Source organism: Cajanus cajan, chromosome 7, assembly GCF_000230855.2.
Source record: "Cajanus cajan strain Asha chromosome 7, NIPB_CcT2T_4, whole genome shotgun sequence".
Classification (NCBI taxonomy): domain Eukaryota; kingdom Viridiplantae; phylum Streptophyta; class Magnoliopsida; order Fabales; family Fabaceae; genus Cajanus; species Cajanus cajan.
Window position 1 is genome coordinate 46,120,612 of NC_138523.1, and position 120,856 is coordinate 46,241,467.

Sequence of the window (120,856 nt, forward strand, 5' to 3'; positions counted from 1 at the left end):
CTCCCTATTAATGACAGCTTCCCAGACGAAAAGCTTTTAGCAGTTGTTGTGAAAAACAGTCCCTGGTATGCAGATTATGCGAATTACTTAGCATGTGGAGTCCTTCCTGAAGACTTTAATTATCAACAAAAGAAGAAATTCTTTAGTGACCTTAACAGCTTTATTTGGGATGAACCTTACCTATATAAGAGGTGTAGAGATGGTATCTACAGAAGGTGTATCTCAGAAGAAGCAGCTCCTCACATCATTCACTCATGTCATTCTTCCGCATATGGAGGGCATGCTAGTACGTCAAAAACTGCAGCTAAAATTCTACAATCTGGTTTTTACTGGCCAAACTTATTTAAGGATACTTGGAAGATGGTGAATTCTTGTGACCAATGCCAAAGATCAGGGAATATATCCAGGAAACATGAAATGCCATTAAATGGGATTTTAGAAGTAGAAATTTTTGATGTATGGGGAGTAGATTACATGGGACCATTCCCAAGTTCTAAAGGTTACAAGTTCATATTAGTTGCAGTTGATTATGTGTCCAAGTGGGTAGAAGCGATTCCCGCTCAAACGAGTGATTCAAATACTGTCATTAAACTCTTCAAAAGAATTATATTTCCAAGATTTGGGGTCCCAAGAGCTGTGATCAGTGATGGAGGCTCACATTTTATTGAAAGAAAGTTTGAATCTCTCTTAAAAAAGTATGGAGTCACTCACAAGGTTGGTACACCTTATCACCCTCAAACAAGTGGACAGGTAGAAATATCCAATAGAGAAATCAAAAAGATTCTTGAGAAGACTGTATCTACAACAAGAAAGGACTGGTCTTTAAGATTAGATGAAGCTCTTTGGGCCTACAGGACTGCTTACAAAACACCTATTGGCATGTCTCCATTTAGGCTGATTTATGGCAAATCTTGCCATCTTCCTGTAGAGCTAGAACACAAGGCTTTGTGGGCAATAAAATACTTCAACTATGACCTAAAGGATGCTGGAGAAAAAAGGAAATTGGAACTCAATGAGCTTGATGAAATCAGATTAGACTCATATGAAAATGCTAAGATTTACAAAGAAAGAACAAAGAGGTGGCATGACAAGCATATACATAGAAGAGAATTCAAGCAAGGGGACTCGGTGCTATTATTTAATTCCAGACTCAGATTGTTTCCTGGAAAATTGAAGTCAAGATGGTCAGGGCCTTTTACAGTTCAAAAAGTATATCCCTATGGAGCTGTAGAAATCAGAAACGATAAAGGCGACATATTCAAGGTCAATGCACAGAGATTGAAGTTATATTTCCATGGGGAACACTTAGAAAAATTATACTCTATGGTTCTTCAGGAACCTACTCAAGCATCATGAAAAAAAAAAAAAAAAAAAAAATTTCAGAGTTCCAGAGAGAATCACGACCGTGATTCTAAATCACGGGCGTGATCTTCTCTGGAAATTTTTTTGGAAAACTCCAGAGAGAATCACGACCGTGACTCTAAATCACGGGCGTGATCTTCTCTGGAAAATTTTTTGGAAAACTCCAGAGAGAATCACGACCGTGACTCTAAATCACGGGCGTGATCTTCTCTGGAAAATTTTTTGGAAAACTCCAGAGAGAATCACGGCCGTGATTTCCAATCACGCCCGTGATTCCCTACTGAGGCTCAACAGATACAACCCGTGATTTTTGAAATTCCCCTTTCCCTTATATATTTTTCCCCCTCCTTTTACATTCTCACTTCTCTCAAACTTACGAACTCTGCCCATTCTCTCTTTTCTTCTCTCCCAAACCCTAGCTTCTCACTTCTTCTTCCTCTTCTTCCCTCTTCCTCCCACATTCACTCCTTCCGTTCATCCATGGCTCCCAAGCGCACCCGTACCGTTGGTTCGTCCTCCACCGCTTCCGATACCCACAGTTACGAGGAAGAAGCAAGCAAAATTCCGCACCTTCCTCCGAGGTTCTATCGGAACGATGAACAGCGTGAGCGGAACGAGGTATTACGCTTCCGCACTATCCATCCTACCAGGTATCTCGACTTCCCATTTATTCGTAAGTTGGGTTTACGTGCTGATATCAATTTCATGTTAACTAACATTGGGTGGACAACCTTTGCTACCATGCATAATGATGTTGTTTATCCTCGACTAGTTCTTGAGTTCTTGAGCTCTCTCCACACGGAAATATTATCTGGGCCAAATTGTTCTGAAGGTTTGATTTCTTTCCGTATGTTTAACCAAGAACACGAATTAACCCTGGCTCAGTTCAATAATATTTTTGGATTTCCCACTGGAGGGAGCACGAGAACCCCAAGTTCTTTCAACCCTGGTTCTTTTTGGTATAGTTTGACAGGTACAAGTAATTGGGTCGCTGGAAAATGTAATTCCTCTGCTTTCCGCCATCCCGCCATCCGTATTATGCACCGCTTTATTGCCTCTACTGTTTTGGCCCGAGGTGATTCTGAAGGAAAGGTTCGTTTGAGCGACCTTTTACTTTTATGGGCTATGATGGAAAACAGAGAGGAGCCTATTGATTCTGGCAGTCATTTGGCACGACAGTTCCAGAGTATTTCCAATACCAGCCACGGTGCGATTGTGAATGGCGGCCTCATTACCACTATAGCCAAACACCTTGGCTATCACGCTTGGCTGGACCAGTTAGAACCACTCCCTGGAAGCCGTACTATTAATTTTGCTACCTGCTCTTCTATGAACTGCATTGCGAAAGATGAAGATGATAAATACTACTTTGTAGTAACCCAGTCGGGAGTGCACCACCAGTTACCAAATCCAACATACACCGTGAAGAACCGGGCTACACGGCAGTTTCCACTGGAGCCATTAGAGGACCTACCTCCAGCAGCTGAGGAAGCGGCTCCTGCAGATGAGGAAGCAGCTCCTGAACAACCCCCTCTACATCCTGGACCTGAGGTGGACAATGCTGCTATCCTGGCAGCTATTCAATCAATGGATAACCGGCTGAAACAAATGGATGAACGCTAGCAGCATTATAATTACATGGTTGATCAAATGTATCAATGGCACATTCAACGGTATCCAGATGATTTTCCACCACAGTGAGATCTTTCTTATTCCTTATTTTACTCTGATGCTTAGGGACAAGCATTCCTTTCTGTTGTGGGTTGGTTGCATATTCATGCATTTTATAATTTTGTCAAAATAATCTATCATGCATTCATTAGCTCTTTGCTTCGGGACAAGCAAATCTTTAAGTTTGGGGTTAGGAGGATGTACGCATTTCATTCATTCATGCAAAGTAAAAAATAAAAAAAATAAAAATAAAAAATAAAAAAATCATGCATATATACATATTCAGTTAATCCCAGCTTGAATTTGTGTTTGAAAAGTAAATATTTTTAATGAAATTGTTCGTCTTTGAAAACACTGAATGTGATGAATTGAATCTTGAAGTCTCAGAACAAAAGGTTGAAAAATTAGCTGGTTTTGTGGCTAGCACTTGGTTCTTAGTATTGAGACTTGAAATGATCGAGAATTATAAAAATAGTCTCTTGAAGATAAATTCTTTTTAATTCGTGCTTAAAAGCTTTTGGGGGGTAATAATAAAAAAAAAAAATCACCTAGCACCCCTTTGAGGTCATAGGTTAGAGGGAGAATATTCTTAACCTTAGAAAACTAAGGGAACTAATTAGCTACTGGGGAATTGTTTAGTAAAATAGCTAGACCCCCTTTGAGGCTATGTGTTCTTGAAATTATCATCCTCTCTACACTGATTGGCTACTGGGGAAATGTTTTAGGTGAGACAAAAACAAAAATAAAAATATTACCCCTATTTGTGTCACAAGCATTGAAAAATTATTTCTGTTAAATTATCTTCGTTTGACTAATGAGCTTTACAAGATTTGACATCATGAAACTCTTAGAAACTAAGAGTTGGCGCTAGTAATGAAAGATTAAGATTCTAATTGGACCTTGTGAGACTAAGAGTGAAGATTTTAAATGCTCAGTTAATTCTTGATGATTCTTTTTTTTTCAAAGTGCTAATTATTGTTTGAGGACAAACAAAAGTTCAAGTTTGGGGTTATTTGATGTTGTGTATTTTACTCGTATTTTAGCACTTTAATTCACAAGAATTCATAGCATAATCATGCATATCTTTCATGTTTTTAATAAATTTTTATATCATTTTCCTATTTTATGCTTTTCTTGGTATGTGTTGTGTTTTCTCTGAGCAGGATCAAGATTTAAGAATTAAAGAGGAAATGCTGAGCTACAGGGAAAATCACGGCCGTGATTCTAAATCACGCCCGTGATTCACCAGAGAAAATCACGGCCGTGACTCCCAATCACACCCGTGAACGCCACTGACCCTTCATAGATGTGCTCCAGAGAAGATCACGGTCGTGATTCTCAGTCACGGCCGTGATTCACTTCGCGTCGATTTGGTGAATGAATGTGCTCCAGAGAAGATCACGGTCGTGATTCTCAGTCACGGCCGTGATTCACTTCGCGTCCCAGCTTTTTAAGTTTTATGTTTTATTTTTATTTTTGTAATTTTTATCTTGGTAGTTTTACCTTTTTACCCTTTTAGGTTATAAATTAGATGAGGTTAGCCTAGAACAGAACTTTTGTTTCGGAGACAGTTTTTTTTAGTTTTTGACACTTGGAGAAGGTTGGGCGCCTGTGCCATCGACTCTAAGGTTTGCTTTTTTTTTATTCTTCTTTTCTTGGAGAACTACTATGAACTCCTGTGAGTAGTTTCCCTTTTTCTGGGATCAGGGCTTAGCCTCTGAGAACCTCTTTATTAATGCATTATTCAGTTTCTTAATTTTATTCCAATTCTTGATTTGTTCTTTTATAATTTATATATGAACTTTAACATTATTGTTTTCATAATAACATTAATTAAGGATGAACTGAGAGGAGAACTTGATTATAATTATGATAAACAATTAATCTTAATTTTCATAATCATAGATAATTAGGGATGAACTGAGAGGAGAACCTAATTATCGGAACCTAAAGGAACAGACTTGAGTGTTAAATCACGAGAGTTGATTTAAGCTTTCGAGGAGCAATAGATTAACAAAGATCTTAATGGGTTTAATTGAACGTAATTACCACGAGAGTAGGGATTAATTTTAATTAAACACGTCCTCGTAGCCTGAGAAGGTGCAAGGATTAAATTAGGTTAAGACTACCTTCAAGATGGAATAGAATTAATTAATGAAAATAATAATTCAATATTGTTGGAACTCTTTGTGCGAACCCTAGATTCCCGGAAATCTCCTTATCTTATCTTAAAGTTTTATCTTATTCATTAATTGCATTACTATCTCTTTTACCAGCGAATCTGATCTTATCATCTCAAAACAAACATTCTATCTGTTTTAAAATTCAAATTAAAATACTAGTAATTCTAGGTCAAACACGTAGTCCCTGTGATTCGATATTTATTACTTGACGACAACCGTACACTTGCGGTTTTCCATACACCACTCGCCCGGCGCACACAACCTTGTGCCCGACGGGCTTGACCAATATAGCCCTCTGATGGTCACGCGCCCGGCGCCCTACCAAGCAGCAACTCTCCAAGTTCAAAAATTTTAATCAAAACCTGCACAAACAACCAATCCAAGCACATGCAAACCACCCAAAGAACCACATTTTCTGCAAACAACACGAAAACCAACTCATTTTCAACATGCATCCATAAATACATCAAAAACCCCAAATTTCACCCTTTAACCCCAAAACCCCGAAAACACAATTTCTTCAAATATAGCCATCAATCTTCAAGAAATCAACCAACAAGTGAGTTTCTAACTCACTCCCAACAACCAACACGAAATTCTAGCTTCCCTTACCTCGGAGGAGAAGTTCTGAGCTTCTACGAAGGAGAAAGGAGAAGAAGAACATGAGAAATCCGACTCTCAGCTAGCTCCGCACGACTTGAGTTTAAAGGAAGGACCACCTTGCTCACTGTTTCAGCCTAAGAAGAAAGGAAATTCAGGAACAAGATTTAGGGCTTTGGGAGAAAGGAAAAGAGAGGTTAAGAGAATGAGATATGAGAGGGAGAGGCCGTGGGTCTTACATAATTGATTTTTTTTTTGTAAAAATTAAATAAAAACTAAATTAAATATAATTATTTTTCTTTAAAAAAAACTAATCATACACCAATAATAGAATAACTAATTAAAAATTGTTGTATAAATATAATAAAAGATTATGAAATAAAATATAAAATGTTATTATATAAAGTTACGTGCACTAATGTTATACCATTTTTCTTCTCTAAAAAGTTCGTAGGTAGACAATTTAGTATAGACTTTTTCATTTACAATTTAATAGAATATTTTAGAATATATAATTTTATTAATTTTAAATTTCTTATATTATATCAAACTGTTACCATTGAATTAGTTTTACATATAAAAAAAAACTCTATCAATGATGGACAATTAAGTCATTTTACATTAAGTAAGAGTAATTAATTACTTTGATGAAATTATAAATTAAGATGTTATTACTATCAGTTTTATCTCCAATTTCTTTACCTAATATATATCAATTTCTTTACCTAATATTAGGACGATAGTATGCAATAGGTGTTTTTAATTAACAGTGGTTTAATACTTCACTTAATGTCATTTATTTATTAATATTACAGTTAAAACTTTAGAGTCTATTAATAACTCTTGTAGTTTTTATTTATTTATTTATTATTTATTCAAATTAGAATGATATTCAATGTTACTCTCTCATTTTTATGTATATTAAAAATATATTTATTTATAAATTATTTTTTATATTGAGATAATATAATTAATTATTTAAAAAATTTCAAAAATATAGAAAGAATAAAAGTGTTCAAGTTGAATATAGTCATATATATTTCTTATTTTCCTTAAAGTATTTACAAAAAAATAAGATTTTTTTAAGCAAGAAAAATTTATTGTAAATTTTAAAATAAATTAATTTTATCTTAAATTTAAATATTTTATAATTTTAAAATGTGAAATGATAATTATATTTAATCATTTTAAATTATATTATAAATAAAAATTTATTAATTATAATATTTATAATTTTACAAACAATATTTTCCTATGGATTAATAAGAAAGTTATTAGAAGTGGAAGTGAGAAATTATTTTGTGTCCTATCTTATCAAAGCGTCACATCCTCATCCTATCCTATTCCGCTCCATGCTGTCTCACTTAGCCCTTGTTTGTTTCAGGAGATTTACTGTTCACGATGAACGAAAGGTGAAAAAATTTGACGTTTGTTTTCGCTGATTTGCACCGAAAGAAAAGCGGGAGAACCCGCATGGCCGTTCCTCGCGAAGTTGTGAAGAAAAGAGATGAAAGTCATGTAAGAAATGAGAAAACCCGATAATACTCATGCCCAAAAGCTGAAAAGAGATGAAGCTCTGCCATGCTCATGCATGCAGAGATTGTGCCATGGAACAGAGGAATCTCTGCCATGGTTCACAGGCCTTTGTCCTTCGTTTGAATGGCACAGTGACGCATTTGAAATGAGGCTGAATGAGTCCACTAGTCACGCATTTATAAGAGACTTGGAAGCTCTGTGTGTGTTGTGTGCTCGTGCGAAGGTGGTTGTTGCTGCAGTGATTCTCGACGGGGCAACCATTGTAGGTAAGCTTCATTTCTTTATGCATGAGAGAGGGTAGTCGAGGTATGAGAATAAAGAATAGAGGGCAAACCGCAGTGAAAAACTGAACCCCCAGCCAACATAATCGATTATGTATACCACATAATCGATTATGGATTTTAACTGAAGAGTGTTTTTATTGTACATTTTTTTTATATTGAGAAAATTCTATTATTTAAATATTGACATCAAAAAGTAGAAATATAAAAAAAAATAAAGTAATACATGTTTATAAAATTAAAATAATAAAATTTTCATAAACATTAATAAAATAATGTTAGAAAATATAATTATCATAATATATTTTGTTATTATTATTTATTATTATAAATATTATTATTATTATCATTATTATTAATGTTATTATTATTTATTATAATTAGTATCATTATTATTTATTATGATTCTTATTATTTTTCTAATATTTATTATTATTATTATTATTATCATTATTTATTATTTTTTTAATAAATTATACCTATTAATATAATTTTATTATAATTATTATTATTTACAATAAATAATATTCTACTCATTTTTAATCCAAGGGTAAAAGTGTAAATTACATATTCATCTATTAAAATTTTAATTTTTATCTATCACATCAATCAATTTCTACACAAATTCTCACAAAATTTTCACTATCTTTTCCTTAATCCAAACAACCTCACTTTTCACTCTCTTTCTCTTCAAATCTTTCTTTTTTCACTCCCCCAAATCCTTCCTTCAATCCAAACACAACCTTAATACTCAACCTTAAGTTTGAAAATTCAATCCATCTCATTTATAAAATATTTACAAAAAATGTAAGATTTTTACAGCATAAAAATTTTATTTTAAATTAAAAAAAATTAATTTATCTTAACTTTTAAATATTTCTTATAGATTAATAAAAAGTTATTAAAAATTAGAGTAAAAAAATATCTAATATCTTATCACGTCGGGTCCTACCCCAACTCATTCTTCCCGCATAGCAAAGTCATTTAAAAAATCTAACCTGTCTTATTTAATAATTTAATATATATATATATATAATATTTATTAAAAATTAAGTAAATAAACTTAACTTTTTAGATACAATTAATTTTTTTGGTACAAATTAATAATTAATTTAGACACAATAAATAAAATATAAAAATTTATAAAAGTAACAAACAGGACTATTTACACCTAACTAATTAATGTGCATATATAAAATAATATATATATATATATATATATATATATATATATATATCAGTTATATCTTACTAATAAAATAATTTATTTAATATTTTATATTTAATTAATTTTTTAAAAAATTATGATATTTATTTATAAATTAGTATTAATATAAATTCAGTATATATAATTTTATTACAATTAATTTAAAATAATTTTTTAAATAAATTATTGAATAACAACTGGTAAGAGATTGAAAAACTGAAGAGATTTATATGTATTTTTTTTCAAATTGCAAGGAACCCAGGTCGTTAGTGGTGGGGCATTGAATTTGAAGAACCAATGTTCAATGGTTTAAATTATACGCAAGTTTACAAAATTAACACCCAAAAAGAAGAAGAAAAAAATGAAAGGATTTAATTAAGCAGGTTATAATTAATTTCACCCGCGTTAGGTTATTAGGGTGGTGAGGTGATGAAAAGATTATATAAGCGAGGCCATTGGTGGTGATATATAGAAACAAAGCAAAAGAGTTTAATAAGTTGCAGTTGCAGTTGCAGTAATGGAATCAACGAGAAACCAAGAAAAAATTGATGTGTTTGAAGGTCAACTTCTTTTGTATATGCAGGCAAGTGCACACCTAAGACCAATATGTCTAAAGTGGGCTATTCAACTAGGTATTCCCGACATAATATCCAACCACGACAAACCCATTACTCTTTCCGAGTTGGTCTCAGCTTTGCAAATTCCACCAGCCAAAGGTTGTTTTGTGCATAGGTTCATGCGCTTTTTGGCACACAATGGAATCTTTGATATCCATGAGGGCCAAGAAGATGATCATGAACTAATAACATATGCTCTAACACCTGCATCAAAGCTACTATTAAGTGGCACAGACCATTGTTTAGCTCCAATGGTTCTGTTCATCACTTCTGATCCAGATATGAGTAAATACCATCACATGACAGAGTGGATTCGTGGGGAGGACGCCACACTGCAAGAGACAGCATTTGGAACAAGCGTTTGGGAATATTTGTAGAAAAATCCTGCTCATTTGAGTATCTTCCATGAGGCTATGGCAAGTGATTCCCATGCTAGGGCTGGCACTCAAAAATTGCACTTCAGTTTTTGAGGGGCTAGATTCCATTGTGGATGTGGGTGGTGGAACTGGGACCGTAGCCAGATTTATCAGTGAGGCATTTCCTAAGTTGGAATGTATTGTGTTTGACCTTCCTGAGGTTGTGGAAAACCTGACTGGAGCCAATAATTTGAGTTTTGTTGGTGGTGACATGTTCAAATCTATCCCTCAAGCTGATGCAGTTATATATACTCAAGGTACAAATATTTTGCTGATTTCATTTGGAAAATAATATTAGGTATGTTACCCATGTATTATCTAACACTTTATTTTTAACATTTTATTATTCACTAAAATTTATTGTAAATAAAAAATTTGGTGAATTTTGTATTTCATTTAATAAGTTTCTTCTGATTTAATGATAAAGTCTATTAAAATTTATGATTTTTAACTTATAATTAAGCAAATATTAATAAAGGAATGTTAGAAAGAGTGTTAGTAACATTTTTACAAAATATTGCATCAAGACATAATTTATAATTTTTTTAAAACTTCCTTTGCAGTGTGTTTTACATGATTGGAATGACGAAAATTGCATAAAGATCCTGAAAAAGTGTAAAGACAGTATTTCAAGCAAAGGCGATAGAGGGAAAGTGATTATTATAGATATAGTAATAAATGAAAAGGTAGATGACCCTGATGTAACTCAAATAAAGCTCAACAATGATTTATCTATGATGATCATTGGTGGAAAAGAGCGAACCGAAGAAGAATGGAAATTGGAAACAACTCTTCATTGAAGGAGGATTCAAACGCTACAAAATATTTCCTTTTTTGGGTTTTAGATCTTTTATTGAGGTCTACCCTTAGGAAAAACTATGAATTAGGCCGTTTGGGATCACAACTAATTTCTATTTTTGCAAATTGTTAAGTATCATTACTTTTTTATAAATTAAGAAATTTAAATAAGTGCATAATAGATACAGTGATTTTGGACTGCCTGGTAATTTTTCATACTTAATGACTGTTTTAAGGTGTACATGAAATAACATCACAAGATATTGTGATCATGTAATGTTGTGTGGTGATATTTAGAACTACCGACTTTGTGGGTCTTTGTTTCTTATTGCAATGTGGTTAGATGTATTATGCATGTGGGAAATTCTCCTTCTTAATTATTTAGCAAAATAATAAAATTGAATAAACTTGATGCTTAATCATATATTTGTAAGCTGTGTAACAATGAATTTTTGTAAGTTGTAAGCTGTAAGCCTACACCTTCACTTCACTTGTATGTTTCTCTTATTTATCCATATCCATTTTTTTAACCGTGTTCTATATATATTGTAACTCTTTTGCTTTATTTATGCAATTTCACTTCCTTTATTTCTCATCTTATCTATGCCAGATAGTTGTTCTACACAATCATTAAAATGACTTCAAATCCAATTCCAAACTCCTCTATTATGGTGGCTCCCAAAAGTGCTCCTGAAATGATATAGCTTAGAAGCATTGTATTTTAATTGGTGGGGATACTAGGAAATTTCAATGCAAATAATGTCAGAAGGTAATAACATGGGAAGTTTACTAGTTGAAGCATCACTCGGATGATACTCAAAAGGATGTTGGAACTTGCAAGGTTGTTACTAATGAAGTGAAGAAGGAAATGTCGGAAATTGTTGTTGGTTTGCAACAAAATTTGATCAAGAAATCAAGCCTTAATAAAGAAGAGGAGGAAAGTGCAAAAGCTTGTGATAAAAGAAAAAGCAATGAAGCAATGGACATTGAAAGTCCTAGAAATATTTTTAAGAAGAGAGTACTTGACACACAAGCTACTATCGATAACATGTTTAAAAACAGTGCAAAAGAGGAAACATGTCAAGTAATGGCTAGATTTTTCTACAACAACGTGATACCTTTCAATGTGGCAAAGAGTGAGGAATTTAATGCCATGTTTGATTTAGTTTTAAGGCATGGCCTTGGATTTCAACATCCATCATATCATGAGATTAGAGTCAAATATTTGAAGAAGGAAGTGAAAAATACACCACTTTCTTTACAAGCACATATGGATGAATGGGAGAAAATTAGATGCACAATTATGATTAATGGTTGGATTGATAAGAAAAGTAGGACAATAAGAAACTTCCTAGTGAATAACCCAAAGGGAACTATGTTTTTTAAGTTCATAAATGCATCTGTAATATCCAAAATAATTAAAAAAGTTTTTGAGATGGTGGATAACATTGTTGAAGAGGTGGGGAAAGACAATGTTGTTCAAGTTGTAACAAATAATGTAGCAAACTAAAAAGTTGCTAGTCAAATTTAGGGTGTAGGGCTTAGAGTTTAGGGTATGATATAACACATTAGTTGAGATGTATGCATATAATGTGTGTGCTATTGCTTGGTGTGTTCATATGCATTGGATGAATATTTTATTGTATGATATGTCTTGGTATATAGTTTCCAAACATGTTGGTATTGTGTTATTTGGTGAATGTTGTCAACCATGAGGTATGTTTTTGACTAGTTTACATGTTAGGTAGTAGTATAGATGTTCTTTTCTATACTAGTATGTTTTTGAAATTTAGTTTACCCTTTTTTGTTTTTCACGTGATTTGAACTGTGATGATCATGATTTTCATGAGAACAGGGTAAGCTGGAGTAGGCTTTTGGGAGATGTTGCAAGACCATTTTGATGGTGTAGTCTTGGACTACTTTTGATGATTTATATAATAGTGTTTGACTGACACTTATGATTTTATACTGTGTTTAGCTATACTAGATGGTAGTACACATATTGTATGTACTTATAAAGTTGTTCTTAGTTGTGCATATCCATGCATTATGAGTATAGTTCCACTATGTTGGTGACTCTTCGAGGTGTATTTGTCATGGTGGGTCGTTACAAATTTCCTTTTTTTGTATGTTTTTTTTTTCATAGACTAGAAAAGTACCTTTAATTGGAGTAATCTTGTTATGGCTGGATTGATTATTTGATGGATTGTTTTATATTTGTTTATGGTAGAGATCTATTTTTCAAGGAAAATATTATATTGTTGTTGTTCACTTACATTTCCGCATTAGTGTAATATTGTCACTTTAAACTTAAATTCTAATAAATTTATTTTTCATCATCACTAAAAAAAACTTCATAAAAAAGAGATTTTATGTATTTATAAGTCTAAGTTAATTTTCTCACTCTAAAAATATAAAATTTTGTTTATATCCCAACAATATTAGAAGAAGAGATAAAGCCCCAAGCTCCTTTTTGTATGAAGTTGATATATATAGGCTCTTGCCTCGTATTTCTTTATGCTGCAACTTCATGCCCTCAACCAGTGTCTTTGGAATTCGGACACATCTAATTGTTCATGCTTTTTTTTTGAAACAGCAAAATAATCTAATTGTTCATGTGTCAATGATGAAACTCTGCGTGAAATAGCACTGAGTTGTGCTAGCTATATATCCTTAATTTTCTTGATCAATACAACATATTGGCCAAGCATATCTTTGGTGGTGTCCGTTGCTGTAGTGAGCCTTTCAAGTCCTTCAATATATCAAATATTTCACATAAATTGCTGACTCCAATAAAAACTATTTATTAAATTAAGAGTTAATCACTTATACATTGTTATTGTAAATTTTTTTTTACACTAGTAACCAATTACATCCCTTAATTGTGTCATATCACTGTAAATACATTTACTTTTAACAGTGACATGACATAATTAAGAAATATAATTAGTTGTCAGTGTAAAATTTTTTTTACACTGACAGTGTATAAGTGATTAACACTTAAACAAATTCTAAATACTTTAGCATCCATGAATAAGTTACACGGTAATCACACATTCTCACTAAAAAATATTTATTCAAATCTTTAACATTGATTTAATCGTTCTGAACAATTTTTGGGATTACTATTAGTATATTTTTCTAACATTGTAATTTCTAATTAGTGTGCAGCCTAATCAAAGGCATGAAACAATCACACATGATTTTTTTTTAAGAAGTAAATTTTCAAATTCATTAACTTATGATATATTTTTTTTCAAGAAGTACATGCATTTTCAAATTCTTAACTTTACAAATAATTTATATTGTAAGACAAGATTATATTATAGTACAAATCTTCAGTTTTCAGTTAGATTTATCATACATTTGTTTATACAATTGATGTTTTGATTAGTTCTCAAGTTTGTTTTTATTTTTAAATTTATAATAAATAATTTATATTATAATAATTTTATTTATTGATAATTTATTTTAAAAACATAACAAATTTAATTTATAAATAATTACAATAAATAAAAATTAAATTAAATAAAAAATTTAAAAAAATCTTAAAAAAATTCATCAAAAAATTTAAAAAATTTTAAAAAAAAATTCATGTTTAATTCATCGATTTGATTAGCAATTTTTTTTTTTTTTTATATTTTGTTTCTTAGAGAATCCACATATAAGAGAGTCATTCGTAACCGATGTTTTAACTTATTAGTTTGTACAATTATTTTTAATGTAGGCCACAATAATAAAACTCAAGGAAAACAAAACAACTATAGTCTATAGATAAAAGAAATATTTCTTCTTATAATTATTTTTTGTCTTCATAATTATAAATAATTATATTCTTAATTTTCTTTTTTTAAGAAATATTTTTAAGAACTATTATTAATTAACTTTAATTAACTTTAAATAACCACTCACACTTCACACTATTATATATTTTTATTTTTAAAATATTTAAAGACACGTGTTTTTCTCCAAATGTATAATAAAAGAAAAATGTTACATCCTCGTAATGCATCATGATACTTTGATTAATTAAAAATTATATTTTATAATTAAAAAATTATAAATGTCAATCATAATTAATTCGAATGTTATCGGTCAAAACTTGGGAGAAGGACGTACCATTGCTATAATAAAATCCAAGCGCACGCAGTGATGCTTTTACCAAAGAGATTGAAAAATGGACTGAGATTTTTATTAGTGGTGGGGTATATGGACATTTTTTTTTTTGTTGATGATATATACACTTTTTTTAATAAGTACACCAACTTTTATTAAAAAATAATTAAAATTTTAAAATATTTTTAATTTTATATTTATAATATTTAATTTAGTAATTTTTTCACACATCTTTCTTTTTTTCTTTTTTCTTTTTTAAATTTTTAATGCACTGTTTTACCTTTCCTTCACTTCATGGTTTTAATTATTTTAATTTTGTATTATTCTTTTCCTCTTTTTTTTTTCAATTTTCTACTATTATCTCCTCTCTTCCCACTTTTATTTTTTACATATGCAAAATGTAGAATTAGTTTTTAAGAATATTATAGGGACGTATGTGACTTTCTCCACAATGTTCATTGTGTTTTTCTACATATTATTCCAAAAAGTATTTTTTGAAAGTATGTATAAAAATACAATAAGAAGATCTTACTAAAACACTAATTTTATTATCTCGCATAGTGTTCTGGAATAGTAAAAATATTTTTTTTCATAATACTAAACTTAATATTAAGGTTTTTGGAAGGATGAAAGAAGAAGAAGTGTTCGAAGAAAACAATATGTGTCTAGTTCGGTAAAAATTGTCAAAAAAGTCGCACATACTTACAATATTGTCACGTACTAGTTCTATGATCTAAGTACATATAAAGAAGTGAAAGAGGTACATATAAAAAAGTATAAAAGGTGAGAGAAGAATATAGTAATGTAAAAATAAAGAGAGTTAAAATTACCTACTAAAATAGGTGAGAAATTAAAAGAAGATGAGATGATGCATGTGAAAGCTGAAAGAGAAAAAAAAAGTATATGAAAAAGAAGAAAAAAATAACAAATTAAAAGTTACAAGTATAAAATTAAAAAAATAAAAAAAAACTACAACATTTTATAATTTTTTTTTAAAAAAATAAAGGTCTACTTATATATAAAAAAAAAAAAGATGTATATCATGAGCTTTTTTTTTGTTTTTTTTTTTCAGATTTCAACGGATCCATGTCGTCAGTGGTGGGGTATATGGACATTTTTTATTTTTATTTTCAGATTTCAACGGCGTCAGTGGTGGGGTATGTGGACATTTTTTTTGTTTTCTTTTTCAGATTTCAACGGATCCATGTCGTCAGTGGTGGGGCATATGGACAGAAGAAATGATTATTAATCAGGTGCTATAGTACCAAATGATTTAAACAGCAAGTAGTCGAGCGGTAGGTATTGATTACGTATCGGAGATTAATTACATTTATCAGTAATGGTGGATACTCTTATGAAAAAAAAAAAAAAAAATTGACTCGCATTAGGTCAGGGTGCTACTGCTGATTAAAACATTATATAAGCGAAGCCATTGGTGGTGAAGGAGACAAAGCAATAATGGGTTCAATGAGCAGGAACCAAAAAGAAATTGATGAGATGTTTGAGGGCCAAAATCTTTTGTATATGCAGTCATGTGCGCACCTAAGACCCATGTGTCTTAAGTGGGCTATTCAACTAGGTATTCCCGACATAATATCCAACCACGGCAAACCCATTACTCTTCCCGAGTTGGTCTCAGCTCTTCAAATTCCACCAGCCAAAGGTTGTTTTGTGCATCGGTTCATGCGTTTTTTGGCACACAATGGAATCTTTGATATCCATGAGGGCCAAAAATATAATCATGAACTAACATATGCTCTAACACCTGCATCAAAGCTTCTAGTGAGTGGTAGTGACCATTGTTTAACTCCATTGGTTCTGGGCATCACTGATCCACATATGATGAGTAAATACCATCACTTCGGGGAGTGGATTCGTGGGGAGGACCCCACACTGCATGAGACAGCCTTTGGCACAAGCCTTTGGGAATATCTTGAGAAAAAACCTGCCTATTTGAGTCTCTTCCATGAGTCTATGGCAAGTGATTCCCAAATGCTAGGGTTGGCACTCAAAAATTGCATTTCAGTTTTTGAGGGGCTAGATTCCATTGTGGATGTGGGGGGTGGAACTGGAACTGCAGCCAGAATTATCTGTGAGAAATTTCCTAAGTTAGAATGTATTGTGTTTGACCGTCCTGAGGTTGTGGTAAACTTGACTGGAGCCAATAATTTGAGGTTCGTTGGTGGTGACATGTTCAAACTTATCCCTCAAGCTGATGCAGTTCTACTCAAGGTCCAAATATTTTACTGATTTGACTAATTAAGAAAAGAATATCAGGCTAGCAACACTCTAATATTTTTTTTTTCTATTATTAGTTATATATTAGAAATGATAAACTTTATGAATCTTGGATATCATTTATTAAATAGTTGTTTGGTTTCTCGTCTAAAGCTCTTAGACCCTAAAAGATGTGAAAACACTAAATTACTAAGAGTAGTTTTTGCCTTCAACGTGAAAGTTGGACATGAGTCTATTTAGACATGACAAAGTTTCAAACACAAATTTTTTTCTCATGATTTAGTAAGATTCACACAAATTTATGATTTGCAACTAATATATAGTAGTAACTATAACAAAGAAAGTATTATAGAGAATTTCGATCACAATTTTTCAAAAAGAATTAATACTGCATTAGGGCATATTTCTCAACTGTTTATCTTTTTCTACTTTCTTTGCAGTTGGTTTTACATGATTGGAATGACGAAAAGTGCATTAAGATACTGGAAAAGTGTAAAGATTCTATTTCAGGCAAAGGCAATGGAGGGAAAGTGATTATCATAGATATAGTGATAAATGAAAAGTTAGATCACCAAGATATGACTCAAACAAAGCTCTGTCAGGATATATCTATGATGACCATTAATGGAAAAGAGCGAACTGAAGAAGAATGGAAGCATCTCTTCATTGAAGCAGGATTCAAACACTACAAAATATTTCCCATTTTGGGTTTTAGATCTCTTATTGAGGTTTTTCCTTAGGAAAAACATATTATTTAGGCAGTTTGGGATCCATATCATGATCACCACTAATTTTATTCTATATGACACAGTTAAGTATTATTAGTGTTTCGTATAAATAAAAAAGTTTAAATAAGTGTTGAATAACAGATATTGGTGGTTTTAAACTGCCTAGTAATTTTTCCTATCCTTAACGAATGTTTTATGTGGTAAATGAAATAATGTTACAAGATATTGTAATGATGTATTTAGCAATTAGCATTTACATGTTGTTTTGTGAGATAGGACCGTCAACTTTGTGAGTCCTTGTTTCTCACACTGTCACGTGGTTAAATGTTTATGTATGAATTTCTCCTTCCTATTTAGCAAAAATAATTTGAATAAACTTCATGCTCAATCATATACTTGTAAGCCGTAACAATGAATTATTTGTCGCTAGTATCTTTGGCTCATTCTTAATCATGTCCCAAGTTTATGAGACTTTATTGGAGCCAATTAATAAATCATGTCAAATTTGTGATATATATTGAGGGACTTGAAAGACCCAGTACAGCAATGGACAACCTAAGCAGATGCATCACGATTAATTTTGAGAAGTCATATGATCAACTCTGAAAAATTGGACGCCAAAAGAAACTTGAACATAAGAATATACGTTATAGGGAGTTACCTTAATCTACTATGAAGGGAAGATTTGCGTCAACTGAGATATTATCCGGTCTAAAAATTACCTGTGCAAAAAGATTTATTTAGCATCTCTATGTATTTTATTTAAAATATAATATAAATAAAATAATCAAATTAAGTAATAATTAGTTAATAATATTAGTATTTGTCCTTAAAAAAATGTTAGGATTTGAGTAGTTACATATAGGTAAGTTATGAGTTGTTGGAATAGAAGTAACCTCTTATTAGAAGAGAAGGAAAATGACATTGAAAATTGTGTAAAAGAAATGCATATAATTGTTATATTTACTACTGTAAGAAGTACTCCATGTCTTTGTATACTATGTCTTTGTATACTATGTTTAAAAACACTGAGTAGTTAATTATATAGAGATTCAAATAATTTTGGGCACAATATATTATCAATAATACATATAAAAACGACGGTTTATTTAGTGTATATACTTTTTAGCTAATTTTATTTTTAAAAATAAAAATTAATATTAAAAATTAATTATTTATATAAATATAAAATTTTAATTGAGTCTTTAAAATTTAAAGATCAGATATAATATTAATTAATTTAATAAATATTAATAAATTTTTAAATATTTTTATTAAATAAAATATAAAGATATAAAAATGTCTCGACTCTATTAATTATAATAAAATAAAGATAATAAAAAGATATTTAACGGTGTTATCTTTATTAATATAGATATAAACGAATCTATTCTTGTTGTATATATTAGTAGAAAGAAATAAGCATTCCCAGTCTCTACATGTTTTTAAATGAAAATACGAAGATAAAAATAATGGCTTGAGCGTGATTACATGAAGAAAGTGAGGTTGAAATGTAAGTTTATGGAGAATAAATAAAAAAAATAGTGAGATAGGTGCAGTTTAAAGTTAAAAGATAAACATGTACACTAAATATATATATATCGGTATAAAAGTTAGATTTTAATATTATTCAGTCAAATATCTGTTTTTTTTTTGTTGCATTATTTTAACTATTTGTTGTTATTAAAAAACATATATTTGTTGTTAGTATCTTTAGGCCCGGCTGCAAAATAATTATTTGTTCCAGACTTCCAGTATTTTATTAGATAAGTTCTTTTGGTAGGTGGGATCTGGACCACGTAAACCTATATTTATATTTATTAAAGAGGCAGGTTTGACAGAGAGTCTATGTATAGATAGATTTGGGAAAGAAATTAGTGTTATAGTCAAAAGATAAAATACGAGGGTTTCTAGTTGATTGGTTTAGTAGTGACAAATATGGTAAGAAGTAAACCTAATTTCATATTACGTGTATCACTCAATCTTGGAAATTCTCCACTTCCATCCTCTAAAATACAATCAGGTCCCCATCGTTACATTTTCTTCCTTTAGTCTATGTTATTATGAAGCACTTAATTGATACCATTGGTGAAGTGCTTGTAACTTGTAAGTGGTCATTGAACCATCATGAAACTCCACCGTCACATGAAGCATCTTACTTTTAATATATTAATTGAGATAATATTATATTTTAAGTGATATTTCAAAATATTAATAATTATTGTTTATTGTTTTATTTTTAACATTTCTTTATAAATAAGTTAGTAAGGCTAGGGTTGTTTTATTTCACAAATTAATTTGTGCGTCTTGTGATGTAAAGAGGGGAGAAAATTAGAGGTAGTTGGAGAAGAGTTCAGAGATCCGAACTAAGATTTTAGCTAGTGTCTATCAAGATAAGGGAGGAGTGAGAATCTCACTCCAAGGTGTGGATTATTTGTTGGATAATGGGAATGTCCCTTAATCCTGTAGATTGTGTATGTATGTACGTGTGAGGGATTAAACCCAAATCTTGCTTTTGATTGTAATGTGTATATGATGTCTCTTTGAATTTCTAAACATGTTATTATATTATAAATGTGCTTTATATCTATGAATTTGTCTCTACTTATGAATCTATGTGTGTCTTTGGATTCTCAAGAAAATTCTAAGGATGTGTGTAATCAATTATTGGAGAAAGTATTGCATGTAGTAATTACTTATATTAAGAACAAATTAATTAGAACATAAAACCCTCCTTTTTAACATGAATTCATGTAAGTGGTGAGATTTGCTTTGTGAGTGAATCACAAATTTTGTAGAACAAAAATTACTGATATCACATTAGGTGCCATCATGGGCTCATTGAGCATAGAAACTTGAAATGCTTGTGACATCATTGACGTCGGACGTGAGCTTAGTCGCATAGAAACTTGAAATGCTTGTGACATCATTGACGTCGGACGTGAGCTTGGTCACGTAGAGCATGGGAGTTCTAAGGGCTCTCTTTCGTGATTTTGTCGAGCATGGAAACAGTCACATCAAACATAATTTTTCTAAAGCCTCGTGGCCTCGATCACACTAGGTGTAGGGCACCCTATGCTAGACGTTTTCCTCTACCTACGACTGATATTTGTAGAACTGTGAATTTAATTAAATTAGCATCGATTAATGAATTACATGAATTAGTTGAATGAGTTAGTGAGTTATCTGTGTAATGTGAAATAAGTGGAAATTAAGTAACTGATGTGAATACTTGATCTGTGGAATATGAGAAGTAATTATGTGATAAGTATAAGTGTAACTTAACAAGGATGTGACTTGTGAAATATGAAATAATGTGAATGTGAAATTGTGACCGTGCATGAGAGTGTATATGTCATACATCATTTGCATAAAGTATTTTTATATGATGGGCACAATGTGAAATATGCTATTAGAAAAGGTTTCCCTTGTGTAAAAGCTTGGAGATTCCATGACCTTGGGGATAGTTAGGTTTGTGAGCCCCGATCCCACCACTTTGTGTGCATGGGGTGAAACGTGGTCAACATAACTATCCTAACGTGTCATTAGTGTATTTTTTCCTAGTGTAAAGTGTTGTGATAACTTGATCTGGCATGAAGTCTTTGGCTGGTCAGCCTTCAAATAAGGATAAATGTGTTTTACTATAGCGTCACATGCATATAATTAGGAGAGTCTTGTCCTTGCATAAACATAGTATAGCCTTGTATATTAAACTGCGTTGTTTATATATGATGGCATGTGGTATGATAGAAAGTGAGTGAATGATTGTTGTTTTACTACTACATTATTATGGATATATTATTGTTGTTGATTATATGTATGGTCATGTTATATATTTTGTTCATGTATAGTTATCGGTCATTTTCTACACCGATAGTGGAAGTGAGATATCTTTTCACTCCCCTTTTCCTATATATATTTTTTTATTTGTTATGCATGTGACTTTAAACTTGGAGGAATTTGAATTGTTGATGAAATTGCTCTAATAGAATGTGACACCAGAGTTTTGGTCAAAGATTGTTTTTCTATTATATTGCATTAATAATTTTAGTTTCTTTTCTTATAAAATGTTTTTGCTTTATTTGTTATTATTTGTAATTCCTTATTTAGTTTTTAGTTTTGTTAGTTTTATAGTTTCGAATGTGGTACCTTTGGCCTGTAGTTTTGGTTAATTAATGAAGTATTTTTCAGACACATTATTTTATATTATTGAATGTGTGCATGAGAGATAAAGGATGTCACATCACTTAATATTGAAGTAACTAAAGTATTCATCCAATTGAAGCCTATGAATGAAAAAATTAAACTAAGTTGAATTGAATTAAATTAATGGTGAATTGTTCCAAAATATAAACTATAAAAATTGAATAGTTCTCCTGAAAAACTAAAATGAACCATTCTTATAAAGTTGAATTAAATTGAACTATTTAAAAATTGAATTGGATTATAAAAACTAAACTATTTTTATAACAAAATGAAAGTTAAAGGTGTAAAAAATGACTCAACTTGATGGACTAACCAATCTGGTTGGGCCCAATGAGCTAATTGAACTAGATTGGGTCACTAATTTCTCGACTCAAAGTATATTAGATCTATTTGGTCTAGTATTTTTTTATTATTTTCCTTTGTTAAATTTAAATAAAACTAAAAAATAAAACAAATTGAGTCGATTTGTCTTGTCTAGGCGAACCAATGAGCAAAAATAGTTCAAATCAAAGTATTTAAACAATTTAGTTTAAAACATTAAAATAATTTAGTTCAATTCAAACTTTTGATACGTAGTGCAATTCACATGAACTAATTGCCAATTCAAGTGAACCATTTTTTTTAATTCAGTACAGTTTCTAGAAGTGGTCAGGTGAGTTCAATTATTTAATCTACACCTATGGCAAATCCCTCTATATTAGAGAAAAACAATTAATATACAAGGATTATTTATTTATTTATTTGATCTTGTGAAAGTAGTTGAGACATTCAACCTTGATAAATATTTGTTAAACTTGTAGGAGATATATTTAAATTTATAAGTATATCTTATAAGTTTTGTAAATTCTTTTGACTTAATTTAATATGTTTTTAAAATTTAAATCACTTTAAACTTATTCTAATTAGTGAAGCCGATGTACTTGGTACCTTTATATGTATAAACAGAAAATTACTTAATTTACATGTTGTTGTGGTGTGATGCTTTGGAAGAAATTCATCCATAGTAGTTGGTAGATTGAGAAAAAAATATAAGAAAAAAAAGTTATTTTAGAGGAATGGGTAGTTACTAATTGAAGTGGGTAGTTATTTTAGAGGAGTTAAAGGGTAAAAGGATATGTAGAGTAAGGAAATATAAACTAATTTTATTGAAGATTAATAATATGTTTTAAGGAAAAAATAGGAAAGTAAATGTGAAGACCAAATAGGTTAGTATTTCCTTTATTTATTAATATAGATAATTTAATTTAAATGTTTTTAATTTCTTAAATTTAAGATTAATTTATTTTTAGTCTCTCAAATTTAAAATAATTATTTTTCATCTTTGTAATTTTTAAATGTATTATTTTAATTCATCATATCACTAATAATATATTTGAAAGTAACAGTTATGTGATAATATTTGATATATTTTTTTAACAAAATTTAAGTATAAAGATTAAAATATTTTTTTTAAATTGTAAAAAGATAAATTATAAATTTAAAGAATTAAAAATAATTTTATCTTAAATTTTAACGAGAAAAAATATAATAATTTTGAATTCAAATTTATGCATAAATTCTCCCTTATTGAGTCAGCCCATTAATGGTATAAGTATAACTTGGGCCAGTTTACTGAAGCAGACTCAAATTTCCCATTAAAAAAACACCCAAACTAGAGAGTGAAGACCAAAGACTAGACAGACAAAGCAAAGTGATGGAAGTGACAAGTGTTGTTCACTCAGTTGGATTTCTGCATTCACCAACACACATTCAAAGGCTTAACGGTAAACCTTTCTTCCTCTCCACAAGACCAAGGAAAGTGAATCTTCCTCTTCCATGTCACCAATATCCAAACTACTTGAGCAATGCCAAAAGTGGTTGTAGTGATAGAACAAGTGTCATATTCAACTCCACTTCTGCTACTTCCACAGCAACCTCTGCTGCTGAGGGATCCCTCTCTGAGGCGGAAAAGATAAAGCAAAGGTGCCTCAAATGGCAGTGGAAGGGTCAGTATTCCATCAACTACTTTGTTTCTTCTGATTCTCCTCAGAAGTTGCTTGACAATCAACCTCCTCTGTTACTTGTTCATGGCTTCGGTGCCTCCATTCCTCACTGGCGCAGGTAATTTAGCATCATAACTAGTCATATGTCCATGTTTTATCACTTCTGATTTTGCTGTTTTCTCATCCACCCATTTTTTCCTTTTTAGATACTATTTGTCCTTGCTTATTTATCACTTTTATATGGTAAGCTGGTAGCCACATAAAAAAGGGTTGATAATAAAAAGTAATTTGTGCATAGTAAGTAGGTAGGCAATGGATTGTTTCACCAAGAAGATGATAATATCACCCTTTCCACCCTTGAATTATATCCATAACTTCAATTTCTGACCCAAATTAAAATTTGTTCAATTTTACAATGAAGTTTATTAGGAAATGCATACAGTGCCTTAATTTTAAGTTTTTTTTTATTGGAATTGTGAATCACCCTTTTTCCATCAAAGATGCAGAATCCCCTCCTTGTGTTCACGTTCCTCCCTTTTCCCATTTTTCAATTCCATTGGAATTCACCAACTTCAAGTATCTGCAGGCAGATAGGGTTGACAAAGAAAAGAAGAAACATTAGTGTGACCACGTTAATTATAAGCTCTCATTAAGCTTGCATTGGATGTAAATTGCTTTCAGAAATTCTTAACAGGATATAAGTAAGGATATTTAGATTCCAAACCTTAAATCCTATCAATATTCATTAGAATTCAGATGGAATCTGAGTATCTCCCCTATCTCAGTTAAATTAGATTCATGGTAAAAATGCTGATGAAATGCTTGTACTTGGTAGTGATCTATCTGACCATATATTGAACTTTGGTGTTGACTTGTTGACCCTCAAGCAAATTCAATTCCAACTAAATGAATTTTCTTACTCGGTTAATGTGAGATTCTAATCAAGCATTTTGGTTACATTTGTAGTTTTTTTTCTAATTATAATAATAATAATAATAATAATAATAATAATTATTATTATTATTATTATTATTATTTTTACTTACTCTCCAACAATGTAGTCATCGTTAGTTTTTTTTTTATTCTTCAGGAATATCAAGACACTGGCCCAGAATTATACTGTTTATGCTATTGATCTTCTTGGTTTTGGTGCTTCAGATAAGCCTCCAGGCTTTCAATATACCATGGAAACATGGGCTCAGGTATTTATTTGTTGGGTTTTAATTGAGATCAACTCTCCAGCATCACAAATTTACCTTGTACCCGGTATTCACTGTAAACAGTTGATCTTGGATTTCTTGAATGAAGTTATTCAAAAGCCAACTGTACTAATAGGAAACTCAGTTGGAAGTCTAGCTTGTCTGATTGCTGCCTCAGGTATGTTTGATTCGTCCCCTAGTGGCAGGAGATGTAACCTGAATTTCTGTTTAACAGTTAAACATATAGAGTTTGCTTTAGAAACTTCTTTTTTACCTTATCTTTGAATTATAGTCTCCAACCAGATTCAAGTCAAACTCTTGTTAGAGGCATTGTGCTGTTAAATTGTGCTGGTGGCATGAACAACAAAGCAATTGTAGATGACTGGAGGATCAAGTTACTACTACCCTTGCTTTGGCTGATTGATTTTTTACTGAAGCAAAAGGGAATTGCCTCAGCAATTTTTGAGAGGGTTAAACAAAGGTATTCTCTTCAGGTTAGGCCATAATTTCCCTCAAATGTTTAAAGAGTCAACCTAATATTGAATTGCTTGCATGCAGAGAGAATTTGAGAGACGTTTTGAGTTCAGTGTATGGAAACAAGGAGTCTGTGGATGAAGAATTGGTGGAGGTAACACTTTGTTGTTTACTTGTTTTGTTTTTAGAGCCTATTTAGATACAATCTCAAAAGAAATTTTAAGAGCTTCTCTGCTGAAAAAAAAGAGTTTATTTTTTTATTTTTATTTTTCATTTTTTAGTAGAGAAACTTTTTTGAGCTTGTATTTAAACACACTCTTAATCACCATTTCTTAGACAACATTTACATGGAATTCACATTTGATTCTGAAAATGTAGATCATAAGGGAACCAGCTAATAGTCCAGGGGCCTTAGATGCATTTGTGTCCATTGTAACGGGGCCACCGGGGCCGAATCCGGTGTTGTTGATGCCTAAAATTTCCATGCCTGTTTTGCTTTTATGGGGAGATGAAGATCCTTTCACTCCAATTGATGGACCTGTTGGCAAGTACTTTTCTTCATTGCCTTCTCAACAAGAAAATGTTAAACTCTTCTTGCTTGAAGGGGTTGGACATTGTCCCCATGATGATAGACCTGACTTGGTACATGAAAAATTGCTTCCCTGGTTGGCCAGTCTTTTTTAAGTTCACAATAAAGTGTGAACTGTAAAGTACTCACAAGCTGCATGCAACAATTGTTGAAACCTTCATTGTTTAATCGGTGACTCCATCATCTATAACTGCCACATACAAATACAATACATCTGTGTAGATTATGTTCATAATTTTATTTGTATATCAGATATTTTGGATTTATAAATAATAAGAACGGGATTAATTTGAGGATATAAATACTTGCCACAAACACGACCTGCCTTGAAACGATTAAACTATAATAATAATATAATTAATAATAAAATTAAGCATCTTTCCATCAGTATGATATTTTAGATCTTAATTTTTTTACTTTTAATGCTCTTGACACTATAACTATTATGTATTCTCAATACTTAAAGAAGTTTACAATAGTTACTCGCTCAATCGTTCTATTTAATCATTGAGCTAGACCTTTTACGATTTAATTAATCTAAAATGTGCTTGGCGTATTTTTTATTTAAAGAAAAGGAGAATACGAGGTTAAAAATAAAATGGCAGGGTGAAAGGAAGATTAGATACCAATTTTTCATCTTTAGTGAAACCTGCCATGCTGTGTTCCCATTGTCCCATCTTTAAAATTAAATAAATAAATAAGACAAACACCGAATACAAAAAGAGAAGACATGTGTGAAAGTGCCCAAAAATTTCTAAAATAGCTATAGTCCGATGAATGTATTACTGTACCATTATGTTAACAAAACAACACATGAAGCCTCTGGAACATGTTGGAAAACTCTTGCACCTCCTTCACGTATTCCAAATTAAGGTAGAACTTTCTTCATTTCTCTACACTGACACTCTCTCTTTTCGCTCTGCATGCTGTATATATGTACTTATGTCACAGCGTGCTCGAAGGCATAACATTTCAGTACCATACTCCAACCAAGTTGCCACCATTATCCATCATTGTCTACCACTACTTGTTCCCTTAGTAATATCAATGAGGCTACAACACCTCAACTTGTTCTTTTTGTTGCTCTTTGTTGCCAAAGCAAATGGGTCTCTGCTCCCATTCATAGATCCTCCCAGCACTCTCTTGACCGATCTGTGGTCTGATCGCTTCCCTGACCCATTTCGCGTGCTGGAACAAATTCCATTTGGGATTGAGAAAGATGAAGCATCCACGGCCATGTCACCTGCTAGAGTGGACTGGAAGGAGACCCCAGAGGGGCATGTTATAATGATTGATGTGCCGGGGTTGAAGAGAGAAGAGATAAAGATAGAGGTGGAAGAGAATAGGGTGCTGAGGGTGAGTGGTGAAAGGAAGAGGGAGGAGGAGAAGAAGGGGGATCACTGGCACAGAGTGGAGAGGTCCTGTGGCAAGTTCTGGAGGCAGTTCAGGTTGCCACAAAATGTGGACTTGGATAGTGTCAAGGCTAGGCTGGAGAATGGGGTGCTTAGTTTGACACTTGATAAGTTGTCACCTGATAAGATCAAGGGTCCCAGGGTGGTGAGCATTGCTGGGGAGGATCACCAACAAGCCAGGCTCAACAGTGATGGGGCCACTGCCAAGCAGGAGCTTTGAATTAGTTGGTGCTGGTGCATGATCATGTTGGTTCCTCTGAGTATCACTTCATGATGATCACTGGTAGAAAGGGAAAACGCTTTGTAATACTCTGTTTGAATTGTGAATAAAAGGGTTCTGTAGAAAAACTAAGAGAGACGAGTAACACTAAAATTGTGGGTGATCGTAGCAACTCACTGTGATTTTTATTGAATAAGAGATGACCTTTAAATAGCCATTGTACAACGTACTGAATTAACAAGAAGATAATAAAATATCTTATCAAATCAAAACTTACCAAAAAACTATCTTATCTAATCTGAAACAAAATAACTCAAAATCAAATAATTCCAGATAACTAAATCGGATATCCCGGATATCTTGGATATCTCGAATATCTCGGATATCTCGGATATCTCTAGAAATTTAAGATTATCCAACAAAACTCCCCCATAATCTTAAATTTCTCCTTCTTCTTTCATTTCGATGCTTCTTCCACCAGAGCGCGATACTCCTCTGTGTACCATGGCCCCGCGAGCCATGCAACGTCCAGCACCCCCTGCGTCGAGGTGGCCGATGCCTCTTTTGGGACACAAAAATACCCGTTGCTCTTTGGTCCACCTTTAAACCCAGAAAGTACTTCATGATGTCCAAATCGGTCATCACAAACTCCCTCTTCACTTCTTTAAACTCCTCAACTAGCTCAGCTTTACTTCCCATCTCACTCTTCTCAATTGATCCGATCTCCTCATCCGTTGCTTTCTTCCATCTTTCATCAAGTACCACCTCTTTAGATTTTATGTCTTCTGTTCTTGTCAATAGACATACTACATGTAACTCGTCAGTGGAGTTGTAGATGTCTTGCTCCTTTGCTTTGTACTCGGACGAGCTCGGAAAACTTGTTCTTGAATACCCAACACCACGTAGTCCATGCACCAACTCCTTCTTTGATAGCTCGGTCAAACCTCCAATGTTTAAATGCCCAAAACGAGAATGCCTCATCATTGCTTCATCCTTCACGTCTAGCTTTAAGCACTTATTTTGAATGATGTTCATCTCCAGTTTATACATCCGATTCTTTTTCATCTCCACTCGGGCTATTAAACGATCATGCTTGTCCTTCAAATAAAGCACTCGATCCTTCATCAGAACCGAGTTTCCTTTCTCCATCATCTGCCCCATGCTTAAGATGTTATTCTTAAGCTCGGGAACGTAGTAGACATTCCTTATTTCTCCAACTCGTCCATCCTTCTGTATAAACTTGATGGTTCCACGCCCTTTTACCGCCACCTTGGAATCATCCCCAAATGACACGAATCCAGCCCTTACCTTGATGAGTTCATTGAAGAAACTTTCTTCTCCACACATATGATTGCTCGCTCCAGTGTCCAAATACCAGATCGAGTTGTTTAGGCAACTCGAATCAAGCTCGGCTTCTGACTTCTCATATGAGCTTGGAGGCTCAATTGTTGATCTCTCGACGCAACTCAAGTTTAGCTGGACCTCGGAGGCACAACTCGGACGTAGCTTGGTCTCCGAGCTCTGCGTCATCATCAAAATTCCTGCTTCCTCGTCCTCTTCTTCTGTGAGAAGATTCTTCCCTTTTTCTTCACTTCGGCTTTTAGCTCGGCAATACTTTGCTATGTGACCGTATTTGCCACAGTTGTAGCAATTTGCCGATCTGCATTCCTTTGCGTAGTGGCCGAGTTTGCCACACTTATAACATTCCACCTCGGACCTTGGCTGACTTCCTTGGCTACGATCACCTCGTCCTTGTCCACCTCCATGGTCACCTCGTCCTCGACCTCGTCCTTGATCACCTCCATGATCACCTCGTCCTTTGCCTCGTCCTCCATGATCACCTCGTCCTTGTCCTCCTGATCTTCGGCCCTGAGTGTTCCGAGTTTCATTCAAATCAAGTTGCGCCTGTAATGCTTGATCAAGAGTATTCTTCATCTTCCTCCTCCTTTGTTCGTGGGCTTCGAGTGACCCAGCGAGCTCTTCCACTGAGAGAACTGACAAGTCCTTTGACTCCTCAATTACGCATGCAATACTCTCGAAATCATCTGTTAATGATCTCAAGATTTTCTCCACAATTCTACTTGCTGGCATTGGCTCCCCATTCCTTCCTAGTTGGTTAGCCACCTTCTCCACCCGAGTTATGTACTCGGATACTTGTTCCTTATCCTCCATCTTCAAACTCTCAAACTCTCCTCGGAGAGTTTGAAGTCGGATCTGTCTGACACGGTGGTTACCTCTGTGCGCAACCTCTAAGATCTTCCATGCTTCCTTTGAAGATGCAGCGTTTGCAATCTTCTCGAAACCTGACTCATCCACGGCATTGTACAAAAAATACAAAGCTGATTTGTCCTTCACTCGTGTCTTTTTCAATGCGGCAATCTGAGCCACAGATTGGTCTTCGTCCTCCTCGGGTTCTTGGAACCCCTTCTCCACTATGTCCCATAGACTTTGGGAACCCAACAGGGTCTTCATTTGTAAACACCAATTATCATAATTGGTTTTCTTTGACAGTTGTGGTACGGTCATTCCATTCACAACCTTTGCCATTACTCTCTCTTTCTTCTCTCTTCCCCCTTCACAGGCGCACACTGTTTTCCTCTCACACTCGGCACTCAGAGCATATAGCTCTGATACCAATTTGTAGAAAAACTAAGAGAGACGAGTAACACTAAAATTGTGGGTGATCGTAGCAACTCACTGTGATTTTTATTGAATAAGAGATGACCTTTAAATAGCCATTGTACAACGTACTGAATTAACAAGAAGATAATAAAATATCTTATCAAATCAAAACTTACCAAAAAACTATCTTATCTAATCTGAAACAAAATAACTCAAAATCAAATAATTCCAGATAACTAAATCGGATATCCCGGATATCTTGGATATCTCGAATATCTCGGATATCTCAGATATCTCTAGAAATTTAAGATTATCCAACAGGTTCCACCAAGACCTTTGGTGGAGTGGGTTACTCACTTGTTAATCTTTGCTGATGATGAGTGTGTCCAGTAATGTACAAGCTTTCCTAAGTATCCTAATCTATGAGGAGTTTTCTTATTGTATACGATCTCTAGCAGTTTTATTTTCTTTGCATACTTTCTTTTGAGAAAGTCTAAAATTCATTTATGATTTGAAGTTCGCAAGATAACAGTCATTGATTCAATAAGTTTAACAACGATTATTAAAATAATTTTTTATATCATAGTTTAAATAAAATTTTCAAAATTTACCTGTAAGGTAAAATTACTCTTTCACTTATATAAACGAATTATCTAAAGTGCTTAAAAAATTTACTTGGAAGGTAGAATTACTCTTTTACTTATTATATATACACGAATTATCTAACGTACTTGAAGCAAAAGCGGCAGGAGGGATACAAACATACATTAGTACTTGCATTTATTCTTATGTCTTGGCACGTGGAAATGGAATGAACATGTAAAGAAACAAAACTAAAAATGAAGTGATTTCTACTTTTCTAGTTTCTGTAATCAATCACCATTCACATCAAAACCAAAAGATGATTACGAAATTACCCATCAGTGAAGAACCTAGAATTCATAATCCCAAAAATTATAAAAAAAGAAAAAAATCAATCTAAATTAATAAGATAAATGAAATGAAACATTTTGAAATATTAAGGAGGAAACTTAAAATTAAGATTGTTTTTGTCTCCTTATCGTTCCGTGTGAAAAGCGTAAATAAATGAAATTAACAGGAACGGGTCCCGAAGCCGTTTTCCTTATCCTTGTTTCTGGTTCCTAACCCAAGGCAGGCATTCTGAGTTAATCTTAATTCCATAACTAGTAGCTTTCTTCTCTCTCTATGTCTCGAATACTCTTCTCCGCATGGAACAAGAAGAAGCTGCAACTCAACTTATTAACACCAACTCTTTTTTCTTGTTCTTCACACACCCACTTCTCCAACGCTCACGGTGGCGGTGGCGCCAATAGAGGGCTTCTCCGGCCCACTTTGAGACTCTACAGTAGTAGCAGTGGGGAGCCTCCAGAGGATTGGCCGCCTACGCACACTCCTCCCACAGTCAATTTCATTCGGGCCTCTGGGCCCAGGGACGACGACAACACGGGTTGGGTCGGGGGGTCCAATTTGGGTAAGGATTTTCCAACTCCAAAGGAAATCTGCGAGGGTCTCAACAAGTTTGTTATTGGGCAAGAGAGGGCAAAGAAGGTGCTCTCAGTTGCTGTTTATAACCACTACAAAAGAATATACCACGCCTCTTTGCACAACGGGTTTGTTCTTTTCTTTTGCTATCCCTATCATGTTGCACTTTAATATTCTTTTTTGTTGCTCAAGTGTTGGTTTTAATACTAGGTCAGGGGCAGATGCATTGGATGACGAGGATAATGTGGAGCTAGAAAAGAGTAACGTTCTCTTGATGGGTCCAACGGGTTCAGGTATATATACAGACTTTTGCTTATTAATTGTTTCCACATTGTTTTTCCCTTTTCTTCTTACCACTTTCTAAAATTGCTGTATGAGTATGGCTGCTGTGCTGATCTAATTTCCATCAAATAGGGAAGACATTACTTGCCAAAACACTAGCTCGTTTTGTCAATGTTCCGTTTGTCATTGCCGATGCAACTACACTAACACAGGCAAGTATGAATACATTGATGGGGTCGTGTTAGAGTTGAGCAGGATCAACTTAAATGACAATAATCTATCTAAATTTGTGTGCCTTGTATTTGAATTTTCAAGTTGTTAAGTGATAAGATGTTATGCTAATTGGAATATTAAATTTTCTTCTATGTCGGTATGTTCAGATTGTGTTAGCTATTTTTTATTTGGTTCCATGGTTCACTCAAGGTTTCATTGTCCTTGGACAAAAGTTCTGTTTTGGTGGTATTGATCTAGATGGGTAAATGTTCTAATTTGCAGGCTGGTTATGTTGGAGAAGATGTCGAATCAATATTGTATAAACTACTTGCGGTATGTGAGTTATTCTGTATAAGTATAATTTTTTGTAAAAATTGAAATGAACAAGGTTTTTCTTCATGTTTAAAAATGTCCAGCCACCCTCCTAAATTTCATACATTTACAATTACAAGCATATATCACATTTTCTCCCCATTATTTTGATTAACTTTACCATGCTTCCTATATTTGTTTCTGGGCTGATCTATGTAATGATCCCTATATTTGGTGCTTTTTCTTGTTTCTAGCAGATAATTTGCATGTACATGTTAGGAAGCTAGTGAGAGTTTAACTTAATCTCCTTATCAACTGTGGAAAAGGATTGTCCATGGTCTTTTTCAAGATGTGTTGCTATACAAATGCATGTAGTATAAATATTTTTTTGTCATAAATTACTGCTATGTTTATATTACATTTGCTTTCTTTTCAATCTCTGATGGTTGGAATACTTTTGTTATTAAACTCTACTTGCGTATAATTTTATATTTTTCTTTGTCAAGTTTGTTTTTAGACTTTTCAGAACATATCTTATGTTTTTTTTAGTCTACTTTCCATCTCTTTGTTACAATTTTATTTTTCCCAAATAGGCAGCAGAGTTCAATGTTCATGCTGCTCAACAAGGGATTGTTTACATTGATGAAGTGGACAAGATAACTAAGAAGGTTCTTTGCTAATTTAGTTAGCTAAGTTTATAAATGTGAGTCCACTATGGCTTGTAATTTTTTAACTGTTATATATTATAGGCTGAGAGCTTGAATATTAGCCGGGATGTTTCTGGTGAAGGTGTTCAGCAGGCACTATTAAAAATGCTTGAAGGAACTGTAAGTAAAATAATTCCAGAATACAGTTGTTGATAATTGGTTTACTTCTTTGTAAAGGAAGTGCTAAGTGAACTCATTGAGTACTCTACTTATCTCGTGTTTAATATCCCTTAAATAATGACCATAAGAAGGTAAATATCTTGTGTGTTCTAAAAGTAAATTGTTCAACATGATAAGTAATTTTTTTGCACAGGTTCTCAGTCATTCCATTTTGATCTTTTATTCCCTCATTTATGCAAGGTTATTTAACATATAATTGATGTATTAATGGTACTGTCAAATATATTAACAAAAAAAGTATATTCTTTTGCTTGGTGGGATCTGAGTTTTGAGATTCAAAGGAAAAAATGTTTAAAGAGACTATTAATTTGGAGGATGCTGGCTTTTGTTATTAAGGGAAAGTTGTATTGCAAAGATATAAGACATGCAACATTGCACGACACTGAATGTTGGACATAAAATGTCAACCGAGAGATGAGAATGTTGCATTAAATGAGTGCACAAGATAGGCAAGATAAGATTATGAATGGGTAGTGCCTATTGTATAAAAAAAATGGTAGAATCTCACCTTAAGTGGTCTGCACAAGTGTGAAGAAAGCCTGTGGATGTCCCAGTTAGGAGAGTAGATCAAATGTGTTGACCGTGCTGTTGTTAGTGGTGCAAAAGAGATTTTAGTGACTTGGGACTTATATTATTAAGTTTTAGGCAATGGGACCCCCGGTGGGAGTCATTTGGCACTCCTTGATATGTTCGTGCCTTTTTCTAGTCCTTCACCTTGAGGGCAAGGTGAAACTTTTGGGGCTGAGTACTGATAGGTACTCATAGTCATTAGTTACTTAGTTACATTGGCTAATTAATTAGGTTATACGGCTGAAATAATGAGCAAGACATGTTGTCTATAAATAAGAGGAGAGGTTGATTGAGAGATCTATTTTTCTGTTTAAAAAGGATTATACTCTCAGAGTGGGGAGAGAACATGGCCTCTAAAATACCCTTAATATTCAATAAAATTCAACTTTGCAAATCTATTTGTCTTTTTTCTAGTTTGTGATCCAGTTTATATCAGTGGATAAAATTATTGTAGCATCACCTGTCTGTTTCTAGCAACTTTGTCATTTTTTTACAAATCAATCAATAGCTTGTAATTGTAATATTGTATTAAATGTTTCAGAAAAAATAATATGCTGTAGGATGTTTACTGCCATTCTAATAGTATCCTGAACTTGGGATGATTTCTTATGGTCTAGATAATAAATGTTCCCGAGAAAGGAGCAAGGAAGCATCCACGAGGTGATAACATACAGGTATGTTTTGGAAAGTGTAACATCTGTCATTTGTTTTATAGTTTGTACTTGGTTATGATATGATATGAAAATTTTCTTGTCTGGTATGTTTTTGTGGGCTGTCTTTGTATCTTGAATTGAAACACTTCAGAATTATGCATTTATTTATTTGAATAATTTATGATTTTTAAAGACCAAACAACCACCTAGTTAACTGAAGAGAACCAATGCATAGACACATCAGAGGCTATAGGTGATTTGAGGATAATTAGGAACATGAAAATGTGGGATGGATTCTTTCTTTAGGAACTCTTTCATTCCCTTAGCAAGTATTTGTCAAAATTTTGTGAATGTCAGACTTTCAGTTAGCTTCAATGATCACCTATTCACCCAGTACAGTATGCATGTGATTCTAGAATCATTGTCTTTTTTTTTTTTTTTTTGCATAACTGTCCACTCATTTTTTTATGATATGCAGATTGACACAAAGAACATTCTTTTTATATGTGGGGGAGCATTTGTTGATCTTGAAAAAACCATTTCAGAGAGGTATTTTTTTGTCTTGCAAGAATATTCGTTGGCTGATGTTCTGCATGTCTTAGATTATGCTAGACTTTTCATCAAATTTTGATTATTTGTGAAATAAACTAGACGACAAGATTCTTCAATTGGTTTTGGAGCACCAGTCCGTGCCAATATGAGAACTGGCGGAGTTACAAATGCTACAGTCACATCATCTTTACTTGAATCGGTGAGAATTGACTATGATTGTCTGTATGAAATTTTTTGTTTCTCTTCTGGTGAACTAGATTGGTAGATACTTTGAGCAATTAAAGCTGATAAATCATACACTTAAGCTATTATGTTGTGCAATTGGCCACTTCTGCTTCTACAGCAGTAGAGAAGAACACAGAAGTTAAAGAATAAAATTATTTTAGCCAATAACCTTCCAAATGCATCTAAAAGTAGCATTATTTATTTTCAGGTGGAAAGTTCTGATCTTATTGCATATGGTCTCATACCAGAGTTTATAGGACGATTTCCGATCTTAATTAGCTTGTCAGCTCTAACTGAAGACCAACTTATGCAGGTATTATACTCATTATTCATATCTTTGATTATGTAGCTTTTCCTGCTTCTCTAGTAGTTTAGTGCACCAAGGCCTAATTCTGCTTCTTCTGTTATGATTATCGTTCTGTTTTCTCACTCATTGTTGACACACACATACATACCAGGTCATTTTAGTTTTCTAAAGGCATTATCTATGAATATCTCCAATTTTATAAGGGATTTTTTTAAAAATAATATATTTTCGTAAAATCTAGATGTTAATATGGCTATTGCCTTTTGGATTCAATAAATAATGTAATGAATGACAATATGGCCATCTGACTTGTGCCAGTGCTTGGTTCTTATTTAGTTTACGAGATGCAAAAGGAACAAGAAATTAGGATGGGGATACGGAAAGTTCATAATGGATTTGTACCTTGAGGGTATTGATTCGTGAAGATCTCTTCATATGTGTTGGAATAGAGAAAAACAAATGCAACAGATGCTGAAACCATGTCTTGACTACACAACAGATTTTTTTATTTTTTATTTTTTTATTATATAGACTTAATGCAATAAATACAAATAAAATAGGAGATAATATTTCTAATTACATGATATGATAGACCTATAATTACAAAGGTCCTAATTAAATAAGGAAACAAGTCATAAAATTGAAAATAAAAAATAAATTCAAACATATCATCTAGGGTACTCTAAAATTTTCTAAGATATAAAATAATGTTATCAAATATTTCTCAGATTTTTCAACAATATGTACAAAAGAAGCATGAGATTCTTTCTGGTGGTCGTCTAATTCGACATCCATATATTCTTTTTAATTGAATAAAAAAGAAGTGTGACTGGCATTGAGAAATCTGATGTTTTTATGAATATGCTGCTTACATAGGTGTATCTTAGTCTAAAATTCTGACTTTTGTCTTTTTTATTTTTTTGAGAGGGCTGACTTTTGTCTTGTTTCCTATTTAATTTTAAATGAATATGGACAACCTATTTTAGAATTTAGAGAAATTTCTAGATTTTGCATGGATATCTGGTCATATGACTATTGAAATGTTGGTTTTACAGGTCCTCACAGAACCAAAAAATGCTCTGGCCAAGCAGTACAAGAAATTATTTAACATGAATAATGTGAGCAATTCTTCCTTATTCTCTATAAATACATATCGTTTATGGGAGTTTCTATGTTTGAGTGTATGTGGTGTGAAAACTTCAGCATAGCAGTTATCATTATATCTGGATTGAAGAAGGGATTGATTGACTAGTTGCCTATGGTAGACCTAATCTAATATTTACTCATAAGTCATAATATATCTTTTCTTTCAAATTATATAATTAATTACTCTTTAGAAGTCTACTTGAACCTCCCCTCCCCGAGTGAACTAGTTTTTTATGGTCTTCGGTACCATTTGGTGTTGGTGTTAGCTAGGTCAAACCTGATCAGCTTATTTCAGAATCATTCAAACTGTACTCTCTTTCTTGTCTACCCTTCCACCAATTTTGATTTGTACGAGTGTTTAATATACTTGTTATGCCTGCAAGAGTGATGGGGAGTGTGGCTTTAAGAAAGGTAAATTTGTCTGAAACTTTACTCCTGAACTTCAGGTAAAGCTACACTTCACAGAGAAAGCTCTGAGATTGATAGCAAAAAAGGCAATGGCAAAAAATACTGGTGCCAGGGGTTTAAGAGCCCTACTGGAAAGCATTTTAACTGAAGCCATGTTTGAGGTATGAAAAAGTTTTTTTATGACTATCATTGATCCCTTTGATCTTCACCTAATTCATTGAATGCTTGTATGCACCAGATTCCAGATGTTAAAGTGGGAAATGAACTGATTGATGCAGTTGTTGTTGACGAGGAGTCAGTAGGATCAGTAAATGCCCCTGGGTGTGGAGGAAAAATTCTCTGTGGAAGTGGTGCTTTGGAGCTGTGCCTAGCCAAGATGGAGGGTTCGGAGGTATGATATTGCATCTGAATGCATGCATGTTAAAGCTTTAGATTTATCTTTTTGTGCTGGCATCCTGTCCAAGTTACCTTGTGAACTCCCTGTTAATAATAAAGTATTTCATACAGACGTCTTCATTTATTTGCAGCAGTGTTGAGCTATGAGAATGTGATAAGGTGATATTTTGCTTCATGTATTGCAGGTTAACGGTGACGTAGCTGAACCAGACTTACAAGAGGGGGAATCGGAGATTTCATCAAGAGCCATGAGCATGTAATATTATATTTACCACAATCAAGGTGTATAATTTATCATTGTCAATGTCATCTGTAAAAATCACATTCATAATTTGCTGTAATTATTCCTTGTATAACAGTGTAGCTTCTGTTTTAAGTTCATTGGATAGGAAGGATATAGAAAAATGAAGGATGTAGCATTGCTAATTTAGGCAGCACGTCATCCAAAATATAAGAGGAATGTTAGCAATATTATGGCGATTTTCTTTTCTGCTGCCCTGGTAATATTAAGGGGAGGAATGTTAACAAAATCCATCTATTTCTAGCTTACTCTTTACTAGTATTAGTTAAAATTCTTGTGGTTTTCACTTTTCACTAGTCTGGAAACAAAATTAATTAATGGAGAATGGAATTCATTTATTTAGTAGGATTATTATAAATTTTCACCTAATATAAGAGTGTTACAAAACGTGCTAGCATTTCTCAAAGGATCACTGAAAGCTCGGACTGATTATGTTGCACCCCTCCCCCTCTTTATGTGGGCGAAGGTTGAAATTTTCTAATGTTTCACATGAAAGTTGTTTCCGAATACAAATATGAAAATCCTATCCAAGGACCAAATGGTTTGTGGCACGTCTAAATGGGTTATGAAAAGCTCAGCCACCTATATAGGCGAGATTTGATAAGGACAGGATTGAAGTTTGGAATACCCAACAAACAGATCAATTGTCTTCATGGGTAATTCAAATATGACAATTATCTTAAATACTAGTAGCTCGACAATGTTGTACGACATACATTATTTCTTTCAGAAATTTGCATGGCACTCTTTAAGAGTTAACAAGTTTATTTGATGATATAGATTAATCTGTGTTAAACCAATATGTTATAATTAGATTGGATAATTTTTGTTTCTAGGATGCTACAAGCGCTCAATATGCATAGAAGGAAAAATAAGTTGGTTATTATTCATAAACGGAAACAACTTTTAAGTCATTGGTAATCAGACTTATAAAGCGAAACTCTCAATTGAGAATGGGTAGTCCCTATGGGCTATCAAATTTGAAAGGAGAGCTTATTGGGCTTTTGAGTTGGAAACAAATTTCTCAGCGTCTGCAGCGGTTGGAAGTGCAGGAATTGCTCCCTTCTGTGTTGTACACATTGCTCCACAAGCATTTGCAAACGTCAAAGCCTCTCTCAATTTTGGTTCGTCCTTCATATGAGATCCAATAAAACAAAGGTGTCGACCAATGAGAACATAATAAATCCTAGTCTTGAAAATTAGTTTGTGTATGTGTGTGTTTGTGTGTGTGTGTGAGAGAGAGAGAGAGAGAGACATACATCAAATATGGAACTGTCCCTTGCCACAGCTGTGAGGAGTGCACCAACAAAAGAATCACCAGCACCAGTTGTGTCAACTGCCTTCACTGAGAATCCAGTTACCCTTCCTTTGAAGTTCTATACTCAAAGAATATATCCAATGGTGTAACAAACCTCTAGTCAAAATCATCAACTATATCTAAGGTTAACCAACCAGTAATGATCAAAACTATTGTCTCAGTTTCCTTCAGAAAATGCTAAATTAAATCAATTTAGCCAGACATGCACTATTTTCAAAACATGGGTGGATAGTACCTTGGTAAGATATCTGCAACCCTTCTCTCCATCAGTGACAAGAAGCATTTTCAATTTGTCGTGCCACAGGGACATGACAACATCTTCCTTCTCAGGATCTTCTTGTGTCAGAAATTGAACTTCGTCATCACTCACCTACATAGACAATGATGAATTATTTTCTACAAGCACTTGGACATATTGCAGAAGAAACATGCTTTCTGGAAGAAGAAAAAAATTGACAGTAGGGATTATTCTTTTTCTGCTATTTTGTTAACAATAACAAATATAACTCAATAAAAGAAAGATTAAATTATACAGACACTCTGAGCTTTCATGATATTACACACAACGTCCTTACTTTTTAAGATTTAAGGTAACCTCTCTTACAGAATCATAGTGTAATGTTTTTCAAACAAATAAGGAAACTAATGTAATGTCTAAGGAGTGTTAATGTTTTTCAAACAATTAAAGAGATTAGTATAGAGATAGAAAAAGTAGGGTGCGTGTGCAATTTCATAGAACCTTCAAGGTTGTCTATATAATTTACTCTAAAAGAATAGATCCAAGTTCAAGATCTAAATTGCTTTATTCTTTCACACTCTTCATTATGTTCTAGGATTCCAGAAATAAATTTTAAGTTGTACCTTGATGAAGTCAGCTTCATACCAAATGCTCTTGATCCCAGACCTAGCAGCCTCATGAGAAGGCCACAAAGGCAGCCTCACATTCGGATCATAGGACAGCAAAGCACCACCTTCTCTAGCAGCTTTCATCGCAGCCAAGTGAGCTGATCTGCATGGCTCTGTTATAAGGCTAATAGATCCATAATGGAATACCTTGGCCTGCTTGATCAAACCCACATTCAATTCAGATTCCTTCAACAACATATCTGCACTAGGATTTCTATAAAACATGAACTCCCTCTCTCCATCCTTCCTCAGTGTCACAAAAGCCAATGCAGTTCTTGCCTCCTCATCAAAGCAAACACCATCTGTATTGACCCCATTTTTCTTCAAAATGTCAACTAGCATCCTTCCAAATTCATCATCTCCCACCTGTCACATTATTATAATCATTACTTTTTTTAAGGATAAAAGAAAGGACAAAATTTAAGTACATTAAGGTATAGTTGGTGTTGATCTCCAATCAAAATTGAAATTTCACCTTTATAATGTGTTCATATATATTACTTGGGTAACATTAAATGTAAATACATATTAACGCTTATTGTTAAGGAACTCGGATTGGAAAATCGTATAAATGCATATTAATGTATATTACCGAAATCAAACTCAGAAATATTGAGGATCAATATATACTAACTGTACAAGGAAAGCAAAATGCAAGATGGGGAATGGTTGTTTGTAGAAATTAAGAACCTTGCCAATGAAGGCAGCGTTACCACCAAGTTTGGATACGGCACAAGCAACATTGGCAGGGGCACCTCCAGGGGCCTTGATAAAAGCATAAGACTCAGCCAAGGAAACACCAGATGTGTCAGGAACAAAGTCGATGAGCATTTCACCGAATGATATCACTAATGCATCTGCTGAGCCTGTCATCTCTTCCTCTTTTCTTTCTGCTTCTGCAACTGTTGTTGATGTCTCGTTTACAAAATAGTTTGTGGGAGAAACCTTAACAATACAACATCAGATGGAATATTTATGATTCAACGTAGGATTAGGAGTGATAGTATGTTTGTTTGTTTTGATTTTGAAGACACTTATTTGTTTAGATTCCAACATCGATTAAAAAACATCAACCACACATTTCCTTAATTTGGTATAATTTTTAATATCTTTATTTGTTAGAATTTTAATATAGTTTCACTTCAATATACATGAGATTACATGCTTGTATTTAGCATGTGTAATACACAAACAAACATGTTTATTATATAATTAAAATTTATAATAAATTATATATAAATAAATATTATATTTAATATATAAATTATATTTAAATTTATATAAATAAATATTTTCAAACATAGATTATATTTTAGATTTATGATAAATAATTTATATTATAATAAAAAATTATTTTTATTTATGAATAATTTATTTTAAAATATTAGTATTTAATTAATAAATAATTATGATAAATCTCTGAAAACACATATTTGTGTTTAATACGAGTTGGATTCAAAATTCTTCATCTAATAATTAATTAATTTAAATATAAGAATTATTTTGTAGTGGGGACTATTGATTGCAAGGAATTACCCGTTAGAGATGTACGTGTACTGAACAAGCAGATTCAGATTAAATTAAAAAAAATATATAGTTTGACAAAGTAATGTTTTTGCGTTTTATTAGGATCCAGAAAACAAGTAACAAACCCAAAAAAATACTTGGTGATCAACCCAATCTCATCCCTTACTTTTATCACAAGGAAAGAAAAGACGTAAAAAAATAAAAATAAAAACAAGTTTGATCCGATAATGAAGCTTTTGAATGAGAACAACAAAAAAACACCACACAACCTAATCAAGTAACTTAGTCCCTTAAATTTGGCTTCATTGTTAGTACTTGACCCATCTATTAGGAAATGCTAGGCTAAAAGATTCAAAAGCTTTCGTTGAGTTCTTAGAGATCAACGTCCAAAATTTTGAATTAACCATTTTTTTTATAGAACAATTTTGAATCTACCATTAAAAATATAAAGTTTAAGCTTTCAAATAAGTTTAATTTTTGGTGCAAAAAAAAAAGTTTAATTTAGTTCTGTTTTCAGTGAAGATCAATTTTATCATTTTTGTCTTGTTAAAAATTATTCCAACATGTAAACTCAAATTTTTTTAAAGTGGATTGTTAAAACTTTAATAAATTAGACTGTTTTGAATTTTTATAAATATAAAACTTAAGTTAAATATTTGAAAAGATAAATCACTAAATTAAATTAAAATAATATAAAAAACTAAATAACAATTTAGTTGAGATATTATTTTTGACATCTCAAAATGCACACACCCTCCTTTAAATATCCATTAAATGTTAAAATATTGCTTCAATGGAGATGGAAAAAGGTGTTTTAACTTCTAAAAACTATAATTTAAGAAGACTTTATCTATTCTATTGATTGCTAATATCTATATTAATATATAAATAGGTTATTTCTTATTTTTTATTTTAATACTTAATAAATTATTATTTTTTATTATTAACAAATTAATAATTTTTTTAATAATTATTATTTTCTTTTAATAATTATTTACTCTACTATTTTTTATTACTTACCTACCTTTTTTACTTAATTTCAATTTATATTTTTTAAAATAAATGTGGCTCGACTTCACTAATCGATGATTAGATGAATGGGGTTGGAGGAAACATACTTGAAACAAGACAAACCATTGTTAGCTGTGTATTACTACTGATTTTAAGTTTAATGAGGCAAAAGGCACAGAAGAGAAACCGAAGCTAATTAAGAATAACACCATAAGCCACAAAAGCTAAATACCATTCAAAGTCCAAAATCCTTATTATATTCAACTAAATCATCCATTCATGAAAGTCATGTCTCTTCATTCAATGGTGTAGGAATATTTATTCAAATTTGTAGTGCTTATCCACACCAACAGATACATCCCAAGTGCAACTCATCCCTTTAGGAAACACAACCAAGTCACCAGCAGCAATTTCAACTGACTCATTTGACCCACTTGGAAACACCTTCACTTTTCCCTCCAAAAGATAGCAAGTTTCTTTGGCTTCATATGTCCATGGAAATTTGCTTGGAGGGCAACCCCATCTGTTATACATCAAATGTGTCTCACACGGAATCAGAAAGAGATTCATCAGATGCATTTCAAAGGAGAAAACAAAAATTTACACTTATGAAAGCTTGCATCTTGCAACTTCTATATTAGCTAGAGTCAATTAAAAAGATAAATTCACTCTTTCATGTTTCCCTAATTTGTTAAATGGTTAAGGCAAGAAATAAGAACCTCATAACTGTCTTTCCTATGATATCTTCGGTCATAAAACAAACAACTTAACAAAGTCAACCTCAATCCCATGGCATGAGTACAAAGAATAGGCCATGAAAACCTAGGCACGTAGCATGATTCATTCATCAAAAAATGGGGAAACAAAATCCTACTCCAAACCTCACACGCAAAATAAAAGTACCATTAGAATAATTGAAATCATATGGAAAAAAGGAATAATTATATGTAAACAAAAAAGAAAAGAAGTATTACTTGGGCCATTGTCTAACACCGAGTTGAGTGAGTTTGGACTCAGGAGGGTTCCTCTCAATCTTGATGCCCAGTTTCTCTATGACAGTAGTCAAGCTCTCTGCTCTTGTTGCTAAGTGCACTCTCCTCCTTGTTGGAACCGCTGAATGTTTGGCTTGTGTGAAGTGGTTTGGTAATAAAGTACCCACAAATGATGATGCCATTGAGCTCTCTCTACCTTGGTTTGTGTGAAGACTTTTTTCAGCTATCTTGGTTTGGAGTTAGATTCCTCAGTCACAATTTCTATAAGTATATCTATTTTTTTCGTTCACTCATTTTTCATCTTCTGCACTTTCTGGACAATCCGAAATTCTAGAAGGAAATTAATTATTGAGAAATTTCATTACACCATATGTTTATATATAATATAATTATATTTATATTTCTCTTTTTAAATAAAAAAATATGAACATATTTCAAAATTGTGTTTAATATATTTTTTAAACGTATTTTTTTTGTCTTTAATCATAAATTATAAAATTATATAGCTCTTAAAATTAATATATTTCAATCATGATTTTATAATTTTAATAAATTTAATGAATAATATGTTAGAAAATATTTTCCTAAGAAAAAGTTCTATAAATACCATTTTTTTTATGTACATCTCAATTCTGTCTACAATTTGTTCTTATGTTTCTGCTAAGTATCAAAATAACAAAATACTAACACAACTAAAATAAGATATGAGAAATTAAAAATAAAAAAGATGATAATTATAATAAAAAAATTTATTAAATGAGAAAATTACACCACTCATTACTATAAAATTCACTCCTTAAAATAGGAGAATGCTATTATCAAAAGAAAGTTCTTAAAGTAGATAAAGATATAAGGAAATTTTTTTTGGGATGATACGGAGGGGGACCACTAGGCTTTATTTATAGCCTTAATGGGGTCTAAGTGAGAAGTTTTCACCAATGTGAGACTTTTTTTTCTAACGATTCTCCCATTTGAAGATTATGATTAAGTGAATCATATCTTCACACTACTCCTTCTTACACATCTCCTTTTTTCTTGTCATTCCATGTTGCTTATCTGATAGGCCATATGAGGATCGACATCATGTAAACTTGAGATTGTTGATCGACTTTGTCACTACACTTACTAGGTTGTCTTTGGTATGAATCTTTTGCATGTCCATATTTCCTTCTCTTACTACTTCACGAACAAAGTGGTATTGTATATATGCCTAGGTGTTTTGTCTTGGAAATGAAAGGCTGGATTTCTTGCAATGTGTAAGACACTTTGATTGTCACAATACACAATACTCTTCTGTTGTTTGTCCCAAATTCCTCCATTAGCCTTTAAATCCAAATTGTTTCATTGAATGCTTAGGTAACTTCCATGTATTCAGCTTCTGTAGTTGATAGAGCCACAATAGTATGTAACTTGGATAACCAACTTACTATCCCTCCAGAAAGTGTAAACACATAACCAATAGTAGATTTTATTTTATCTAGATCACCTGCAAAATCTGAATCAACATAGTCATTAATAACAAATTCTAATTCTTCAAAATATAATGCAACATCTAAGGTTCCTTTTGTCTAGATCACCTACAAAATTTGAATCAACATAGCCCTTGACAACAAATTTTGATCTTTCAAAAATATAACAAATTCTAAATCCAAATTGTTTCCTTGCATGCCTTGGTAACTATCATGTATTCAACTTCTGTATTTCATAGAGCCACAACAGTATATAACATGGATAACGCAAAATTTGAATCAACATAGCCCCTGATAACAAATTTTGATCCTTCAAAACATAATGCAACATCTAAGGTTCCTTTGATGTATCTAAGGATCCTTTTAACAATAAGCCTATTGATTGCTCCCATTGCATGTGCAGAGTTTGGTCTTACATAAATCGTGACATACATAAGGCATCCTATTGTTGATGTATATGACACTCAAGACATTTATTTCCTCTTCGCTTTATTACTAGGACTCATGCTTGAGGATAATTTCCAATTAAGAGGAAGTAGGGTAGAAATTGGCTTACAATCTTGCATATTGAAGCACTACAAGACTTTTAATAAATAATTCTTTTAAGAAAGCCAAATCTTCCTATCTTTTTTGTCTTCGTAAATTTTCATCCCTAAAATCTTGTTTGTTGGTCCCAAGTTCTTCACATCAAACTCCCTAGCTAATTGTGTCTTCAATTCTTGAATCTAATCTTTGTTGGGGCCTACCACCAACATGTCATCCATATACAACAAAATAATTAAGTCATTGTCATCAAACCTATTGTAGTACATAAAATGGTGTGAACTCAACCTATTATATCCAAGAGTAATAATGAAGGAATCAAATCTCTTGTACCAACATTTAGGCACCTGCTTTAGACAGTACAAAGATTTGGTCAACTTGTAAACCAAGTTTTTTTCTCTTGTTTTTTAAAGCCTTTTGGTTGGAGCATATATACTTCATCTTAAATTTCTCCATGAAGAAAAATAATCTTTACATCAAGTTGTTCAAGATGTAAATCAAATGCAGCACACATAGCCAGAACAATTCTCATTATGGTCAATCAAACAATTAGCGAGAATATCTCGTTGAAATCAATGCCCTTTTTCTAAGCATACTCTTTAACCACCAATATTTCACGATATCGCTCCAGTCGATCATTGTCATCTTGCTTGATCTTATAAACCCATTTACAACCAATGGCTTTTCGACCTTCTAGAAGTTCAACAAGTTCCCATGTCTTGTTTCTATGTAAGGCCTCAATTTCTTCCTTCATTGTTGTCATCCATAGAGAAAATTTTGAACTCCTCAAAGCCTTTTGAAAATTTGACGGCTCTCCTTCTTTAGTTAGAAGAAAATATGCATCGAGGCTTGTCATGACATATGAATGCTAAGATGGTCTCCTTATCTCACATCTTGTTTATTGAGTTTCTCCATTATTGGCCTCATGTAGTTCTTGTTCTTCTTTAGAAAAGTCGTATTCTTTAAACTTCTTCTCTATTACCATTGTAGTAGTGTCTTTGGTAGTGTTGTCATTTTTCTTCTCCTTTTGCAGTTCATTAAAAAGACTACATCCCTGCTAACAACAAACTTGCGAGTAATGGGATCCCACAGGCGATACCCCTTAACACTGTCAGCATAACACAAGAATATCCATTTTTTGGATTTTGGATCTAGCTTTGTTCTTTCTTGGGTGTTGTAAATCATGTACACATGACATCTAAACACATGTAAGGAAGAATAATCAGTTGGTTTTTCCTTTCCACATTTCCATTGGTGTCTTCGAACCAATTGTTGTTGGCGGTGATCAGTTTATGATGGGGTTACTTTTATGGTATTAGTCTGAGAGGATATTTTATGAGTTATTTTTATAAGGTTATTACACAAACATACTCCACAATGATGAGATATTGTCCGCTTCGGGTCTTAGCCCTCACGGTTTTACTTTTGGTCATTACCCAAAAGGCCTCTCAATATCATTGAAGTATGTTTGTATTATATAAGTTGTTATTTGTTGTATTATTTTATCGATGTGGGACTTGTTTGAATCCCAACAATCCTCCTCTCAAACAAGGGACCTAACCTTTCATGCAGCGAAATCTGTCTTTATATAGCACATTATATTTTATGAGTTATGAGGGGTTATAAGGTTATTGGTTGTCACCGAATCCAACCTGCGGCTTTGATACCACTGATGGGGTTATTTTTATGGTATTTGTCTGAGAGGATATTTTATGAGTTATTTTTATAAGGTTATTACACAAACATACTCCACAATGATGAGATATTGTCCGCTTTGGGTCTTAGCCCTCACGGTTTTGCTTTTGGTCATCACCCAAAAGGCCTCTGAATCATTGAAGTATGTTTGTATTATATAAGTTGTTATTTGTTGTATTATTTTATCGATGTGGGACTTGTTTGAATCCCAACAGTTTATTACATAATAAGCGATTTTAATTGCTTCTATCAAGAAATATTGACAACTTCTATTATTCTCAACATAACTCTTATTCTATCTAAAAGAGTTTTGTTATCCACTATGTTACACCATTCTGTTGAGGCATATATGACATTATGAATTGTCTAGAAATACCCTCTTGCTTACAAAAAGCCAGAAAGTCATCATTTACATATTCTCCTCCATTGCTTGTCCTCAAGCACATAATTTTCTTCCTAATTTCAAGCTTCACTTGTGCTTTAAATCCCTTGAATATTGGAAACACATATGACTTCTTCTTGATTAGGTACACCACATTCTCCTATAGTGTAATCATCAATGAATGATACAAAATATTTTGCTCATCCCAAAGATACTTCCAGTGATTCCCATACATCATAATGAATCAAGTCAAGTATTTGTCTACTTCTCATAATTACTTTGACAAACTTTAATCTGTGTTGCTTGTCACACGGTGCTTAAAATGGTAAATTTACTATTTTGAGCCCTAACAAGAGATTACGTTCCACAAGAATATTTTTAGGCCTCGCTCTAACATAAGACCAAGTCTACGATGCCACATCATCATTGCTTTCTATTGACTTATTTTTGTAACTGAGGCATCTTCTTCTTGCAACATATCTCCCAAAAGCATGTATAGATTGGTTATGATCTTCTCTACTTTCATCACTACCATATTACCTTTAACTACCTTCAAGATTCCACCTTTAATGTGGATCTTGCACCTAAGGTCATCCAATTACCTAATAGACAATAATTTTTTTTAAGGCCTTCACATTCCGTACCCCTTGAATTGTTCGAATAGTGCCATCATATATTTTCAATTTGACAATATCGACTCCATTAATTTTTAAGGCATAACCATTTCCTACTATGAACACAGATCCTCTCGAGATAGGTTTATAAGTGCAAATGCAGTCTCAATGTGGAGTTATGTGCTAGGTTGCACCTGAATCCAACATCCAACAATCACGGAGTTATTTCCCACCTTTAGAACTCACTATTGCTTCACTATACAAAACTTTCGCATCACTGTGGTTCTTGCAACACAACCTTGAAAGGTTGAAACTTCAAAGTTCATTTCACTCTTCTTGTTCCAATAATCTTTATTTATGCGCCTTGTCAAGTTACAATTGTAGCATTTAAGATTCTTCCTTCTCTAATATTTTGATCTACTATGATTTTTACTCCCATTGGGGTCACATTTAGTTGATCTCCCTTTCATCATTGTAAACTTTTCTTCTTGTTTAGAATTTTCCAACCTGTCTTCCTTGTTCTTTTGCTTGGATTCTTCAAGAATAACTTTGGCAATATCCTCAAAGGATAAACGGATGATAACATTGTTATTTTTTATGTTGATTATACGAATCTAGTAAACTCTGAAGTAAAAGTTGTGTACATTTATTTTCTGCTATGTTGAAATTTGACATTGTAAGTTGAGCGAATATGGTATTCAAATTGTTTATGTGGTTTGTTACTAACATGGATTCACTCATTAGAATAGTGTAGAGTTTTCTCTTTAAGAATATTTTGGTGTGAAGTGACTTGAACTCATACAACTTGATGAAAGTGTCTCAAATCTCCTTCATAGTCTTTTTCTCTGCAATTAGACAAAACTGAATCTGTCATTACTAAACGCAAACTAGCAACAAATTTGTCATTAATTTTTTTCCACCTTTCATTAATGATATTCCCAAGTCTGCCTTCAATTGCACTAAGACAATTCTTTTTCCTCTAAATTGCTCTTATCTTTAATTTCCATATGCAGAAATTACTCCCTTTAAATTTCTTCTATCTCGTATTTTGCTGCTATGATTTCTCTCTAATTTTTTTTTCTCTATTAAAATGACTTACACAACTTTTATTGTGAATAGTATCGCCTACTAGAATAATGACAGTAGATTGTAAACTAGTACACACCATATAAGTTCCTTGAAAAGAGAGGTGGGTCACTAATGGACACATTTAAATACCAAATATTTCCTTTCCAGAACTTTTCCTAGATTTGCACTTTCACATTACCACATTATATATCTAATAACAAGAATAACTATTATCTAATGTGAGAAATAAGACAATACTACCGCCACAAAACATATTAAGAATTTTCTTCAACACTATACTATAGTGTGCATCGCAACCTAATAATACCAACAACATATTGACTCTGATACCACTGTTGGGTACCAAAGTAACAAAATAATAACACACAAATAAAATAAGAGATGAAAAATAAGAGCAAAAATGAAGACAATAGGCACAATAAAAACTTTACTAAAGGAGAAAACTACATCACTACTCATTATAAAATTCACTCCTTAAAATAGAAAAATACTACTACTATAACATCCCAAACTTTCAAAATAAATTAATAAATAATTTTTAAATAAATAATTACAGTTACTTTATAATGAGTGTTATTAATAAAAAAAAGATTTTTAAAAAAATAATTATATGGATTATTATTTAAAATTTAAAGATAGTAGTAATTAATTATGGTTAAAAAGGCTTTTATTGATATGTTATGCGAGGGTTAGGGTTTTAGTGTTCCCTATATTCAAATTAGTATGATTAGGGTTGCCTCTTATAAATATTAACACGTGCTTTCTTGATATGAAGAGGAGGGAGAGCTAGAGGCGGCCAGACCTCAAATATCTGCATCTAGTGTTTGGTGTTCATAGAGGTAAAGGAGGAGTGAGAACCTCACTCTGAGTATGAGTTATCTACGGAGTAATGAGATTGACCTCAATTCCATTTGTTAATGTTTGATGCATGAGGGAGTAATCATCGATTTGGAATATATAAGAATTAGTTGATGTAAGAAGATTTAAAAGAAATCAAACTCAAAATGAAAGGACAAAATAAGGGTGTTGAGACGAAAAATTAAAAGAAGGAAACAAAAAGGGAGAGCAAACCAAGGATTAGGAGGAAGAAAGAAGGAGAAAGATGTTAATAGAGATCGGAGACTAAAACATAAAAGATGATTGAATGATAAAAGATAGTCATAAGAGCAGTTTATGCTCTATTTATGGAACTTTTAGAGAGGTGATTAACAACCAATAATCAATCTTAACTCAAATTGATAATGCGGCTGTACTTGAACTCAGAATGATCATATCTTTAGTTATGTGCTGTACACAAACATACATGATAGACTAACTTGGTGTAACAAGGTTGATTTGGACCATATTCATCTTTTTCTCCTCATGAACAAGATTTCTCACCATGAACATAAAATTATTTTCTCCCTCCCTACTATCGGGATCCAATCAAACAAGTGAAGAACCTTATTTCTCTCTTCAATTAGTCTCCTCTATTTTATTTTCTCTCCCATATCAATCCAACCAAAATGCAGTGAATTTTGTATTATATCCATTTAGATTATTGATGGAAACACATTTTTCAAGGGTGAAACAGACTTTACCATTGTTACGTGACTGGTTACATTTTTTAAATGTAATTTAAAATAAATTAAAAGGTGTTATTCTCACCATATTTTTTCTACTATTTCTACACTTCCTTTTTTCTTGTTTTCTGTCTTCATCACATACTTATTTTTTCACATTTTTCATCATTTTATCTCTCTCTTTTCTGTAGATACCGTTGTATAAATTTATTGTAGGGATAACGTTACTAAACCAAAAAAGGATATTGGTAGATATTCCATTTCATATTTCAACCAACCTGCATAAATGTGCTATAAACTGAATCTAGAGCTTGTACATGGTCCATATTCAACTTTTAACTTACTAGTGCTAGATTGATCCAGTTACTACCATTGATTGAAGCTCAATCTAAAATGAAATGCATTTTCTCACAGATGCACGGGATCACAGTGATATCACACAATTCATATGAATATGGTAATCCCATTTACAAATATGGCATCATTTATGTGTTCTGTGCTTTGACATTGGGACTGGTCAAAGATATGGGAGGAATGCCCTGTTCATTGTTGAAAACATTGTTAGGATCAATCAAAGTCTTGGCCCTCACCAGTCTGTCATAGTTACTCAAGAAGTACTTTTCACCCCAAACCCTTGCATTTTCCACAGCATCTTTCTCATTAGCACCATTGCTAATCTCCTCCATCACTCCAAGGTCAAAGTCCATGTAATTAATATATGCAGCCCTTGGACCCCAAGAAACAAAGGGAGTCATAGCAGCATAGAACTCTCTTATCCAATCAACATAATCTTTGCTTTTGTCATTGTCAGCTTCTTTCCAATAGATCAGGTACTGAATCGTAAACAGGTTTCCTCTTCTGTGGGGAAAAGCAATAGATTCACTGCTTATATTATGCATAATTCCACCATAAGGGTCCAGAATAACATATCCCTTAGGCTCCTTTTCGAGAATTTCCAGTGCAGTTTCTATGCCCACAAGAGGAACATGTTGCTTTACATAATCTGATTTGGCCTTGAAATATTGTTTTTCTTGCAGATACCTGTTCTTCAAGTCAGAGACCAAGGCTCCATCACTTAGGCCAGAGAAGAAAACAACTGATTGAATCCAACTCATTTCTATGCATTCCTCTTCTACTAAACCCAACTCAGGAAAAGCCTGGTTTAGGATGGATATGGCACTAGCCATAGGACCGAGATAGAAGCCATTAAATGTTGTTGATAACCCTGTAGTTTTAGCTTGGGGCAAACCAGCACCAACAAAGCATGACAAGTAGAAGTCACCTTCCAAGTTGGGTGCCACATATTGCCATTTGTGCACTAGCATGGCAACATGACTTTTTGTGCTTGTTCTAGATACGGTGAAACTAGTAACAATTTGTGGCACTTTCAACACCTGGATTTTCCAAGCATAAACAATCCCCCAAAGACCTCCTCCTCCTCCTCTAATAGCCCAAAACACATCTTCTCCCATGCTTTCACGATCAAACAATTTCCCATCAGCATCAACAAGAAGGGCATCCACCACGTTATCTGCTGCAAGACCATACTTTCTAGACAACAACCCAAATCCACCTCCACCAATGTGCCCTCCAACTCCGACAGTTGGACACGACCCAGCTGAGAATCCATGTTCATTGCTTGCCTGAGAGATTGCATAGTAAGTCTCTCCCAGTGTTGCACCACCTTCAACCCATGCTGTCTCTGACTCCATTTCCACCCAAACATGATTCAGATTCATCATATCAATGATGACAAAAGGAGTGCCATCATCAGAAACATACGAAGTCCCTTCGTAGCTGTGTCCACCACATCTTACTCTGATTGCCAAGGAGCCTTCTCTACAGCATGCTACACTTTTCTGTAGCTGCTCCAAACTCTCTGGCAGTACAATGGCTATTGGCTTAGGAATCATGGGTTCTGCGAATCGAAGGTTTTGGATGGAAAAATTGAGAATTTTAAAGTAACTATAGGAAGAGGATTGCCCATGTTCTTTGTAGGGGAATGTGGTAAAGTTTTTGATATTGTGATTATCCAAGCATGAAGTCAACTCTTTGAGTGAAGCACATGAATACAGTGAAACATCAAAGAATAGCAAGAGGAAACAAAGAAGGCATAATCTTCTGAAGAAGTAGAACATGGCTTAAGCTTTTGAATGCTAGAAGCAAGCTGGCCTGTAATTGGTGCTGAACTAGTTTAAGTTTATGGTCACTGGATGGATGACTATGATAGTTAAAGACAAAAGGATGGAGAAACGTAGCAACCATGCATACGTTGGGGACGGCCATAGTTTAATATTGGAATTTGGAAGATTAGAGTGAACTCCTTTTCTTGGGACCAGGGCACAGAGGGAACTTGAACACTGCTATAGAATCAACCTCTCATTGAAAGCAGACAAAAACAAAAAAACAGAATAACATCAAGAATACTTAAAAATCCGGGGAAAAAATTCTAAGTGTAGGTGGGTTACGTGAGAGAGTGGCTACACACGAGGACAAGAATATATTTGCCGGCTGAGTTATGAACATAAATTGCCGTGGCCTGCTATGTTTGCTTATATTCTATCCGATTGGTTTTTAATAATGTTAATGTCAACTCGAATTGGCGTCACTTTTAGCTCTTGCTATCCAACGCCCGCGATAATCCATGCATTGAGCTTTGTTTACTTGTTGAAATCCTATGCAAACAAACCATACGTTTGTCTTTACTTCATTTACCCATGCTAATGAATTTTAAAATAATATGCAATTGGAATAATGATATATCTGCAACTATAAATATTCAGTAGGATAGTTGAAATTTCATTAAAAAAAATTGGCTGTTACTTATAAACACAAAACAAGAAAAAGTTTTCATAAAACAAAAGTTATCAGCCGGCTATGATAAAATTGCGATGAATTTGACATACGTGACCCCAATGTTTGGTAAAGGAGTAAAAAATGAAACAGATTAGATCAACTTGAAACCTTTACAAGAATAAAGTAGATGCAAAATTGTGTACCACAAAAATAGAAATTAAAATAAATAAATAAAAATAGACGCAAAATACAGAAGTGCAAATGTCATAATTTTCATGCCATGCAAAAGGTACTCCCAATCCCAAAAACTTTTAGCTGCTTTGTATACAGTACCACGATTTTGACACCAGAAATGTTACAGCGTCTGAAATTTTGACCATTGAATTAATAATGATTCATATTTATAATTTTTTTAATTATAAAATATAAACTTTAATTTTAAAAAAACTTTTTAATCAGTCGGAAGATCTTTCGAAATGAAGATATATCATTTTTCTTTTGACACAATCATGTCAATACTCATAAGTGGGCTAGAACAAAATTGTGTGGTTTGAAACTTCGAATGTTACCCACACGCTAGTGTAATTGGCATATGCCATCTCGTAGACATTTTTTTTTGGAAAACCCGCCCGCTACATATAACAATTAGGCCATGTAATTACCCAACAAATAGCAAAAAGATGGTTGTATATCTTTTTCAAAATGATTAAGGGAGATGAATTTGAATTCATAAGGTAGAGATAGAGAAAAACCAAAAAAAAGGATTGGGATAGTGGGGAGGGGCTTGAGTAGTGGTTCATGAGCTCATACTTCATTATTATTGTTAAACCGAAAAAAAAAAAGCCAACAAGATGACATAATTATAAGATAATTTTAAGTATGTAATCACAAGTTGAATTTATAATATATGTATATATAAAAATATTTGAGAGAGATAATTCTTAAATAAATCTCATTATATTGATAGATGAATTTTTAACCTTTGATTTTAATGAAAAAAAAAAGGGAGAGAGAGATAGATAGAGGACAGAAAACTTCCATAATGGCACAGTAGTGCAAAGAGTCAGAACATCATCAATCAATCAATCAACAAAAAAGCTCATGCCTCGGGATCAGAACAAACTCAGCGAAGGGATAACGCACCCACAAGAATACAATTGAAATCCATATCCTAAAAATTTCTCATCAACACATTTTTTTCTCCGGGCAGGTGTTCAATATAATGAAAATAACACTAAAATAAAGTAGAAAAAAAAAGTGGAAAAAAAATTATTGTAAGGTAAACTTGCTTTTGCCTATTGCACTTGGATGGCGGATAAGTAAAAAATAGAGTAGATATTTGATTAAAGAGAAATAATATATATATATATATATATATATATATAAAGAGAAAAATAAATAAATAAAAATACATAAAAAAAATAAAATTTATCATCCTTTAATTGTTTACCACATTATCTTTTCTTAATTAATCAATCTCACTTATTTTCACTTTCTTTATCCTATTTTTTATACATTTCTTCTCTATCAAACAATTCACTCCAATCAGATGTCATCTTATAAATGGTTTACATCCGGATCATAAAGGGCTTAGAAAGAAGGGCACGTGTTTATGAAAGCGACATCCGTCAATTTCCACTTTTCGAGAAAAAAAAAAGCAAGAAAATGTAATTTTAGATTGAACGTGGATTTCGAAAGCATCCAACACCGATCCAAACATGCATAATATCAATCAAATACATAATTTACAAAATGATGAACAGGTTTATAGCTTTAAATCGGAATCGGGTTTTATAAGCAAACGATTATACTATAGGAAAGGGAAAAATCAAACTGCGCATTTATCATATGCTTTAGATTTTTCTATGACGACCTTACATTTTTCATCTCTTCTTCTTACCTGCAACAATGTTAGAGATAATATCAGTCATAGAATGAAATATCGTGGAAAGAAGCTGTTAAATCTCCATAATAGGCTCGTTTATATGTTGGTCAGACATGACAACTTATTACGGGCCTGTTTCCTGAGCATATGATGACAGGATACACATAATATGCATCAGAGTCTACTAACCAAATTTAAAAGAGAAATAACATCCATATGACAACTTAAACATGCACCAAATTTACCTACGTACGGAAATCTTCAAATTACCGAATGCTACTTCAAAGGTCCAAACATTTGGAACCGATAGTGAAGTTGAAGCCAAGGCATTGAAAAGTTAAAAGACTAAAGGGATGTAGTTATTGCAAATTTGGGCTTCTGAAAAATATGGATGGACATTCATTGTGGCTCACAGTTATATAATCCTAATCCGATCGGGAAAGAAAACTGGGGAAAAAGAAAAAGAGGAAAAGAACAATAAAGCCGGGTGCAAAATCATATTTCTATGAAAATAGTTACTTCAGTTTATCTACAATCTCAGAAGGCTAATAATGTCTTTTTGCTCTTTATTAAGTAGTTTCAGAAAATAGTGAAGAAACTGAATTAAAATTTAAGGCTTTTCATCTGGTCACAACCGAAAACTCAAGCTAATAGTCATTTTCAGCAGGAAAATGTTATAGTAATAGATCAGACATGATGTCCAACAGCAACCAATATATGTCAAAAAGGATTATGGTGTATAGGCAGGAAAAAAAAAATAATAATAGAAAAGCTTTCAACCAAACGAACTGAAGAAGTACAACACTAAAGAATTACCTCAACCTGTGGAACTTTCCCCCGAAGCAACATATCTACACTTTTGTCTGTCTGCAAAAGGAAAACAAGATATAAACAAATGATAATTAAAACCAACTCACAAATTAGCTTATCAATGCCTTCAAATGATTAACAGAAACTACCCTCCCTGGCCTTTTATTTGGCCCATATAATTCTGCTCTAGTAATTTGTCATTAACAAAAGCAAATGATCAATAAAACAACACCACCAAATAAGAGGCAGGAGAATCATATTCACTTTGAGCTTTGAACCAAGGACATATATACCTTTTAAGTGGCCTAATATTAATGACAGTCCTCTCTATTAACAGTACTCTTTCTTTCCTGAATTGTGGTACAACTATTGTGCTATATGTGAATTTCATATTCAAATGGCTAGATAATATCACTGGTTTTATTTTGAAAAGATATTAAAATGAACAACAAAAATGACTTTATATAAACTAGTACTAACAAAAGAAAAGCTTCTATAAAAATTGTTTTAAGCAAGAGTGTGAAATAAATTGTCACTAAAATGTAAAGGAATACATGTCATCTATAAAACAATTGATGTGATCTTGTAAACCATTTTTTTCTCTCAGATAAATCATGTGTTCAACATTTTTCATGTTCTAGGGACAGAATTTCCTACTACATTTTTGAATGATAATATCTAATGTGTTCCTATAAATCACTTGTTCAACACAATGCCATTGGACTTGGGTCAAAAACTAAATATTTCAAGGTGAATGATATTATGAATGTCTAGAATTTAGTTTTTGACCTAAGTACAATGGCATTGTGTGATCCATATAGCTCACTTCACTCAGTGGGATAAGGCTCTTGTCATTTCTGCAGTAATAAATGCTCAATTAACATACCTGATGTGTAAGCCAGTAGTGTCTATCTCTCATCTCAATTAAAAAATCAAATGTTGGAGGTGCTTTCCTCTCAAGAATTGTCTTCTGACAATTTCTCGCTCTGGCTTCTGCATCTCCTAGAGTAACAGTTTCTATTCCTCCAATCTGATAAAGAAAATGGAGGTGAATATTGAATATTCAGTTGGTTATGTTGCACAATGACTCAAAGCTCCACAAATCAAGCATCTCTTTAACATCAAATATTAATCTACTCGATGCTTATTGGAACTGAATGAATGATATAATTTTTTCGGATACTTTTGAAAATTGATGTCAATGAAAAGTTGAAAACTCTATGACACCGTAAAATAGGATTGAGTTTCAAGCCTCTTCTAAACAGCATTACTTACGAAAAACATAAAGGAAGACTAAAATATTTTTCTTTGAAGGCATTTTGACACTCAAGAAAGCAACAAACTGACATTACAACCAAATAAAACCAATCCAGCTTAAGTTTATATCGAACAAGGTTTTAGGAAGCATTGTCAGACAAATGACTCGATGAAGCTACTAGCTCAACTTCCTAAATATGGGAGGGAAAACTACAAACTCTTGAATGTTATTGGCACAACCAAATAGAAATAAAAAAAACAAACCAGATCAGAAAGTGTAGGATTCTTGATGATATTCTCAAGCTGCTGTCCATGAGCAGTCCCAATAAGCATGATTCCTCGCTCAGCAATTGATCGGCAAGCATGAGCTTCAGCTTCTGTGCCAATCTCATCTACTATAATCACCTCAGGCATGTGATTTTCTACTGCCTCAATCATCACTCTATGTTGCATAGATGGGTCAGGAACCTGCATTCTTCGTGCACCACCTATTGCTGCGTGTGGAATATTGCCATCGCCTCCAATTTCATTGCTGGTATCAACAATCACCTACCCAATTTGCAAGAATTTATCACATCATGAGCTGATCTACAGAAGTACTTTGAGGAAGAAAGAATGCTGCAAGCTACCGAAAAAATCAGCATACCACTCTTTTGTGAAGCTCGTCAGACAGTACACGAGCAATCTCTCGCATAACAGTAGTTTTGCCAACCCCAGGCCTGAGAAAATCCAAATTATAGGAGTTCCAAGAAAAAGAAAACCCATCATCAAATCTTTGGAGGGACATCATGCATGCACGGCGAATCTTTGAGTTGAACCTTTTAATACCTTATTGGATTAGTAATTCAATACATCATGATAAGGGGCTTTTAAGTTACAATTTATTAGATTGATACCTGACATAAGTTTTACAAATGTTCCAAACGAGCAACATAGATTATATACTACAATTGACAATGCCAAACAAGGAATCCAATCCACCAAGCATTTTTACATTTAAAAAAAAATACCAAACCACGTGATATTTAGACCAAAATTAAGACAAAAGGATAAAGGACCACATCATGACTATTTCTTATCTAATACAATGAATGAATCAAACTAACTTTATTTCACAAGCTCCCATTAAAATACGAGTAAGAAAGAGTAAACAAACATATACCTTCCAACAAATAAAATGCTCTTCCCATATTGAAGCAGATCACAAACCATGTCAATCTGGCCAGTGACTGCCCTCCCAACGCGACACGTCAAACCGACAATGTCACCATTCCTACTCCTAATTGCAGATATTCTGTGCAACGTACCCTCAATGCCAGCTCTATTGTCCTTCCCAAACTCCCCAACAGCTTGTTCAGCATATTCCAACTCCTTCACCGTTACCTAGCTACACAATAAAAGTAGCATTGAAAACAAGTGCATGGAACTTGGCATGGCATGGCATGCTATGGTATGGTATGGTATGGTATGGTTTACCTCTGTGTTCCTTAAATACTGGCCTCCGTGTCTGTCTAGATAACGCGCTTCTGGAAAACGTCCCAAATCCAATATAACCTAAAGAACATCGAAGCATTGAGTAGAATGAATCAGAAGGAGAAAGAGAAGCGATGAAATTGCAAATTGACCTCGAGAAGTTGAGGGCGATTAGGTTGATTGAGGAGATTGTGATGCAAATCAGATGGAAGGATGTGTAAGAGACGTTGAAGATCGTCGTGGTCGTTGTGAAGAAGAGAACAAGAGGATTCAGAAAATGCTTGACATTTCCATTTGAGTGAGAGTGCCGTTGCCGACTTCAAATCCCATGCCTGTGCCAGCCACCAACACCTCGCAACTGCCATTTCGTTTCGTTTCCTACCTTATCCCCGTTTTATTAATTAAATAGTTATAATTGTTTTTTTTAATATTACTTTTTTTTTCCCCCACTATTGCATATAAGATTTAAATTCAAAATTTTTTAAGAATAATTATGTTTATCTAATTAACTTTTTCTTTTATCGTATACTTATAGAAATAAAATAATTTAGAAATTAATTCAATAAAATTGTCATAATTCCAAACTTTTGATGCAACTATCATAAAAATAATAGCCACCAAGAAATTAGCCGACCACAAAATAACTTCACAAGCTAAGAAAGGCAAGCCCCACAAACTCCAAGCTATGGCTGACAACCAAACCATTCATCAATGAGCCGCAAGAAACATTGCTATGTGTCATTCTTGATATCAAAGGAGAAAACAACATACTCCTTCAACGTTGTGTACTTAATCAAGTAAATTATTTATAATTTTTAAATATTTATTTCATCTTAAATTAATTAATTATCATACAGGGTTTATTTGAGATGTTTAATATATGTGCTTATTTCTAAGTTTTATTATTATTTTTACGACAATTTCATTATTATTTTTACGATAGAGGAAGGATGATATTATTTTTATTTTTTATTCAATAGGAATAATTTCCTACTCCTACATAGCTTTATGTATAATAAAAAATTAGAATCACATGATTATTTATCATAATATTTGTGTATTAGTATTTTAATTAAATTTAAGAATTTTGACATACATGTAACAACTTATATGTCCTAAATATAAATATACAGTTAAAATATAGTTTTGATTTAACTTTGTTGTCGACTTAATTTTGGCTCAATATTTTTGTTTTAGCAAAAAATTTAAAGACATCAAATTATCATTTTATGTCTCAAAATTCTAAGATTAAGTAATTGTTATATTTAGTTAGTCTTTTTCCCTAATAAAGCTTTAATGATAATGTTAAGTATTTTATTAAACATTGTATTATTATTTCTATTATTTTACATAATTAATAAACTTTGCATTTTTAACTAACAAAAGGACTTTAAAATAATAAGTTGCCACAATTTGTATCCTTAAATTTTAGAATTAAGAGAATGTCACATTATAATCATTTCTATGTCAAAATATTTCTTGCTCTTAAATTATTAATTTTCTTGATAGGTTAAGAAAAATAATTTTAATTAGCTCATAATTTATAAAATACTTCATTTTAAAAAATCTCAAAACTTTCATATTTTCATACATATTTCTAGAAATTTAGATATCACAAACGCATATGACACCTAATTGACCATTTTTAGCTAAAAAAAATTCAAAGCAATATTGTTTATGGTAGTTAAATCATAAATACTTAATTTTAATATTTGAAATATTTTTTAAAAAATTAAAACAAACAAGTTATGTATTTCAAAACAATCATGTTATCACAACTCACATTCTATTAAAAATAATTAAAGGTCAAGAAAACGTCACATTTGATTTATCTTTTTTGATTGAGTAATATTTAAGATTAATTATAAAAACTAATTTCAGTTATTCCCTTTAGATTATAAAATATTTGTATTTTAATCACTATAATTTGTTATTACTTTATTATAACAGTCACGACTAACAAACCTTTACAAATTAAAAACAATTTGTCAAAGCTCAAGTATGAAACATAACACCAAGCAAAATAAAACCAAATGACAGAGGAGTGAATTTGTTGCTGAATCATTTTTTTTGTCTTCTGCAAAGTGGGGTGAACTCTTTGTTACTCATTAGCAATTGTTGCAGCTCATCAGGTATGAATCAGGGTTTCGTTATAACACCTTTTTGCTTCGTATTGCTATTGTGGTTATCTGTTCTATTCGATTTTTTGGTTGTTCTATTTGTATGGGTTGTTGGCCTTTTCTTTTGGGTTGTTCTATGAAGCAGAACGGCCCGTTCTCCAAGTAGAACGGTCCGTTTTGCTTGCAGTCATTATGTTTTTTTTTACTACTTTTTTACGTCGGACCTTGGTAATGTCCGATGTAAATTTACGTCGGTTTTACAATGTCGACGTAGATTTACGTCTCCCGCATTTACGTTGGTATTTTTTTTTACGTAAAAAGTTTAAAATAACCGACATAAAATACCTATTTTATATTAGTGTGAGCGCAATAAATATTTAGAAGGAAAAAGAGAAAAATCACCTCATGTTGTGATCTAGTTCCTGTCATACACACGCAGTGATAGATCAATATTATAGTAAATGTGAGTAGATTATTAGTGTATATTTAAAATTATTATATTTTATATTCTTAATTTTATATATTAAATTTACTAATGATTATTTATATATATATGTTTTCTTTCTTTATATATATGACGTGATGATTATCAATTTTAAATTTTTTAAAAAAATTATTCTCACTAATTTAAGGACTTGGATCCGCCACTACACACGCCTATGCATGGCACCTTGGTTCAATGTCATGCATTTTAGCTAGTATCGGTGCTTATACGTACGTGAACGGTGAAGCACATTCTGGACTCTGGTGCAGGGGTGTGCCTACGTGATTCTTGGAATACGGTTCTTGAAGGTAGTAACTCGAGGCCCCTTTTAACCAAAGAAAGTGAATGTATGGTGGTTCTGAGTTTGATATCGTGAGTTTGGAAAAATGATGTTTGTTGCATGTGTAATAAGCGGTGCATGGGAGCGTGAAAAGGTGTAGGTGTAGTGCTATGGTGCAGTCTTGTGATGTGTGTGCTGAGAGGGTGACACGAAAATATAAAAAGAAGAATGTCGGAACGTATGTGTGTGTGTCTGAGTGATGTGGAAGAGAAAATCGGAAAGAATATTATGAGTGATGCGTATGTTGATGCTTGTGGAATGTCTCCATAGTAGAAGAACTTAGTATATATCGTGAGTGTGTGCACTGTGCATAGAAAAGAAAGTGCGAAAGAATGTGGGAACTAAGAGCATGTTTGGTTTTCCATTTCAATATTTTGAAATGAGCTTTCACATATTCCGATGCTCCAAATGACAAAGTAACTATATCCATAGATTAGAAAAAACGTGAGTTACATTTAACTGAACGTTTTTTCAAACACACCATAAATGGTTCAGTGTTGAGAAGATAAAACAGTTTGTGATAGAGAGTGATTAAGAGTCGAGAAAATGGTGGTGGAGAGTATCTTGATTCTTTCAAATCCTAAATTCGTTGAGACCTATACATACGTACTGTTTTCCCTAACGGCAACAATTTCACAATACATTTGTTCTCTATCGGTTAATACTATAAAAAATTGCAAATTAGCAAAGGATTTTAGTGAGAGACTATCTTCCTCATTAATTTGTAGCTAATTAGTGAGGGAGTCAAGAGGGATATGTTTGTCTCATTTTTTTTCTTACTATTTTGTGATGAATTAGCATGTATAGTTTCTCTTATTGAATAGTAACAAAATTGTGCTCAATTTTTTTTTTATGTTATTCCTTTACTATAATCAATAGTTATTTATCAATGGAATAATATGTTTGCAAAATTCTCGCAAATGTTATTTAATAATTTTAAGATAAGTATAGTTATAATAATAGTATTATATATTTTATCATCATATTTACAACTATTTCTTTTTTATTTAAGTTGTATTATTGTAGGAAAAATATTGTTTTGCATCAAAATATGATCGTGTGATAGTAAGGAAGGTTTGGAAAAAGACATGCATGCATGGGAAAATTAAAATATGGAATGAGTTGATCAACATTGAGAGACACCAAAATGGTAAAAGAAATTTATAACTAGAAGACAAAAAAGGGTTGCTTAACCTGAAATAATAATGCGCACAACAAAGTCAAGAAACTTTGGGCAACGGAAAAAAAATTATGAAAATCATATCATATTAAATTGTGTCAATAATTAATAAGTGATGTTAGCTTTTTATTTAATCTTTTTTTAGGAGGATCATGTTGCTATGTAAATCAAATGTTGTCATTGTTATTTTATTTCTACCATGAGAAGTGATTGGAACAAGACTAATACACTAGAGTGTTGCACTAATGTTGTGACATGATACTAATCTATGATTTCATTTCTAAAATATTATGATTCAATCTTTTAGGAGAAAGAGACATCTTTCCTCTCCATATTTAAATACATAAAAATAAGGACTTCACTAATAGCACAGTTTCTAAAAGTTGGAGGCTTCAAAAAGTAATGAATTTTTTTGGTAAATTTCATTACTTATAGTTTATACCATAATATTTTTAAAGGAGGTGGAAGAGAATCGTCTTATTTCTTATTGTGAAGTGTATAACAAAGTCTACAAAAAAGAATGATGGTGAATTTGTCTCAAATAGGGCAAAAAAATTTAGTGTGTAATTTTATATTTTAAGATTGATTACTTTTTTAACCTCTTATAATTTCACTTATTTCTTTTGTCTATTATTTGAATGAAATATATGAAGAATCAATGACACAAAGATATGGAGAAGGCACTTCATCTCATCTTGTAATTGATTATGATCTTTGATTAAAAGTTATAGGTGAAAACAAGAAAAAAAGAGTTCATGACATAAAACATAACTTAAATCTTGGAACTAGTAATTCTATATAAACTTCATCTCTAGAAGTTGCATGTTCCTCCACAAATTTTCATGACAAAAGAACAGGTAATGTATATGGAACAAAAATAATGTATATGGAACAAAAAAAAATTCTGCATTTCATATGTTAATAAATATTTTAGTAATAATATATTATTAACTTTTGTGTGATAGGATTCTCACAAAAGTTGTTAACATTTAAACTATGATCCAATCTAGCGTAACGAAGAAATCAGAATGTTGTTATGACATGGCTGAGTGGAAAATATATCGAACAAAAATTGCAAAGAAACATTTCAAAATATAAAAGATCTTCAATAGGTTTAAAACATCCATTTTCAAAGTCCAACCCAAGAATACGATATACTAGAGGAAACCAATTTCCAATCTTTTTGCTTTGCGAAAATCATTTTTAATAAAATAAAAATTAAAAATAACCTCATTTAATCCCAAGTTTTTGATGCAACTATATATCATAGAAACAACCAAAAGAATAGCCTACTACAAAATAATTTCACCACCATAGTGTGAAAATCAAAGAGAATATGATATTAGATATATTGATATATATACTATTCTAACAATAGTAGGTCGTGTTTAAAACATAATATACGTCAATCAAGGACAACTCGCATACTACATAAGTCGGGCTCCCTAACACTTATTAAAAAGATTATTTGAGTCCTATTTACCATTTTATTGATAAAAAAAAATTATTTGAGGGTTAATAAAAAAAAAATTACGTAGGAATAGAAGGTAATTTACTAATGTAATATTTAGAAAAAAATTGAATTTAAAGTTTTAGTATTTCCTTACTACTTTGTTTATAATAAAGTCATTAACATAATTATGCTCAATAACAAACTGTACCTTGAATCCTAAATGGATATAACTGTCACACTATTTTTTGACAAATAAACCCACAGATAACGAGAAAAAAGAAATCCATTAAACCATATAAATATACCGTTTGGGAACATCACGACGCAACTATACGTACAACAATGCTAATATACCCGAAAGGTGTATTAAGAGTGCACCAAGTTACTTATAAAGAAGGTAAATATTTTACTTAAAATACTATAAAACTTAAAAATTTTCCCAAAGAACTTCAAAAAGAGCCATAAATAATGTCGTTTACTGAAGAGGTAGGTAGATACTTAGAAATCAAGATAAAATTGTTTCCATAATAATCCATGTCCCTCTCCTCCTTATCTTCCTTCCAACCATATAGTCGTCTATGATGTGTTTGAAGCTAGAGTTGTATGTCTGTGATTTAAAAAGAACCCTGTTATTTCCTGCCAACATATTGGATGGGCAAAATTTAGAATCGAAAGATTGAATACAAAAGAATTGATTTTAAATAGTAAGATGCTAGATTGGAAAGATCCAAGATACACACAACTATAACAATGTGCCTTTTCAAAGGTTTTAGTTATGACACACATCAAATAATTCTTAACAAATTAATATTTTATTAAAGCAAATATAAGATTCTATTTTACGAGAAAGTAGTAGAATTTATAACTGAAGAATGAGATATCAACCAATAACAACAAAATCTGCACCACATGAATACATATTAGTCCACAGACTTCATCATCCAAGAATGTAGTCACCATATATATATATATATATATATATATATATATATATATATATATATATATATATTACACAATCTATTTATCTATGTCTATATATATTACCATTTAATTTTGTTCTTGATTTGGATAAATCTTTTTTAATTGAGTATTTGTAAAAATAAAAAATGGAAATCTTAGCAACTCATATATAAATTCGAGTAACAACATAGATTCTAATTAGTAATTTGTTGTTATTGATCCTGAGTGCATGGCGGAACCTAAAATAATGGTATCAATATAATACATTCAACGGAAAATAAGATTACAAGCACATCAGGAAACCAATGAGTTCAAGGAATAAGATCAAAATACGAAGCATGAACAGAAAATGCAGCTAAAACCAAAGTAAACCAACACGAGAATAAGTGCATGCATCATCAGAAACCAGAATATCGATATGAGATGGCTGAGAGGAAATTTTATCGTACAAAAAATGCAAAGAACTGTTGGGAATAAATGTATGTTTCATAATCCAAATTATCATATAATAAATTCTACTTTTAATAATAGAGAAATTCTATGGTACCCATCTTATTTGAGAGAGTACCGGTACAGTTTTTTATATTTTATATTTTTAATAATTTATTTAAATAATATTTATAATATTTTATTCTTTCAATTTTTAAATCATTTAGTTATTTTATTTTTATTTTATATATTTTAATTTATTTGTAATAATATTATTATACATTTAAATAGTTTAATTTTAATAATTTTAATAATTTTTTAATTATATTTTTATCTTTTCACTTAAAATTTTTGAATTTCTGTATTTTAATTTTAATAATTTTTTAAGTATATTTTTTGTCTATTTGTCTTAAATTTTTGAATTTCTATATTATAATTTTAATGACTTTTTATTTTTACTATTTTTTATTTTTTAATGTTTTATAATATTATTGAAATCTTATAATTTTAATTTCTATAATTTTATCTTACTTTTTATTTTATAAGTATAATTTAAATTATTCATTTTATAATTAAATTAATTTTTTTAAAATCTTTTATGAGTTTATAAAAATGTATTGAAACCCCTCGATCTTTGAGGGTACCGAAGCAACTCCCTTAATAATAAAGTATTATTCTCTTTATGACATTTATATTAGTTGAACAAAGTAATTATTTTGATATAAAGTCTTTTATTATAACTAAAGAGATTATGATAAATGAGAAACAAATCTTTTATAATTTTAATCCAAATTATTCTTGATTTTAAGATTGTTATGATGAGGACTTTAATAATCTAGATAAATCAAAATATATATATATATATATATATAATACTTATTAGATAAATATTAATAGATCTTATTTATTAAGCTATACATAGAGATGTGGTCTTGAACTTGCTTATAAGATAATTCTTAATGATTAATATTATCTTATACTCTTATACTGTCAATAGGAATTTTTAAGAAGAAATGCAAATTTTTCTTTAACTTGAGATTATCATAGTAATTAATTAGACATTTGTTATATTTTGATTATGAACATCTAATGCTTTAGAGTACTAGTTGAATTAGATATAAATAAATACTTATAGGATTATAATGATTATTCAAAAAGGGATTTATCAACTCTAGATAATGAGTGTAAGCTCTATAATATAAGGACATTGCCAAGGTAATTGAATTGAATGAAGAAATAAGTTTCTTATGTCATTCACCAAATAAATTTAGTGATTAACTTATTTGAATTTGACATAAATACCATATATATTCTAGAGTTGTGAATGATGGAAGAAAAAATTTATATTATTCTTCTATTGGTTCATGACAAAATAAAATTATTACTTTATGTTACTTGAATGTTAATAAGGAGTGTTGTTAGATTCCTATTTTAATTAATAAAACTAATTTGATTAATTTACTATTAGTTTAGTATTAAACCTGGGGTCACACTCAAATAAGTGTGCTAATTGTTATTAGAAAAAATTATTTTATTTGATAAATTAAATTAGAGAATTTAATAAATAACTTTTCTATGTGCAATATTATTTTTTTGCTAGAATAAAAAATATAATTAGAATGTATATAAAATATCGTATTTAATGTGAAAATTTTTCACAAAATTCCTAATCAAGAGAGACTCTAGTGAAAAGGGAATAATTCATGTAACGAATGCAAGTTTTAATATTTAGTTAAAAGGGAATAAGTCATGTAATGGATGCAAGTTTTAATATTTTGCAATAGTGAAGTGAAAATAAATATATATTTCAAATATGATTCTTTTAAAACTATTTAAAAATAGAACTGAAAGATGACACATGATTGCTTTCAATATTCAACTAGCTATATATTTCAAATATGATTTGAAACAATTATTAAAATCAATTTGTTCCACTAAAAATGATTTCTATCAATAGTCAAATGAAATTTAAAATTGCATCCTATAGCTATAAGATAGCAATTCCAAATATCCTAAAAATACGGTTTTTTTTCCTTCTGATATAGAAACTTCTGAAAAATAAGAAAAGCATAGATATACAGTTTCATAGTCAAGAGTTTTTTTAAGCAAAGATTGACTCTCTCGGTATAGATACATGTGGAATATTCACAATATTAAAGAAGAAATTTTATGCTTCAAGAATTGACCAGGTACATGTTCATAGTATTTTGCTTTTCAATGATAGTATTTTTGAACCAAAATAGATCTATTTTATTCTAATGTTCATACACAAGTTTTTCGTTACAAGAACCACTTCAAAACTAATAGAATCAAATCAACCAACAAATTAGCCGAAAGATTTGTCATGATCCTAAGCTTTTGATGCAATTATGATAACAACAATAACCAACAGAAACAACCAAGAAATTGGCCAACTAGAAAATAATTTCACACCATATGTCTTGTCCATGTTCATGCATGCATGAAATGAAAATTTTCAAAAACCACTTACATGATTTAACCCCAACTGAAGCAAGACATCCCTTGTAAAGGAGCTCAATTGCGATAAGGTAGAACCAAGCTCTGAACATAATTGGTGGAGTTCAAAATAATACGTTTGTGGGAAATATCAAATTGCTCCACTTCATCATCCCTCCGATCATACCGAATAAGTTGGTGAATTTTATTATTAATAAGTAACAAGACATCGTTGTTGTTAGAGATGCACAATGGATGCGGAAAATTACTATAACGAGAAAGAAGATGGTCATAACCAACAGTCATCAACAAAGTCCAAGACTTGGGATTACCAAACTCCTTCATTTGCCATAAACCATAATGTTTTCCATTGTAAAGGTGAGAAAGGCAAAGGCAACCCCCAAAAACTCTGAGCATTGGTCGAAGACCAAACCATTCGTCAACGGGCAAGGAGAAACATTGGTATGTCTCATTCTTGATGTCAAAGGAGAAGACAACATACTCTTTAGATGCAAGTTGCGCTGCCCAGTTAATAGTACCATTGAGAAATTCTCCCTTGTGTTGAACTACACACGTTGGAAAATCATCCCCAATAGCAATCTTTCTCCAACAATTGTCCCCTAAATTGTGAACTCTCAACTCTATCTTTTGTTGTTTGTGGTCCCCATTTGATGGTGGCCACAACACTGCCACCACCTTGTATGTATCATTGGACTCATCATAGCCAAAACCTATTTTCATGTCACCAACAACTACCTTCATAGAAGGTGAGTTTCTAGATCTCAATCTAGTAGCCGGGTTCCAGAATTGAACCCATACCTTTTTGCATGCTTGATTCACGCATTGTATGCAGACTAGGCCATTGCAAACACCAATTATACCACCATATTTTCGTTGAAAAGGGATGCTATCATTAGTGTCATTGAGGGTGGAGGATGGATCTGTGAGTAAAGACTTGATAGAGGTGCAACGGAGTAGAAATGGTTGGTCTAGTGTGCAATTAGATTGCGTGAAGAGAATAGGGGTGTCTTTGGAAGATCTTTGGAGGTGAAGTTTGACCATAGTAGGATCAAAGACTAGGGAGTTCAAGGACTTGGAAATGCACCTAAATCGCATGAGTTCTTTCACTGGAAGACGTGATAAGATTTCCACCATGAGTTCACCGGGCAAAACTTGAGCATTGGAAAAACCATGAGACATGGTTGAAAGGGAAAAGGAAATTGGAAAAAGATTAAGAGTAGAGAAAATGATAGTGGTTTGGTCGAGACAATCTAGATCCGTACAAACCCTAAATTTATTGAGACCTATATACACACCGTCCACATTGACCCAAAAAAATTCACAATACATTTCTTTATGGGCCTAGGCTTGGTCTATGTCCATCCTATAAGATTCAAAACTTTCTTCTTCTATTTTCTATCTCTTTTAGAAAATCAAAATATATACTTATAAAAAAATAAAAATAAAGGAATACATACATTAATATATACTATATAAAGAAGAAATTACTTTTTATTTTTACAAATACTAAAATATAAATACATTAGATAATAATGCATATGACAATATGCATATTCAAATATTTATAAAAAAATTATTAATGGCATTAAATATTAAATTAATTTTAATGAATTTGTGTATTTTACTTTAATAATTTATATTCAATGTATATAGATTGATATACAAATTAATGTATTTCTTTATTTTTATTTTTATAAATACTATTATAATTAATAAATAAAATAAATGATGATGTATAAAGAAAAAATATGCATATGTTATGATATTTTATTAATGATATTAAATATTATATTTATTTTTGTATTTTGTGCATTTCAATTGATGAATAGTTTATTTTCAATGTACACATGTTGATATGAAAATAAATATATTTTAGTATTGGGGTGTGTGTTAAATATGAATTTTATAAATATAATATTTGCAGTATCCTCACTGCATATGATTTATATGCTATATTAATAAATGACATGTTTTGTTGTGTGTTAACGTTGATAAATTGTGTTTATTATTATTTTAGAATTCTCAAGATCAATCGATCCTTGAAAATTAGGTTGTTTTGGAGGTTGTGTATAGTAAAGTCAAGTTGACTAAGTTTAGAAAAAAAAGTATTTAAAAATTTTCTTAAAACATGAACTTCATATAAATTCAAAAAGTTAGAGAGAAGTTAAAGAGAGAGACTCTAGAATCAAAGAGAATCTTAATTTTATTCTTCTAACCCCATAGATTATACAAACTCTTCCTAGTAACCAATTAATAGTGATAGATTGAAGATTCAAGCACTACAAAAAAAAATATTTAGCGACCAAACAATCACATCACCATTTTGTTTATATTTGGTTGCTATTGGTCTTAATGACGGATTTTGCGACTAAATTGTATTTATTGCTACGTAGCAACCATATGTGTATGTCGTTGAGGTTGAATTATCCGTTGCTAAAATATTGGTTGTCTAACATGATATGACCAATTTTGTGATTGAAATATTTTGTTGCGACTTTAGTTGTAATTGATGAAGATTTTCGCAAACCTATCACTTGGCAAGTGAACCAAGTTTCGAAGTAGTATTTAAAGATCGTCCTCAGGGATTTGTGTGTTTAGTAACTCTCGCTCAAATGATTTAAAAGAGAATGAGTTTAAAAATTTAATTGAGTGAAAACAGATTCAAACAACACAATAAGGCAAATGTAGTAAAGACAATGATTAAGAAACAAGGATTGGCTCAGATGCACTTGCTAACTCATAGATCTTCTTAGCATAAATGCAATTCTAATTTCATTATTTCCACGTTCATTAAATAATCCAACAAGATTCCTCAAGGTTGAATCCTAAAGTCATTAAGCTCAAAACATGATTCCTCAATGTTTTGAGTCTAACACTTCGCATTAAGAACAATAACTTGAACAATGTGACTAACCAAATCAAGTCTATTCCTAGAACAAGAGGTGATTAGGTGCAAGATTCAGTTCGGGTTTTCGAAAGCGTTTTCCAACTGGATTCAAAAGCCAAAAATCATACAACGGTTGATCAAGCCGATATAAGCGTTAAGCGCAGAATTATTACACAAATAATGAGATCAAAATGCATATATTTAAGAAGAAGAGGAGTTAGTAGTTACATCTAACCAATCCTTAAGAAGTTTAGCCACCCATGGCCATTACAAGATCAAAGAGTGAAAGGAAGAAATTACAAAGCAAAGGATGAAGAAATGGAGTTGATCTTCGTTCCCAAAGGATCCAGCTTCCAAGTCTCTGTTCTTCCTTCGTTCTTCCTTCTTCCCAAGCTTTTCCCCTGTTTTTCTCTGTTAAAATTCGTCGATGCCCTTTTGGTTCCCCATGTTCCCCTTTTATATCAGCTTTAAAACAAGGCCAAAAAGTAACTTTTATTTTCACGGCTACAGCTGCAGATCCACGGCTATAGCTGTGGAGAGTCCTTCAGGGTGAAGAAACCTCCAAGGCTGCAGCTGTGGGTTCACAGCTATAGCTGTGGAGAGTCCTTCAGGGTGAAGAAACCTCCAAGGCTGCAGCTGTGGGTTCACAGCTATAGCTGTGAAGAGTCCTTCAGGGTGAAGAAACCTCCAAGGCTGCAGCTGTGGGTTCACAGCTATAGCTGTGACAACTCCTTCAATCTTAAGAAACTTTCAACGCTCAAGCGGTGAAGCCACAGCTATGGCTGTGAGTCTCTGGAGCTTTTATTGGGTCCTGGGTGCTTCTACGGCTTTAGCTGTGAGTCCACAGCTTTAGCTTCAACTCTTTGGAGCTTCAAAGTACATTTCAGATTTCCACAGCTATAGCTGCAGATCCACAGCTATAGCTCCAACTTTCTGAACCTTTATATTCTTCCCAGACTTCCACAGCTCGAGCTCCAGATCCACAGCTATGGCTGTGGATCTCTGCCTTCCTAAAAAAACTGCAAAAAATTGAGAAAATTCCTTAAGATTTTGCTACTACTCCTCTACTCTTTTAGTATAACTTGATTCTTTAAATAAAGGGGGTAAAATAACATATATAATATCTATAATTACCAAAAAGAGTACCAAAAGTTGAGTGTAAATCATACATAAAAGACACTCAACAGTAATATATTTTATTTTTAAAAGTTTTGGTATTTAAAATCAGTCAAGTTTGATCACAAATAATCTCTAATTAATTTAGTCAATAATTCCACCGCAAAGTAAAAATTTAATTTAATCTTAATTTTTTTTCTGATTATATAAATGGTCGTTGATTTACTCGCAAAAATAGATTTTAGTATATTGTTATTAAATATTTCAATCACCATGTCTTTAGTATTTTTATTATTACTTTTTAATTTATAATTGTATACCTGTTATAATTACATAATTAACAATATATATTTGCAAAATAATGATTACCTAATTTATAATGAATAAGAACATAGTAAATATGTCACAAAAAAATAATATAGTAAATGATTTTCAATCCCATACAAGTTCACCTTCACATCCTTTTTTTAACAACCTACAAATAAACTTCATTATCACTAATAGAGGTAGAACTAGAGCCTTTTATACCTTCTTGTGTGGCTTGTTGTTTGACCTCATTTAAACGTTGCTTATATTTCTCCTGTAAAATAAGGTCAAATATTATTTGTTTACAACTAATAACATAATAAACTTTAAATGATAGTAAAAATTTAATAGCTAAACATGTAGCTAAGGTTTTTAAATAGTAAATAATATAATAGTTAAAATTACAAGACAACATATACTTTGATTTAAATTCAGCGAATAATTCATATGTTACAACTTTTAATATGAGATGTTTCTTTGCTATCTTTTCATGTGGTTGCAAGATTTTTTGATAACTATCCCATATATAAAAACACATGAAAGCAAAAAAAAGTTATCCTATTTGAACTCCAAATTATATCAATATGAGCATCAGCATATGGACTATCATAAACATCAATATTCTATTCTTTACTTCAATCACATCCACTTGATGACACAACTTTTATTTGATCCAAAATTTATCACATAATCACAAGACAATCATCACATTACACACAAGTTAATTGAATCAAATTATAAAAAAAAAACATAAAGAGAGAGACATGTGCATCTCACAAGACAATCATTACATTACACACACAAACTATTTGAACCAAATAAAAATCATCAAGAGAGTGGAGGTAGTGACATATACACCACTATTAGCTTTCTCAAACCAAATTATAATCTATGAGAAATTTGATATCCAAGTACTAAACTACCTAGTTGAGAAATTAGGGTTTTCTTATATAAATTTATACTAGTTTTAAATCTAATTTGATATTTAAAAATATATCTTTGCTATTTTACTACACACTGAAGTTTTTGTTTTTTCTCTTTCGAGTGATTTTACAAACCGAAGCAAAACCTCTCCTACCCACTACTTAATTACTTGGATTTTTGTCTTTTTTCTTATTTTTTTTTAGGGTTTTCACTAAGTTGGTACCTAGCTCTATGGATCTATTTAAAACTCTATATGACTAGTATACTACACATTGTTTATTTCTAAACTGATGAAAGCAATCATTATATGGGAGCAACATGTTAATTGATAATGTTGCCACAATCTCTCCTTTTCAAGTACTCTCATTTTACAATATACATTGTACAATGCACATGCACATAAAGTCAACTAACAATGTTTATTAATTATAACAGTACTACAAAGGTTTTTTTTAAAAGATTAACTTATAGTAATGTCGCGAACTTTATTATTGGCTCGTTTTCTATTCTTCAACTTCTTTATCTTTTCCACCAATTTTCAAGCAATAAGAGGTCGATGAAATTCCCTAATATTTATAAATACATGCTCTTTGATCTTACTATAACAATTATTTTGTAAAGTAATGCAACTTAATATGAGTATATCTGTTGCATAAACGGATTTATGTTTTATATTTGTTGCACCTTATACATATAAGTTTTAGTGTTGTTAATACTTGAAAAAATTTTGTTTCGAGATATAAAATAGTTGTAACTAACCATTATCAACTAATTTCAAGACTTGGAATCACCAAATTCCTTCATTTTTCATAAACCATAATTAACGTGTTCCTTTGTAAAGGTGAGAAAGGCAAAGACAACCCTAAAAATTGGATTGAGTTGAGAGAGAAAAGGCAAAGACAAAGGATTTCCTCCATGAGTTCGTTAGAAAATTGAAGCATCAAAACAGTAACAAGACATGATTGAATTGAGAGAGAAAAGGAAATTAGAGAGAGATTAAGAAAATGGTGGTAGCTAGAGAGATGATCTAGATTCGTACAAACTCTATATCCGTTGAGACCTATATATATACGCATTGTCTGCACCGACCTAAGGATATTTTGCAATACATTTTTTCACTACGAACATGCATGGGCTTGATCTCGACCCACACAGTATTCGTGACTTGGTGCAATTGTATAAGCCAGATATTCTCTTTCTCTGTGAAATGTTGCCTTTAAGAAACGTATAGAAGAGCTTTGAGTCTTGCTTGGTTTTCAATCAGTTTTCATGGTTGAACATGATGGGAGAAGAGGTGGACTTGCTCTATTTTGGAATGATTATTTTTATGTTAACGTTACCTTATTTGGCTCAAATTTTATTAATGTAGATATAAGACAAAACGAGGTCGCAACATGGAGATTTACTTGATACTATGGCTATCCGGAAAGACGCCGCAAGAAGGAAGCGTGGAACCAAATTTGTTACCTTGCATCCTTATCCCCCTTACCTTGGTGCATCATCGGTGATTTTAATGATCTTCTGGCTGAGGACGATAAAAAAGGGTGCATTCCCTACCCACAGTGGCTCATAACTAGTTTTTGTCAGACCATACTGGACTATGATTTGGAGGACATGCCACTAGAGGGTCAATTATGTTGTGAACACTCTAAATGAGCCCATGTCTATAGAAGATAACCATATGCTAACAAAACCATTAATCAAGGAGGAAATCGGAGAAGCAATTTTCCAGATGCACAATGACAAGGCTCTTAGCCCTGATGGTTTCACCCTAGGGTTCTACAAACACTTCTGGCATATTTGCAAAGATGACATATTTACAACTTGCAAAGATTGGCTAGATAAAGGGTTTCTGACCGAGTCTCTAAACAACACTAACATAGTCCACATCCCTAACTGTGATAGATCGAAAAATTTAAAGAATCTTCGCCGCATTGCTCTTTGCAACGTGGTTTACAAAAAACTAGCAAAAGCATTGGCAAACAAACTCAAAACTCTTATGGCCAAATGCATATCGTTGGAACAAGCTCAACAAGAGACTCATCACTGACAACGTAATGGTTGTATCCAAAATTATCCATTACCTCCATTGCCATAACAGAGGGAGCAGATATGAAGTGGCTTTTAAAATAGACATCAGTAAGGCTTTTGACAGTCTATCATATTCATGGGATTACTTAGAAGTTATATTTCGCAAGGTGGGCTTCTACAATATGTGGGTGCAACGGATGATGACGTGTATTAACTATGTCCAAGTCCAATACAACATGTTACTCAACAATGAATCAATTGGGCCCATTACACCAGGCAGAGGATTACGACAAGTTGACTCTCTTTCACCATACATTTTCATCCTTGGTATGGAATATGCCCAGAATCAATCACCTTTTATAAGTTGCGAGTTGCGACTGCTTCATGTTTTTCAGAGCTGATGATCAGGAAACAAACAATATTTCTAACATATTGAAAACTTTTGAGACCGTTTCTGGACAAGCTAATGATCTTGAGAAATCAAAGATCTTTTTTAACACCCCTCCAGGCCACACAAACCACGAAAAGCCTCTTTTGTGTTAAGGAATGCAACAAACTTGGGTCTTCTCCTTCATCAAAAATTGCATTTGGAAAAAAAATCAACCTTGGAACAACAAAGCCTCTTAAAAGCAACAAGAAAAGAATTCATGATCAAAGTTGTCCTTCAAGCTATCTTTATGTACGTATGTGATGAGTGTTTACATGATCCCACATTATTATTTAATTAATTAATTTAATCTTATAGATAATTAATATAATTTATTTATTAAAATATAATATTTATTTGTATTTATTATTTAATTAATTATATAATAAATATTTAGCCAGCATAAATACTTGGTTATAATAATATAAAAATTATATTTTAATTACAACTGAATGCAGGACACAAATTATTGAAACAATATTATTAAATAAAAATGAGAGTATATTAAAAGTTCAAAACATTAATTACACATACTAAGGAGAGAAAAGAAAAAAAGACTTCAACGGCTTAGCCTTGTGGATGTTACTATGATATGGTAGACATAGTTTCACCTGTTACAAAATAATATTAAAAATGGGATCGACGATGTGGAAAAAGAAAAACATACATGAGATTGGGCTTTGAGGTATATATATCGGATAAAACACATTATCCGAAGCTAAGCCCACGTGAGCTCCATCATCTTCCACGTGTCAGGGTAAATCCAATGACATCCCTGCATTGGATTACATTATTACACATTTTGCATGCAAACCAATCATAACTTAGGATCATGAATCCTACGTGGCACGTGCACGTCCACCAAACCGTGCATATAGTATCTTCCTCTTCTCACCTTTCCTTCACTAAGTTGTTTCTTTTTCCAAAACATGGCTTCTCTGTCGGCTTCCACCGCGGCTATGTCAGAAATGCTCGGAAACCCCGTGAGCCTGAGAGGCGCCACCAGGTCTGCTCCGTCGGCATCTACACCTGCCACCTTCAAGACCGTTGCACTTTTCTCCAAAAAGAACGCAGCACCACCACCTCCCAAGAAAAATCCTGCTGCTGTATCCCCCGCCAATGAAGAACTCGCCAAGTGGTATGGTGAGTGAGTCGCTCCATCTCTTTCTTTTCTTTTCCTAACAGTGTCAAGTTCAGGGTTGCTACTAGCTACATAATCTATATATTATATGTCCAAAATTTTGTGAGGAAACATGGTGGATCTGTGAGTTAGTTTCAACTTAATGTATCATGTCTAATGGCTTAAATAAGGAATGAAACTGATGGAGGATATTATATGTCAAAGAGTTGTCTCCCATTTTCGTTTTCAATGGAATTGATTTTAGTTAAAATTGATTTTCACTGATCGGATTTATGTTTCGATATGTTTTTATTCTTAAAAATAAGTTAATAGTCCAAGAAAAAAGTTATCTAAAATTTTTAGCTCAAAATCAATTCTGAACTTAGAATCAATTTTCAACATAAAAATTATATATGTAAATTCTTGTTAACTTATATCTTAATATGACTCTGAATGATGCTCCAAGCATGCCCTAAAAGTATTGGCACGGAGGCATTACTAGAAGGGTTTTAATTTATTGACTTTTTGGTTTCACTTGGTGGCAGGTCCTGACAGAAGGATCTTCTTGCCAGATGGTCTCTTGGACCGATCAGAGATCCCTGAGTACTTGACTGGAGAAGTGCCTGGAGAGTATGTCTCTTCATCTCTCTACTTTCCTTTTCTTTCATGCTGCATCTCTTATTGACATGTCAACTACTCAAAACTTGATGTTACTGAATGTTTATAGTGTTTAATTATTCTTCTTGTAATGCTTAATGTTTTGATCTGCATGCCTGCAGTTATGGTTATGACCCGTTTGGTCTTAGCAAGAAGCCAGAGGACTTCGCCAAGTATGTACACTCATAAAATTTGATATTTATATATACACTTAAATGTTGAGTTTCTTCAATATGTGCTTATGTTGGATTATCTGTGATGGGGGCGTGGTCGATGAGTGATGTAGATACCAGGCGTTTGAGTTGATTCATGCTAGATGGGCAATGCTTGGTGCTGCTGGATTCATCATTCCTGAGGCCTTTAACAAGTACGGAGCTAACTGTGGTCCTGAGGCTGTTTGGTTCAAGGTTTGTAAAATATGAATTCCATTGTCACCCCTGTTAAATTCATTATTACACTGATTTTATGACTTAACAAATTTAAGTATTTAGATCTATTTCATAGCACAAGTCTAGACTGAGTTTTGTAAATTAACAATTTGTGATTATACATGTATTTGGTATTTCTAACAATAGTAGTATACATATCTGCTGGAAAGTGGAAAGTAGTTGAAAGATGGTCAGGGAAAGGAATACCTCAATTTAAAATGTACATCTGTTGATCCTTCCTTGGGTGAGATTCACTTACTCAAAACCAAAAATATGCTTAATATCTTTTAATCGTAATTGATAAAATGCTTGCTTCTTGTTCCTTTTGGGTAGGAGGTAATTAAAGTGAGAGCTTTTTTTGACATGGGAAAATTATGTTTGTTTGTACAGCCCTCGATATCAGCTCACTAGGAAATCAAATGTTGTGTACGATTTTGTTATGGTCTTGATGATGGGTCCAGCCATAGAAAAATATTGTGGTAGGTGTGATAAGTGTGGTAGGTGAGGTAGGTGTGGTAGGTGTGGCTTAATAATGACCAAGTATCAAATCAATGGTTGTGGTGTTTTCTAGCCACATATATCCAATGGCCATGATGCATTCTTGAAGCCTATATATAGGAGGCTTGAGAGGAGGCTTGATCATCCAAGAGTGAAGCATTTCCACTCATAGAAGAAATAGAGAGAAAGCCTTAGAGAGAGTTTTTCTAAGAGAGAAAAATAGTGAGCCAATTTGTGAGTGTTATCCACAAATTGAGGATACAATATCATTGTATTTTGTATTCCCATTATTTTATAGTGGAAGATTAAGTGGCCTACTGGTCCCGTGGTTTTTCCTTGAGAAAGGTTTTCCACGCTAAAATTTCTGGTGTGATAATTTTACGTTTCCGCTCAGTGCCCATTTTGAGTTAACAGAGAAGGGAAATTATGATGCCATTTCCCAACAGTGGTATCAGAGCTCTCAGAGCTCTTGAAGACTAAGGTGTCATTCTCATAAGAAAATTCTTAGTATGCTCTGTGGTTGCAGTTTTATCTGATCTTCCACATCAGAAAAGATTATTCTTGTGGTTGGACACTATTCAGCCTGTATAATTCAAGATGGAGAGTACCACCACTCATGATGGAGATATGTTCAAGCTAACTGCTGATAATTTCTCATATTGGAAGCCGATGATGGAAGACCATTTATATTGCAAGGATTTGTATGAGCCAATCACCCAGCAAAGTAAGCCAGAGGGGAAGACTGATAAAGACTGGGAGATCCTGAATCGGAAAGCTGTAGCTGTGATCAGAAAGTATATTGATCGAAGTTTGTTCGAGCATGTATCAACTTATACCAATGCGTATGAGTTGTGGACAAAACTTGAATCTTTAATTCAAAAGAAGACACCTAGGAACAAAGCCCACCTTTACAGACGACTTGCAAAGTTGGAGTACATGGACGGTCAAAACATGATCGAACATCTGAATACCTTCAAAGGTCTTGTGAATCAACTGAAGAAAGCAGAAATAAACATAGATGATGAGGTGCAAACTCTTATGCTCTTCAGTTCTCTACCTGAAAGCTGGGACACTTTAATTATCACTCTCAGCAATTCTGCTCCAGAAGGAAAGCTCAGTCTAGATTCTGTAACAGACAGTTTGCTGAATGAAGAATCAAGACGAAGAGAAAGAGGCTTAAACAGTCAGTTTGAAACCAATGTCATTGACAATAGAGGGAGGAGCAAGAATCGTGAAAAAGGAGGACGTGGAAAATCACAAGGTAGATCCAAATCTCGTACAAGAATATGTTGCTATTATTGTGGGAAACCAGGCCATAGGAAGTCTGAGTGCAGATTCTTGAAGAGAGACCAACAGGCTGGAACAGTCCATCCTGACCAAATCGACCCAAGAAAGAAGAAGGAAGATGGAACTACTACTGCAGTAACCTCAGATGATGTATTTCTTGTCGGAGAAGAAAATTATTTGAATATTGCATTTGATGAATGCATTTGGATAATTGACTCAGGAGCATCTTTCCACGTCACACCTCATGAAGAATTCTTCTCATCATATCAAAAAGGAGATTTTGGTATGGTGAAGATGGGAAATCATGTCACAAGTAAAATTGTTGGCATTGGTGAAATAGCTCTAATGACTGAAAATGGAAACAAGCTTATGCTGAAGGAGGTAAGACATGTTCCAGACATGCGATTGAACCTTATCTCAGTAAGTAAGTTAGACGAAGCTGGGATGATAAATCAATTTAGTGCCGACAGATGGAAACTTAGTCGAGGAAGCATGATTGTTGCTCGTGGCAAGAAGGAAGGCTCCTTGTACACTATGCAGGGAAAGATATGTAAGGGAGATATGAATGTTGCTCAAGATGCATCCAAAGAATTATGGCACAGACGGTTAGGCCATATGAGTGAGAAGGGCTTGGAGATTCTCGCAAAAGATCATCTTCCAAATATTAAAGGGCAGCCACTTGAATCCTGTGAAGACTGCCTAGCAGGCAAACAACATAGAGTATCTTTTAGAAGACCAGATGATGCAAGAAGAAGAAAGCATATACTGGATCTTGTTCACTCAGATGTCTGCTCTACATCTGAAAGATCCATTGGCGGTGCTCAATATTTTGTTACCTTCATTGATGATCACTCCAGAAAAGTGTGGGTGTATCCATTAAAGACAAAAGATCAAGTTCTTCAAGCTTTCAAGGAGTTTCATGCTTTAGTTGAACGTGCAACTGGAAGAAAGTTGAAATGTATAAGAACAGATAATGGTGGAGAGTACTTAGGTCCATTCGAGTATTATTGTAAGACTCAAGGGATCAGACATGAGAAAGTACCTCCCAAGACTCCTCAGATGAATGGAGTAGCTGAAAGGATGAACAGAACGATTGCAGAGAAAGTCAGAAGTATGCTTTCTCATGCTAAAATTCCCAAGTCATTCTGGGGAGAGGCAGTATTAACTGCAGCTGATTTGATTAATTTGTCACCTTCAAGACCATTAAATGGAGAGATACCAGAAGAAGTATGGTCTGGAAAGAAAGCCTACTATGGTCACCTGAAAGTTTTTGGATGCAGGGCTTTTGTACATATTCCTAAGGATGAAAGAACAAAGTTAGATGCTAAAGTGAAGGAGTGTATATACCTTCGTTCACCAAAAGATGAACTTGGCTTTAGATTGTGGGATCCTGTAAACAAGAAGATTGTTCGAAGCAGAGATGTGATATTCTTTGAGGATCAAACGATCCAAGATATCAAGAAACCTGAGAAGCCAAAGCAAAAGGAGGTTCAAGATTCAAGCCCCATAGTGATAAACAATTCAGGGGGAGAGATTTCTCAAAGAATTGATGAACCTAATCAGACAGAACAGCCTGAGTCAGAACAAAGTCAAACAATGCAAGAAGAACAAATGGAGACTAATCAGGAAGAACAAGAACCTGAAGTTAGAAGATCAATGAGAGTCAGACAACCGTCAAAAAGGTATTTCTCAGATGATTATGTTAATCTTACTGATGAGGGAGAACCTCAAAGCTTTATAGAAGCCATTGAGATGAATGATAAAGAAAAATGGTTGCAAGCAATGGAAGAAGAATTGCAGTCCCTGAAGGAGAATGAAACTTATGAACTAGTGGAGTTGCCACAAGGAAGAAAAGCATTGAAAAACAAGTGGGTGTTCAAGCTCAAGACTGAAGAGAACAACACAAAACCCCGATACAAAGCAAGGATTGTTGTTAAGGGGTGCAACCAGAAAAAGGGAATAGATTTTGAAGAAATCTTCTCACCAGTAGTGAAGATGACATCCATCAGAGCAATTCTCGGCCTAGCTGCAAAGCTAGACTTGGAGATAGAACAACTCGATGTCAAAACTGCATTCTTACATGGAGACTTAGAGGAAGAAATCTATATGGAGCAACCTGAAGGCTTTGCAGAACCAGGCAAAGAACATCTTGTGTGTCGCCTGAAGAAGAGCCTCTATGGTCTGAAGCAAGCTCCAAGGCAATGGTACAAGAAGTTCGATCTTTTTATGGCCCAACATAATTTCAAAAAGACCTCCGCAGACCAGTGTGTGTTTGTGAAGAATTATGAGAATGGTGAGTCCATCATACTATTGTTGTATGTTGATGATATGCTAATTGTTGGAAAGGATAAAACAAAAATAGCTGCTCTCAAGAAGGCATTAAGCAAGTCCTTTGCCATGAAAGATCTGGGCTCAGTGAAGAAAATTCTTGGAATGAAGATAATAAGAGATCGTTCCAAAAGAATGTTGTGGATGTCACAAGAAGACTATATCAAGAAAGTTCTTGAAAGGTTTAATATGCATAACGCCAAATCTGTGCATGTTCCATTACCTGGTCATCTCAAATTGAGTAAGAAGCAATGCCCAGTGAATGAAGAAAAAGAAGAAATGAGCAAGGTTCCCTATTCCTCTGCAGTAGGTAGCCTTATGTATGCAATGGTCTGTACAAGACCAGATATTGCTTATGCTGTAGGAGTTGTGAGCAGATTTCTATCAAATCCAGGAAAGGAGCATTGGAATGCTGTGAAATGGATATTACGATATCTGAAAGGAACTGCCAAAAGTTGTTTGTGTTTTGGCAATGGAAATTTAATGCTCACTGGATATTCAGATGCAGATATGGCTGGAGATGTAGATTCAAGAAAGTCTACATCAGGATACTTGATTACTTTTGCAGGGGGAGCTATTTCTTGGCAATCACGACTACAAAAGTGCATTGCCTTAAGCACCACAGAAGCAGAGTTTATTGCAATCACTGAAGGTTGTAAGGAGATCCTGTGGATGAAGAAATTCCTACAAGAATTAGGACAAGATCAAGAAAGCTATGTTCTCTACTGCGACAGTCAGAGCGCCATACACCTCAGCAAAAACTCGACATTTCATTCAAGGTCGAAACACATCGACGTAAGGTATCACTGGATCCGTGATGTGTTAGAAAGTAAAATGCTCAAGATTGAGAAGATACACACCAAAGACAACGGGGCTGATATGATGACAAAATCTCTACCAAGAGAGAAGATAGAAGTCTGTAAAGAAGTTGCAGGCTTAGCATCAACCCTAAACTAATCCAAGGATAATCCCTTTTTATGACTGGAGGGGGAGAATTGATGGGTCCAGCCATAGAAAAATATTGTGGTAGGTGTGATAAGTGTGGTAGGTGAGGTAGGTGTGGTAGGTGTGGCTTAATAATGACCAAGTATCAAATCAATGGTTGTGGTGTTTTCTAGCCACATATATCCAATGGCCATGATGCATTCTTGAAGCCTATATATAGGAGGCTTGAGAGGAGGCTTGATCATCCAAGAGTGAAGCATTTCCACTCATAGAAGAAATAGAGAGAAAGCCTTAGAGAGAGTTTTTCTAAGAGAGAAAAATAGTGAGCCAATTTGTGAGTGTTATCCACAAATTGAGGATACAATATCATTGTATTTTGTATTCCCATTATTTTATAGTGGAAGATTAAGTGGCCTACTGGTCCCGTGGTTTTTCCTTGAGAAAGGTTTTCCACGCTAAAATTTCTGGTGTGATAATTTTACGTTTCCGCTCAGTGCCCATTTTGAGTTAACAGAGAAGGGAAATTATGATGCCATTTCCCAACACTTGAAACATTTTCCAAACTTCACCATGCCTTAACAAACTATAAAATTGGAAAAAGTTGCCCTGTGCTGGCCCTGATGCTAAGATACAGCATTCTAGCAGCACTTCTGTGGTCAATAGGGATTAAGTTTTAATTTAGCACATAGCATATTTTAAAATCGCCATAATTGAACATTTGTGATTATGTTGTTTACATTGAGATTGAGCTGATTTTCACCACGGAATCAATGCAGACTGGAGCTTTGCTTCTTGACGGGGGTACGTTGAACTACTTTGGGAAACCCATCCCCATCAATCTTATTGTTGCTGTTATTGCTGAGATAGTTCTTGTGGGTGGTGCTGAGTACTACAGAATTACTAATGGCCTGGTATGTAACATTTTTGTTACTGAGAAAAGGTTATTATGGGAATGCATAATACCACCCTTGACCCTATTCATATACTTTGAAGAACTTTTGACAGAAATTAAGGGCTTTTTATACTAAAAGTGACCTATTCCTCATAGGATTTCGAAGACAAGCTTCATCCAGGTGGTCCATTTGATCCATTGGGGCTAGCAAACGATCCTGACCAAGCTGCACTGCTAAAGGTGAAGGAAATTAAGAATGGTAGACTTGCTATGTTTGCAATGCTTGGCTTCTACTTCCAAGCTTATGTGACTGGAGAAGGTCCAGTTGAGAACTTGGCAAAACATCTCAGTGACCCTTTTGGTAACAACTTGCTCACGGTCATTGCTGGCTCTGCTGAGAGGGCTCCAACTCTGTAAATCATTCATCTTTATGGTCTTATCCGATCTTAAATGTACAATACATCTCACTAAGACTTAAGGCTTTTTACTCTATTTCTTGGAAGCCTACTTACGCTTGAGGTTAATGTGAGTTTTTGATTCATTTCCAAACACACGCTAAGTTTTTCCAAAATGTACGTCCGACTTGATCATGGTTCCAAATAAATTCACGCTACAAAATCAAAATAGAAACAGATTTTAATTTGGAAGTTAATATTATACAGTACTTGAGTTCCTTTAAAAGGGAATTAACATATATGTGAGTTTGTCAGTTACTTAGAATGCAGAAAGTCACAAGTAGATTTTCTTAGTTCACCTAAATCAGAGGAAAAGCCAGAACTTCTTAAAATAATTATGAAGCTTGAAAAGTCAGTGACATGTTCAAATTATAACTTTGTTGATTTTTGCATGAACACATACCTAACTCATGAGTGTGTTTAATCATTAATAATCAAGCTAAATTTATTAAAGAACCAAGACTACACATACTATGAATTTGATTTGGACAATCAGTTACCTTTCACTAAGCAAATGAGTTTTAGCAAGGCATTCTTGAATTTGATGTGGAAATTGATAACAGACAGAAACATTGTTGTGACTTGATCAGTGACATGAAGTCGAGTGTTTTGACAAGAACTACCTCGAAACTTCTTCAGTTTTCCATTCTATAATGGAAAATGCATTGATGATGGTTTTATGTCTCAACATTGAATTGTAGTAATCAAAAGTTTATACTTTTCAACTAGAGGCTAATCCTGGCTAATATATCGTCGGTTTGGTCGGGTAATTATGTTGGGGACTAATAATTATATAGTTAGTCTAAGTCTTTGTGGATCAAATAGGTTGATCCATTTGTTATTTATTTATTTTTTTTATTTAACATCAACAAAATTGTAATCGATATGTATGTAACACACCAATGACTTGTATCTTTAAGCTCTAAACGTTTATAAAAAAGACAATTTAAATAAATAAGATTTTTTTGTTTGTGGCCTGAGAGATCAGGGAGGGATTGAAACTTGAAAGTATTTGTTATGGATTGTATTCTGCTACTCTTTTTGCAATTCTGAACCCATAATTATCAATATTAGAGAATAAAAATATTCAAAGACTAATAAAAAAAAATAGAATTGAATGACCCTTTCCAGTGTCTTTTTGTGTGCTTATTGGTCGCGGCGACCGAAATTGTCGACCCACGTTCTCCATGAACCCTTCTGGTATAGGATTGAATAATTTTGCATCTTAATTTTTAAATTCCAACTCAAATAACATATCACGTAGTTTAATAAGTTAATCTATTTTTGATTTTTGTCACTCGTGCTTATAATTCCACTTCCAGTGGCTACCTACCATGAATTTGAATGGAGAATAAAAAAGCTGAAAACTCATGGATGGACGATTTGAAAGTTAGGCTTTAGAATAAAGGTGGAACTTGGAACAGTCAACATACCATATGTTCAAAATTTTACTGAACAAAGTCATAATTTCCTGGTTAAGTATTTTTTTTTTCTTTTCTCAGGTCGAAGTAAAGGAACTAATTTATTTTTTTCAGCATGGTATTTTTTTAAACCTTATGATAGTGGGCTCAGAGGGTGGTTGCATAGTGGGTATTTGGGCCCATCACCATCATTACAACTTTATGCTAGGTCATCTTGGTTGTTTTTCCTATTCATTATTTTTAATTTTCATCCTTTCTTTTTCACATTTGTTTTCAGTACCTAGGCACTCTGGATTTTCTGCATATATATTTCTATCAAAAGAGATGACTTTCATGTTGATGTTGACCCAAGTCATAGTATCCCAAATTCCTAACAGAGCCACACCACATTCGTATAAGTGAAAGTAATTTACTGCCTCCAATGAACACTTTTATAGGTTATGCAGTTAATTTATTGTGCTTCAAGCTAACTAAACTAGCCAATTAACTAAGCACGTTGTGCAATAATCATATATACGTTTGCTCTCTCATAGTTCCTACGTATATTATTGGTGGGTTGCTTGAATACTATTGAATAGAGATGTAACACCCCGAAATTTTTACTATTACAATATCAATTATTATCTATTTTTATATATTTATGAGGATTATTTTTATAGTTATTTTAGTTAATTAAAAGGGATTTTTATAGAATATTTTAGAAGTTTGTAACAATTTAAATTATTTGTGAAAAATTTTATAAAATTTTGTTTCTTTACGCTGGAACGGGTTGTTCCGAAAGTGGAACGGGCCGTTCCAGACAATGAAAATAAACTGTTTTTGAGGAAGCAGAACGGGCCGTTCCAAATGTGTAAAATGGCCTATTTGGGTTTTTTCGGAACGGGCCGTTCCCAAAGTGAAACGGGCCGTTCCGAAATTCTAAAAATGCCTAAAAAGTTGAGTTAGAAACTGGGCGTTCCGATTAAGGTCAATCTGTGTAAAAATGTACTCCAGAACGGGTCGTTCTGCTTTTTGAAAATGAGCCGTTCTGATTTTGGAACGGGCCGTTCCAGTTAAAAAATTTGCATATATTCAAAAGATCCGGAACGGGCCGTTCCGGGTGCGCCAGGATGTCTATAAATAAGGGCAAGGGGTGAAAATTTTATACTGAATAAGAAAGTGAAATCTTAGAGAGAGAAAGAAAGAAAGAGAGAGAGAGAGAGAGAGAGAGAGAGAGAGAGAGAGGGAAAGAAAGAGGGAATCTAAAGGAGGAGGCCCTGCCCAAGTTTCAACTCCACTTATCCAGGTAAGGGGAGGAGTGAGAACCTCGCTCGGGGGTGTGGGGATAATTGTTGGATGGTTTGATTGTCGGATTGGCCCCCAATCCCTTGCCGTTGTTCTGTTTTATTTTCTGTTTGTTCTGTTCTGTTCCTCGTTGGAAATAATAAATGACTATGTAACCCCAATCTCTTGCCGTTGTTCTATTTTTTGTTTGCTCTGTTCTGTTCCTCGTTGGAAATAATAAATGATTATGTAACCCCAATCCCTTGCCGTTGTTCTGTTTTATTTTCTATTTGTTCTACTTTGTTCCTTGTTGGAAGTAATAATGAATATATAATTAATGTTAAAAATAAATAAGTTTTAATATGAATAAAGATGCTCTCTATGAATTCCTGTGCGGACCTTATGAGAAGTATTTATGACATGATCATGTGAAATATGGACAAATGACATGAGACCTAAGAATGGACTATTGAGACAAGTTGTGATTATGAGAACATGAAAAATGATGACATGATGTACTTAATGAAATTCTGTAATAAGTCAAATGTTGAGTTAATGAAATAATGAATGTATGACATGCATCATATGCATATATTATTCCAGGTGTGCCGCTGAGGCCGCATACCAGTGATGTAACTTGCTAACAAGGTATACCTTAGGGTCACCAACGATGTAACCAGGTGTACCTTAGGGTCACCAGTGATGTAACTTGCTAACAATGTGTATCTTAGGGTCACCAGTGATGTAACCAGGTGTACCTTAGGGTCACCAGTGATGTAACTTGCTAACAAGGTGTACCTTAGGGTCACCAGTGATGTAACCAGGTGTACCTTAGGGTCACTAGTGATGTAACCAGGTGTGCCTTAGGATCACCAGTGATGATGAATTGTGAAACTTCCTATGGCGCCACATGCATGCATTTATGAGTCGAGTCCATGACATCATTGCATGATAAATGAGTGTATATGTGATATGTGACACCCTCTACCCCGCATATCATAAATCAATAAATTTAAATAATATAACTTTAATAATCAAACATGTTTAAAGAGTATCACATTTTTAACAAACATAATCAGCGGAAATTACAAAGAAATAAATCTCAAAGTTTTCAAAGTAATTTAAAATAACATTAACAACCTAATCTAATCTTATCTATACCCCGATGTCACATGTCCTATCAGAGCATAGCCCATAAAGAAGCCTAAGCTTCACCACCAACATCCTCAGCCTCATGCTGAAAATCACCTGTATAACGGTTAAAGAAAAACAACACAAAGAAAAAGGGAGTGAGAAAACATCTCACTCGGCTCACAGTGTAGGAATATATATACTAGATAGCCAAACACAAACAAAACATATATAACATAGATTAACAATATCACATCTTACTCATTCAAGGCATATCCATTTGTCATATAATATCAAAAGACACATGTATGGACACGGACTACATTTTATCATGCATGTGGCGCCAGTCACTTATCACGTAGTATATTGCCGCTAGCAATACACAAAGAGTAGTCTAGGAGTACATGCCGGGACACAACCTCTGCGCACTCTCACTAGAAGGACATACTACCAGAGTCTCGTCGGGATAGCTAAGCCGCGCAAGATACATCCCATGCACACAATGGGCGAGACTGGGACTTCCAAACCGAGCCATCCCCAAGGACTGATCCCCACAGCTTTTACACTAGGGGGCCTTCTCTGGCGGCGTATTCCATATCGTACCCTTATCACTTTATGCAAATGATGCATGTCAAACAAGACTCTATGTATTCTCATATCACTTTATCACTTTCCATGGTCATTTCTCTTTATCACATTTCATATCTCATTGTCACATTATCACATTATCTATCTCATGGTCAATCATATCTCATGGTCATTTCACATCTTATTTCATCATCACATCATATCATTAGAAACATCACATTCACATTATCATATCATATTCATAACTTTCACAATCATAATCTCAACAGAATTTCTATTCATACACACATATTAACCAAGCAATTAGAACATACAAACAATATAACATACAACAAACACAGGATTGGGGGCCAATCCCACTACCCAGCATACAATCCCACACCCAGAGCGAGATTTCTCACTCCCCCCCTTACCTGGATAACAGGCACTGAAACTAAAGAAGAGCTTCCTCCTCTAGGCTCCTTCTACTAGGGTAGAACCACCTCCTATGGATTCCTCTAGGTCTTCAAAGAGAAGAAGAGGAGAAGAAGAGAGTATAAGAGAAGAGAGAATGAGAATTGAGGGATGGTTTGCAATGGAGAAGTGAAGGCCTATTTATAGCCTCCATAACACATTAAAATAATGGAAAATAATGGAAAAATCTTAGACAAAACGAAATGGGATGAGTTGGTGTTGTTAGTGGGATGAGTTGGATGCCATATTCTTTTCCGCACCGATTTTTGACCACCGAATTTGACCTTCTATACGGCCGAATTTGTGAATGGTTACTTCATGAAAGTTGTAGGGTTTTCTTGTATCTTTCCATAGCCACCAAGTTTGCATTATTTGAACAATCACAGCCCAATTTATTCCCTAAACACCGAGGCTTGCCAATCAGCCCAGCGAGAAACAATTGTATCAATCAAATTCCAATTTTTGACCTTCTATACGACCGAATTTGCAAATGGCTATTTCTTACAAAGTTGTACGTTTTTCTCTTATCTTTCCATTGACACCAATTTTGCATCATTTGGACCACCACAGCCCAAGTTATACCCCAAAAACCGATACTTGTCAGTCAGCCCAGCGAGAAATGGTTCTTAAAAAATTCACAACTATCTAATTAGGTCCAACAACACACATATCTTTCTAAGCATAAATGGAGTGTAAATTATCTACAATTGAAGTAAAATATAACCACCAATTTATGACCAAATACCACATAATAATAATAATAATAGTAATAATAACCATTTTGAAAACTAGGGTGTTACAATTCTCCCCTCCTTTAAGAAATTTCGTCCTCGAAATTTACCTGAAAACAGGAATGGATAATCTTCTCTCCCCTTGCTTTCTAGTTTCCATATAGCGCCTTCTTCAAAGTTTCCTCCCCAAATAGCCTTGACTAAAAGAATTTCCTTACCTCTTAGTTTCTTTACCCTCTTATCCTCAATCCTCAAAGGTATAGTCTCATAGGTGAGGTTATCCTTTAACTGAATGTTGTCGGATTCCACAATATGAGATGAATGTATTTTCTAGGTTGAGAAACATGAAAGACATCATGAAGATTTGATAGGGATGGAGGTAACGCAATTTGGAAAGCTACATCACCAATTCTCTTAAGGATCTGGTAGGGACCAATGAATCGTAGAGTAAGCTTGCGAGATTTAAGTGCTCTACCAATTCCAGTCCAAGGAGTTACTTTAAGGAATACATGATCTCCTTCTTTAAACTCAAGGTCTTTCCTTCTTTTATCATGGTAGCTCTTCTGCCTACTCTGTGATGCTCTCATTTTCTTTTGGATTGTCCTAACCTTTTCAGTAGTTTGTTGAACTATTTCAATTCCTAATATGGCACTCTCTCCAGATTCTGCCCAACACAAAGGTGTTCTACATCTCCTATCATACAAAGCCTCATAGGGTGCCATCCCAAAATCTAGAGGTGAACCTAGGATCTCTATCCGAAACTATACTAGTAGGAACCCCATGCAACCTTATAATCTCACCTATGTACAACTTGGTTAACCTTTCCAAAGGGTATCTAATGTTAATGGGAATAAAATGGGCAGACTTAGTTAATCTATCCACAATGACCCATATAATCATCCAAGTTCTTCCATGTCCTAGGTAATCCTACTACAAAATCCATCGAGATGCTATCTCATTTCCACACAGGCACATCTAAAGGTTGCAGTAAACCTGAAGGTTTCTGATGTTCTCCCTTAGCCTTCTAACATACTAAGCAAGCATACACAAATTCTTCTATCTTAGGCCACTGGAATATTTTCCTAAGGTCTTGGTACATCTTAGTGGCTCTTAAATGGATGCTAAGAGTACTCTTGTGTCCTCCCTTTAAGATCATCTTTCTAATTTCAAGATTACTAAGCACCCAAATTTATTCTTGCACCTCAAAACAACATCAATTCCAATTTTTTTTTTTTTTTATTATAAATTTTAATCATATTCCTACTAATCTTTTCCACTTGGTTCACTAGAAAAGATTCTAATCTCATCCATTAATTCACTAGTTATTTTCAACCATAGTCAATTCAATGTTCCTAAAGGTAGTCTCACACATCAATCATAAGTCCCTAAATTCTCCAATCAAATCCAATCCTTAAATATATTAGTGATCATCGTAATCAAGGCATCTGTCATAATATTGATATTACTTCTATGATCATCTGTAAAGATCAAGCACCTAAGCATGTTATACATATCAAATCACTAATTTTACTGCTCCATCTTCAACCAATTCAAACCCCTATCCATCACCTTATTCTATAGTCTCATATCTTGTTACCAATATGAATCAACTAATTGTATTTCTCCAATTTATCTCAATGATCCACTTGTTACTCGAGTCACACCTAGTTTTTCACCACTAGGAGTAATCTCACAAGTCAGACTTAAATCCCTAAAAAGATCCTTCTTTCTAATCATAAGGAAAAATATAAAGGTTTCCTACTCAAAACATTGGTTACCACAATGGCTTTGGCCAAATAACCAGTAAGATCAAAATCTTATTCCTTAAAAATTTCTAACTATCTCTTTTGGTCAATAGATATTTAAAACTCTTATGATCGCTAAATACCTCAAGCTTAGAATCATATAGGTAATGTCTTCAAATCAAGGTCATGGGTAAGGTAATTCCTTCTCATAAATTCTCAATTTTCTAGAATCATAAGCTACTTATCTGTTCCTTCTTGCATCCACACTCTATCCAATCTTATCTTAGAAACATAACTATGTTCCACAAAAGACTTACTAAAATCTAGTAGTATTAACACTAGTCAATCTTGCCTTAAGAGTTGGAACTACTCTCATACTTACTATCCCACATAAAGACAATACTCCTCTTAGTGAATGTAGTTAAGGGCAAAGCTATCTTAGAAATTCCTTCAATAAATCTCCAATAATAATAAGCTAACATCATAAAACTCTTATCTTCACTAATTGGCTTAGATATCTCCCCACTTAAATACAACTTCTACCTGAGACATATCCATGTTTACCTTAACTGGAATTTACAAGAACTAGAAAACTTATCTTATACAATAAAAATAATAAATAAATCAATCAATCAATCAATAAATAAGATAAAATAAAATAGTAATACTTAACATACAACCGTCTTGAATATATCTCCACCTTCAACTACAATATGATCATATCACACCCTAAGATCAATCTCACTAACCACACGACATTCACCAATTGATCCCTAAGGTAATCTATCCACATATCAACATACATGCTTACTAAATCATATTAGAATACCATCTTTAAACCTTCAAATATACCATCGATAAGCATGTACATGAACAAACTTTATCACATAGCATTATACAACCTTTAAACAACCTCTCAATCCTTATGCAAACACCCCAAAACAAAATCAATTCTTATCCTTGCATTGCCTAACGATTCAAAAATATCATGAAACCATACATATCCCTTCAACAATGTTTAAAGAAAATGATACCTAGAGAGTTATACTTATTCAAATGATCTCAAACCTATCTCAAAATAAAGATAAGAGAATAAGCTACAACTCCTACAAAGACATAGAATTCTAAAAAGATCATCTTCTTAGCTAAAAATTTCAAAAACCGCAGCAGATATATTCAGCGCTTATAACTAGACCTTTGATCACCAAAGTAGCTATAACTAGAGTTCTATACCTCCGTTTTACCTGATTCCAGTTCCATTAGAAAGATAACGTCCAAAGCTACTACTTTTGTGAAGACCATAAAATCTGATTCTGTCAATATGATACTCATACAGGCACAACAAAATTTTAACGAAAATAATCCCCATATTATACAGCAATAGTGTACTAACATTTCACAAAATACCTCAACCATTCCAAACTCACTCCTTTCCACCTTAAACTCGTATTCAAGCTTTCCATTACAATCCTAGACCAAAACAGCTCACATATTTAGTGCAAAGGACTTAGAGAATAATATTCACATATTGCCTAAACCATAAAAGTTAACATGAAGCACCAATACTCAAGGAACGTTTCAACCTCTCATCAAAATATCAAAACTCCAATTCTCAGATACAACCTCCTTGGATTCAATCGCTACTACTATAGATTCCTAAATTTCATTAATCGTAAACTTTTGACAAATTAATGTCTCTCCTAATTCTAAGGTCTCAATAGGCTTTATCCGTACTATTGGTACATAAGCTCACCATACGAGTGATACTACTCAACCACTACTTCTTACGTAAGCAAGAAGTATCAAACAAATAAGCAATTATGAAAAGAGCAATCAAAAATAGCATCATCAAATTATATCATGTCTATCAAACAAATCCTGAGAACACAATGCACACAACATAATCAATCATCATATTAGCACATCAATCAACTCATCACATTATTAATCTACCAAACAAGCATAGTAGACTCATAACTCACGGTCGATTAGATCAACCAGGCTCTGATACCACTAAATGTGACACCCTCTACCCCGCATATCATAAATCAATAAATTTAAATAATATAACTTTAATAATCAAACATGTTTAAAGAGTATCACATTTTTAACAAACATAATCAGCGGAAATTACAAAGAAATAAATCTCAAAGTTTTCAAAGTAATTTAAAATAACATTAACAACCTAATCTAATCTTATCTATACCCCGATGTCACATGTCCTATCAGAGCATAGCCCATAAAGAAGCCTAAGCTTCACCACCAACATCCTCAGCCTCATGCTGAAAATCACCTGTATAACGGTTAAAGAAAAACAACACAAAGAAAAAGGGAGTGAGAAAACATCTCACTCGGCTCACAGTGTAGGAATATATATACTAGATAGCCAAACACAAACAAAACATATATAACATAGATTAACAATATCACATCTTACTCATTCAAGGCATATCCATTTGTCATATAATATCAAAAGACACATGTATGGACACAGACTACATTTTATCATGCATGTGGCGCCAGTCACTTATCACGTAGTATATTGCCGCTAGCAATACACAAAGAGTAGTCTAGGAGTACATGCCGGGACACAACCTCTGCGCACTCTCACTAGAAGGACATACTACCAGAGTCTCGTCGGGATAGCTAAGCCGCGCAAGATACATCCCATGCACACAATGGGCGAGACTGGGACTTCCAAACCGAGCCATCCCCAAGGACTGATCCCCACAGCTTTTACACTAGGGGGCCTTCTCTGGCGGCGTATTCCATATCGTACCCTTATCACTTTATGCAAATGATGCATGTCAAACAAGACTCTATGTATTCTCATATCACTTTATCACTTTCCATGGTCATTTCTCTTTATCACATTTCATATCTCATTGTCACATTATCACATTATCTATCTCATGGTCAATCATATCTCATGGTCATTTCACATCTTATTTCATCATCACATCATATCATTAGAAACATCACATTCACATTATCATATCATATTCATAACTTTCACAATCATAATCTCAACAGAATTTCTATTCATACACACATATTAGCCAAGCAATTAGAACATACAAACAATATAACATACAACAAACACAGGATTGGGGGCCAATCCCACTACCCAGCATACAATCCCACACCCAGAGCGAGATTTCTCACTCCCCCCCTTACCTGGATAACAGGCACTGAAACTAAAGAAGAGCTTCCTCCTCTAGGCTCCTTCTACTAGGGTAGAACCACCTCCTATGGATTCCTCTAGGTCTTCAAAGAGAAGAAGAGGAGAAGAAGAGAGTATAAGAGAAGAGAGAATGAGAATTGAGGGATGGTTTGCAATGGAGAAGTGAAGGCCTATTTATAGCCTCCATAACACATTAAAATAATGGAAAATAATGGAAAAATCTTAGACAAAACGAAATGGGATGAGTTGGTGTTGTTAGTGGGATGAGTTGGATGCCATATTCTTTTCCGCACCGATTTTTGACCACCGAATTTGACCTTCTAGACGGCCGAATTTGTGAATGGTTACTTCATGAAAGTTGTAGGGTTTTCTTGTATCTTTCCATAGCCACCAAGTTTGCATTATTTGAACAATCACAGCCCAATTTATTCCCTAAACACCGAGGCTTGCCAATCAGCCCAGCGAGAAACAATTGTATCAATCAAATTCCAATTTTTGACCTTCTATACGACCGAATTTGCAAATGGCTATTTCTTAAAAAGTTGTACGTTTTTCTCTTATCTTTCCATTGACACCAATTTTGCATCATTTGGACCACCACAGCCCAAGTTATACCCCAAAAACCGATACTTGTCAGTCAGCCCAGCGAGAAATGGTTCTTAAAAAATTCACAACTATCTAATTAGGTCCAACAACACACATATCTTTCTAAGCATAAATGGAGTGTAAATTATCTACAATTGAAGTAAAATATAACCACCAATTTATGACCAAATACCACATAATAATAATAATAATAGTAATAATAACCATTTTGAAAACTAGGGTGTTACATGATATTGATTATGTATGTGTATTATTTACATGTGACTTATATTTGTTGTGTGTGTGTGTTATCTAACCTTTATTTCTACACCTGAAACTGAGTGAGATGTTTCTCACTCCCTTGTTGTTCTTGTATATGTTTAAATTATGTTGCAGGTGATCATGATGTTGGTGATGAGGCTTAAGGGTTCAGTTGGGCATGCTCTGATAGGATGTGACATCGAGCATAGCTAGGCTTAGTTTGGGATATTATTGTTTTAAAAACCTTTTTTTCTCTTCTTTTGTAATTTTGAACATTTTTTATAAAAGACCAAAATGTACATCTTTGTCATATTATTTTTATTATATGATTTGAAAGTTATAATTTAATTCCTAACTAGGAGGCAATGCCACCTTTGCTGGAATTAATCTTTATTTTCCTTTATATGATTTCTTGAGTTTTGATACTTATATGTTGACTTCTTATGATTTATGAGTTACGAATGTGAATCTTCTACCTTATGATATTTGCGACAATTATTTTATACATGAAAGATGTTATCAAACTATGAAAGATTTTATTTACTTCAAAGATAAAAAAAATGTTTTGTTTAAATTTATTGCGTATTAATGTTGGGGTAAAGGGTGTCACAAGAGATGACAAAAACAGAAGGGTAACTTTTTTTTTTTTCAAAAGAAACACATTAAGAATTTTAATCACTATTTCATTACTTAATTTGTTAAGAAAACACGTTGACGATGGATTAACTTATTAACCTTTTTTTTATAGATTTATTAGTTGATAACATGTTAGAGTTTTTGAAATTAGTTTTAATAAGCTAAATATTAATGTTCGGATTTTTGTTGTTGTTTTGTTTTTAGTTTTTTTGAGCTAAATATCTTTTTACGACATAAGAAATGATAAATAATTTATATTAAGAAATAAATAAAGTAAAAATGTTTAAATTTTTTAGTTACATTTAATTCTATTTCATCATAAAAAAATTCTTAGTATAATTTATTTTTTTTATCATTTTAATAAGAAAAATTTCTATGTCTGTTTTTCCTTTTTATTTTTGTCTAATCAAATAAAATAATTTTCTATTTCATTTTCCTCTTATTTTTCATCTTTCTGTAATCTTTATTGTTTTTTTACTCTCATCCAAATAAAATATACATTTCAAGTTCCAATCGAATAACTATTAATTTAATATTATAATATTTCACTTTCGAAAAGTAAATGAAAAAGTTTTTCTCTTCTCATAAAGTGATAGCATGGTGTATGATTCCTCTCCTTCCTTTTTATGGAAAGTGAGTTAAAAAGTCGTACATGGCATTATATTCCTGTAAGAGATGCCTATAGCCGAAGCATGTGAAATTTGACAACAAGGACTAAGGAATATATCTTGTAAAATTCTACTGCACTACACTCGATCTGATTTATAAAAGAGAATAATATAACATTAACAAATTATCTGCAACAATTTATATAAATAAGAGAAAAGTAATAATAAAAAGAAATAAAGAAAAAAAAAATATACATGTTCTTGTCTGTCAAGGCTGCATGAACAAAACCAGTACATAGATATCCTCGGTGTTGGTCTAATTTGGATTGAAGCGACCTAAGACAACAAGCTATTGAAATCCAGTACCTTAAAAGAAGCACTGATCTTCTTTTCTTCTTTTTTTTTTTTCTTTCTTCAATATATTAATGATTATTAAATATTCTGTGCCAAACGTCTTTTTTGTTTTGAGGGACAGTGTGATAAGTAACTTTCTCAATTACCCAAATTAAACAAACCATAAACATGAAGGCACAAAAAGAGTTTCCCATCCATGCTTCACACTTCACAGGCACATTATACTCCAATCTCTTATATATATATTTGTCTTCTTTATTTGTAGGGGAATCTATCATGCATAATAACAAAAAGGAAAGAAGCTGGGCTAGCTATGATTTCATCATGCATATTGGTAATGACATAGACCAACTTTATCTATGTTCCTTTTGGGTAAAATCTTTTCACATTAATCATATGTTGATTAATGATTATAGTGTAGGCACTGTTGTCTGAGTTTTTTCCGCCGAGTAGATTGTTTTGTTGTTTTCAGAGAATTTTCAAAGCAAACAGGAGTTACTCGTATTTACCCTAGTAAAATAAATCACAGGTTCAATAGTTTATCAGAATAAAACAACCAATGTATTTTTCACTTTCTTCTCGTGTATTATTTAAAATAAAAAAATTATTTGATGTTTAATTAAAAATATTAATTTTATTTATTAATTTCTTATTTGTAATCATAGAGTCTCTTGAATAACGTTCATGTCCACACTCAATAAATCGTGCATGCCTTTGTGGTCCATTTCTCTCTCTGGACAATTAATTTGTTCAGCTAATATGTCAGTTACTTGTTCAGTGTAAGACACACATATATTATCTCCAAACTCTCTGCCACTAAATTAACTCTAGTAATCTAATACAATATATGTGAAAATTATGAAGATAAAATAAGTAATTAATTAATAGTATATATTATATCCAAACTCTATCACTAAATTAACTCTAGTACGTAGTCTAGTATAAGATATATGAAAATTATGAAGATAAAATAAGTAATTTTAATTATTAATAGAAAAATTAATTATAGATATTACACGTCTATGTATATAAAAAAAATTAAAATTATGTCATAGTTGAAATATTGATTTTGAAAAATTAAATATTAAAAAAGTGAGAAAGGCAAAAAGAAAGTACACAATTATAAAAGAAGAGCTATTCATTTATTTTACTAATAAATTTATTTAAACTTATTTTATTCAATAACTCATATTTTTCACATCAAATTTTAATTATTTACTATTGAAATCAAAGTTTTCAATTTATAAATTAAGTTTGCAAATTTTTAAAATTTAAAAATTATTTGATATTTTGTTTTGTTAATTCAAATTGACGAATAATCATAAAAATATTTTACACATTGATTTGAATTAATGAAACGGAGAATGAAATAGTTTTTAAATTTTTTAAAAATTTAAAACTTAATCTATGCATTAAAAATTTTAATTTTAACAATTAAATTGTTGAAATTTGAGGTGGAACATAAGTTATTAAAACAAAGTATAAGTAAACTTATTCCTGAAGTAAATGAATCTCTTGTCATTATAAAGTAGTAACTCTCTATCACCAATCCACTAAATTATATATCATGTAGAGTTATCCATTTAAGAGATATTATAAATTTTATAAACATCTACAAGTAACAATGATTATCCATAGATATTTATTAAAATATTTTAAAAAAATCGTAACATATATTTACAAAATTTGTCTAACACGAATTTTTGACATGAAAATAAATTTCATTAAAATAAAACTAAATGCATAAATTAAAAAATTTTAAATATGATTTTCATGGATATAATTTATCTTCTTTTTTTTACTTTTAGTCTCTGTAAAAAAAAAATTATTGTTGTTATTTCATCCTAATATTTTATAATGTTTTAAAAATAGTCCCTATCGTCAACTTTCATAAAAAAATTCATATATAACATACATAATATATATTACATTGTTATATTTCACTTTAGCATTACGACATAGGTAAATTAATTTTAATATATTTTTAGACAAAACTTTAAAACACACTTCACTATTACTACTTCATCATGCTTTTCACATGTACCTTCTTTAGATTATAAAACATCATGTCTTGGTTGTCCTTAGTGGCGAGGCTAGACCACCAGACTTCCTTCTACAATGAGGTGTCCTGTTCATCGTTGTTGCGATAGTCATAGGAGATGGCAATGATCTAGAGATAATCAGACACGTTTTTTTTTTGCCTTGGACAAGGCATCAGTAGAGTGGTGAATGCTCTTGTAGCACATGAGCTCTTACATGACGAGAGAGTAACCAAATGTGAGGTCAAATTCTTTCATGGTGAGGTGGCAACTTTGTAGAGGCAATGATTGTTGAGAACGAACTCAACACCATTGTCGAGATTTGTGAATTGTTAGAATTTGCTCCGTGTCGAAAGGATTGATTTGGATCGAAGAGAGGAAGTGCAATCATGTGGGTGAGAGTGAGAGTGCAATGTAGTGCATTTTAAAATTTTGTCTAAAATTTTTTTCAAATTAATTTATCATATGTGGCAATAGTGAAACGAAATATAACAAATTAATATGTATTTTGTTTGCCATGTAAATTTTTTTTAATGATAGTTGATACGTAGGAGTATTTTTTAAACTTTATAAAATATTAGGAATGAAACAATAATAAAAAAAACTTATAAGGATTAAAAGTGAAAAATAGTAAAAAAAAAGTTATACTTAAACTAATTGAAAATATTGAAACACATAAAGTTAAAGTAACTTATATATATATATATATATAAAAGGAAAGTTATAATAATATTGGTGTAACTTTTACTAACTTTTTAAATGTAAATTTTGTAAATTCAATCGTTAGATTTAAAGTTCATATCACTTTATATATTTATATAAAATTTTGTTAAAATTAAACAACTTGAAGATAATCAAAGTATTCATATTTTAGTATATTTTGAAATGTATATATTATTTTAAATTTGTTTTATAAGTATCAAATTATTTTTGATTAATATAAAATTTTGTATATATGATCTAAGAGCAAAGAACTTTCAATATAAGGGTTGAATTTACAAAATTCACATTTAATATAAAGTTATTGAGCGGTGTAATACTTAGTAAAAATTATATTGATGTTATTATAACCTTTATATATATATATAGATAGATAGATAGATATATAGAGAAAGAGAGAGAAAATGGATTCGTTTATTTCATGAGTAAGTTTATCTAAATTTATTTCGTTCAATAACGGTTGAAATTAAAATTTTTAAGAGAAACTTACCTTAATGTGTGAAGTCTTTCTTGACTTATGAAAGTATGATTAGGTCGGATTTAAGAAATAACGAATTAATTTATTTATTTTTATTTTTATTCTTTTATATTAACGTGATTATGATTTATTTAAAAATATATAAGAAAGTTGAAGAAAAAAAAAAGACTAATTCTCTAAGTTCTCCCAAAATCAATAAAATTCGTTAGGGATTTAGTTTAGGTTTATATATTTTTTTATTCCTGTTTTTTATAAATTCATTTTCTAAATAATTCACCTTTCATAGGGATGGAGGATGAGTAGAGTCGAAACTCAAAAGAGCCATCCGCTTGTCAAGCCTCTATTATTATTATTTTAATCGTGTTATTAACATAAAATTTTTATTATTTTTTAATGACTATTGAATTCACGCCCACTTATTATATGTAAAAAAAATATTTATCGCTTTATTTTTATAAATATCTTTTTTCTATCATAAATAAAGTGATAAAATAAAGGATAAACACAAAATAATATAATGTAAATTGTTATATAATTTTTATTATATATTATTATATACAAAAATTTATAGACGAACAAATAAATATAGTGTATGTTTAAATATGCGTTGATATAATTAATTTTGAATCAATATAAATTTATAAATTTGATTTTTGAGAAAATGTGAGTAAAAAATAATGTGATTTTCTTTTGGATGACAAATGATATATATTTGATTTTCGTATTAAATATTGTTTGAAAACTTGTTATTTAAATTAATTTTGAATATGTAATTATAAATCTGGATAAATAAAATTCTATAATTGATTTTGTTTGATGGAAAAATTACTAATAATTACTTTCAAATGAATATATATTTTTACATCTTAAAATCAATTCTGTTGATAGCAAAACATATTATAAATATGATTCTAGTTATTTTGAATAAAGATGCATTACATAGGATTGTCACCCAAGTCTGATGATCTCAGATATGACGATAAATAACTTGTTAATAATCTACAATGATATTGATTATAAATATGTTTAATGTGAATACCTATAATATCACACTAAGGGATGTATTGGTTTATGATTTCGTAAGATTTTAAAAGACTTTTTTTGAGTAAAAAAGTTTATTGGTATTCAATCGAGATTTTATGTCATTTAAAAATAATCTAGTGGTATTCAATCTGGATTTTCAAGATTTTTTAAAGAGTCCATTAAAATCCACTGGTATTCATTTGAGATTTTTTACAACTTAAAAACAATCTATTGGTATTAAAAAATATAAGGATTTTAAAGGATTGTTGTGTGAGAGGGATTTTAAAGGATTTTCTAGTGTTATCTATAAATACCAGATTCATAAAACAATCCCATCCAAACCCATCGGATTTTGAAGGATTGTTTGAAGTGATTTTTCAAGTGTTTCAATAATTTTCAAGTGAGTTTTTCATCTTCTTTTTTTCTATGCTCCTGTCTTCTCCATTTTTTCTCTACTAATAATACTATACTATTGTTCATTGCTCATATATAATATTGTAGTTCTGTTCTCATCCCATTCCCCTATTTTATGAAACTCTGATATGTAAATGATAATGTCATTGACTTGCTCTATTTTTCTGTTCGTTCTCTTTAATTGACTTGCTTTATTTTATTCTATGTAGTTGAATTTGTTCCTTTATATAACACAGAAAATGCTTGAAATTTCAACTTTTAAGTGGTAATTTTTTTTATAACACACGTCAAGAAAAGAAAAGGTGAAAGATAAAATTAATATCATAATCTCATAAATATATATATATATATATATATATATATATATATATATATATATATATATATATATATATATATATATATATATATAAGATGAATTTGTTAGGGTTTCTGTGAGTAGAATGAGATGAAAATGGATCTTAGTTAGGGGAAGAACCCTCTCAGCATAAAAATTGTGAACTCTCTCCTTCCCTTGAATTTGTTATTCTTATCCCTCCTCTTTTTATGACTCAATAATTATTTTATTTTTTTTACTATGAATTTTTTTTTTATTTTTATATTGTGAAATTAAGATTTTTTTATATTTAAAAAAAAATTAACATAAGGCATTGCAGTATCTAATTTTTTAGGGTTCAAGATTTATGCCTTCATTAGCTTATTTTTTTAAAAAGAAAATATTGTTAAAATATTTGTTAAAATAATTTACATTTATAAATATCATTAAAAATTATCATATAATATATAACTAAAATAATATATATATATATATATATATATATATATATATATTCTCTATATCTAAATACTTCCGTTTATATAAAAAAAATATCTAAATATTTTCTCAGTATCGAATATACTGATTTTTTTTTATATAAAAAATTACCTTATGATTCTATATTTTTGTTTTTACATTTTTTTTATAATGACTGAAATATTTGATCCATTTGGATAGCCAATATATACTCGATCTTGTATGATTGGTGTGCTTCTAAAAATAATAATATAATTTTATTGATTTTGTCTCTTATCCATAATTATTTACATAACTAGTTTTCAACATATATTGTTTTAGTAATTCAAATAGGAGATTCACAAGGAAATAATAAAGAAAAAGGAAAAGAGAAAGAAAACTATAAAGCTTGGACCAAGGAGGATTCCAATGAATTGTTACAATTGATAGTGGATGCTATAAAAAGAATATAGGATATTATGGAGAATTATTATTATTATTTATCTAGACATTATTGCTTTTTTTTATTATTTTTATCTTTGACTCTTTTTAAATTTGAATGTATGAATTTTTTTTAAATCTTATCAAATGTCAAAACTCCACAAAATTCCACAAAATTCATTAAAATCCTTATTTAAAAGTCCTGCAGAATCCATTAAAATCCTGATTTTAAGTCTTGTAAAATCCTGCAAAATTTTAAAAATCATGAAAATCTTGCAAAGTCTTTTAAAATTCGCAGGATTTTTTTTAACTAAAAAAATCCTTTAAAATCTTAATCCAATACACCCCCTAAGTTTAATAGAATAAAAATAAGTTAGATATTACAAAATAATGATGGAAACATGTTACTTTTAGAACACCACGTAGTTAATTAATGTGAGCTAAATTTACAGCTTAGTTGACCTTTTTTATTTAAAAAAAAACACTTAACAATTATATTTATTATTAGGGGTGTCAAAAAAATTTATACATGTAGATATTTATAGCTAAAGTTTGTTAAGGTAAAAAATAAACATTGTAAATGAATATTCATAATAAATACAAATATTTTTATGCTTTCATGTTAATGAAGTAGATATGAGTATTATAATATCCATACTCATAGATATTCATAAGTATCCGTTAATATTTAATTACATAATTACATATTAAATTTATTTAAACTTATGACCATAAATTACTTTAACAATTTAATTTAATTTTTAAATTAAAAAATTTGATTAATAAAATTATATATAATATTTGAATAGTTTTAATTATGAATTTTAAATTGATATTTTAAAGAAATTATTAGAATAAATAAAAATGACCTTTAAAATATTTTTAAAAATAATTTACTTATTTTAAATAAATATTCACAAATACATATATTAAAAAAAAATAGGCGAGTACCACCGTTCTTCTCGTTAATATCTTTATTCATTATCTCATTTTTTTTTACGATTTAATTATATTCAATTCAACTTTTACAAGTAAAAAATAGGGATTATTATTATTTTATAATGTTTGAATTTTTTTTGTAAAGATATGTTTGATGTTTTAATTAAAATAATAGGGGGATAAAAGACTAGTATTTATGTTAATAAAAAAGGGTTATTTTTTTGCTGCAAAACAAAGTGGAAAACCGGATACCTTACAGGCTTTCAGCTTAGTTACAGTGAACCGGATAACAGGGAATTTGAATTTTGAAAATGAAAACCACTCCATTCACCACGCGCTAGGCGCGTGCCTCACCTGCTCCCAAACTGTCCACGTGGAAGACGTAATGTGTTATGACTAATGGTGGGACCTATAAAACAGACAAATTAATTTCCCTGCTCATTAATTGGTACATTTTCTGTTGAAAAAAATCCCAAAAAAATAACGGCCACTGAAGAAAAGAATAACTAAAAAATTTGAAGATTTCAAATTTGAACATGGAAATGTATTAATTCCAAAACACGTATACTTTATTTATAATTTGTTGTACATTACTTAAAATCTTTCATGGTCTTGTCTCTTGTGGCTTTATATCAATATTATATAACCCAACCTATGATGCTATCTTTGCTACTTGAAGTTAAATATGGAAGAAAATTTCAAGCACAAATCAATGGAATGGAAGAATCACTTTCCAATATTTTGATTCAAACTTAGTTTGTTACTGAAGTTGAAATAAACATTAACCAATTACACACACATTATTGTAATGCATTCTGATGTTCAAGGAATTATTAAACAACATATTTTTGTTGTTGTTATTGTACAATTGTTAAGCAACATATGTGCATGCATTAATAATTAATTATACCGTGAGATTTGAATAAAATTTAGTTATAAGTATTTGTGGATAAATGATTTTTTTTCAGTATACCATCAGCTGGATAATGAAAAATTAAAGCTGTAAAAACAATTTAGAGTCATAAAAATGAATTTCCTAAAAAGAAAACGCACACAAACACCATAAGACCAGAACCCCACAAAAAGAAAAAAATAAATAAAAAGGAAACCTTTACCTCTTTTTCTTCAATGCTTTGATGATCTATTTTCCATTTTTCCTTTATTATTTTCCACTTCCAAGATTCATTATCCCATTTTGGCTGTGTATCTTAGATTACCTGCATCTTACTCATTGCATAAAAGTAAAGGTAACATTGAGAAAGAAAAATACAATTATGTCCATAATCTCAATCATATAAAAATTATCTTATGCATGATTAAAGTGTTAGTTGATAATAACTTACGTTATGATAGACTAAAGTGTTTTATAATGACACATGGTAGTACATGAGAAATCACGAGTTTTGGGTTTTCTCGAGTGTCCCAACATTCCCATCAGAAGTTCCATTCCACGAACACCCTTTTTACTGCCTTTGATATATGACTTGACCTGTTCCACTACTTCACTTGTCTTGTCTGTTGCCTTTTCCACTTTCTTCTCCAAAACTCTTCGCTTTTCACAGAAACATAGAACGTTAAAGAGCTTTTGAGTTAAGTGAGAAGTGAGAAAAGCCAATATATTGACTTGAATCCTAAGCCATATTTTTCAATCAGAACTGAAAATGGGGTTTTCAGCACTGTTACTGTTGTTTCCTCTTGTGTTTTTGCTTTCAAACCCAACATGGGTGTGTGGGAATGAAGAGCTAAGAGCACTGATGGATATGAAAGCCAGTTTGGATCCAGAGAGCCGTTATCTACCCTCTTGGACTATCAATGGTGATCCATGTGATGGATCTTTTGAGGGAGTGGCATGCAATGAGAAGGGTCAGGTGGCAAACGTTTCTTTGCAGGGAAAGGGCCTCTTAGGGAAGCTTTCACCAGCCATTGCTGGCCTCAACCACTTGACCGGACTCTACTTGCATTATAACTCTTTGTATGGAGAGATACCAAGAGAAATCGCAAACTTGACTTACCTTGTTGATTTGTATTTGAATGTAAACAATCTGACTGGGGAAATCCCTCGTGAGATCGCCAGCATGGAGAACTTGCAAGGTATGTGAATGTGGTCTTGTTGGACAATATTCAAACTTTTATTGTTTTTCACATTTTGCCGTATTAAAAGTTGGCTTCTGTTTTATCTTCTGAGCTTGGTTTTGTTCATTGGTTGTACCATTTCTATTGCTTTATTCCCTCAAATGGTGAGAACTGAGAAGTGATCTCTCTTACACTTGTTCCAAAGTTATTTTTCTTCTTCTTCTTCTTCCTTTTTTATTTATTTTTATTTTTAATACTGAACGTTGGCATTTGAAATTTGAATCCTGTATTTTACTACTAAGTTTAGATAGAAATATCAGTAATACTTCTGTTGATTGTTGATTCTCTTTATGTAGTATTTGCTCAAAAACAAGTTGCTACTTGCCACCAAGTATTCGACTTTTTACTATTGATGTCTTTAGCTTTGAATAGAAACAGTGTTCTATTTGTGATTCAAACTTGGTTGTGTGCTTATTTTGCCCTTGTCACTTGATTTACAGTTTTGCAGCTATGTTATAATCAGTTGACAGGAAGCATTCCTATACAGCTTGGGGCTTTGAAAAACCTGAGAGTTGTTGCTTTGCAATCAAATCATTTAACTGGTGCTATCCCTGCTAGTCTAGGTGATTTGGGTGTGCTGGTGAGGCTAGATTTGAGCTCTAATAATCTCTTTGGTTCCATTCCCACTAGCCTAGCTGACGCGCCTTCACTCAAAGTTTTGGATGTTCACAACAATACTCTGTCTGGGAATGTACCTCCTGGTAACAATGATGTTACTGCACATGTTTAATCTTGTTTTTTTGACTTCTTTCCATTTCTTCACTAATATGTTTTGTATATCTGAAATGTGATTATTTGTTTTTTCTTGGTTCGATGAAGTTCTTAAGAGACTTGATGATGGGTTTCTGTATGAATACAATCTGGGCTTATGTGGAGTTGGGTTTTCATCCCTGAAAGCTTGCAATGCTTCGGATCATGTCAATTCTAGCAGACCTGAACCTTATGGAGCAGCAACAAGAGATATTCCAGAAACCGCAAATGTGAAGTTACCTTGCAATGGAACTCAGTGCCTTAATTCATCAAAATCCAATCAATCCACCACATCAATTACTGTTGGCATATTTGTGGTTATAATTGCACTGTCTGCTATTGGTATTTTAACATTCACGTTATATCGTCGGAGAAAACAAAAGGTTGGTGGTTCTTTTCATATCACTGACGGCCATCAAAGTACTGATGAAGCCATGTGTGCATATAAGAAAAATGGATCTCCTTTGGTCAGCCTTGAGTACTCTTCTGGATGGGACCCTTTGGCTGATAGTAGGACTTTCAATGGCTATAGCCAAGATATATTCCAGAGTTTGAGGTTCAACTTGGATGAAGTGGAGTCAGCTACTCAGTATTTCTCGGAGTTGAATTTGTTGGGTAAGAACTGCTATAGTGCGACATATAAGGGAGTTTTAAGAGATGGATCCGTTGTTGCTGTGAAGAGTATCAGCAAAACTAGTTGCAAGTCTGATGAAGCTGAGTTTATGAAGGGTTTGAACATGTTGACATCACTGAGGAATGATAATGTAGTGAGGTTGAGAGGATTTTGTTGTTCAAGGGGACGAGGTGAATGCTTTCTGATTTATGATTTTGTTGCTAATGGAAACCTTTCACGCTTCCTTGATGCTAAGGGAGGAGATGGAGAAGTCCTTGAATGGTCAACTAGAGTTTCTATTGTGAAAGGGATTGCTAAAGGTTACCCCTCTCTCCTACCCTTTCCTATAACTCTTATATAAAACCAACATCATGATAAGAAAAATGGCAATGACTAAGTTGGAAATGTGATAATGTAATAATAATGATAATAATGTAATTAAAAGTCATACTTTGTTCTGCTTTCTATTTGAGGTCTATAGTACTAAACCATGTTTTGTTAACCAGGTATGGCATATTTACATGCATACAAAGCAAACAAACCCGTTTTGGTTCACCAAAACATCTCTGCTGACAAAATTCTCATTGATCAGCGTTACAATCCATTGCTGGCGGATTCTGGTCTGTACAAGCTTCTTACTAATGATATTGTTTTCTCTGCACTCAAGGGTAGTGCAGCAAAGGGTTACCTGGCTCCTGAATATGCCACTACTGGCCGGTTTGCTGAGACAAGTGATGTTTATGCTTTTGGGGTGGTGCTTTTCCAGATCCTTTCAGGAAAGCATGAGATCACTAGCTCAATAAGGCTTGCTGCTGAGTCCTCCAAATTCCAAGAATTTATTGACCCAAATCTCAATGGAAGATTCTTTGAATATGAAGCAGCTAAGCTGGCAAAAATAGCTTTGCTTTGCTCCCACGAGTCTCCTTTTGAGAGGCCATCCATGGAAACCATTGTTCAAGAACTGGTGAATTGTAGTAGCTGTCTCTGATTTCAATTATTTCCATGTAACTTCATCTCATGTAGCTGATAATATGATGATAATTAGTGCTAACTAACTGCTTATGGTTGTGGCGTTTTAGGGATTTATCATTGTTGTGTGTCCTTTACCTGAGGACTAGCTTTTATGTGAATGCTTTGGACTATAGTAGGTTGTAGCTTAGCTAATGGACGTTTCTTCCTCAAATCGCCTGGAATTTTGTTGAATGTATTTTTCTGTACAAGGTGAATGAATGCCTCTGGAATGTTTACCATACAAAAGTCCAAGGTGCCAAGAATCTGTTCTTTAACTACGAATTGCTGTTAGAAGTTAAGATTTTTCTAGATACTTTAAGAAAATATTAAATATTTATGTCTGTTTGTATCTTAGTTGCATTTGGTGTGGTTAGGTATAATTAAGTGGAAATCCATATTTCAAGAGATTTGTTTGTTGCTTGGACAAATGTTTAGGTAAAAAGGAGTGTTTATCTTTATTTTGTGGAGATTTACTGTAGCATATGATATGCATATCAGAAATCTCTCTTGTCATATATTTGATGTAATGCAACTCTACGGAGAGTGTGGAAATGAATAATGAAATTGTGTAACCATTTTTCTTCCTTTCATTGAAACAAAAAAAAAAAACCAGAAACTCAACTTCTCTGTTCCAGTTTTTTCTGTTTCAACTTCTCTGTTCTGGTTTTTCTTAACATGGTATCAGAGCTCCATTGATCTTTTAGGGTCTGTGAGGGAGAAAGAAAAAAAAATCTGAAAAACAGAGGGCCTGTGAGTGAGTGAAAACCAACCAGAAAACCTGTATCAGAACACCCACCAAAACCAGAATGGCTTCCGGTAGCAGCTCTTTACCTCCACCTCCAGTTTTTGCTGGAGAAAATTATGATTTGTGGGCTGCAAAGATGAGAACTTATCTCAGAGCTCAAAGTTTGTGGGAAGTGGTGGAAAATGGAAGCAATCCAGCTCCTTTACCAGACAACCCAACTATGGCTCAGATAAGATTTCACAATGATGAAGTGGCTAAAGAAGGCAGAGCACTTGCCATCATACAAGCAGCTGTTCATGACGATGTTTTTATCAAGATTTTGAATCTTGATACAGCAAAAGAGGCTTGGGACAAACTCAAGGAGGAGTTCCAAGGCAGTGAAAGAACAAGGAGGATGAAGGTGCTGAATCTGAGAAGAGAATTTGAAGCAATCAAAATGAAGGAGTCTGAAACAGTGAAGGAGTTTTCTGATAGGCTCTCTAAGGTGGTTACACAAATCAGATTGCTAGGTGAAGAACTTAGTGATCAAAGAGTTGTGGAGAAAGTCTTGGTTTGTCTTCCTGAGAGGTTTGAATCAAAAATCTCATCTCTTGAAGAAAACAAGGATTTTTCTCAAATATCACTTGCAGAACTTGTGAATGCTCTGCAAGCTACTGAACAGAGAAGGTCTTTAAGAATGGAAGAAAATGTTGAAGGTGCTTTTGCAGCTAACACCAAAGGCAAAGATCAAGGCAGCAATAGCTTTGGTAAAAAGCCATTTGGTGGGAAAAAAGGCAAAGGGAAAAAGGAAGAAGACAGAAACAAAGGAGGAGCTTGGAAGGAAAAGTATCCACCTTGCCCTCATTGTAAAAAGAAAAATCATACAGAAAATTTTTGCTGGTTCAGACCTGGAGTCAAATGTAGGGCATGCAACCAACTTGGCCATGTGGAGAAGGTCTGCAAAAACAAAGTAAAGCTCCAAGGACAGCAAGCTCAAGTTGCTGAGCATCAAGAACAAATTGAGGAGCAATTATTTGTTGCTTCTTGTTATTCTGTAAGCAATAACAAAGAAGCTTGGCTCATAGACAGTGGATGTACAAATCGTATGACTCATGATGCTAGCATTTTCAAGGAACTTGATCTGTCATACCTCTCCAAAGTCACCATTGGCAATGGAGAATGTGTTGATGTCAAAGGCAAAGGAGTTGTTGCTGTTGAAACTCCCTCAGGTACCAAGTATATTTATGATGTTTTGTTTGTACCGGAGATAAATCTAAACCTTTTAAGTGTGGGGCAAATGCTTGAAAAGAATTATGTTTTGCATTTTGAAGATATGAAGTGCAAAATAATTGATCCTTCTGGATGTGAATTAATGACTATTAGAATGAGAGATAAAAGTTTTCCAATAGAATGGAAACAAACAGCCATGCATGCTTTTCCAAGTGCAGTAAATGATTCTTTCTTATGGCATAAAAGACTTGGACATTTTAGCTACTCTACTTTAAAGCGTATGAGTTCAAATGACTTAGTTAAAAATCTGCATGCAATCCAAGATAATGCTAATTTGTGTGATGTATGCCAATATGGAAAGCAAAGGAAACTACCATTTCCAAAAGAAGCTAGCTGGAGAGCCACTGAAAAATTACAACTTGTACATACTGATGTGTGTGGTCCAATGAGCACAACATCTTTAAATGGCAGCAAATACTTTCTGCTATTTATAGATGACTATACAAGAATGAGTTGGGTGTTTTTCTTAAAGAAAAAGTCAGATGTATTTGCCAATTTTCTGAAGTTCAAGTTTATGGTTGAAAATGAGACTGGACTTCAAGTTAAAAGACTAAGATCCGATAATGGAACTGAATACACAGCAGGAGAGTTCAAAAAATTCTGTGAGCAGGTTGGAATTCAGCATCAATTAACTGTTCCTTACACTCCTCAACAAAATGGAGTGAGTGAAAGGAAGAACAGAACAGTTATGGAAATGGCAAGGTGTTTGCTCTTTGAAAAGGGCCTTCCTAAAACTTTTTGGGCTGAGGCTGTTAATACTTCAGTATACTTACTGAATTTGTTGCCCACTAAAGCCTTGAAGGGTAACACACCATTTGAGGCATGGCATGGAAGAACGCCTTCAGTAGAGCATCTCAAAGTTTTTGGCTGTGTGTGTTATGCTCTTGTTCCAGAAGTGAAAAGAGATAAATTGGATCAGAAATCTGAAGTTGGTATTTTCTTGGGGTACAGCAGTTACTCTAAAGGTTATAGAATTTATAATCCAGCAACAAAGAAGATTCTTGTCAGCAGAAATGTCAAGTTTGATGAGCTATCTAGATGGAATTGGGAGAAATCCAAAGCAGAAGCCTCAAACAAAAGGCAACTTGAAGTTGACAATCTCCAAGAACAAAATTCAGAAAGTGAAGAACAAAATTTGGATGATGATGATTTTCCAGTTAGAGGCACAAGAGATCTAGCTGAAATTTACGAAAGGTGTAATGTTGCTGCACTGGAACCAAAAGAATATGCTGAAGCTGCTGAACTTGAAGGTTGGAGAGTTGCTATGCAGGAGGAGATGAATATGATCGAGAAAAATAATACCTGGCAGCTTGTGGACAGGCCAATTAATCAAAAGGTAATTGGTCTTAAGTGGGTTTATAGAACCAAACTTAATTATGATGGTTCTGTAAACAAACTTAAGGCTAGATTGGTTGTTAAAGGCTATCATCAACAGTATGGAGTTGATTTCTTAGATACATTTGCTCCTGTGGCAAGACATGATACAATCAGAATGCTAGTGGCATTGGCAGCAAAATTTGGTTGGAAGATCTATCATTTTGATGTGAAGTCAGCCTTTTTAAATGGTTTTCTTGAAGAAGACATCTATGTTGATCAACCTGAAGGTTTTCAAGTTAAGGGAAGTGAAAATAAAGTCTACAAACTCCATAAAGCTCTTTATGGGTTGAAACAGGCACCAAGGGCTTGGTATACCAGAATTGATAATTACCTTTTGCAAAAAGGCTTTGAAAGAAGTGAAAATGAAGCTACTCTGTATGTAAAAAGGTCCCAGAATGAAGTGAAGCTCATTATATCATTATATGTTGATGATATGCTGGTCATAGGGAGTGATTTTGATTCCCTTAGACAATTCAAGCATGATATGGAGAATGAATTTGAAATGTCAGATTTGGGACAAATGAATTATTTTCTTGGAATGGAGATATACCAATGTGATGCAGGAATCTTCATTTCCCAAAGAAAATATGTCTTGGAGATATTGAAAAAGTTTCATATGGAGAAATGTAAACCAGTGGACACTCCACTTGTTATAAATGAAAAGCTATCACTTAATGATGCTATTGCTAAAGTTGATGCTTCTTTATATAGAAGCTTAATTGGAAGTTTGTTGTATCTCTCAGCCACCAGACCTGACATAATGTTTGCTGCTAGTTTGCTGTCCAGGTTTATGCATTCCCCTAGTCAAGCTCATTATGGTGCAGCAAAACGAGTTTTGAGGTATTTAAAGGGTACAACTGATTATGGTTTGTGGTTTCTACAAAATGAGAGTGGAGAGCTTCAAGGATATGCTGATAGTGACTGGGCAGGTAGCATAGATGATTCCAAGAGCACCTCTGGCTATGTTTTCTCATTTGGGAGTGGTGTCTTCACATGGAATTCAAAGAAACAAGAAGTAGTGGCTCAATCCTCTGCTGAAGCTGAGTATATTTCAGCTGCAGCAGCTGCAAATCATACTATTTGGCTTAGAAAAATTTTGTGTGATGTGAAACAACATCAAAATGAGGCTACTATCATATGGGTTGATAATAAATCAGCCATTGCAATTGCAAAAAATCCTGTCCAGTATGGTAGAACCAAACACATCAAAGTGAAATATCATGCCATCAGAGAAGCAGAAAAATCAAAGGAAGTCAGCTTGAAGCATTGCAGCTCTGAGAATCAAATTGCAGACATTATGACCAAAGCTCTCTCAAAGAGCAAGTTTGAAATGCTAAGATCTAAGCTTGGAGTATGTAAGAAAAATCTCAAGGAGGAGTGTTAGAAGTTAAGATTTTTCTAGATACTTTAAGAAAATATTAAATATTTATGTCTGTTTGTATCTTAGTTGCATTTGGTGTGGTTAGGTATAATTAAGTGGAAATCCATATTTCAAGAGATTTGTTTGTTGCTTGGACAAATGTTTAGGTAAAAAGGAGTGTTTATCTTTATTTTGTGGAGATTTACTGTAGCATATGATATGCATATCAGAAATCTCTCTTGTCATATATTTGATGTAATGCAACTCTAGGGAGAGTGTGGAAATGAATAATGAAATTGTGTAACCATTTTTCTTCCTTTCATTGAAACAAAAAAAAAAACCAGAAACTCAACTTCTCTGTTCCAGTTTTTTCTGTTTCAACTTCTCTGTTCTGGTTTTTCTTAACAATTGCATTTATTAAATTTTCTTATCCCGCATCCCATAGAATGCTTTTGCATTCGATCGACATGGATGGTCACAATTATTCTGTGGTCATCAACTTACTCGCAAACATGAAAGCCCGCCATTCATAGGCATTTACTCCTCGGTCACATGCCTTATTGAGAAGATTTTTACTTTAAAAAGTTTATTTTTTTGGTGTACAACTACTATCAATTATATCTGAGGGACCAATGCTTTTCAGTTTTCACCGGCTTCAAGTCCAGACTTTATTATACTCAATCAACTTCACAATTTCACCTACTTCAAAATACTATTAAATATGCGTTTTTTGAAATGTATAAACATTTTTAAATTATTATGGACTAGAACTAGTTAAAATATCAAAATTGAGGATAAATTGCTCATCACTTTGCTAAAGTCACCGAACTTTATTCCTCCCCACGAAAGTTTTTAACAACATATTGGGACATCGGTCAATTGTAGGGTACTTCCATTGTACATTTTTGTTATATGTACAATGGAAACTCCTAATTGAAGTTAAGCTAAAGGAGTGGGATGGTTTCTTAAGGATTTGTTTTAACAGGAAGAACAAAACCCTTGGTTCCATATTTAGGCAGAAGAGTGTGATCTCCTTGCTTGAAAGAAATTACAGGACTGTGCAGGCGCTGGAACTTGGCAAAGAAGATTCACCTGAGGAACTCGATACTAAAATGGACCTCTCTAGTTTTGGTGACGATCAAGGTATGGGGATGGATGATGAGGGGGATGATGATGAAATGGAAGTTGAAGGTGGAGAAGCAGATGAGGGGCAATCCGAATTCAAGTAGAAAGTCTTAAGAGTTCTGAAAGAGGGAGATTTTGAAGAGAAGAGGTCGTCCAAGCTCACATTGCAGGAATTCCTTTAATTGCTTTCTCTATTCAACGAAGCTGACATGCACTTCTCTTGATTTTAGGTTATCAATTTTTTGATAGTTTCTACACTATTCTTTCTAATTTGTCTTATCCTTTGTTGACAGTTTTCCAAGAGACTGGTATCGGATAATGTTTTAACCTTAACTATTTATGGATTGTATTTTGTTGAGCTCCTTCATGGATGTATACTACTATATATAATCTTTGATCAAATGTTCTTATTCTATTGCTTCATGATGGTCTGCGCTTGCAACTTTTTGTAATGTTCTCATTTTCTCTTGTTGTCTTGCTGATGCATTCTGATAGTCTGAATCATCTTGGTTAGATTATTTTGTTACATGCAGGTCAGACTTTAACATTAACTACTAAAAATTTGAAGAGAAGAGGTCGTCCAACAATTTTTTTTTAAACCTTTTTCAAATTGGATCTTTTTGATTTTTTTTTTATAAAAAATTTGCTTACAAAGTTGTTTAAACTTAATAATTTTCACTAACTTAGATATTTGTCCCTGAAAAATGAAAAACTCAAGCTCCATCATGTATTATTTCCATCATCAACCCTCTTCTCGCCTCCAGAATAATAAGTTTTAGTGGAACAAAACAAATGATTTCAAGTCAAGAGCATATGAATTTCTATATACTTAAAAAAAAAAATGGCGGATGTCTTTTTGGTGACTTGGGGCATACGAAAGTCTAAGGTAGAATTATTGACAGTTTCTTTGACATTTGTGCGCATGCGGTTTCTAACAATATTAACTAAAGATCGAAAATGTTCGCTAACTCAACGAAGTGATCAATGGAGCTGGATGCTTTGCAGTTTAAAATTAAACTGCACGGAATGTTGTTGACATTTAATGGTAGATAAATTTTTTATTATACTTCTATAGTTTATTTCAAATAAATGTAAGCTTATTGGATGAGAACTGCACCGGTATGTAGTTGTGGCATGCGGTAAGTCAATGATCATGTCTTTCTCCTCAATGGCTCATGAACTTGCCTTTCTCCTTCACAGCTCATTGGTGCCATTTTCAGACCCTACCTTTTCCTTTGCATCTCCATGGTGCTCATCGACTTGTAAATACCATTGTACTGAATATTCATTCAGAGATATATTTAGAAATTTCTTCCTATTGACATCTTTAGTTTTGATAAGAAATGGTGTTCTATTGGGGGTTGAAACCTGGCAGTGTGCTCATTTTGCCCTTGTCACTTGACTTGCAGTTTTGCAATTTTTTTAAAATCATTTGTCAGGAAGCATTCCTACACAGCTTGGGGCTTTGAAAAAACTCAGTATTGTTGCTTTGCAGTCAATCCAGTTAATTAGTGCTATCCCTGCTGGTCTGAGTGATTCGGGTATGCTGGTGAGTGTTGAGGTTAGATTTGAGCCCTAATAATCTCTTTTGTTCCATTTCCACTAGCCTTGCTGATTCTCCACTGAAAGTTTTGGATGTTCAAAATAATATTCTGTCTGGAAAGTACCTCCTGATAATGATGTTAACCTTGTTCTGGTTGTGGCCTTTTAGGGATCTGTTTTGTGTCCTTTATCGAAGGACTAGTTATTATGTGGAAGATTTGGACAGTAGTAGGTGTCAGCTTAGCTAATGGACATTTCTTCTTCAAATCACCTGGAATTTTGTTGAATGTATTTTCTGTACAGGGTGAATTTCTCTTGAATTTTCAATGTTCTCTCTATTTGTATTTACCATACAAAAATCCAAGGTACTAAGAATCTGTCCACTAACTCCAAATTACAATTATTAAAAGAAAAATTATCCCACAATCTCTAGAACTCTTGTCACAATTATTTTCCTTGGTCACCATCTTACACAAACATGAAAGGTTATTGATAGGCATTTACTCCTCACATGCATTTTCGAGAAGATTTTTACTTGAAAAGTTTCATTTTGGTACAGCTACTATCGATTACATCTCAAGGACCCCGTCCCTTTCACCAGCTTCAAGTCCGGACATTATTATACTCATTTTTACCTAAGAAAAACAGTTAAATGCGTTTTGGAGTATATAAACATTTTAAAATTATTATCGACTAGCATGAGTTAAAATATCAAAATAAAGGATAAATTTCTTGTCATTATGCTAAGTCACGGAAGTTTATTTATTTATTTTTTTTTCAAAGTTTTCATCAAAATATTACTGACATCGGTCAGCTGTAGGCTGCTTTCATTGCAGTTTTTGTTATATGTTAGTCATGTGATTATCATGGTGAACAAAATTGCTATAATTTGAAGGAACATTCTGAGTATTTTGACAACTGAAAGACACAAAAACACAAGAATAGTTGTGAATTGTTCTTTTTAACATTTATCCATGTTTGATTTTTGTCAAACACAGTTGTAACATTTTAGAACTACGAGCGATACAGTTAGTTTACACTACGTGATATAGAATGCAATTTAAAACTTGTCAACAATATATTATTATTTGGCTCAATCTTTATCAATATTACAACTTATGTGACCATTTCTTTTAACTCCTTACACGGCCAAAAAGCAATTTCAAGTTGCATTTGATGAGTAAATAAAAAATTGCTACTAGTAATTGCATCAAGTTGTATTTATTGACAATAACAATATCTAATCAGAATTTACCAAACTGATAAAAATCTCTTTCACGAGTTTACTATCTTCACTTAATACTCGAAAGATATACAGATAACAACAATCCCACATAATAAAATGTTCAATGAAGGATCTGTACGTAAATTCGTGTCTTTTCTGTAGAACCATGCTTAGCGCTCTAGAGGAAAACCATTAGTTCAGCCAACTTGCAGAGTGACAAAAAAAAAAAAAAAGAAGTATAGCGTATTAGAAGTTGATATTTGTGACACAATGATAGGATATGGTAGGAGATGATTCAATCCCCTACGAAAACGGGGGTAGAGAGCCTACCCTTATTAAGAAACATGGAGGTAGGAGGAAACCTTTATTTGTGTGGGACTCAAGGATGTTCCCACATGTTATGGGTATTTGGGCTCAGTTGTCTAGTAGTTCAATAATGTTCCCCTGGTCTAGCCACTTGTCTATTGGGTCCAATAATTAATACAGAAAACCCCACCTTAGCCCAATGACATGATGATGGGTTAGTCATTACCCTGTGCCCAATTTCCCCCAAAAAAATACAAAAATAAAAGTAAACAAGTGTGAGAAATTGCACTTGTACTACACAGTTGTATAATTTCTTTTTACAGCAGATAGTGAGAGTGCCTTGTGGAATAAAATAATTGATTCAATGGATAGAGATAAAAAAAAATTATGTTATTAAAATATCGTATGAATAATAAAACTTTTTTTTTTTAAATTACAACAAAGATATATTTAATAGAGAGAAATGTAATAAATTTAATAAAACTTTTTAAATTACAGGCAAAAAAGATATATTTAATAGTGAGAAATGTTACTCAACATTCCAAAAGAACATACTGGGCGTTAATAATATTTAGGGTATGTTTAGTTTAAGGAAAGAAAAAAGGTAAAGGAAGAAAAGTGAAAAGAAAGAAAAAGAATGAAAAATGAAGTGATTTTTTTTAGAGTTTATCACTTATACACTGTCAGTGTAAAGTTTTTTTATATTGACAACCAATTATATCTTTTAATTGTGTCATGTCACTGTAAACACATTTACTTTTAACAGTGACATGACACAATTAAAAGATATAATTAGTTGCCGGTGTAAAAAAATTTTACACTAACAATGTATAGGAGATTAACTCTTTTTTTTAAGTTACAGTTTAGTTATGTATAAAATAAAAGGAAAGAAAAAATATGTATATAAAATGACACAAATATCTCAAATGAAAAAAAATAAAAAAAATAAAAATACTTTTGCTTATATATACCATATAAACCTTCTCTAACTTTTTGTCTCAACAAGAAAAAATAATATTTAAGTGAGATCCATAAGTCCATACATATTCTTTCTTTCTTGTTCCTTGCCCTTCCAAAAGAAAGAATGACTGAATTTTTCCATATTGTATTTTCCTTCCGTCATCAATTTTTTTCTCTAAATTTTTGTTATACCCAACAAATACTTGAGTAAACAAAAAGTAAAGCATAAAATCAATATAATATTATATTTTCTTGTTTTTGTTTCCTGGTGTATGTAGATCGAAAAGCTATCATCATCAGTTTTTTTAAACAAAACTATAACACCTAAGAAAACCCTTTAATTTTGATTTATCATCAAAACCGTGAATTTGTTGATAGAGTTGACGATATTCTTACTGATTACAGGCCATAAAGCAGAAGCAGTGATAGGATTAGGATTTAGGAAGCAGCAACACTTGAACAACCTATAACTAACTTCACACGGCAAAAGAGTACAAGAAGCTATTGTTATTAGTATCTGAAGACAAGACTTCTCTGAGGCTCACATAGTCACATGGCACATGTTAATGCTGGTAGTGATTCCCAAAACATGTAGGCACGGATTAGCTGTTGTTGAGTGCTGATTAAGCTGTTTGTTAATGAAATATTACACTCTTAAGCAGCCAGCATAGTGTCAAGGGTTGTGCTGTAATTTTCAGAGACAAAACTACACAAGCCCCACGTTGGGCCCGGCCCAGGTGGTTGTAATTTAATTAGAGGAACGCAAAACAATGTGTTTAAGGTACTCTTATTGTTGTTGGTCCAGCCTGTTGTCTGTACCTTGGTGATGCTGCTACTAGGCCAATAAACTGTTTTTTGCTAATCCCTTCACGTGGATGCTCATCACTGCCTTAGGTTTGAATTTTATACTATAGTCTATAATCAAGTAAATTTATCTTAGTTATGATTTTTAAAATAAATATCATGTAATAATATATGGTTATGGAGTAAATTTTTCAAACATAGTCTGGAAAAGGATATGGTAGGAAAGAAGTTCTGATTATAATCTCATTCAGGAGATTGTTTAGTGAAAAAATGCTATTCTAAAGAGAAATTTCACAGAACAAATGAACTAAATTTTGGCTGCAAAAAAAAAAAAGAAAAAAGAAGTGAGATATGAAGCAGTTATTTATTGATATATCTTAGATGATTTTTTTTTGTTCATATAATGCTTGATGCTACATAGACATGTCTCAAGAGACAAGGTAAAATTAATTGGAACTAAGGACAAGTTTTCTTAATTTTATTATTAATAAATTAAGTTGTAAAATCGTATTTATGTTTTTGATAATTTTTTGAAGATCAATAATTTGATTATTCTATTGT

General features: G+C 32.6%; 12 protein-coding genes, 1 long non-coding RNA gene and 1 pseudogene across 16 annotated transcripts; 7 read left to right on the forward strand and 7 right to left on the reverse strand.

The window, feature by feature from the left end:
- The first annotated feature begins 9,056 nt into the window (after positions 1 to 9,056).
- On the forward strand, positions 9,057 to 10,743 carry LOC109805248 (isoflavone-7-O-methyltransferase 6-like; annotated as a pseudogene).
- Positions 10,744 to 16,211: 5,468 nt separating this feature from the next.
- Positions 16,212 to 18,146, forward strand: LOC109795035 (isoflavone-7-O-methyltransferase 6). The gene is made up of 2 exons (XM_020354442.3): positions 16,212 to 17,019; positions 17,466 to 18,146. The coding sequence occupies exons 1-2, from the start codon at positions 16,246 to 16,248 to the stop codon at positions 17,763 to 17,765; spliced, it is 1,074 nt and encodes a 357-aa protein (XP_020210031.1). The 5' UTR covers positions 16,212 to 16,245; the 3' UTR covers positions 17,766 to 18,146.
- A 5,426-nt stretch (positions 18,147 to 23,572) lies between these two features.
- On the forward strand, positions 23,573 to 26,505 carry LOC109790366 (alpha/beta-Hydrolases superfamily protein). Its single transcript, XM_020349505.3, has 6 exons — positions 23,573 to 24,059; positions 25,032 to 25,143; positions 25,225 to 25,318; positions 25,444 to 25,621; positions 25,699 to 25,768; positions 25,993 to 26,505. The coding sequence occupies exons 1-6, from the start codon at positions 23,653 to 23,655 to the stop codon at positions 26,296 to 26,298; spliced, it is 1,167 nt and encodes a 388-aa protein (XP_020205094.1). The 5' UTR covers positions 23,573 to 23,652; the 3' UTR covers positions 26,299 to 26,505.
- Positions 26,506 to 27,110: 605 nt separating this feature from the next.
- On the forward strand, positions 27,111 to 30,900 carry LOC109793844 (22.0 kDa class IV heat shock protein). The gene is made up of 2 exons (XM_083059844.1): positions 27,111 to 27,949; positions 30,779 to 30,900. The coding sequence occupies exon 1, from the start codon at positions 27,146 to 27,148 to the stop codon at positions 27,833 to 27,835; it is 690 nt and encodes a 229-aa protein (XP_082915970.1). The 5' UTR covers positions 27,111 to 27,145; the 3' UTR covers positions 27,836 to 27,949; positions 30,779 to 30,900.
- Positions 27,879 to 30,382, reverse strand: LOC145950045 (uncharacterized). The gene is made up of 3 exons (XM_083060967.1): positions 29,917 to 30,382; positions 28,417 to 29,454; positions 27,879 to 27,895 (listed from the first exon to the last, which is right to left on the reverse strand). Exons 1-3 carry the CDS (start codon positions 30,380 to 30,382, stop codon positions 27,879 to 27,881), a joined length of 1,521 nt encoding a protein of 506 aa, XP_082917093.1.
- Positions 30,901 to 31,532: 632 nt separating the features above from the next.
- On the forward strand, positions 31,533 to 38,460 carry LOC109791750 (CLP protease regulatory subunit CLPX1, mitochondrial). Of its 3 annotated transcripts, none has more exons than XM_020351095.3 (14): positions 31,534 to 32,088; positions 32,171 to 32,253; positions 32,375 to 32,454; positions 32,738 to 32,788; positions 33,361 to 33,435; positions 33,517 to 33,594; positions 34,842 to 34,898; positions 35,356 to 35,426; positions 35,529 to 35,628; positions 35,863 to 35,967; positions 37,017 to 37,079; positions 37,554 to 37,676; positions 37,754 to 37,906; positions 38,097 to 38,460. In XM_020351095.3, exons 1-14 carry the CDS (start codon positions 31,664 to 31,666, stop codon positions 38,169 to 38,171), a joined length of 1,539 nt encoding a protein of 512 aa, XP_020206684.1. In that variant the 5' UTR covers positions 31,534 to 31,663; the 3' UTR covers positions 38,172 to 38,460. The 3 variants fall into 3 exon arrangements, with proteins under 3 accessions (XP_082915967.1, XP_020206684.1, XP_082915968.1); XM_083059842.1 differs by having other exon boundaries at positions 31,954 to 32,088; positions 32,176 to 32,253; XM_083059841.1 differs by lacking the exon at positions 33,361 to 33,435 and having other exon boundaries at positions 31,533 to 32,088.
- A 612-nt stretch (positions 38,461 to 39,072) lies between these two features.
- On the reverse strand, positions 39,073 to 41,494 carry LOC109793723 (pfkB-like carbohydrate kinase family protein). Its single transcript, XM_020353190.3, has 5 exons — positions 41,127 to 41,494; positions 40,392 to 40,802; positions 39,766 to 39,900; positions 39,472 to 39,588; positions 39,073 to 39,343 (listed from the first exon to the last, which is right to left on the reverse strand). The coding sequence occupies exons 1-5, from the start codon at positions 41,307 to 41,309 to the stop codon at positions 39,206 to 39,208; spliced, it is 984 nt and encodes a 327-aa protein (XP_020208779.1). The 5' UTR covers positions 41,310 to 41,494; the 3' UTR covers positions 39,073 to 39,205.
- A 1,709-nt stretch (positions 41,495 to 43,203) lies between these two features.
- On the reverse strand, positions 43,204 to 44,225 carry LOC109794990 (RmlC-like cupins superfamily protein). The gene is made up of 2 exons (XM_020354386.3): positions 43,949 to 44,225; positions 43,204 to 43,497 (listed from the first exon to the last, which is right to left on the reverse strand). Exons 1-2 carry the CDS (start codon positions 44,146 to 44,148, stop codon positions 43,293 to 43,295), a joined length of 405 nt encoding a protein of 134 aa, XP_020209975.1. The 5' UTR covers positions 44,149 to 44,225; the 3' UTR covers positions 43,204 to 43,292.
- Positions 44,226 to 51,548: 7,323 nt separating this feature from the next.
- Positions 51,549 to 55,313, reverse strand: LOC109793853 (berberine bridge enzyme-like D-2). The gene has a single exon (XM_020353327.3). The coding sequence runs from the start codon at positions 53,456 to 53,458 to the stop codon at positions 51,806 to 51,808; it is 1,653 nt and encodes a 550-aa protein (XP_020208916.1). The 5' UTR covers positions 53,459 to 55,313; the 3' UTR covers positions 51,549 to 51,805.
- A 460-nt stretch (positions 55,314 to 55,773) lies between these two features.
- LOC109818764 (P-loop containing nucleoside triphosphate hydrolases superfamily protein) lies at positions 55,774 to 59,932 on the reverse strand. 2 transcript variants are annotated; one of them, XM_083059845.1, is made up of 8 exons: positions 59,694 to 59,932; positions 59,545 to 59,622; positions 59,231 to 59,451; positions 58,715 to 58,886; positions 58,333 to 58,617; positions 57,698 to 57,841; positions 56,818 to 56,868; positions 55,774 to 56,016 (listed from the first exon to the last, which is right to left on the reverse strand). In XM_083059845.1, exons 1-8 carry the CDS (start codon positions 59,904 to 59,906, stop codon positions 55,945 to 55,947), a joined length of 1,236 nt encoding a protein of 411 aa, XP_082915971.1. In that variant the 5' UTR covers positions 59,907 to 59,932; the 3' UTR covers positions 55,774 to 55,944. The 2 variants fall into 2 exon arrangements, with proteins under 2 accessions (XP_082915971.1, XP_020239884.1); XM_020384295.3 differs by having other exon boundaries at positions 58,715 to 58,787; positions 59,694 to 59,930.
- Positions 59,933 to 68,716: 8,784 nt separating this feature from the next.
- LOC109812383 (F-box/kelch-repeat protein At3g23880) lies at positions 68,717 to 70,535 on the reverse strand. Its single transcript, XM_020376333.2, has one exon. It carries the CDS (start codon positions 70,315 to 70,317, stop codon positions 69,046 to 69,048), a length of 1,272 nt encoding a protein of 423 aa, XP_020231922.2. The 5' UTR covers positions 70,318 to 70,535; the 3' UTR covers positions 68,717 to 69,045.
- Positions 70,536 to 77,575: 7,040 nt separating this feature from the next.
- Positions 77,576 to 85,385, forward strand: LOC109795559 (chlorophyll a-b binding protein CP26, chloroplastic). Its single transcript, XM_020355101.3, has 6 exons — positions 77,576 to 77,822; positions 78,345 to 78,429; positions 78,579 to 78,629; positions 78,743 to 78,863; positions 84,719 to 84,853; positions 84,991 to 85,385. The coding sequence occupies exons 1-6, from the start codon at positions 77,609 to 77,611 to the stop codon at positions 85,249 to 85,251; spliced, it is 867 nt and encodes a 288-aa protein (XP_020210690.2). The 5' UTR covers positions 77,576 to 77,608; the 3' UTR covers positions 85,252 to 85,385.
- Positions 85,386 to 88,927: 3,542 nt separating this feature from the next.
- LOC145949568 (uncharacterized) lies at positions 88,928 to 96,644 on the reverse strand. The gene is made up of 3 exons (XR_014427902.1): positions 95,799 to 96,644; positions 90,106 to 94,914; positions 88,928 to 89,221 (listed from the first exon to the last, which is right to left on the reverse strand). It is a non-coding gene; the product is annotated as an uncharacterized LOC145949568 (long non-coding RNA).
- Positions 96,645 to 106,450: 9,806 nt separating this feature from the next.
- On the forward strand, positions 106,451 to 110,157 carry LOC109788390 (proline-rich receptor-like protein kinase PERK8). Its single transcript, XM_020347106.3, has 4 exons — positions 106,451 to 107,166; positions 107,649 to 107,909; positions 108,028 to 108,891; positions 109,078 to 110,157. The coding sequence occupies exons 1-4, from the start codon at positions 106,737 to 106,739 to the stop codon at positions 109,557 to 109,559; spliced, it is 2,037 nt and encodes a 678-aa protein (XP_020202695.1). The 5' UTR covers positions 106,451 to 106,736; the 3' UTR covers positions 109,560 to 110,157.
- The last annotated feature ends 10,699 nt before the right edge of the window (positions 110,158 to 120,856 follow it).

Coding starts and splice junctions, on each gene's coding strand:
- LOC109791750 (XM_020351095.3), top strand. CDS start 31,664: ATGTCTCGAATACTCTTCTCCGCATGGAACAAGAAGAAGCTGCAACTC. Junction 32,089..32,170: donor CACGCCTCTTTGCACAACGG/GTTTGTTCTTTT, acceptor TTTTAATACTAG/GTCAGGGGCAGATGCATTGG. Junction 37,080..37,553: donor AATTATTTAACATGAATAAT/GTGAGCAATTCT, acceptor CCTGAACTTCAG/GTAAAGCTACACTTCACAGA.
- LOC109795559 (XM_020355101.3), top strand. CDS start 77,609: ATGGCTTCTCTGTCGGCTTCCACCGCGGCTATGTCAGAAATGCTCGGA. Junction 78,630..78,742: donor AAGCCAGAGGACTTCGCCAA/GTATGTACACTC, acceptor TGAGTGATGTAG/ATACCAGGCGTTTGAGTTGA. Junction 78,864..84,718: donor CTGAGGCTGTTTGGTTCAAG/GTTTGTAAAATA, acceptor GAATCAATGCAG/ACTGGAGCTTTGCTTCTTGA.
- LOC109790366 (XM_020349505.3), top strand. CDS start 23,653: ATGGAAGTGACAAGTGTTGTTCACTCAGTTGGATTTCTGCATTCACCA. Junction 25,144..25,224: donor CCATGGAAACATGGGCTCAG/GTATTTATTTGT, acceptor CACTGTAAACAG/TTGATCTTGGATTTCTTGAA. Junction 25,319..25,443: donor TTGTCTGATTGCTGCCTCAG/GTATGTTTGATT, acceptor GTCTCCAACCAG/ATTCAAGTCAAACTCTTGTT.
- LOC109793844 (XM_083059844.1), top strand. CDS start 27,146: ATGTCACAGCGTGCTCGAAGGCATAACATTTCAGTACCATACTCCAAC.
- LOC109794990 (XM_020354386.3), bottom strand. CDS start 44,148: ATGGCATCATCATTTGTGGGTACTTTATTACCAAACCACTTCACACAA. Junction 43,498..43,948: donor GGTGTTAGACAATGGCCCAA/GTAATACTTCTT, acceptor GATGTATAACAG/ATGGGGTTGCCCTCCAAGCA.
- LOC109795035 (XM_020354442.3), top strand. CDS start 16,246: ATGGGTTCAATGAGCAGGAACCAAAAAGAAATTGATGAGATGTTTGAG. Junction 17,020..17,465: donor CTGATGCAGTTCTACTCAAG/GTCCAAATATTT, acceptor CTTTCTTTGCAG/TTGGTTTTACATGATTGGAA.
- LOC145950045 (XM_083060967.1), bottom strand. CDS start 30,382: ATGGCAAAGGTTGTGAATGGAATGACCGTACCACAACTGTCAAAGAAA. Junction 29,455..29,916: donor TGGGGAGCCAATGCCAGCAA/GTAGAATTGTGG, acceptor ACGGTCACATAG/CAAAGTATTGCCGAGCTAAA.
- LOC109788390 (XM_020347106.3), top strand. CDS start 106,737: ATGGGGTTTTCAGCACTGTTACTGTTGTTTCCTCTTGTGTTTTTGCTT. Junction 107,167..107,648: donor CAGCATGGAGAACTTGCAAG/GTATGTGAATGT, acceptor CTTGATTTACAG/TTTTGCAGCTATGTTATAAT. Junction 108,892..109,077: donor TGTGAAAGGGATTGCTAAAG/GTTACCCCTCTC, acceptor TTTGTTAACCAG/GTATGGCATATTTACATGCA.
- LOC109793853 (XM_020353327.3), bottom strand. CDS start 53,458: ATGTTCTACTTCTTCAGAAGATTATGCCTTCTTTGTTTCCTCTTGCTA.
- LOC109818764 (XM_083059845.1), bottom strand. CDS start 59,906: ATGGCAGTTGCGAGGTGTTGGTGGCTGGCACAGGCATGGGATTTGAAG. Junction 59,452..59,544: donor AGTATTTAAGGAACACAGAG/GTAAACCATACC, acceptor TTGTGTAGCTAG/GTAACGGTGAAGGAGTTGGA. Junction 57,842..58,332: donor ATCCTACACTTTCTGATCTG/GTTTGTTTTTTT, acceptor TTTCTTTATCAG/ATTGGAGGAATAGAAACTGT.
- LOC109812383 (XM_020376333.2), bottom strand. CDS start 70,317: ATGTATTGTGAATTTTTTTGGGTCAATGTGGACGGTGTGTATATAGGT.
- LOC109793723 (XM_020353190.3), bottom strand. CDS start 41,309: ATGACAGGCTCAGCAGATGCATTAGTGATATCATTCGGTGAAATGCTC. Junction 40,803..41,126: donor ACGCTGCCTTCATTGGCAAG/GTTCTTAATTTC, acceptor ATAATGTGACAG/GTGGGAGATGATGAATTTGG. Junction 39,344..39,471: donor GGGACAGTTCCATATTTGAT/GTATGTCTCTCT, acceptor TCTCATATGAAG/GACGAACCAAAATTGAGAGA.